This window comes from Sorex fumeus, unplaced genomic scaffold (genome assembly GCF_029834395.1).
Source record: "Sorex fumeus unplaced genomic scaffold, SorFum_2.1 ptg000024l, whole genome shotgun sequence".
NCBI classification, from domain to species: domain Eukaryota; kingdom Metazoa; phylum Chordata; class Mammalia; order Eulipotyphla; family Soricidae; genus Sorex; species Sorex fumeus.
Genome location: NW_026606081.1, coordinates 44789545 through 44933723, shown reverse-complemented (window position 1 = coordinate 44933723; position 144179 = coordinate 44789545). Strand labels below are relative to the sequence as shown.

Here is a 144179-nt window from a genome sequence, read left to right as displayed (position 1 = left end):
GGAACAGTAATTAAACTGCTCCCTCTAAGCTTTTTTGATAGGCCATTTTCAGAATGAATAGTCGGAGCTGAGAAAGGGCACTTGGCATTTAAGATCTCTACCTTAAGGATATTATTCTCCCTGATTTTTCTATTCAACGTCATTTCTTTTTCACTTTTATGCCAACTTAGAAGGAAGTTTTCTGCTATTTTAGCAAAAGATAACTTTAGAACCACATAGAAACTGTACATTGTTCTGAAGGTATAATTAATTTGGTCACAGAATAGAGATGATTGATGAGGATACCTATAATCCTAAAAGAGGGTAACAGATTTAACATTTATCATGGTAAAATGGCAAATTTTAGAGTTTGACATTGACTAGTGGAAGTTAATAAATACCACAATCAGTTACAAAATTATTTAATATCATTATATATAATGTTACTTTTTTGGGATATGATATATAATTATATATCACAGGTACATATGTGGAAATGTATGGCAAGAGTGTACTCCATGCCATAATATTAGATTTTATAAGCACAACCTAAATTCCTTTTTTAAAAGAACTAATTTGATAACTAAATCCAGACTAATCTTCATAGGAACTGATAAAAGTTAAATTAGTTCTTTAAAACTAATCATTAATTACATTTAAAATCTTAACTTCTAAAATTTGCATTAATTGCTGTTATCCAACTACTGTCTTAAGTTTCACTTGTGACTCACCATATGTTATGGATGTGTAACATACGTTTAATTTGTAGCAGTAAATGTAACAACTTATAACTTTTGAGGTTAGCCCTCCTTTTTATTCCTAAACCCACAAAACACATGCCTGAAAAGGAAAGTAGGCAAATTTAAATAAAATTAGAACCTTGTCCTCATAATCTCATTCTTATATTTCCTTGTTACATTTCACCTACAAAAATTGAGATTACCCTACTTTTCTATTGACATGTTCAACATTTTTTTTCAGTTTCTGAACTATACTTTTGTCTTTTATCCTCCATTATATTTGTAGATTATATATTAATCTTAAAAGAATAACTCTTCCACTGTATTTCTAAAAGGTTCTAGTCTTATTTTCACTTATTCACTACTTTCTAAAGATCTACTATGTCCTCATTACACTGATTCACACCACAAAGACAGATAATAAAGACAAATCTCTGCTCTTGAGATTAGTGAACTCACTGAAAATGAAGAAACACTAGTAAAAAATGAAATACAAGATGAGAAGTCTTTAACATCAGTAAAGAATCATAAAAATGGGATCTTATATGAGTCAGTAATAAGGAGAATATAGTGAACATTATGAAAAGACTTAGAGAAGTTTGGATTCAAACTGAATCTTAATAGATGATTGGTGACCATAAATAGAAAAGGGTTAGACCATTCATTTCCATAAAGAAGAGATGAACCCTCCCCCAAAATATACAATTTTCCATAAATATTTAAGAAGATGATGAATTCATAATGGAAAAAATCTCCTGGTAATTGGCAAATATTTATGTGTGCTGTTTTCTGAATCCCAACATAAACCATTAGGTGTTTGACTAGTGAATAGCACTGTAGCATTGTCCTCTCATTGTTCATTGATTTGCTCAAGCGGGCCCAGTAAGGTCTCCATTGTGAGATTTGTTGTTACTGTGTTTTGCATATCAAATATATCACACGTAGCTTGCCAGGCTTTGCCATGCAGGCAAGACACTCTCAGTAGCTTGCCAGGCTCTCTGAGAGGGGTGGAATATGAAACAAAAAACAAATATAATAAACTTAATTTTGTCGATTCTCAATTTCTATATCTGAATGTCTTCAAGAAATTCTCTTCCATCTCACTATCATGTAATATATGATTCAAAATGATTGATCAGATGATGCTTTCGATTACATTAACTATATAAATGAAATAAATGCTTGGACATGTACTTAAACTTATCATCCTGGCTTATAATGCAAAAATGCTTTATCTAACAATTTTTATTTTAACATAAAATCTTTTAGGAGGCATATCTACTTATATGAATAAATAAACATGCATGGGTGCAAAAGAACTTTTCAAGAAATTAGGTTAGTGTTACATTTCACCATTTTTTACATTTCACATCTTGGTAGAATCAAGATTTAAACCAAAACATTGTGATTCCACAAACCATGTAATTTTTTCTTCCTCAAACTGTATTGCCTTTAATTTAGAAGAAAGAATTTATCCAATGAAATTGCTTGTAGTTGAGCTGGTGTGGTCAGGAAGAGATTCCTACAATGAATAGATACATGGTCTGAATATGTAAAGCCAAGAATTGGCATCCCTAAAGTTAAACACAGTTGTTACCTGCTTCTCATGAATCATGACTTAACTTCAATGGGCCAAAATTAAAAATCCAGGTGTTGATGAGGTCATAAAAGGGGTTAAAGTGCCTTGCATGTGACTGACTATGATTTGGTCCCCAGTGCTGCACAAACCCCCACCCCAGTTGGCACCACTACGGAGTTCAAACTGAATTTACAACCTTCTTCAGAGAATCCCCTATCTCTGCAACCCTCTAAAACACCATTAGGGAGACCACTCTGAAGAATTAAGAATCCAAAATTTCCAAAGAAGACTGTTTTATTACTATTTAAATTATTTAGATACTATGACTAAGGGCTGGAGCTACAGCACAGCGGGTAGGGCGTTTGCCTTGCACGCAGCCAACATGGCCGACCCGAGTTCGATTCCTCCGCCCCTCTCGGAGAGCCCGGCAAACTACCGAGAGTATTCGATATGCCAGACACAGTAACAACAAAGTCTCCAATGGAGACGTTACTGGGCCAGCTCGAGCAAATCGATGATCAACGGGAGGGCCTTTACTTTTACTTTACTTACTATGACTAAAATTAAAGATTTCAAGTTACCATTTCTTTATGATTTGCAACTTGACATAGTTTAATAAAATAAAACAAGGTACATACAATGCCAGTTTAAAATATTTTACTGAATATTAATAAGCCCAGCAAGCTACCGAGAGTATTCGATATGCCAAACACAGTAACAACAAAGTCTCCAATGGAGATGTTACTGGGCCCGCTCGAGCAAATTGACGATCAACGGGAGGGCCTTTACCTTTTTAAATAAATCTGTTTTTAATTATGCATCAGCTATAACTGATATAATGAAAATTATTCACATTAATTGTTACTACTTTGTATAATAAGAAATTTTGTCAAATTGTATTCATTACACATGTTAAAATTTTGCTTCTGTGGGGCAATAATCTATTTATCAAAACTCACAATTCATTATTGATCATTCTATTATTTTAAGGGACTGTATCTTGATTTTGATAGTGTTTATCAAATGATTTTTAAATTAAAGTACTTAGTCCACATGAGACTATGCAGTTAAAATCTTCATCAATAAAACAAAATATTTCAACAGTAGAAGATCATCTTAATAATCATTTAACAGTCTTTTTACATTAAGTGCGAGAAAGTTATCTTGATAATTTATCAGGTAGTTATAAGAAGTTGAAGAATGAGGATAAGTAAGGTTATAATAATTGATATATGATAGTTTATAATGCAAATAAACATGCTAAAATTGGCTTATGGAAATAACTGTGATATTATTAGATTTTCTTTCATGGGATATTTGACTTGTTCTTTTACTCTGAGAACAAAAGAATTACTAACAAAATACTTTATCTTAATTCAATAATCAGATGGCTATAGAATGTCATATCAAAAAGTTTCATATTATAAGTGTGATTTTTCTACTTAAGGTAACTTGTAAGAAACACATTTGAACTAAAAAAAATAATTACATAAAAAATTTATTTAAAAAAAACTGGTACCAGGTAATACTTGATACCCCGTTACTCATCAATTTGCTCAAGCGGGTGCCAGTAACGTCTCCATTCATCCCTGTTGCATGCTATCATAGCCCAATGGCATCTGCTCATTATAGGAACATGAAGAGCCTCAAACAGATTAATCAGGGTCTTGACAAAGAAGTCTGACCATCTCGTAGGTGGTGTCCACACAATCTTTTGACATCCTGTGGAATCCAGTCAGTAATAGCTCTAGTCCAGCAGTAGTCTCAAAATCTCATTACGTGTCAAGTCCAACTGATTTTCGATGCCTTGGAGAATGAGACAGCGTCCCTGATTCCTGAGCGTTGACGGAGGTCAGAAATCCGGACTCTATCTCTCATTTGAGTGAAGCATGATACTCCAAGCATAGCTCTTTCGATTCCTCATTGAGAGATTTGAATAGCATTCTCATCCTGTTTTCATAGGGTCCAGGTCTCCGAGGCGTATGTTAATGCAGGAAGAACAGTGCAATTGAAGTGATGTGCTTTGAGCTGGAGGTTCTTCATCTTCTTATTTATTTCTTCGACGCTGTTGAAGGCGTTCTAAGCCGCTCTATTCCTCCTGCATAACTCAGGTGCCATGTTATTTGTCATGTTGACTTCTTGACCTAGGTATATATAACTGTTGCATTCAGAGATGGTTGTTCTGTTAAGAGTGAATGGAACATCAGGAACAAGACTGTTTCTCATGAACATTGTCTTTGTGAGATCATTTTAATCCGACCTTTCCACACTCACGGTCATAGTCGGTCAGCATTTGTGCCACTTGGCTGATGTTTGGTGTTATTAGAATGATGTCATCAGCAAAGCGGAGGTAGTGTAGTTGCCAACCATGTATCATCACTCCTATTCCTTCCCATTCCAGTTGTCGCATGACGTTCTCGAGGGTGGCACTGAAGAGTTTCGGTGAAATAGTATCACCCTGCCGAACCCCTCTCTTGACATGGATGATCACTTCTTTGTAGAATGGTGAGATCCTGGTAGTGAATCTGTAATACAGCTCATGGAGGATCCTGATGTATTGAGTTTGAATGCCGTGATTGGCTAGTGCTTCTATAACTGCTTCCATCTCAGCAGAATCAAAGGCCTTCTTTAAATCAATGAACATTAGACAGAACAGCATCTTGGAACTCCTGAGAAATCTCAATGAGCTTGGTTATTGTGTGTATATGGTTGATGATGTTGAATCCTTTTTGGAACCCGGCTTACTCACATGGTTGTCCTTCATCTAGTGTTCTGCCAATCCTATTCAGGATGACTTGAGTGAACATCTTGTAGATAACAGACAGTAGGCAGATTAGGTGATAGTTGCCAATGTCATGGATGTCTCCCTTCTTTTATAGTAGTACGGTTCTGCTGCTTTTCCATTGGGACAGAACCTTGCATTCAGACAGGTAGCATGTGAAGAGCTGAGCCAGTGTATTGATGAGTAGTGATGGTAGGTTCTTCAGGTGTTCAGGTCTGACCTTCTCTGGGCCAGGTGCTCTTTGTTTCTTTACCGACGAGATGGCATGTTGGATTTCGGAAGGGAGAACTTTGGGAATGACATATTCATCCTGCGAAATTTGTTATGTGGGCAAGTGGACGTGACTATTAAAGAGATCTGAATAGAAGTCATGAATAATCTTCTCCATTGCCCTTCTGGAAGATGTGATAGATCTATCAGGACATCGGAGGGCAGTCATCTTGGTCTTGTAGTTGGTGAAGGACAGGTGGGCATTACGAATGCTTTTCCCAGCTTCTGCTGCATCTACCAGCACTGCTGCTCTTTTGTCTTTGAGGTCATCCTTGATCGCTTCTCTGCACTGTTTTGCGAGCTCAGAGGTTTGCTTGCTGTTGCCTGAGGCATGCCCCAAGCCACGTTGTCAAATAAGCTTAAGAGTTTTCGAAGAAAGGCGTTTTTTTTTTTTTTCTTTCTCTCTTGGCGTTTCTCACACAATAATGGAGTTGCTGAACCAGTCAATCGTGTTCCTTGTCAATGTTGTCAATGATGGTATCTTCCCACTTTGCAACAACAGAGTCAAAGAGCTCCCAGTTGGTGGTCGTTCTGGGAGTTCTCTTCTTAAACTTTGCATTCCTTTCTCCCCTTTCTGTGAAGTATAATTGTGTATGAAGGAGATAGTGGTCCAATCCCGTTTGGAATTTTGGGACAATGGTGACATTGATCAGGCAAAACCACCAATTGAATATGATGTAGTCTATTTCATTGTGGAACTGTCCACCAGGAGAATCCCATGTCCATCGTTTAGATTCGGCCTTTTGGAACTGTGTGTTACCATGGATGGTCTTGATTGACAAGATGAACTCAGACAGTCTGTCACTCTGTTCATTCCATTCTAGGCCAAGGATGCCAATGTGCACTTCTTCGACTGATCTTCTCAGTCCTATCATGGCATTAAAATCACTGACAATGATCTTGTAGAAGGTGTGTTCTTTTTTATAGAACTTCTCCAGCTCCATGTAGAACTTCTCAATTTCTCCTTCACCATAATTGGATGTTGGTGCATAGACAATGAAGATGGAAACTGCCAGCACTGAGCCATATTTATTCAAGTGTAATAGTCTGATTCAGTTTGTTAGGCATTCGAATGAATCAATGCTCATGGCTAAGTTCGTGTTGACAAGATTACCGACACCACCAACGCCTGTTTTGTCACATGATCCAAGAACCGGTTCTTCTCCAGTGTTGAAAATGATGTGATGTGATCGATGCCTTCTCATCTCGGTCAGACCAATGATGTCGTACTTGATCTTTTGCACTTGTACCATCAGGTCCTTGATGGATGCATCAGATGCCAGCATATGTGCATTGAAAGTACAGACAGTCATTTTTGTCTTTCTTCATTTTGGCAGCCTAGTTCAGCCTTAAGATTTTATCAGCTTCTCCTATCCGTTGCATATTCGATATGCCATATCCAAAAAAAATGGATCTCATTCCCCTGATCCTGAATACAGCATAGTTGAGAAGGATGTGGAAGGAGAGGTATCAGGTATAAAGTTGATAAACTCATTAAGAGATTTTATTTTTTTTATTGAGTTTTAGTATAAGAAATAATTGTCTGGCCACTTGAGTGCACATTTTTTTAATTGGAATGTTCCTTTCTACAAAAAAAAAGTTCCTTTCTGATTTATATCAGGTGTTACAAATTTAGTTATAGTCAAATTTATCCAGGGAAGGAGGAATTATTAACTAGACAGGGGATCTCTTGATACCTAGCTACACATGTTACTATATCTTCAAAATAAATAGAGAAACTAGAATGTCTGTCTAAAATGACTGGGATTTAATAATTTTTCTTTTTTCTTTAAACTGTTTATGTTTAATGTTTTTCACTTTTACTTCCAGCATCATTAAAATGAGTGACTTATTTGTACAATATAAGTCTTATTCCTGGATATTTTTCAAATATAATAATAAGCTTCTGGAGAAGACTATATTCTCTATTGAATGCAAAAAGGTCTGTCCCTCATTATGTTCACTAAATAAAAATTTAACTTAAAATAAAATTCTAAAATTCTTTTTAAACTTGCACTCTATATAATATATGGAATATTATATCTATAGAGAAAAATTAATTGATTTACAAATAAATGCCTCAACATTTGCTCAAAAGCACAGTTGGATTCATATCTACTACATTGCCATTGGTATAATTAATTAAATTTATGACTTATGTTAATGCATAGCAAAGGAAGAGATCATTTTAATATTTGACAAGAGATATATGATGAGCGATAACTTAATTTTAATTTTGCTAAACATCAACCCCATGAAATAGAATTTCTTTTTTTCTTTTTGGGTCACACCCGGCAATGCACAGGGATTACTTCTGGCTCTGTACTCAGGAATTACTCCTGGCAGTGCTCAGAGGACCATATGAGATGCTGGGAATCGAATCCAGGTCTGCCACGTGCAAGGTAAATGCCCTATCCATTGTCCTATTACTCTAGACCCCAAATAGAAATTTCTTATGTAAAGGGTTTGTTCCTTGTTTTCTTGTGCCAATTTCGAGATTTTTTTTTTTTTTTGCTTTTTGGGTCACAACCAACAATGCAGAGGGGTTACTCCTGGCTCATGCACTCAGGAATTACTCCGGGGGGTGCTCATGGGACCATATGGAATGCTAGAAATCAAACCTGGTTTGGCCGCGTGCAAGCAAATACCCTACCCACTGTCCCACTGTGATATCTCTCCTGACCCCAATTTTGAGATTTTGAAACCAATGATTGATTTCTCACAAACTTACAAAGTATAGTATAACTTTGACCCTAGAGTATTTCATAGCCACAGTTATTTTGTAATAGCTGAGCAATATAAAGAGGTATCAAAAATACATATATTAATAGTTCAAAAATATTTTGTTAATTAATGAATTTCAAAAAGTAAGGATCATTACAATCAAATATCTTGGTTTAAAAATGCTAATTCTTCCATTTAATACATGTATTTTATTTCATTGTTGATTTAATTTGGAGTTTCTATTTTTGGTCTGATTTTTAAAAGAAATCTTTGTCTTTGGTAATATCAAGTTCTCTTTTCATGCTACTCATTAAGTTGTTCAATGTTACCATTATTTGTTAGACAGCAATTCCTTAAACACAGAACATCTGTTCGATCCTAGGTCCTAACACAATGCCATAGAAATGAACATAGAATTTAGCATCAAAAACTCTTAGAATAAATATAATCAGTAATGTGAAACCACCTGCATTCCTAGCCCTTCTAGTTAATGCAATGAACTTCTACCTAGTAAAATAACTTATTGGACCATTGAGTGGATATGGGTTTTCTTGTAATCCTTCAAGGTGGAGTGTCCAGCCTTGCTCTGGACTTGGAGTTCTTCACCTTAGTAGTGTTCCTGGTCAGGTTCTTGAGATGACTCACAAGTCTTCACTGCCTTTGAACTGGTTTATGTTCCAGACATTGTTCTTCTCAACATACCCCCAACTTTCATTTTCAGAATCAATATTGAATCATATTTCCCCACAAATTTATTTATCCATTGCTTCTGGAGGACTGAGTTTCCCCCACACCCCAGAAATGCAACTTGGTTTATTTTTATCTTTTCATACTTATAAATGGGCTGAAAGATCACTGGAGACTTATTTGGTATGAGAGAACAAACCAAAAGCATTTTTTAGGTAAAACTGTACAAGGACACAAAGTCAAAATTCTATTTTTTGTTTTGGTGAAGCAGAGACACCAGCCCAGTCCAGATGGATTCACTAGCGAATTCTTCCAAACATTTATAAAGGACCTATTGCCAGTCCTTTTCAAGATTTTTCCAGGAAATAGAAGAAATAGAAACTCTCTCAAACAGTGTCTATGAAGCACATATCTCCCTAATACCAAAGCAAGCAGAGACACCACCAAAAAAAAAAACACAACTACAGGCCAATATTCCTGATTAACACGGATGTGAAGATCCTCAAAAAAATATTAGTGAATAGAATCCAACTATTCATCAAAAAAATCATACACTATGACAAAATGGGATTCATCCAGGGGATGAAAAGATGGTTTAATATTCAGAAGTCAATCAACATAATCCATCATATCAATGAAAGATCTCCAGAACCAGCCACAACCATGCTGAGACCACTCTCCACACGCATGAAGGTACCGGCAGAGGAACAAAGGCATGTAGGTCCCGGGGCTGAGATCTCCAAGCCTGCTTGGATTGGGGCTGAGCATCCTCCACTCAGATCCCCCATCTTCCAGTAGGTAGGCGTTATACCCACCAGTTGCCACCGGCACCACGTGGTCCCATCAATGGCCAAAACTCAGCTCTTGGAAGAGAACAACACAGAGTCTCCCGCCCCCGCACCTGGCTGTCCTCACCCTGGGCCCCCTGGAGGGGTCGGGTTGAGTTTCCCTCCTCGCCCTGAGTAGAGCTCCGGCAGCCAAAACTTCCAGAACCAACCAAGCCATGCTGAGACCATTCTCTACACATCCGGACAAGCCTCATGCATGAAGGAAATGCCAGAGGAACCCAGGCATGTGGGTCCCGGGGCCGAGATCTCCAAGCCTGCTTGGATCGGAGCTGAGCATCCTCCACCCAGATCCCCCATCTTCCAGTAGGCAGGTGTCATATCTACCAACTGCGAACTGCGGTTTCCCCAGCGCCAGGTACTCCCATCAATGGCCAAGACCCAATAACTATAAAACCCAGCTCCTGGAAGTGCAAATGCGGCCATGCAATATCTTATTATCTCAATGTTACTTTGGAGAACCCAGCAGGCTACCGAAAGTATCCTGTCTGCATGGCAGAGTCTGGCAAACTTCCCCTGTCGTACTCAATATGCCAAATACCAGTAACATTGATAGGTCTCATTCCCCTACCCCTCAAAGAGCATTGAATATGGCTCTTTTAAAATCTCAGGAGTTACTGGTACCTGCTCAAGTCAATCAACGAACAACAGGATGATTGTGATCCTGAATATTAGACATAAAATTGAACAGAACAATGCCATTTTCTTTTTCTTACTAATTATATTGAAAATAAGTTAAATACATTTGTTAAATATCATAAATAGTTCTAAAGAGACGTGTAGATATGTAGTAGTATCTTTAAGACCCAGATTACTAATAACTTTTATGGAAATATATGATTTTAAAAATTTTCTTTTGTTAATTTATATATGTTATTCTGAGATAGTTTTATTAATACTTATTAAACAAATTATATTGTTTCAACATAAGATGTCATTAAATATAGTAATATTTGGAAATTAGAAAACCTACTTATAATTATCACTAATTTTCAAAATAAAATAGTATAAAATTGAGTCATTTGTAAATATGCAGGCTGAAGAGCTAGTTATTTTTTCCTGCTAAACGAGTCCAGTATTTGGTCAGAGTACTTAATAGTATTTGTTTATGTTTTGGATATGTGTATCCTCTTTTAATGATGTTGTTGCTACATGCAAGAATATCCTGGAAGTTGTAACAACAACAACAAAAAGCTATTGATTTAAAATCACTGTCACTGTCCTCCCGTTGTTCATCGATTTGCTCAAGCGGGCCCAGTAATGTCTCTATCGGAGACTTTGTTGTTACTGTGTTTGGCATATCAAATACATCATGGGTAGCTTGCCAGGCTCTGCTGTGCGGGCGAGATACTCTCGGTAGCTTGCCAGGCTCTCCGAGAGGGGCGGAGGAATCGAACTTGGGTTGGCCATGTTGACTGAGTGCAAGGCAAACGCCGTACAGCTGTGCTATCTAAATTAGCAAGCTTAATATTAAAATTAATCTTTAATACAATTGTTCACTTGTAGGATTTAAGGGAATTTGGACTACATTAGAACTTAAAATAGTTCTCTGTTTTCTTTCTCTTAAAGAAGAGGTTAGAGAATGTATAGTGCTTTGATTTAATTATGTAGGACAATTTTAAAAGCTAATTAAAATAAATGTCTGAAAAATCAGAAAATAATTCAATGAATCCTTTCACTTTTCATGCAAAATGCTACTTTTTTATTATAATATGGATTTTTGAAATGAAGACAGAACTTATTACAAATGTCAGAGATTTAATTTATTTTATATAGTAATACCTATCACCCATGTTTATAAAACATATTTATTACTAAATTAAATTTTATAGATGCAGAGGCACAATGTTAAAATGGTCAATGCTATAGTGATGGAGGTGAAGAAATATCATGTATTAAATGAATCAAAAGCAATGGAGACATTGCACAGCAGGTAAGGCATTTGTCTTGCACAAAACCGACCCTGGTTCAATTCCCAGCATCCCATATGATACCCTGAGCACCACCAGGAGTGATTCCTGAGTGCAGAGCCAGATGTAACCCCTGAGCACTGCCAGGTGTGACCCAAAAAGCAAAACAAAACAAAAAAAGCAATGGTTAACTTCATTAGTCTCAAAATTAACAGAAAAATGAAGCGAAAGTATCTGCCTCAAGTCTAAATTAATCAAAATGACATTAGAGAAGACATAAATAGAAGCAAGAAGACCAGGAAGAAACAACTCTAAATAAGTTATTGATTATTGATCTTGAAATTGGGGCCACGCCCAGTAGAGCTCAGGGTTTATTCTTGGCTTTGCGATTATGGCTCACTTCTGGCAGGCTTGGTTTACCATATGGGAGTCAGGTATTGAACCCCCTGATCAGCCAGCCACATGCAAGGCATGCAAATAAGTGTCTTACCATCTCTTCAACTCCTAAAATAAAAAAAATGACAAAATTACTTAGAATAAAAAAGATAGGACTACTAAAGATAATTCTCATTTAAAATATACTAATAGTAAGCACTTAATCACTTAACTTCCCATTAGTCATCAATTTGCTCGAGCGGGCGCCAGTAACGTCTCCATTTGTCCCTGTCCCGTGCTAGTGTAGCCCAATGGCATCTGTTCACTCTGGGAACATGAAGAGACTCAAACCGATCGTTCATGATCTTGACGAAGAAGTCTGACCATCTGGTAGGTGGGCGGCCACACGGTCTTTTGACATCCCGTGGAATCCAGTCAGTAACAGCTCTAGTCCACCGGTCGCCTTTAAATCTCATTAAGTGACCAGCCCATCTGATTTTTGACACCTTGGCAAATGAGACAGCATCCCTGATTCTTGATCGTCGACAGATGTCAGAACTCCAGATTCTTTCTCTCATTTGAGTGAAACGTGATATTCCAAGCATAGCTCTTTCTATTCTTCTTTGGGAGACCTGAATAGTGTTCTCATCTTGTTTGCGTAGGGCCCAGGTCTCTGAGGCATATGTTAATGCAGGAAGAACAGTGGAATCAAAGAGATGTGCCCGGAGCCGGAGGTTCTTCGTCCCCTTAGCTATTTCTTCGACGTTCTTGAAGGCATTCCAAGCTGCTCTCTTCCTCCTGCGCAGCTCGGGTGCCAGGTCATTTGTCATGTTGACTTCTCGACCTAGGTACACATTGCTGTTGCATTCGGAGATGTTTGTTCCGTTGAGAGTGAATGGGGCATCAGGAACGAGGCTGTTTCTCATAAACATTGTCTTCGTAAGATTCAGCTGTAGTCCTACCTTTCCACACTCACGGTCAAAGTCGGCCAGCATTTGTGCCACTTGGCTAATGTTTGGTGTTATTAAAACAACGTCATCAGCAAAACGGAGGTGGTGTAGTTGCCGACCATCTATCTTCACTCCCATTCCTTCCCATTCCAGTCATCGCATCATGTTCTCGGGGGTGGCACTGAAGAGTTTCGTTGAAATGGTATCACCCTGCCTCACCCTTCTCTTGACATCAACGATCACTTCTTTGTAGAATAGTGAGATCCTGGTAGTGAATCCGCAGTACAGCTCACGGAGGATCCTGATGTATTAGGCTTGAATGCCCTGATTGGCTAGGGCTTCAATGACCGCTTCTGTCTCAACAAAATCAAAGGCCTTCTTTAAATCAATGAACGTTAAACAGAGCGACATCTTGAGCTCCCGAGAAACCTCAATGAGCTTGGTTATCATATGGATATGGTCGATGGTGCTGAATCTTTTGCGGAACCCGGCTTGCTCACATGGTTGTCCTTCATCTAGTGTTCTGCCAATCCTATTTAGGATGACTCGAGTGAACAACTTGTAGATGACAGACAATAGGCAGATCGGGCGATAGTTGCCAATGTCATGGATGTCTCCCTTCTTGAACAGTAGTACGGTCCTGCTGGTTTTCCATTGGGATGGAACCTTGCATTCAGACAGGTAGCGAGTGAGGAGCTGAGCCAGTGTATTGATGAGTACTGACGGCAGGTTCTTCAGGTGTTCAGGTCTGACCTTGTCTGGGCCGGGTGCTGTTTGTTTCTTTATCGACAAAATGGCGTGTTGGATTTCGGAAGGGAGAACATTGGGAATGACATATTCATCCTGTGGAATTTGGTATGTCGGCAAGTGGACATGGCTATCGAAGAGATTTGAGTAGAAGTCATGGATAATCTTCTCCATTGCCATTCTGGAGGATGTGATAGATTCATCAGGACGTTGGAGGGCAGTCATCTTGGTCTTGTAGTTGGCGTAGGACAGGCGGGCGTTACAAATACTTTTCCCGGCTTCTGCCACATCTACCCGTACTTCTGCTCTTCTCTCTTTGAGGTCTAGCTTGATCGCATCTCTGCACTGCTTTGTGAGCTCGGATGTTAGCTTGCAGTTGCCTGAGGCATGCGCCAAACCACGCTGTTGAATTAGCTCAAGAGTTTTCGAAGATAGGCGATTTTTTGTGGCTATCTGTCTCTTGGCGTTCCTCGCACATAGATGGAGGTGCTGAACCAGTCGATCGTATTCCTCGTCAATGTTGTCAACAATGGCATCTTCCCATGTTGCCGCAATAGTGCCAAAGAGTTCCCAGTTGGTGGTTGTTCTGGGAGGTCTCTTTTTGAACTTTGCAGCCCTTTCTCCCTGCTCTGTGAAGTAGAATTTTGCACGAAGGAGACGGTGGTCTGATCCCGTTCGAAATTTTGGGACAACAGCGACATTGGTCAGGCAAAACCGTCGATTGAATATGATGTGGTCTATTTCGTTGTGGAATCGTCCACCAGGAGACTCCCATGTCCATCGTTTAGATTCTGCCTTCTGGAACTGTGAGTTACCATGGATGGTCTTGGTAGACATGATGAACTCAGACAGTCTCTCACCCTGTTCGTTCCATTTTAGGCCATGTGTCCCAATGTGAAGTTCTTCAGCTGATCTTCTCGGTCCTATCTTGGCCTTAAAATCACCCACAATGATCTTGTAGAAGGTGTGGTCTTCTTTATAGAACTTCTCCAGCTCCATGTAGAACTTCTCAATTTCCCCTTCATCATAATTGGATGTTGGTGCATAGACAATGAAGATAGAAATTGCAGGCAGTGAGCCACATCTATTCAAATGTAAACATCTGATTCGGGTTGTTAGGCATTCGAATGAATCAATGCTCTTGGCCAAATTTGTGTTGACAAGGACACCGAGGCCTCCGACACCTCTTTTATCGCAAGTTCCGAGGAACAATTCTTCTCCAGTGTCGAAAACGGCATGGTGAGATTCGTGCCTTCTTGTCTCAGTCAGACCAATGATGTCATACTTGATCATTCGCGCTTATACCATCAGGTCCTCGATGGATGCATCTGATGCTAGCGTATGTGCATTGAAAGTACAGACAATCATTTTTATCTTCCTTCGTTTTGGCAGCCTAGGTTGGCCTTGAGATTTTGTCGGCCTCTCCTTTCTCATCCTTCTCAGTACTGCCATGTCGGTGAAGCCTTCAGGGTCAGGTGAATGAGACCAGTTGTACTTACTGGTTTTGGCACATCGAATACACATATTGACACATATTGACACTACCTCCACTACCCAGCCGTCGCCACACTCCAGGACGCTTTCCGGACCCATCACAAGACACTAAATACCCATCTTCTGGAATTGTCATACCGTATTTGATAGGGTTCAAATATGGTAACACCTACAAGGGTGATTAGAGGTCGCCGGAAAATCCTCTATCCCTCTCAGAAAGACTGGCAAGCTACCGAGAGTATTCCGCCCACACGGTAGAGCCTGGCAAGCTATCCGTTGTGTATTCGATAACTAATAGTAATAAATTCAATTTAATAATGAGAGGCTAGAGTGATAGTACAGTGACTAATCTGGGTTCAACCTCCACCCCTGTACCATGAGCCCAGGAAGAAGCCTGCCAAAGAACCAGAAGCAGGCCCTGAGCACTGCAGGGTGTAGCAAGTAAAAATAATAATAATGAGGGCTGGAGCTATAGCACAGCGGTAGGGCATTTGCGTGCAGCCAGCCTAGCGGAGCCGGGTTTGATTCCTCCACCACACTCAGAGAGCACGGCAAGCTACCGATAGTATCTCACCGGCATGGCAAAGCCTGGAAAACTATCTGTGCCATATTCAATATGCCAAACACAGTAACAAGTCTCAAAATGAAGACATTACTGGGCCTGCTCGAGCAAATCGATGAACAATGGGAGGACAGTGCTACAGTGCTAATCCTCAAGATGATAAAAAATATTATAATATATTGGCAGACACTGGGTAGTAGTCAAATGGAATTTTCACAAAGGTGGAATAATAATGACAGGTTAGACAAATATCTTGAAAATCATAGTCTCATGAAGGAGCTAGGCAAAAAGTCTATATGGTCCTGGCTGTGCTCAGAGATGGAAGGATGGGTATTTGATCATTGTATAATTGAAACCCAAGCACAAAAATTTGTAAGTCTGCAACTGTACCTCATGATGTCTCACTAATAAAAATTTTTTTAAAAATCATTAACAAATTTTATATAGCCATATCACTCCTCTCAAATTATAGTGCCTGTTGAACTCTTTGGTCCCCTTATGTAACACTTGAGGCTAAGCCATAACACTCTCCTTCCCTCAAGTTTCTTGGTTTGTTTCCCACCCTGACGCCACCTGACAGTGTTCTGGGATTATCCAGTACCTGTGCTCTTGAGTGACCCCTGGTGGGAGTTGGGGACGATACAAGGTTCCAAGGGGAAGCAAATGCAAGGCAAGCACTGTCTCATGGACTGTCTCTCCTGCCCAAGCAGGTTTTACATATGAACTGCCATATTCTGATGTTAACTGAAATGAATATGTACCTGGGAAGTGAACTCAGAACTTAGAACGAGATATTTGTTAACTAAAAAGAGAAAAAAATGAATGAGGGCAAGTTCACAACATTTGCATTAGTTGCTATCATCATGGATCTCATTGGAAACGTTGTGAGTTTTGAAGAGCTGTCAGTACTCATGCAGTCAGGAAGACACGTTTTCCAAACTTCAAGTTTTTGATTGAAAGCTCAAATTTTATTGGTACCAGTAAATAGTGTCAGTTTTAATTCTTTGAAGTGACAGACTCACTCCGTTCACTTTGGAGTATCTGTCAAAAATTTGAAAAGAGGAAAAAGAAATTTAATAACAGGTCATTCAGAGCCTAACACAGGTGGTGAGGTGAGGAGAGGAAAGTCAGATGGTTCTCATTATCCCAATCCTTGCAACTTTGGCCTTGGTGTGTAGGCAATTACATTCTCGGAAAGATATCTGACTCGTTCTTTAGAAATGAAGACAGCTCATCAATTTCTAACATTTTTAGTTAACTAAGGGATGTTGGATCTACAATGATCTTGTTTGTGAAAATGTAACCATAGAATTTATTTTAATTTCTTTTCCTAAAAGTTCCAGGATAGATGAAAGAGAGAAATCAGGCCATTATCTGATGCTTCTATTTCAGTAAATCGTAACCATGAAAGGTAGACTGTCGATTTTTTGAGGTGTCTTTTTGTCTGGATCCCAGGGTAGGTACAGCAAGACAAAAAACTACAGCTATTAGTATGCTCAAGGACACAGTCAGAACAAAGACATTCAATTGCAGATCAAAATGCAAAAATTTTGTTATCGATTATCTCTAATAGCTCATGACACCCATCATAAATTTTCTTCTTTAAAATTACCTCCTTGTTTTCATGCCTTTGTCTTTGAAAATTAAGATCAATGAGGCACTTCTCAAAAATCATTGGGCCAATATTCCTATTTTGATTATATGTGTGTGTTTATTTACTTATTGAATCACCACGAGATAGAGTATAACAAAGTTATTCATGATTGGGTTTCAGTCATACAATATTCCAACACCCATCCTTCCACCAGTGTAATTTTCCAGCACCAATGATACCAGTTCCCCTCCCACTCACTAAATATCCCCCACCCCAGCTTTCCTCTATGCCAGACAAATCTCTTCTCTCTTTCTCTTTCTTTTTCTCTTTCTCTTTTTCTCTTTCTCTTTCTCTTTCTCTCTCTCTCATTTCAAGCATTATGGTTTGCAATATGCATGCTGAAAGATTATCATGCATATCCCTTTACCTACACTGAATTACTGTCCAGAGTGATCACTGTCACTGTCACTGTCCTCCCGTTGTTCATCGATTTGCTCGAGCGGGCCCAGTAATGTCTCCATTGGAGACTTTGTTGTTACTGTGTTTGGCATATCGAATACATCACGGATAGCTTCCCAGGCTCTGCTGTGCGGGTGAGATACTCTCGGTAGCTTGCCGAGAGGGATGGAGGAATCGAACTCGGGTCGGCCATGTTGGCTGTGTGCAAGGCAAACACCCTACTGCTGTGCTATCGCTCCAGCCCCATCCAGAGTGATCATTTCCAACTATTGTTGTCATACTGGATCCTCCTCTATCTTAACTGCCCTCCACGCCACACACACTTGTGATAATTTTAAGCCTTGACCAGTACTACTGGTCCCTCTTTTCCTTGGCCTTAGATAATAGTCTCATACTATTGTTTCTTTTATATCCCACACATGAATGCAGTCATTCTATATCTGTCCCTCTCTTTCTGACTCATTTCACTCAGCATGATACTCCCCATTTTCATTCATTTATAAGCAAATTTCATGAATTATAATTTTTCCTAATAGTTGTATAGTATTCCATTGTGTACATGTGCCATAATTTCTTTATCTAATTGTCTCCAGTCCATAGAATGGGAAAAAATATTCACTCACTACCCATCTGATAAGGTAAGGTAAGGTAAAGGCCCTCCCGTTGGTCGTCGATTTGCTCGAGCGGGCCCAGTAACGTCTCCATTGGAGACTTTGTTGTTACTGTGTCTGGCATATCCAATACTCTCGGTAGCTTGCCGGGCTCTCTGAGAGAGGCGGAGGAATCGAACTCGGGTCGGCCATGTTGGCCGCTTGTAAGGCGAACTCCCTACCGCTATGCTATCACTCCAGCCCACCCATCTGATAAGAGGTTAATATCAAAGATATACATGTTACTGCTACAACTTACAAGAAAAAAATTCAACCTCACCAAAAAATGGGGAGAAGAAATGAACAGAAACTTCCTCACAGAAGAAATACAAATGGCCAAAAAAAAGACACATGAAAAAAAATGCTCTACATCATTAATCATCAGAGAGCTGCAAATCAAACAATGATGAGATATTATCTTACACCACAGAGATTGGCACACATCCAAATTAAGAAAAACAACCAGTGCTGGTATGGTCACAGAGAGAAAGTTACTTTCATTTATTGCTGGTGGGAATGCTGACTGGTCCAATCTGTGTGGAAAATATGGACATTCATCAAAAAACTAGAAATTAAGCTTTCATTTGTCCCAGCAATACCACTTCTGGGAATATACTCTGGGGGTCCAAAAACACACAGCAGAAACACCATCTGCACTTCTATGTTCATTGCAGTGTTATTCACAATTAATATGTTTTAAAAGAAGATTTTTGTTAAACCCCCAGATTGAACACAGCTTTCAATGTCTTAACAAGGTCTTATTTGGGACCTAACTTTGGACACTAGAGTGAATAAAAGTCAGCATAATTCAACTTGAATACAATTTTATCTATATCTATTGTTTTATTTTTATCTTTTTCATTTCTCATTTCACAAAGAGATGTGAAAGCTTCAAAAGTTGTCTACTACCCAAGAAAATTTAATCATCGTTATATCAGAGCAATAGTGATTCCAGGCACCTGTCTGTCTTTGTTTTGATTTGATTCCTACACTGTTGGGACTTATTAATCAGAAACAGAGGGCAGTGGCTAAGTCACCAGGAACTCTTGGCAACTACCCTGATTTCTTTTCTACCAGTCACACACTGACATTCCCTCACAGGTGAAGGACCCAATTGAGTTACCCCAAAAAATCGGGGCTGTTCAAACCTATTCCTGCCCTGCTCAGGAGAGCAGTCTTTATATATATATATATATATATATATATATATATATATATTTTATAAGATAGTTCACAATATTTGATGACATTTAATATTCAAACACCAATCCCACCATTATACCTTCCCCCCCACCATATTTGGGATGTTTCCATCCCAATTCCCAATCCCTGTCCCAAAGCAGAACCTAAATAATATATTTTGCATTGTTTGTTATAAAAATCTGCTGAAAATGTTACCAAAAAATTATCCATAGAGAAAACAGTGTGAAGATTGTTCTATTTTGGCAAGGGCTATTAAAACATTCTTTAGGGTACCACTAATATGTTGTTAAAGATTGAGTGATGTGAACTTGTGTACATATATATACACAAAAATGTATATATATATAAGAAAAAATGTATATATATATGAAAAAATGTATATATATATATACACATTTTTTTTCTTTCTATGGTTGGCTGCCTACTATTTGAACCCCATCAAACGTGGTATGATACTCTTGGAGAATGGGTAGGAAGTGTCTTATGATGATTCTGAGTATGGCGGCGGGTAGTTATAGAGGTTTTTGGCTGCTGGAGCTGGGTCCCTTGGGAAGTGAGAGCTCTTCACTGGGGTGACCCAGTGAAACAGCCTGGCACAAGGACCAGTGGCATGGCTATGGCGGGCATCATATTGCTACCCTTCAGAGGAAAAAACCCTGCGATCTGGATGGTGGCCTGTGTAAACTCAAAATGAGAGCAGCGATCTATCTCTCCCACCACACGTGTTTGGTAGTCTCTGGCTGATTCTCCCACCCTGGAGAGATTGATGGCGATGGGTAGGTGAAGGAAGGAAAAGAGGGCCAGGCTGGTTCGTGTCAGTTGCAGTTTATTCCATTCCCATCTCCATTCTCCTCTGATTCTCTTCCTGCTTCTTCCTCCCCGATGCTACTTCATTCTCCTTCTGGCTCTGAAATCTGGATCCTGATCCCCCAGCCCACTCTTACAGTCTAGTTATAACCCCCAGCATTATAAAATAACAAAATTACAAAATTTGACTATGACACAATTGCATAGCTCAATATTCTAAGTATCTCTGTATCATTAAACCAGAGTTGATTATTACCAGCAACAAAAACCTATAGAAAAATAAGAGTGTGGCCAACGTTTATTATCAATAGTAATATGAAACATGACAAATACGTTCTAATAAAAAATAGATGTGACCTTAACAATAGACGTATCCTTGCCATAAACTTATCACAGTATTTAAATCCATAAATGAAATGCATAAATAAAATAATGTAAAATAATTTAAAATCCATAAATAAAATAAAATAAAATTCATAAATAAAATAATGCAAAATATTTATTTTTACTGATGTTAATTTGTTTTATCTTTTAAGATGGAAAAGCTCTTATCCCTATTACTCCTACCAGAATAAAATATAAATGTTTCCAAATGCAATTAAAATAATTGCATTGCAATATTTTAAATAGCAAATCAATTGTATGACCCCTTGAAATTTGTCAACAACAAACATGTGAGAATAATTTTATGAATAAATAATAAAAAACTATCCAGAAAGATAGTATCATGTATAATGGTAAGGCACTTGCCTTGCAGGAGTTGAGCCAGATTCAATGTCTGCATATGGTATGCCAACTACTGATATGAGTTATTCCTGAGATAGAACTAGGAGTAAGCCCCGAATGCTGTGAGGTGTGGTATAAAACAAATCAAAGATGGGGAGGTAGGGAAGAGAGAGGGAGAGGAAAATAGTCTAATTTTATGCTCTGCTATTAAAACAAATCAAAATACAAATATCTGCAAGCAAAACTATCCAATGCAAATAGAGTGGTCACAATGGACCAATGAATGTAGTTTGTCAGATGAATATTCAGTGATTGAAATAGCTATCAATTTAAATTCTCACTTTGAAACATAAGCTCCATAAAACACAGGAAAAAAGGGTTAAATGTTATACACTAAACTGAGTGATAAATGATTATTAAACACTGATTAGGAAGAAAGATTTTAAAATATAAAATCAATGGACTACATGGAGTTCTACTCCTGGTTTTGCCCAAGATCATTTTATTACAACAGTACTGTAGGACTGTAGCACTGTATTCCCATTGTTCATCGATTTGCTCGAGCAGGTCCAGTAACATTGTGAGCCTTGTTGTTACTATGTTTGACATATCAAATATGTCACGGGTAGCTTGCCAGGCTTTTACCATGGGGTCAGGTAGCTTGCCTGGCTTTTGCCCGGTTCTCTGAGAGGGGTGGAGAAATTGAAATCTGGTCGGCTGGGTTGGCCACATGCAAGGCAAACGCCCTACTCGCTGTGCTATCACTCCAGCATACTACAACAGTACACCCAAGTGAAAAGCAATGAAATCTCGACTGCATATTAAAAACTACCAACGAACAAAAAAATAGTTTTAGAAATTTAAATGTCAACATTTAAAGGTAAGTGATACCAAAGAAATAAGTGGTTATCTTTATTCTTTATTGCTATCTTGACATTTCTCTTGAATCATTTTATAATTTATTAGAGGTTATAATCAAAAGTCCAAACAACAATAGCCAATAAATGTATATATATATACATATATATGTATATATATATATATATATATACATATATATATATACTCGGCAAGCTACAGAGAGTATCTTGCCCACACGGCAAAGCCTGGCAAGCTACCCATGACGTGTTCGATATGCCAAAAACAGTAACAAGTCTCACAATGTTACTGGACCCACTCGAGCAAATCGATGAACAATGGGAGGACAGTGACAGTGATTGTATATGTGTGTGTGTGTGTGTGTGTGTGTGAAAGGTTAGAATTTATGACTATGAATTCAGCAAAGAATTGAGAGATTTAATCCTACAAAAGAATTATTCCATGTTAGATATACTATCAGACCTTAAGCAGTGAGATATAAATGAAAACACAAACAAATAGATTAATCAAACACAATCTAGAGCCCAGAAGCAAAGCCCAGAGCAGCTCTGTGGTGAAATGAACAAAGGTTATGCAAAGCCAGAAAGATAAAATTTCAGTGAATTGTTAGGAATAACTAAACAATCATACACCCAAAAAATGAACAGAGGTGACTTTCTATTTTTCACAGAAATCAACTGAAATGAATTATGGAAATTGAAAAACTGAAATCCTGGAAAGTAACATAAGCAATGCCAATGTTATTCTGGCACCTTTTTAGATACAGCTCTAAATCTATGATAATTGATTAGATAATATGATAAATGGGACTTAATATAAATTAGTTGTTGGCTCTACAAAGAACAATGGCAAGAGAGCTGTTAGGCAAGTGAAGGAATGGAAGAATACACTTATAAAAGACATTCTGAAAAAGTATTTTCAAATATATACTAGTAATTCTTACACCTCAAGAGTCCTTTGAAATAAATTGGTCTTGGGATGAAGAGATAGTGCAGGGGTTAAAAGACTTGCCTTGCAAGTAGCCAGCCCTGGCTTCATCCTTGGCATGGCACCACAGATGGCCCTCAAATCCAGCTTTGCAAGGACTAATCCTGGACAGAGAGGGAGGAAGAAACCCAAGCACTGGGAAGTATGCCCCATCTGTATCCTGAACGACAATAAAGTTTAGACAAAGACCTTACAGATATCTTATCAGAAAAGAAAAACAGATGGTAAGTAAGCATGTGAAAATATGCTCCATACGTATTATTGGGAGAACAACACATTAACACAATGAGACACTGCTAAATGCTTCTTTAAATGATTGAAATCTGAAGCATCAAGGGCTGTCAAGAATATGAGGCAACAGAAAGTCTTCATGTACTGCCGGAGGGAATGCAGAATGGTGCATGGAACTTTCTGACAAAAACAAAATATACTACTCTCCTAGAATTCAGCAATCAGGTCTCCTGGGACTCACAGAAAGAAGTTGAAAATTATGTCCACACAAAACCTCCACAGAGTTATTCATAATAAATTTCTCCACAGGTTCTAGAAGTGGGAAAGCAAGCAGATGGGCTTCAGTAGATGAATGAATAAATAAACCTGGCACATCCAGACAACGAAAATGAGCAGTCAAGGAAGGAAAAAAAAATTTGGGGCAGTGCTACCTAAAGATGGCTTGGTAAAACAATCAGTGTTTCAGTTGTAGGATATCTTGTAAGGGAATGAGTGCAGAAACAGAGTACATGTTAGGGGTTACCACAGATGTGTGATATGTTTCAGAGTGGATGTTGTATGTTCAGTGAACTGACTTTGTGTGTGATGTGAATTACAATAATGAATATATCACTACAAACCATTCAAACTCATGGAGTGTGCTAAGGTAATCTACAGATTCTTTTTCCTTAAAGTGTGTCGATGTAGACTGATTCTTGCAATTAATTTACTGTTATATTGCATGATGGTAATCGGAAAGGTTTGGATATGTGGAGACAGAGGGATTATGGGAAATTTCTGTACTATCTTTTTAATGTTCTTGGAAACCTGAAAGAAGAAATTTTATTTTAAGTTCTATAGAAAAGAGCCTACAGACTGGTGAACCATAATTTTCAGGTGAATCTTCACCAACTTCTAATTTACGTTTCAGAAGAGGGCAGTCAGTGCAGAATACATCCTAAGTAAAACTAAACAGCCTCAAGAGCTTCAGGAGAGAGATAGAAAATTTCATGGATTGACAAAAGTACAATTTTCTCCAAAACTTTTCTCATTTAAGACTGTAGAATTGCTCCACACTCTCGGCAAATACTAAGAATCAAAATAATCTAAGTTTTAGAAAGCTCAAAGCCAGATTTAAAGTCATTCTATGAATGGCTCGAAAGTGCTTGCACCATTTCAGACTGAATACCTGGAGATACATGTGTAGGAAACATTATTTCACCCAGAATCTCTTTACCATTTTTGTATTTATTGCTGAGCATCAAAACAAAATTACTAGATAGGCTTAGTGAGAAGCCAAAATAATAGGGAAAAAATGGAAAATTAAGATACATAAATAAATACAAAGGGGATTCTAATATATATTAGTTGCTTGATAAGTTTGTTAAAATCATTATCTAAAATTTAAAAATTTACAGGTGACAATATGGAAAACTCCACCCAGGAATCACCTTAGGAAAAGACAAACAAGTGTTTAATAAAAATAAATCAAAAACTGATTCACTTATGTCAAATTAATTTGAAAAAATATATACTAGAGATAAATATTACTATGTTAAAACTCAAATCTGTGTGATGAGCTTGAAAGTATTGACATTTTCAATTAGCACAAAAAAGGTGTAATCTAAACAACATATGTGACAGAACAGATCAGAGATGGGACAGAGACAAAGGAGTGATTATGCAGAGAAAGATGAAGAAATAACAGTTAAACTTCTGCCTAGGAAAAGAAGGACACAGGAAAACAAAGAGTTCTCTGGTCCCAGGTAAGGGGGAACGGGCTTTTATCTATATAAAAGTCTTGACAAACAAGCTCACAAACAACAAAGAACATTTTTAAGAAATATAAATGAGATTCAGTTTCTTCTAGCAAGACCTTTACTGGTAACTTGTGTAAAGTCTGGGCAAAATTCCTGAGTTCTGCAAGATCCATAAAGGTAAGTTCTAAAAGGAAGTGCTAAAGACTCGATGAGCTCTGAGGAGGGTTTGCTAACAGGATGTTTCTAGTCGTAATGGCTGTTTGTGTGAGCATGATTATCGGCCTCCACCGCTTCTGTGTAGAGGATGTGTAACACTAGACTCCAGCCTGAGTCATTACCCAAACAATATGTAAGCTTAAACAGAAAAATTTCAAAAATAAAATGAAAATTTTAAATCAGGACTAGAGAGATGGTGAAGTGGGTAGGGTGCTTGCTTTGCAGCCAACCAGTTTCAATAACAGTATTCCAAGTCCACTAGCAATGATCCTAGAGCACAGAGCCAGGAATAAGCTTTAAAATACCATTAATGTGGCTGGAAAACAAAAGGAATTTTTAACCAACTAATTCTAAAGAAATAAAGAAGAAAAAACATCTATATGTTAAATTTAAGTTTATTACAGTGATAAGGCTAAAAGCAAGTGAACCATATTGTCCACTTTTAAAATAATCTATCAAAGTCCTATTAACAAGAAACTTATATAGGACAATACTTTTCAAATATGTCTGTGTCAAAGAAACACCTAAAGAAGAAGAACCCAGGCTACTGGGAAAAGACATTGAAAATAAAGTCCCAATGTACAGATTTGACAGATAATATAAATCAGGAGACAAAAATCATTATTTGGGATTAAAATTCTACTATAAAATTCAATATATTTTACTTAGGACATGCATTTCTAAATATGTTTAAAATGTTATAGCAACATGCCAAATATCTCCCAAGAAATAAAAACTAACCTCAGTTCTGCTCTTTTTTTTTTTAATTTTATTGAATCACAGTGAGATAGTTACAAGCTTTGATGTTTGGGTTATAGTCACACAATGATCAAACATCCATCCCTCCACCAGTGCACATTCCCCACCACCAATATCCCCGGTATACCCCCCTTTCCCATCCTCCCACTGCCTCCATGGCATTATGGTTTGCAAGACAGACCCTGAGAGGTTATCATGTTTAGTCCTTTATCCACTTTGTGCACACATCTCCCATCCCGACTGATTCCTCCAGCCATCTTTTTCTTAGTGATCGATCCTTCTCTATTCCAGCTGCCTTTTTGCCTTTGCTCAAGAGGCAGGCTTCCAGCTATGGAGCAATATATCTGTCCCATGTATCTACTGTCCTTAGGAGTCAGCCTCATGTTATGTTGTTATGTTTTATACTCCATAAATGAGTGCAGTCCATCTATGCATGTCCCTCTCTTTCTGACTCATTTCACTTAGCATGATACTCTCCATGTGTATCCATTTATAAGCAAAGTTCATGACTTCATTTCTCCTGACAGCTGTATAGTATTCCATTGTGTATATGCACCAAAGTTTCTTTAACCAGTCATCTGTTCTAGGGCACTTGGGTTGTTTCCAGATTTTGGCTATTGTGAAGCTAAGCTAAAATCATCTTTAAGGATGAAACAGCACTGACCATGCAAGTGGAAGCAAACATGAACAAATGGGACTACATCAAACTGAGAAGTTCTGCATTTCAAAAGAAACCATGACCAAAATACAGAAAGAGCCCACAGAATGGGAAAGAATATTTACCCAATACCCATCTGATAAGGGATTAATATCCAGGATATACAAGACACTAGTAGAATTGTACAAGAAATAAACCTCCAACCCCATCAAAAAATGAGGAGAAGAAATTAACAGAAGTCTCCTCAAAAAAGAAATACAGGGCACGAGCGCGGGAGGCCTCCTGCTGGGTCGCAGTCACAGCTGCTCTCCATGGAGGGAGCATAGGCGGTCCCGGTCCACGGGAGAGAGAACGCAGATGCCGAGAAAGGTCCAGGTCCAGGGAGAGAGACCGGAGAAGGAGCCGTTCTAGATCCCGGCACAGAAGACACTCCAGATCCCCAAGAGGACATAGATCTACATCTCCTTCCCCTTCCCGACTGAAAGAAGAGATGATGAAAAGAAAGAAACAAAAGTCACAAAGAGCAAAGAACAGCAGATTACCGAGGAAGATTTAGAGGGCAAAACTGATGAAGAAATAGAAATAATGAAATTAATGGGATTTGCCTCCTTTGATTCTACAAGAGGGAAAAAGGTGGGGGCTCTGTAAATGCCTATGCCATCAATGTGTCCCAGAAGAGGTAGTACAGGCAGTACATGAATTGAAAAAGTGGATTCAACAGACATTTGGATTTCATGGCATAAGAATTGTTAAAGAGTGAGTTTTTCCCCCACATCTTGATCAAAAGAGTGGATTTTGTATTTGTATATGATAGACATCAAAACAGGATCACAGTCCTTCTGCCTAGTAAAGTAAGAAAACTTTATTTATGATGTGTGTAGTTCACTTACCTTGCTGAAGAGAAGAAAGGTTAAATACTACGTTTTCTCTATTAGGAAATACTTTTGGGGATAATTATCAACCCTCTTGTTTTGTCCTTATTCCTGTGGAAGCTATACATGTTTTCTTCTTGGATACTCATTAGGACTTTATAAAACACATAAAAGTAATTTGGATGTAAGTTTCTCAAATAAAGCAATATTTCTACCCTTTAAAAAAAACGAAATACAAATAGCCAAAAGGCACATGAAAAAATGCTCCACATTGCTAGCCATCAGGGAAATGCTAATAAAAACAATAATGAGATATCATCACACCACAGAAACTGGCACACATTCAAAAGAACAAAAGCAACCAGTGCTGGCATGGATGTGGGGGAAAATGCACACTATTTCACTTTTGGTGGGAATGCCCACTAATCTAGCCTTTTAGGTCTGCTCTCTTTTTTTTTAATTTCTTTTTTCTTTTTTTTTAAAATTAATCTATTTTTTTATTGGCTGGAGCGATAGCACAGCAGTAGGGTGTTTGCCTTATAAGCAGCCAACATGGCTGATCTGAGTTCGATTCCTCCACCCCTCTCAGAGAGCCTGGCAAGCTACCGAGAGTATCTCGCCAGCACGGCAGAGCCTGGCAAGCTACCCGTGTTGTATTCGATATGCCAAAACACAGTAACAACAAGTCACATGATAGAGATGTTACTGGGCCCACTCAAGCAAATCGATGAACAACAGGAGGACCGTGACTGTGACCGTGATATTTTTTTATTAGTGAAACACCATGAGGTACAGTTGTAGACTTATAAATTTTTGTGCTTGGCTCGCAATTATACAATAATCAAGTACCCATCCCTTCACCAGTGCCCATTTTCCACCACCACAGGTCCCAGTATCCCTCCCACCCCCATTCCCCCATCCCACCCTGCCTCTGTGGCAGGGCATTCCCTTTTGTTCTCTCTCTGTTTTTGAGTGTTGTGGTTTACATAAGAGGCATTGAGTGGCAATCATGTTTGGTCTATAGTCTACTTTCAGCATGCATCTCCCATCCTGGGAGTATCCTCCCAACACCCTTTATTTGGTGCTCCCTTGTCTATTTGAGCTTCCTTTTCCCCTAGCATGTGTGGCTGGCCTCCAAGCCATGGAGCAAAATTGCTGGTACTAATCTCGGCCACTCTTGGGTGTTAGTCTCCTATTTTGTTATTTTATGTTCCCCAGATGATGCAATCTTTCTGTGTCTATCTCTCTCTTTCTGGCTCATTTCGGTTAACATGATACTTTCCATGTAGTACCTACCACTTGTATGTAAATTTCATGACTTCATCTTTTCTAACAGCTACATAGTACTCCATTGTGTAAATGTAACAAAGTTTCTTTAACCAGTCATCTGTTCTTGGGCACTCAGTTTTTTTCCAGATTCTGGCTATTGTAAAGAGTGCTGCAATGAACAAACAAGTGCAGATGTCACGACTATACTTTTTTGCCTCTCTGGGATATATTCCCAGGAGTGGTATTGCTGGGTCAAATGGGAGCTCAATTTCTAGCTTTCTGAGAGTCATCCATACTGTTTTCCAAAAGGGCTGAACCAGTCGGCATTCCCACCAGCAGTGAAGGAAGGTCCCTTTCTCGCCACATCTGTGCCAGCACCAGTTGATTTTGTTCTTTTGGATGTGGGCCAGTCTCTGTGGTGTGAAATGCTCTTTTGAAGGCCAACTCTGGCCTATTTCAAGAAGCAATGACCTTTAACAATTAGAGTGTCCATGAGGTCATTCAAATGTTTATAGAAACTCATAAAATGAGAGATAACTATTGATGTTGAAAGAAAAGATAAGGAAACAAGCATTTTAAGTCCAAGCTTTCTAAGCATTTTCCACTCACAAGCCCTTTTTGACTAGGAAAATTTTATGCAATCCTGAGTGTAGAGCTATATAATGTAGGTATTGCAAATAAGGCATTTACTGACAATAAGTCACATATAAATTTATTTTGTTTTTTCTTGTTTGGGGGCATTTACCTGGCATTGCTCAGTTGTTGATTTTTTGTTTGTTTGTATTTTTTTTACTGCTCTGTGATCAAGGATTACTCTGAGCAGTGCTCAGGGAGCCATTTGGGTGACAGACATTGAATTCTGGTCAGGCAAATGCAAGGCAAGTGTCCTATCCACTATACTTTTGCTCCAGCCAGGAGCGAAAATTTTTCTTTTAAAAGTTATTTTAAAAGAAGTTTTCAGTGTTTTATGATTTCCTCCAACATTCAATTAGTTGGAGTTCTCAATGCACAGTTTAAGAATCTAGGCTTTAAATAATATGTAGATGTCACAGAACCCTAGGCAAAAGAAGAAGTAAATCACAAGTATTAGGATCGGAGTTACCCTATTAGAGTGGGGAATGTGAATAAAATACCTATAAAATCTTTGTTTTTTAAATTTATTTATTTGGTTTAGGGGCACACTGGATTGGGTTGAAGGGCTATTTCTGTCCAGGTGCTTCTCACTGACCCCTGGTGTGGCTCAGGGTACCACATATGATGCTGGGGGTAGAACCCAGTTTTTTTGCTTCCAAGGCAAACTTGACTCCTATGTTCCAAGGAAAACTTCACTCCTATCTCTAGCCTTTCAATCTTCTTGTATCCTATTTTTTGAAAGTTGGTTCTTTCAAATTTTGTAATATTCTGGAGAATGATGTTGATAATAAAGAAGGTTCTTAGGCGTAGGGCTAATGAAAAGTTCTGTGATGGCCTATCAATTTTATCACGAGTCTAAACTGCTCTGAAAGAATAAAGCCTTATTCAATTGCTATTCATCTTATTAAAATATCTGTAAACTGTATATGTACTCTAAGCCACCTTTAGTATGATGTATTTTACTAGACAATTTTAAAAGTAGAAAAAAAAGCATTTGCAAGTAGAGATAACGAAAAATAAAAGCAGAGCTAACAAAAATTACAAAAAATATTGGTCAGAAAAATAGTGTTTTTAAATTAAGATACACTGCAATTCTGGTGGTAAAATGTAACGTAATTTTTAAGCTAAGCTATGAAAAATAATATTGGATTGCTTTTTATATTGTTAGGATTTTTTTAAAGAGAAAAATCAGAACTTTTCTATGAACTCTTAGGGCCTAAATATTGTAGGTGCTTAAATTGATTTGTCCAGGGGTATTACTTATAAAATACTTTGCCAAATTTTTAATAACAGCAATATCTATGCCAATGATGTTTTATAGTAGCTGTATTAAACTAATTATCAGGTTTCCTCAAATGTCTATTTTTGTAATAATTATGGCTATTGAATAAACAATAGACAGTATGCTAACAATAGACAAAAATTCTGCCTCTATCATATATTTCAAACCTTGCCAAATTATTTCCATATACTTCTTCCTCTAGTCCATTGATTCTATGACTGCAGAAATCTTGATCTTATTGTTATGTATACAAATTCATTTTTATATTTGCATACCATAGAGTTTACTTAAGACATGATTTGTTTAAGTAAATAATATGGTTTTCAAACTATATAGATATTATAATATTATATATTTTTATATTTTAAAGATATCACGGGAGGGAATTTGAGACTATATAATCCATACATACTCTGGGTGACAAATTAGTTCAAAATAAATAAATTTAACTGGATATGTAAAATGAAGCACAAAGAATAAGAAGCTTGTACTATAGCTGATGAAACACACACACACACACACACACACACACAGACACAGACCCACATAAGAATGTGTTAATAACTCTAAGGCATAAATTTTAGCGTCTTTTTACCCAGAAAACATTCTATTCATTTACATCCATTAAGTAAATATTAAAATTTTATTAATTTTAGAGATAATCGTTACATGTATTCTGTTTTAAAATTTTTGAAACATAAGTTTCTGGTTATCACATTTTTATTTGACAATAATATTTATTTTAATAGGGTTTGTAAGTTAGCCTCTATTTTTATGTTATTACAAATTTATATATCATATTAATTTGATTATATGCTCAAGGGGTATTTTATTTCCCTTATAATAAAATTATGAGTTGTATATTGATTTATCTCAGTGATTTGTGAATTTTCATTATCATTCTATGGTTACAGAATATAATCAAAATAGTTTGCCTTCTTTGAAAATGATAGGTATTAATCAATAACATCGTTACTTAGGGAGATTCATTATAATTAGATTTATGCATTAAAGAGATTATTGAATATTTTAGAGAATGACACTTTCTATTATTTGTTTGCAAATACTAAGGAAATGACTGCAATGTTCTATACTGTCATTCATAAAAGAGTTGTTTAACTGAAAGAATACTTCACATATTTCCTAAGTGTTTCCCAGATACCCTCCCAAATGTTTATATCTTAGGTAATAAGAAAAACAAGATCATTACTCTTGTACACAAATCAATCTTATTCTCAGACAAAACTGACGTCAAAATCCAACACAGAAATGAGTCTGGTGTAAAGAAAAAAAAAACAATAATGGAAAGAATAAAGGCTGTTTAATCACATTATGGATTTTCCCGTCTTTATCCAACCTCATTCAAATAATTGGCAAGAATCTGGTAATACTTATGACTCAGCTGGGACACAAATACCATTAATTTTGCCTGGCCATCCTGTCTTATGTCCATTTCCCAGCACATATTTATCACAGAAACAGCCCTGCAGCACCAGCCATGAGCTTTTCCAATTAAGGACTTGCTGCTCATTCACTTTCAGTACAAGCCAAAACCAGATGAAGGAATTGGGCTGTTTTGATTATCCAGTTATTATATTTTTCAGCAATTATTTTTCATATGGGCTGGAGTGATAGCACAGCGGGTAGGGCATTTGCCTTGCACACAACCGACCTGGTCGGCCCAGGTTCGATTCCTCCATCCCTCTCATAGAGCCCGGCAAGCGACTGAGAGTATCTCATCCACATATCTCACCCCACGGCAAAGCCTGGCAAGCTACCTGTGAGGTATTCAATATGCCAAACACAGTAACAACAAGTCTCACAATGGAGACATTCCTGGGCCCGATCAAGCAAATCGATGAACGACGGGAGGACAGTCAGTGCTACAGTGCTATTTTCCATATACCATATTGGAGGACAATAAATGACATGCTAAAAGTTCCACTCATTAATAACAGAATGACTTATCATGTAAAACTAGTCTTCTTTATAAAAAATCAGTAAGTAGAAAATAAAACACTCAAGTGTTTCCCCTAAAAAGGTTAACTTTAAAGAAAGGCTAAATGAAATGAAAATTTTCCTAATCTTTGTTTACAGTGGCGATATAAATTAAAACTCTAATGTGATAACCATTCTCACTTCACAGTGACTAAAATGTTAAGATAATAGTAAATGTCAGCAAAAAACAAGGTGACTGAGATTCCCATCTGTCATTGACTAGTTATTTATATTTGTTTTGCCATTTTGGAAAGCTACTTAGCAGTATCTACTCAGCGATCAATTGAAGATATGATTACTTTATATAATTTGGGGGTAAATGTTTACCATAAATATATGTCCACCCAAACAAATTTTAAAGCATTCATAATAGGCCATACCTAATGACCCAGTGGATCTAGATATATAATAGAAATAAAAGAGTGAATGACATTATGCTCAAAGGCCTAAGATTGAGTGGCCAAAATGATGTCACTACAGAAGATAACATTCTGGATGCTTCCATCTACATGAAAGTAATTTATTGACACCACTGATCTTTGGTTATAGAAACACAATAGTGACTGATTTTAAGAGATGTGTATATTATCTTCTATTGTGCTGTCGTCCTAGTGTTTATGCAATTATTATATGCGATTAGTAAGCAGCCTCTAAAATGTCCAGTCTATGGAATTTTATTTTAAATCCAAGACGTAAAGGAGAAAAGGAAGTTGCATGAAGGTACAATAACTATATCATTATCAGCAATTCAGAAGCAAGTGATCACTGAGGTGATGAACAGACACAACCTTGAGAACATGATTTGCCTGTTTTTGTTGTACTTTTGGTTGGAGGTATGGCCACAAACTGTCAATCATATTTCAACCAAGAACATAAAATTTGAAAGATCAATTATTTTAACACAAAGAGAGATTTTTCCAGGTGTAATAATACCAATTACATGGTCATTTCGAAAAGACAAAACGATAACTAAATCTTTTTTAAATGAATTTCAGTTTATGTTTTCCTTTTAAATATTCTACAGTAAGGCAGAATCCTACACTGCTCTTCATAAACTTACAGTTTTACATGCATAAAAAGTTGAGCTTCAGGGCTGGAGCGATGGCACAGTGGGCAGGGTGTTTGTCTTGCATGCGGCCGACCCAGGTTTGATTCCCAGCATCCCATATGGTTCCCCGGAGCACCGCCAGGAGTAATTCCTGAGTGAAGAACCAGGAGTGACCCCTATGCATCGCCGGGTGTGACCCAAAAGAAAAAAAATTAAGCTTCCTCAATTGGGCTTAAAGATGTGTTATTAGTAATATGCACGCTTATATACAGTGGGTAGGACATTTGCCTTGCATGTGTTTGACCTAGGTTTGATCCTGTGTGGTTCCTGAATCCATCAGCAGTGATCCCTCGGCACAGAGTCAGGAGTAAGTCCTGAACAATACTGGGCATATCCCCAAAATTTAAAAAAAATGAGATATGTTATTATGAAGGACATCAATTGGAAAGGAAAGAAAAAGGAAAGAATATTAAATTCATCTCATATGAGCAGAAATAAGCGATAGAAACACTGAGTTTCTTTCTGTTTTGACAACTCATTATCATGTTAGAGCCTTAATTTGTTTACAACTCAAGATTGCACCCTCAATTCAGTGCCTTATGAAAATTTGTTTTTTTCATTAAATTCTTTATTTTTAAAAATTTTATCATTTTATTATTTATAAAGTGAATAAGTAAATTTATTATTTATAATGTAAATGCACTGTAGCACTGTCCTCCTGGTGTTCATCAATTTGCTCAAGCGGGCCCATTAACGTCTTCATTGTGAAACTTGTTACTGTGTTTGGCATATCGAATACATCACGGGTAGCTTGCCAGGCTTTGCCATGCAGACGGAATACTCTCAGTAACTTGCCAGGCTCTCAGGGAGAGGCAGAGGAATCCAACGCGGGTCAGCCAAGCTGGCCGTGTGTAAGGCAAACACCCTACCGCTGTGCTATAAAGTAAATAGTAAAATAAATTTTTATTACTTATAGAGTAAGTAATTCTAGTTAAGATGCATAGAACACTGATTATTTTTTCATATTTTAGTTTCATTAGCAATCATATTTATTCATATTATGCTTAAGTACTGTTATCAGGCCTGAGGTCTGAAAATTATGATGTAAAATTTACACTTGTTCTTAAAGTCTGTGTTCTCCTTGAACATGTATCTCTCTCTTCCTGCTTTTCCCATTCTGGAGAAACATTCTTTAAAAAACGTTTTATATTTCAACAATATTTTGCATGATCCAAAATTGTTAAAAATGAGTTTTTCTTTCTCAGCTTGTTTTCTGTTATATTAAATTATTTTAATTATCTGGTGACTATTATCTGTATTTGGTATTTGAACAAATCAATTCTTCTTGGCTCCTTTTTCTGCTTAGCTGTGGTAGACAAGTTTGATATCCAATAATTTCCTGAAAAAAAATACTGAAAGTTGGCATGAAGAATGTGGCTCAGGGGTAAAGCACATGCCGTGAATGCATGAGGTTCTGGGTTCTATCTCTGGCACAAGAAAAAACAAAAACAAAAAACCAAAAGAAAACACCAATATTTTTGCTCTAAGGATTGCCTCACTTTTCTTTAAAATCAACTCACATTTAGAATATTTTATGTCTATAAAATCGTCAATGATCAAGAATCAGGGACGCTGTCTCATTTGCCAAGGTGTCAAAAATCAGATGGGCTGGCCACGTAATGAGATTTAAAGACGACCGCTGGACTAGAGCTGTTACCGACTGGATTCCATGGGATGTCAAAAGGCAGCATGGCCGCCAACCTACCAGATGGTCAGACCTCTTCATCAAGATCATGAACAATCGGTTTGAGGCTCTTCATGTTCCCAGAACGAACAGATGCCATTGGGCTACACTAGCACGTGACAGGGATAAATGGAGACGTTACTGGCGCCCGCTCGAGCAAATTGACGATTAATGGGAAGTTAAGTGATTTAAGTGATTAAGTGATGTCCATCTTAAAAGAAAGCTTGAATAATAAAATTATATAGAGTTAAAGCTATATTTTAAAATATATATGTTATATAGCACTGTAGCACTGTCCTCCCAGTGTTCATCAATTTTCTCAAGCAGGCACCAGTAATGTCTCCATTATGAGACTTGTTGTTAACTGGTTTTGGCATATCAAGTATGACACAGGTAGCATGCCAGACTCTGCTGTACAGGGGGATAACTCTCAGTAGCTTGCCGTGCTGTCCAAGATGGATGGAGGAATCAATCCCGGGCCAGCTGCATGCAAGGTAAATGCCCTACCTGCTGTGCTATCACTCCAACCGATATTATATATATATATATATATATATATATATATATATATATATATGGGCTGGAGCGATAGCACAGCGGTAGGGCATTTGCCTTACAAGCGGCCAACATGGCCGACCCGAGTTCGATTCCTCCGCCCCTCTCGGAGAGCCTGGCAAGCTACCAAGAGTATTCAATATGCCAAACACAGTAACAACAAAGTCTCCAATGGAGACGTTACTGGGCCCGCTCGAGCAAATCGATGATCAATGGGAGGGCCTTTACCTTTATATATATATATATATATATATATATATATATATATATATTGCAAAAATGAGGCCCCTATAACCATCACACCAGATTCCATGCCAGGCTGTTTTCACTCAGGTTGCCCCAGATAGGGGCAGGTGAGAGCCCTCCCTGCCTCGAGGGACCCAGACACAGCAACTGACCATCACCACCCAGCTATCGCCATGTTCAGGGCCACTTTCCACACCTGTGGGCCAAGCCTCACATGAGTGAAATCCCAGAGAAACCAGGTAATGTGGAACATTGTGACCTTGTACTCTGGGCTCAATGGGACAAAGGAGCAGAGATCCTCTGCCTGCTTTCCTCAGTCTCCGGCCACCCAGGGGTCACACCTATAAGCCACCTCCTGCTGGCAGCAGATAATCTCCTCATCAGCCAACCTCCAGAATTCACTGCTGCTTCTCCTGGAAGAGAACATAAAATGAGGCCCCCATAACCATGCTACCAGACTCAGAACCAGGCTGTTTTCACTCAGGGTACCCCAGAGGAGGGCAGGTGAGAGCCCTCCCTGACCCAAGGGACCTAGACCTGGCAGCCGACCTCCACTACCCAATCACCACCATGCTCCAGGCCACTTTCCACAAGCTCAGGCCGAGGCTCACATATGAGTGAACATATTCCTGAACACATCATAAGACACTCCCTATCCATTTTCCATAATTACCACACCATATTTGATTGGGTTCAGACAGCAGGCAACAAATCATGGAGGTAAATATATATATATATACCTCTGATATATATATAGAGCGATAGCACAGCAGTAGGGCGTTTGCCTTGCACGCAGCCAACATGGCCGACCCGAGTTCGATTCCTCCGCCCCTCTCGGAGAGCCCAGCAAGCTACCGAGAGTATCTTGTCCGCACGGCAGAGCCTGGCAAGCTCCCCGTGATGTATTCAATATGCCAGACACAGTAACAACAAAGTCCCCAATGGAGACGTTACTGGGCCCACTCGAGCAAATCGATGATCAACGGGAGGGCCTTTACTTTACTTTACTTTACTTTATCAGAGAGCCTGGAAATATATATATATATATATATTTCCAAGGGAAATATATATACATCAGAGAGCCTGGCAAGCTGCACAGACTATCCTGCCTGCAAGGCAGAGCCTGGCAAGTCACCCATGGTATATTCAATATGCCAAAAATAGTAACAATGACGCGTCTCATTCCCCTGACCCTGAAAGAGCCTCCAATACAACAGCATTGGGAAAGATGAGTAAGGAGAGGCTGCTAAAATCTCAGGGGTGGGACAGATGTAGACGTTATTGGTGAGTAAATCGATGAACAATGGAATGACAGTGATACAGTGATTTTTATATATTTATGTTTATATATTTAAAGCTGTATTTCTAGAAAATGTTTCTTAGGAGAAAAGTGATCAAGTATTAAAATTATAATCGACAAAAGTCTCAGAATTTGTTTTAATTTCTAAAACTTTCAGTGCTACAGTGCTATATCACTTATATGAGGAATACTAAAGGAGAAAAATCATCGAAATAGCAGAAACTAGTTCCAAAAAACTACAAAAATATTTTTGTCAGATTCTTTATGTTTTTTTTTATGGTTTTTTTTCTTTTTTTTATTAGTGAAAATCCATGAGGTACAGTTATAGGCTTACAAATTTTGTGCTTGGGTTTCAGTTATACAATGATCAAGTGCCCATCCCTCCACCAGTGCCCGTCATCCATCCCCACGGGTCCCAGCATCCCCCGCCACCCCTCATTCCCCCTCCCCGTCCCATCCTGCCTCTGTGGTAGGGTATTCCCCCTTGTTCTCTCTCTCTTCTTTTGGGTACTGTGTTTTGCAAGAGAGGCTTTGAGTGGCAATCATGTTTGGTCTATAGACTACTTTTAGCATGCTTCTCCCACCCTGGGAGGGCCCTCACAACACCCTTCATTTGGTACTCTCTTCTCTATCTGAGCTTCCTTTTCACCTAGAGCCTGTGGCTAGCCTTCCATTCATGGAGAAAAATTCCTGGTACTAATCTCAGTCATTCCTGGGTGTTAATTTCCCTTTTTGTTGCTTTATGTTCCCCAGATGAATGCAATCTTTCTGTGTCTATCCCACACTTTCTGACTCATTTCGCTTAACATGATACTTTCATGTAGTACCACTTGTATGTAAATTTCATAACTTCATCTTTTCTAACAGCTACATAGTACTCCATTGTGTAAATGTAACAAAGTTTCTTTAACCAGTCATCTGTTCTTGGGCACTCAGGTTTTTTCCAGATTCTGGCTATTGTAAAGAGTGCTGCAATGAACAAACAATTGCAGATGTCACTTCGACTATACCTTTTTGCCTCTCTGGGATATATTCCCAGGAGTGCTATAGCTGGGTCAAATGGCAGATCAAATTCTAATTTTTTGAGAGTCGTCCATACTGTTTTCCAAAAGGGTTGGACCAGCCGGCATTCCCATCAGCAGTGAAGGAGGGTCCCTTTCTCGCCACATCCGCGCCAGCACCGGTTGCTTTTGTTCTTGTGGATGCGGGCCAGTCTCTGTGGTGTGAAATGATATCTCATTGTGGTTTTGATCTGCATCTCTCTGATGATTAGTGATGTAGAGCATTTTCTCATGTGCCTTTTTGCCATTCGAACTTCATCTTTGCGAAAGTTTCTGTTCATTTCCTCACCCCATTTTTTGATGGGGTTGGGTGATTTCTTCTTGTGGAGTTTAACCAGTACCTTGTATATCCTTGATATCAACCCCTTGTCGGATGTGTACTTGGTGAATATCCTTTCCCATTCTGTAGGCTGTCTTTGTATTTTGGTCAATGTTTCTTTTGAGGTGCAGAAGCTTCTTAGTTTAAGATAGTCCCATTTGTCTATCTCTGTTTTCACTTGCTCGGCCAGTAGCGTGACATCTTTGAAGATACCATTAGCTTCAATATCATGGAGAGTTTTGCCGACTTTGTCTTCAATAAACATTATGGATTCTGGTCTGATGTTGAGGTCATAAATCCATTTTGATCTTACTTTTGTGCATGGTGTTAGGCAGAGATCTGAACCCACTTTTTTGCATGTACCTGTCCAATTTTGCCAGCACAGTTTATTGAAGAGGCTTTCTCTGCTCCATTTCACTTTTCTTGCCCCCTTATCAAAAATTAGATGATTATATGTTTGGGAGGAAATGTCAGTATATTCAACTCTGTTCCATTCGTCTGCAGCTCTGCTTTTGTTCCAGTACCATGCTGTTTTAATTATTACTGCCTTGTAGTAGAGTTTGAAGTTAGGGAGGTTGATTTCTCCCATTTTCTTTTTCCCAAGAATTGCTTTAGCTATTCGTGGGGGCTTATTGTTCCATATAAATTTCAGGAGTGTTTGCTCCATTTCTTTGAAGAATGTCATGGGTATCCTTATAGGGATTGCATTGAATTTGTACAGTGCTTTGGGAAGTATTGCCATTTTGATGATGTTGATTCTCCCCATCCATGAACAGGGGATATTTTTCCATTTCCTCGTGTCCTCTTTTATTTCCTGAAGTAGCGTTTTGTAGTTTTCTTTGTACAGGTCCTTTACTTCCTTATTTAAGCTGATTCCTAGATAAATTGATTTTCTGGGGCACAATTGTGAATGGGATTGTTTTCTTGATGTCACTTTCTTCTCTTTCACTATTTGTGTATAGGAATGCCATGGATTTTTGGGTATTGATTTTATAGCCTGCCACTTTACTATACAAGCCTATTGTTTCTAGGAGTTTCTTGGTAGAGGTTTTAGGGTTCTCTAAGTATATTATCATGTCATCTGCGAATAGTGAGAGCTTAATTTCTTCTTTCCCTATCTGGATGCCCTTAATATCTTTTTCTTGCCTAATCGCTATTGCAAGTACTTCCAGTACTATATTGAACAGTAGTGGAGAGAGTGGGCATCCTTGTCTCGTCCCTGACTTTAGGGGGAAGGGTCTCAGTTTTTCCCCATTGACGATGATGTTTGCTGTAGGTTTGTGGTAGATGGCTTTAACTATATTGAGGAAAGGCCCCTCTATCCCCATTTTGGCAAGGGTTTTCATCATGAATGGGTGCTGGATCTTGTCAAAAGCTTTCTCTGCGTCTATTGATATGATCATATGATTTTTATCTTTTCTTTTGTTGATATGATGGATTATGTTGATTGATTTCCGAATGTTGAACCATCCTTGCATCCCTGGGATAAATCCCACTTAGTCATGATGCATGATCTTTTTGATGAGTTGTTGTATTCTATTGGCTAGTATTTTGTTGAGAATCTTCACATCCGTGTTCATCAGGGATATTGACCTGTAGTTTTCTTTTATTGTGGTGTCTTTGTTTCCTTTTGGTATTAGAGAGATATGGGCTTCATAGAAGCTGTTTGGGAGAGTTTCTGTTTTTTCAATTTCCTGGAAAAGCTTGAGAAGTATTGGCAATAGGTCCTCTTTAAATGTTTGGAAAAATTCGCTAGTAAATCCGTCTGGGCCTGGGTTTTTGTTTTTGGGAAGACTTTTGATTACAGTTTCAATTTCCTTGATGTGAATAGGTCTATTCAGGTACTCTATATCTTCTTGATTCAGCTTTGGGAGATGGTAGGAATCCAGGAATTTATCCATTTCTTCCAGGTTCTCGTGTTTCGTGGCATAGAGACTTTCAAAGTAGTCTCTGATGATCTCTTGAATTTCTTTAGTTTCTGTTGTGATATCCCCATTCTTATTTCTGATTCGATTTATTAGGGTTCTCTCTCTCTGTTTCTTTGTGAGTGTTGCTAGTGGTTTATCTATCTTATTTATTTTCTCGAAGAACCAGCTCTTGGTTTCATTGATCTTTCGGATTATTTCTTTGTTTTCCATGTCGTTGATTTCTGCTCTAAGTTTTATGATCTCTTTCCTTCTGCCTGATTTAGGCTCTTTCTGTTGATCCTTTTCTAAGGTCTTGAGATGTGAGGTCAAATTGTTTATGTGCATCGTTTCTATCGACTTAAGATAGGCTTGCAGAGCTATAAATTTTCCCCCTTAATACAGCTTTCGCTGCATCCCATAAGTTCTGGTAGTTTGTGTCTTCATTCTCATTTGTTTCCAGGTATCTTTTGATTTCATCCTTGACTTCGTTCCTGACCCACTCATTGTTCAGCATCGCGTTGTTTAATTTCCAGGTGTTTGATTTGGTTCTCCGTGTCTGTGTGTGATTCACTTCTATCCTCAGTGCATCATGGTCTGAAAAGATGGCTGATACTATTTCTATCTTCTTGATTCTGTTGAGGTATGTTTTGTGTCCTAGCACATGGTCTATTTTGGAAAATGTTCCGTGCGCGCTGGAGAAGAATGTGTATTCTTTCTTTTTGGGGTGTAAAGCCCTGTATAAGTCCATAAGCCCTTTCTCTTCTATTACTTCTTTCAAAGCCAATAATTCCTTGCTGGGTTTTGTTCTTGTTGATCTATCCAGAGGTGATAAGGCGATGTTGAAGTCTCCAAGTACTATTGTGTCTGTTGTGATGTCCTCCTTAAAATCTGTTAGTAGTTGTTTTAAATATTTAGCTGTTCCCTCATTAGGTGCGTATACATTTAAGAGTGTGATTTCTTCCTGTTGTACGTATCCCTTGATGAAGAGAAAATAGCCTTCACTGTCCCTTCTAATCTTTTTCAAGGTGAAATTAATGTTGTCGGATACCAGTATGGCCACCCCAGCTTTTTTGAGGGAGTTGTGTGCTTGCAGGATTGTTTTCCATCCTTTGACTTTGAGTCTGTGTTTGCTCTGGCTGTTGAGTTGAGTTTCTTGTAGGCAGCAGAATGTTGGGTTCTGTCGCTGTATCCATTTTGCCACTCTGTGTCTCTTAACTGGTGAATTTAGACCGTTGACATTGAGAGAGAGAATGGTTATGGGGTTTTGTGTCATCTTTCTGTGCGGGTGTGTTGTGGTTGTAGGGTTTGTCTTTTCTTATAGTAGCCCCTTTAGGCCTTGCTTTAGGTTTGGTTTTGAGTCTATGAAGTTCATGAGCTGCTGTTTATCTAGAAAATAGTGTACTGTTCCTTCGATTTTGAGGGAGAGTTTAGCCGGGTAGAGTATTCTTGGGGAAGCATTCATTTCCGTGAGTTTTTTGACTATATCTCGCCACCGCCTTTGGGCTTGTAGGGTTTCCTCTGATAGGTCTGCTGTGAATCTAAGGGATGCTCCTTTGTATGTGATTTCCTTCTTTGCTCTTGCTGCTTGCAGTATTGTGTCTCTATCGGCAGTATCGATCATTCTAACTATGATATGTCTTGGAGTGTTTTTGTTGGGGTCTCTTTTAGCTGGCACCCTTTGGGCTCCTTGAACCTGAATGGCTGCATTGTGCAGCTCTGGGAAGTTTTCAGCAATGATTTGTTTGACGATGTTTTTTTCGTTGGGATTGTTTCCCTGAGGTTCAGGTAGTCCCATGATTCTAATATTGTTCCTCTTGGAATCATCTGCTAGGACTCTGATTCTCTGTAGAGCCATTTTAAGGTCCCTTGCCACTGTTTGTTGTTGCGTGTTGGCTTGTTGCAGCTGATCTTCCAGGTCACTGATTCTCTCTTCAGCTGTGGTCATTCTATTTTTAAGAGAAGAAACTGAGTTTCTCATTTCATCTATGGAATCTTTTAATCGTGACATTTCTGCCCTCATTTCTTCTCGTAATTTGTCGATTTTTTCTGTGGTGTTACTGGTTGTCTGTCTGACTGTTTCATTGAGTTGATTGAACATCTTGATGACTTCGTATCTGAATTCTATGTCAGAGAGGTCCCTTAGGTGAGCTGTATTGACAGAATGGTCTAGATTGTTTTCGTTGTTCTCCCCTTGTGTTGGAGATTTTCTTTGTTTCTTCATATTGCTGAGTATGTTGGGAACTAGATTCCTTGGGGACTAGGTTCCTTAGTATGGGAAAACAACCTGCAGCCGCGTAATTGTTGGCCCGCTGGAAATTAAGCCACGCCCACTTTTGAGGCCACGCCCACTTTTGAGGAGGCCACGCCTCTACAGAACCCTGGGTTTGGGATGAGATGGGTGCCGCAGTCAGGAGTGAAGAGGGCAGGGCAGACGCTCAAAACTGCTTCTCTTCAGGCATCTCGGGGGACACCTGGGGTCCTACAGGGAAAGATGGAGGTCCCAGGGTCGCGAGCTGGCAGCTGTGCTGACCTGGAATTAAGATAAGATGGGCGCCGCCGTCAGGAGTGAAGAGGGCAGGGCAGACGCTCAAAACTGCTTCTCTTCAGGCATCTTGGGGGACACCTGGGATCCTGCAGGGAAAGATGGAGGTCCCAGGGTCGCGAGCCGGCAGCTGTGCTGACCCCGTGCCACCACCGGCTGCCCCCAGTCTGCAGCTGCCCAGTCCCTCGGGGAGGGGGAGATTCTTTATGTTTTAAAAAAATATATTGTAGTTAATCATGATAACATCTACCTCAGTAGAATACTACCTTGTACTTTAAAGGGTATGCACATCTTAAATTCAAAATATTAATGATTTCAGTATAAAAAAATGAACACTAATAAAAATAGGACACAAATATCACTCCTTTCATTTTTGTAGAGTGTGAAAATTGGCAAATTTCACAAACATCAATGCTCAAAAAAATTAATTCCATCATGCAGGTTAATGCATCTTGTTTACTTGATTAACCAACCCTTACCTACACTTCAGATTATTGAGAAAAAAATAAGAAAGCCCCATAACCTATGTTCTTTCACTTTATGAATATAATTGAAAACAATTGGGTAAAGAGCTAATTTAAGGGGAAAAAATAAATGTAAGGTCTACATTCTTCAAGCACTGGGAGTAAACTTGAAAACCAAATTAAATCTTTCAGTGACACTTCTATTATTCATTGATTCCACACTTTTCAAGAGTAAACTATATTCATTTCAAAAGTTGTAAAAGAAAAGGGATGCAAGTTTGCATACATTTAAAAAATATTTTGTGAGATGAGGGGGAAAATGACAAAGTAATCGAGTAACTTATTTTGGAATCTAGTAATATTACTAAAGATGCTTTTAAAATTTAGAAATAGAAGTAGTAGTACAAAAGAATAAGTCTGAGAGCAAAATTTTAAGTATTAAATCCAAGATATTGCTGAGAATCAATTTTAAGCTTCCTACAAAAAAAAATCACTATTATGCTTTTTCATTTCATTGTGAAAATGTGAGTGGTACAACATGCTTCCAGATGGGAAGAAGTTCCGAGATGTATCAGTTTACAGTGAAACATAGGGGAACTCATAGTGTACATTCAAGCTGAATTCAAACATCTGGGTATTGAAGGCTCAGGTTTTCGGGAAGGAGAAATGTAGGCATCTCCTGGCTCAGGCAGGTAGGCAGAGCATAAAAACAGGCAAATTTCTACATTGTCTTTCCATTGATTAAAATTAGCAATAGACTAGAGGATATCCTCCAATATCAGAGAGAGCAATATACAAAACCCACTATTGAAATTCTAATCTAATCTTGGAAATAAAATTCCAGGAAGACCCTAATATATTGTTAAATCTGGGCATTCCATGTTCTAAGTGGACACATAAAATTAGCTGTGACATTTTAATAAATTAAATTTCCTTAGCTTAATATTGCCTATGATGTTATGAATCCAATTGGCAGTGTCAAGGATAGACTTGAGGATAAGTTCAAGATTGATTCACTGTCTCCAGATACCAACATAAAATCCTCTTTTAACTTATCTGGAATCTAAATAATTGAACTACATATTTCAAATGCATTCATCAGAAAATTCCCTTATCTGCTTCCAGTCCCTTTACTATACTTCTAAATATTTACAATGAAGGTAATTTGTCTTTACCTAGTCATAGATTCTATCTATAATTCAAACTCTTTAGGAAATGCAGTAAAAATAACACAATTTTTGCATAAGAAAGAGGGATTTAGAAATAACAATCTGGAACTGATTGGAAATTATGAAAAGAATAAATTATAGTAAATGAAATACTTAGACTACTTCACATCACTTAAAAATATTAAAAATTCACACATTCAGATTAGATAATTAAAAAGAATAAGGGAAAAAAGTAAATGGATAAAAATGCTTTTGTCACATTTCAGTCATACAAGAAGACTAATGTCTTCAGAAATTTCCTTTAATTTCTCTTTATGATTCATAAGTGATTGGAATTAAAGAACTCTACTTTTTGATACAGCAGTTTTGTATTTATTTATGAGTGATCATAATTTGTTACATATGTTTATTTTATTCTAGGAGTTTCATAGTTTTGGTTATATATTTGATACTATGATTCAGATTGAGGTAGGTTTTGTAAACAGATTGAGATAGATTAAAGGTCATATTTTTGCAAATGAATAACCATTTGGTCTAAAAAAATTTCTAAAGATTACCCTTTCTCAAAGTAAAGGCCTTCCCGTTGATCATCGATTTGCTCGAGCGGGCCCAGTAACATCTCCATTGGAGACTTTGTTGTTACTGTGTCTGGCATATAGAATACTTACCCTTTCTCAAAATTGAATTTGTAATTAACATAAATCATTATTAAAATTCAATAATATATTCTCCTGGTTACTATATATAGTAATTAGTCCTAAAATGTAGAGAAGGTTGATTATCATTTTATTATTTTCAAAACTTATTTGACTATTTATAAGGTGATCCACTGCTTTAACAAGTAAATTGCAACTTCTTAATTTCAATAAGTAACACTAAAATATTAATATATAATGTGTCAATCTATAAGAAAATTTAGCAATAAATCACATACTAAGTTTTTAATTTTGTTTTAACTCATTAACAAAGCATACCTCTTTTTATAACACAGTTTAAAATATGGCTTTCAGTCATGCTTTTAGTTTTGCCATAAAAACTTTCACAAGTTTTCTCAAGTTCATTTATATTTTATATTTTGAACCATGCAAATTTATGTGAGTTTTATGAAGACCTTTTAGAATTGTATAAAATTCACAATTAAGTTGAAAATAAAGTATAGGTTTTCAATATATTCTTTTTATTTATATGTGGATAACCTCTCACAAGAATACACTTATTGCAATTGATGAATCTAAATTCATATGTCACAATCTCCAGAGATAATAGTTTACATTAGAGTTTGTTCTTAGCATTGCATGCTTTCAAAGCTGGCACAAATGCACAATGACAAGTATCTTTTGTCACAATGTACAATTGCATAATCAATTGTTACATAGAATATTTTCCTTACCTATAAATTCTATTTTCAAAAATAACACAAAGTTATTGGTGGAGGACCTTCACAGTTTGTTAGTAGTGAAATGAGGTAACAACATACGCCCAAACTATAAACATCATAATTATATATTTTTAAGTCAGTAGTGGAGAGTCAGAGACACTTTAATAAATGATGCATTTTTAATACCAGATCTAAAAAATTATTAATAGATAACAACATTACCTAAACTCTAATAACATATCTTCTAAAATTATACACTTATTTATTTGTCCTTACTTCACCTCTGATAACCAATGACATGTTTCATAGTTCCATAGGTGTATTTTCGAGAATATTTGTTGCATGGTAAAAATCAATAAAACTGTCATACTACCCAGGATCACATAGCGTGTCATTTAAAAAATGATATCATGATAGTCATGATATCACCAGGGTCCGACAGCTGAAGACCTCTGGGCCCCAGCCAAGGTCATGTTGGGACCACTCTCTACACACTTGGATGACCCTCACGCATAAAAGAACTGGCAGAGGAACCCAGGTGTGTGGGACCCGGGGCTGAGATCTCCAAGCCTGCAAGGTTTTGGACTAGACCTGCCAGTAGATAGAAAGTTACATCCACCAACTGCCGTGTAACCCCAACATGGCCAGAATGCAGAGATTATCAAACCAAGATCCTGGGAGCACGCGGCCGAATTTGCAGCCATGCAACTTTTTATTTACATTTATTTAATTTTTCAGGGTACCTTAAATATCCCACCCACACAGCAGAGCCTGGCAAGCTATCCGTGGTCTATTCGAAATGCCAAAGCCAGTAAAAAAAATGGATCTCATTCCCCTGACCCTGAATACGGCAGAGTCAAGAAGGATGTGGAAGGAGAGGCGGATAAAATCCCAAGGCAGAAATAGGCTGCCAAAACGAAGAAAGACAAAAATGATTGTCTGTACTTTCAATGCACGTACGCTGGGATCTGATGCATCCATCGAGGACCTGATGGTACAAGCGCGAAAGATCAAGTACGACATCATTGGTCTGACTGAAACGAGAAGACATCAATCACATTACACCGTTTTCGACACTGAAGAACTGTTCCTTGGACCATGTGACAAAAGAGACATCAGTGGTGTCGGTATGCTTGTTAACACAAACTCAGCCATGAGCATTGATTCATTCGAATGCCTAATAGATGTGGCTCACTGCCAGCAGTTTCTATCTTTGTTGTCTACGCACCAACATCCAATTATGGTGAAAGAGAAATTGAGAAGTTCTACAGAGAGCTGGAGAAGTTCTATAAAGAAGATCACACCTTCTACAAGATCATTGTCGGTGATTTTAATGCCAAGATAGGACCAAGAAGATCAGCCGATGAACTCCACATTGGGACCAATGGCCTAGAATGGAACAAACAGAGTGACAGACTGTCTGAGTTCATCATGTCAACCAAGACCTTCCATGGTAACTCACAATTCCAAAAGGCTGAATCTAAATGTTGGATATGGGAGTCTCCCTGTGGACCGTCCAAAATGAAATTGACCACATCATATTCAATCGGCGGTTTTGCCTAACCGAAGTTGATGTTGTCCGAAAATTCCAAACGGGATCGAACCACCGTCTCCTTCATGCAAAATTCTACCTCACAGAACAGGGAGAAAAGAATGCAAAGTTTAAGAAAAGAACTCCCAGAACGACCACCAACTGGGAGCTCTTTGACTCTGTTGTGGCAACATGGGAAGATGCCGTCATTGACAACATTGATGAGGAATACAATCAAATGATTCAGCACCTCCATGATTGTGCGAGAAATGCCAAGAGTGAAATAACCACAAAAAACCGCCTTTCTTCCAACAGTCTTGAATTTATTCGCCAACTTGGCTGGGCACATGCCTCAGGCAACCGCAAGAGAACTTCTGAGCTGGCAAAAAAATGCAGAGAAGCCATGAAGAATGACCTCAAAGACAGAAGAACAGCGGTGCTAGTAGGTGCGGCAGATGCCGGGAAAAGCATCCATAATGCCCGCCTGTTCTTCACCAACTACAAGACGAAGATGACTGTCCTCCGACATCCTGATGGATCTATCACATCTTCCAGAAGGGCAATGGAGAGGACTATTCATGACTTCTACTCAGATCTCTTTAATAGCCACGTCCACTTGCCCACTTGCCCACATACCACATTCCGCAGGATGGATATATCATTCCCAATGTTCTGCCTTCTGAAATTCAACATGCCATCTTGTCAGTAAAGAAACAAAGAGCACCTGGCCCAGACAAGATCAGACCTGAACACCTGAAGAACTTACCATCAGTATTCATCAATACACTGGCTCGGCTCTTCACACACTACCTGTCTGAATGCAAGGTTCCATCCCAATGGAAAACCAGCAAGACTGTACTACTATACAAGAAGGGAGACATCCACAACGTTGGCAACTATCACCCAATCTACCTATTGTCTGTCATCTACAAACTGTTCACTCAAGTCATCCTGAATAGGATTACCAGAACACTAGATGAAGGACAACCATGTAAACAAGCATCAGGATCCTCCGTGAGCTCTATTATGGATTCACTAACAGGATCTCACCATTCTATAAAGAAGTAATCATCCATGTCAAGAGAGGAGTTCGACAGAGTGATACCATTTCACCAAAACTCTTCAGTGCCACACTCAAGAACAGCATGCGACGACTGGAATGGGAAGGAATGGGAGTGAAGATAGATGGTCGGCAACTACACCACCTCCGCTTTGCTGATGACATCATTCTAATAACACCAAACATCAGCCAAGTGGCATAAATACTAACCGACTTCGACCGTGAGTGTGGAAAGGTCGGACTACAGCTGAATCTTACGAAGACAATGTTTATGAGAAACAGCCTCATTCCTGATGCTCCATTCGCTCTCAATGAAACCACCATCTATGAATGCAAAAGTTATATATACCTAGGTTGAGAAATCAACATGATGAATGACCTGGCACCTGAGTTACGCAGGAGGAATAGAGAGGCATGGAATGCCTTCTAGAGCATTGAAGAAATAACTAGGAGGACAAAGAACCTCTAGCTCCGTGCACATCTCTTTGATTCCACTGTTCTTCCTGCATTAACGTATGCCTCAGAGACTTGGGCCCTATGAAAACAGGATGAGAACACTATTCAGGTCTCTCAAAGAGGAATCAAAAGAGCTATGCTTGGAATATCATGCTTCACTCAAATGAGAGATAGAATCTGGAGTTCCGATTTCCATCAATGCTCAAGAATCAGGAACGCTTTCTCATTTGCCAAGTCATCAAAAATCAGATGGGCTGGACATATAATGAGATTTAGAGACAACTGCTGGACTAGAGTCATTACTGACTGGATTCCACAGGACGTCAAAAGATCGCGTGGACGCCCACCTACAAGATGGTCCGACTTCTTCGTCAAGACCCTGAATGATTGGCTTGAGGCTCTGCATGTTCCTAGAACAAACAGATGCCACTGGGCTACGCTAGCACACAACAGAGATAAATGGAGACGTTACTGGCACCCACTCGAGTAAATTGATGAATAGCGGGAGATCAAGTGATCAAGTGATAATCTGATACATTCGTTCCAAAATAGAATGGTAAGCATTAAAATTTGATAGGCTTAACTTTTTTCTCTTTCATTCCAAAGTCTAAATGACTTTGATAATAGTGTTGGTAACATCGTTACAGTAATATTAGTAGTTTATGGGATTGTAATACATATTTAATGCACCTCACCACCGCCAAATTGCCAAACCCTTCACTAGCAACCTATGTTACCTCAAATCTCTCTATCTGAAATCTTATAAGTCAATTATGTCTCATCTCACATAAGAAGTATTCAATAAATTCATATTTCTCTCTGTTCTTGTTTTAGAAGGCACCCAACTGTACTCAGCAGACTCCTGGCTCTGTGCTCAGGAAATACTCCTACTGGTGCTCAGAGGATCCAGTGTGCCTCTGAGGTTTGAACTGAACCTAGTGGACCACATGTAAGGCAAGAATCTTACCTGCTATACTATCTCTCTGGTCACATAAAATTTATCTTCAAGAAGAGTTTGTCCTTGAAAATCAAAGATTTTCCCTATTAGAAGCTTGGATATGACATTTTAAAACCAGCATGGTACTCACACAGAGGTCATGAAGCTCTTTTATGCAGTTCTTATCATATTGCTCTCCAGCTAGTGGTGCATTTTGAGATTCGCTGTCTTAGCTAAGGGTAATGTAAATGGGAAATTGTGCTTTGAGACACTAGCCAGGGACACATACTAATTGGTGCTGGTGCGCTAGTGCCATGTCATTTCATTTTACCACCCTCTCTTCCTCCCTGCATTTCTCAATCTCTCTTAATTTCTCTTTCACACAAACTCATCTAAATAGCATAATTGTTACATAAAACTGGATCTCATAAAATGCCTATAACCTTCATTCTACCATACACTTCTATTTTAAAGTATGATTGTGTGTTCTCACAGAAAACAGGTATTATTAGGTGTGAGTAATGTATAAATGACTATGTGTGTATTGGCAACAATGAAAGTCCATATTTTGTGACTTATTTTGCTCTTCTTTGTCCATTGAAAGTCTATTTTTCTTGTGATTTTTTTTGGTTTGGGGGCACTCCTGGCTGTGCTCGGGGCTTATTTCTGATGCTGCTTTTAGGAATAGTTTCTGCCACGTGGGTCTTAGGAGACTACATGGGGTGCCAGGAATTAAACCAAGGTCAACCACATGCAAGGCAAGCACCCTCCCACATGTATTATCTCTCTGGCCTTGCAACTTATTTTAAAATATTCAGGCATCGCTTGTGGATGGTTCAATGAGCAGTGTCAAAATATTTTATAAACAGATGCATGGAGTGATTCAGGAGATAGGGAGCATAGAGTCTAAATCCAGGTTTATAAAAGTTATAAAAATACAAATTTTAGAAAAATCACCTGACAATGTTTATGTCTTAAGTGGAAAAATGAATCATTCACACTGTAATGATGACTTTTTTTTTCTGCATGATGCCACACCTAATTACTGAAGCCAGTCTATTGTTATGCAAGAGAATTTCTAGATTCCACGCATCCTCTCTCTCTCTCCATTCTTTTCTCTCTTCCTTTCTCCATTTCTCCATGTCTGTGCTCTCTCTCCAGTTCTACATTTTACTCAGTCTAGTTTTCTTCTTTAGGGTTTTGGACTACACTAGACAATGCTCAGAACTAACTTCTGGATCTGTGATCAGGAATCATTCCTGGCAGTGCACAGGGTACCATTAGGGGTATTATGTGAAACACAAGCATCCTGCTTACTACATCATTGTTCTGCCCCTCTTATTTCTTGTATTTGTGTGTTCACTATATCCTGATCAATTTAGCAAAAGTTAGTAATATAGGACATTGAAATATCTATCCAAGAATTTGGATTCTTTTAAGAAGGCATGATAAATGCTTTCAAGTAAATCACTTCACAGTATGACAAAGAATAAAAGACTAAATTTGTCACCCAAAATAAATAATTTCATAAGGGAAAAAGCTATTTTAATTGCTTTCCCAAAAAACATCTGTTAATTGGATAATGAGTGAAACATCACTTCAAACAATAACACAATTTTATTATAGTTGATAGGAGACTGGAAAAATAGTAATTGGTGATAAATCACTCATTACATATGATGAGTTCTGTTTTAGATACAATCCTCCTTATTTAATTTAAAATAGTAAGTCATGTTTTTGTGTGTGCATTTTTATCTAATAGCTGACTCAAATTTATTTATTTTCAACATAGCCAAGAGAATAAAGACCCTAGGTAAAATATGCCACAGCATAAGATAATATATTTTATGCATGTATTTTTCTTAAAGGCCCATGTCTGTCTGGAAATTTTCTGTGGAAGAATGTGCTATTTCTTCCAGTGATTTGTATTTATCATTGAGCTGTGGGACACCATTGGCAATTTAGTGAAGACGAATGCCCTACAGGTTAGAGACCAACAGCAGGAGTTTCTCCCATAAAGACAAATGTTCAAAAGATTTATCTGTTTACCTACATAATTTTTTCCACTTTAAGATACCTAGGGATTTTTGTGCATCATTTGGCACTGATTTGTAAGGTACTATTGTCAGGAGAGAAAGGAAAGAATGTTAAATTTCTCTCGTTGAAAATATCTCATTTTCTAGACATTTAGAGGAACCACAGGATATATTTTCCTAAAAAAACAAATAAGTAACAAGTGAAAATTCCAAAATGCCCCCCTCTCAAAGCTAATTAACATTAAGAATATAAATACATTAATGACTGCTCTAAATTTTTCCTAGGAGAAAAGATGCTAATATTAATTCATTGCTCATACAAAATTCAAAACAAATTTTTTGCTATTCTATAAACCTGCTTGAGATGCATAGTACATAAATCAGTATTTTAAAGATTACTAAATTGACATGGCATAAATTAGACATAACATGTTAATAACCTAACATAGCAAAATACATTTTATTCATAGTTGGTACTAAATCATAAATATTTCACACAATTGCTTCCAAAGGACTCATACAATTATAAAAAAACATTTAAGTGTTTCTGTCATATATAAATAAGCTGAACTGTAATGTGAATATTTGAATTCTCATAAAATTACTGGGAAAACAGACATAAGTGGAACATTTGGAAAGAGGGTCAAAATTGTCATTGTGGAAATATTAACTTTTATTTTCTGTTTGTACTAAATCATAAACTAGGTCAAATAGCCTTGAACCCACAGATGCTTTGGAAACTCTGATCACTAAGAAGGGTGTGAAAGGCTTTTTACTGAGAATTGAATAAGTAACTATGCATAGCCAAGAGTAATTTAAGCATGCTAAGGCTGCAGTTATTTATTTCTTGATAGTCATTTTTTCATCTGAAACTCCCAGACTTTACCTCTTCTGAAATGTTGGTTTAACTTACATCTTGACATTTCTTTCAATTAAAATTACAACTGCCCAATGGAATACTATGCAGCTGTTAGGGTAAATGAAGTCATGAAATTTGCTTATAAGTGGATAGACATGGAGACTATCATGCTGAAGTGAAATGAGTCAGAAAGAGAGGGATAGACATAGAAGGACTGCACTCATTTATGGAATATAGAAAATAATAATATGAAGCTCACACTCAAGGATAGTAGATACAAGTACCAGGAGAATTGCCTCTGAAGCCTCATGAGCAAAGGGGAGAAGACAGATGAAATAAAGAAGGAATTACTTAGAAAATGTTGGCTGGAGCAATCAGCTGGGATGGGAGATGTGTGCTGAAAGTAGACTGTGGACCAAACATGGTGACGTCTCGGTGTCTGTATTGCAAACCATAATGCCCAAAATTAGAGAGAGAGTATGGGGAATATTGTCTACTATGGAGGCAGGAGGAGGGTGGGGTGGGGAGTATACTGGGGAGATTGGTGGTGGGGAATGTGCACTGGTGGAGAGACGGGTGTTTGATCATTGTGTGATTGTAACCCAAACACGAAAGCTTGTAATTTTCTCACGGTGATTCAATAAATTAAAAAAAGAAAAAAAAAGATTACAACTGCCATTATAATCAGTTGATTTTGATACTTGATATTAATATGCACCAGGAATGGTGGTTAGTGTGTCCTGTTAAAGGGGGCCTCAGAGGGGCTGGAGTGATAGTAATGTGGGTAGAGCATTTGCCTTGCATGTGGCTGAGCCAGGTCGAGTTCCAGCATCCCATATGGTCCCCCGAGCACTGCCAGGAGTAATTCCTGAGTCCATGAGCCAGAAATAACCCCTGTGCATCTCCGGGAGTGACCCAAAAAGGGGAAAAAAGGGGTGGAGGGCTTAGAGTTGTAGTTCAAATACAGAGCCTAAACAAGTGCCCTGACTGTAATATGATTAACACTACTTCAGTATATAGTAGGCCTTCTTTCCATAGATTATGTATTCCTCCCAGCTACCTGCAAAGCCAGCAATATGGACTTGGAATAAACTTCCAGGGACTTGACGTGATAGCACAGAGTGCTTGCTTGCACACAGCCAAACCCAGTTCCTGAACCCAGCTGAATATGAACCAAAAAAAAAAAAAATAGAAAAAGAAAGCCAAGGAAAAGATCTTTAGATATAAAAATAGTTCATAGTGACTGAGTATTTTCACAGGCTATTGGCCAGTGCTATTTTTAATAATTATTTGAATGTTAATTTGTCTGCATATAAACTACTAAGGCCCTCCCGTTGATCGTCGATTTGCTCGAGCGGGCCCAGTAACGTCTCCATTGGAGACTTTGTTGTTACTGTGTCTGGCATATCGAATACTCTTGGTAGCTTGCCGGGCTCTCCGAGAGGGTCGGAGGAATCGAACTCGGGTCGGCCATGTTGGCCGCTTGTAAGGCGAACGCCCTACCTGCTGTGATAAACTACTATGGAATAATAAATTAAAGAGTTTATTTTTAATAGTAGTGATTGGCTGCTGGGATAGTAACTACCTAAATGCATAATTTTCAAACTTTCCAATGAAGTGCTAACTTAATTCTGAACCTGTACCTCATTACTCTAAGTAATCCCCCCCCACACACACACACACTAAGCCATAAAGGATAAATCAGCCCCAAATTCCTATTCTGTAGTGCAGTTCATATTTGACACTACAAGTTAAACAGGATTTATAAGTTACACATTTTCTATAAATGCCAGAAGATAATGTCCACCTTTGGATCTCAAATCACTGAGATGTGTAATATAAAATATCGGTTTCTCCATTCTTGACAAATGGTAACATTTCCTAATCTATTTGAATCCTGAAAAGAAAATGGTAATGTACATTTCCTTGTCACACTCTGCACTAGATAGTATCTGATTGTAAGGTTATTTATCTAAAGGAGAAGCAGAATAAACTTTTCAGCCAGATCACTTAACTGCTCTTTTTGGTTGGTGAAATGATAAATTTTGAGACTTTAATTATAGTTTTGGGTCCTCTTTCATTATTTTGAAATATACTATCAAGTGCACTGAGTGTTTTGAAAGATTTCCAGAAGACAATTAGTGGTATTACAAACACTACTGATAATATACCATGATTCAGACCAAAAAAAAAAATAGAAGAAAAGGTGACAAAGTCATGAAACAATAAATAATATGGTCTTACCAGAAAAGCCATCCATCCATCTACTTTCTCATTTGTAAAGTGCTTGATAGCACTATATTATGTTACTCTATCAAAATCCCACATCACACTTAAATAATTTGGACCCAGAAGTTTTACCAAGGGACTTCAGTAATGCAAAACAGTTTTATATCTGAGAGCTAGGACATCGGAATAGCCAGAAAGCATGTAATATATATCAACTAACTGCCAAACACTATGGCAAATTTTGAAAATAATAAACAGTATTAGAAACTTATTATTCAAACAGACTGCCCAATGATAGTAGTAGATATATCAATAAACTCTATAAACAGCAAATAAGATCTGATAAAGCATTTCCAGAGTTTCATTGATATGAAAGAAATACCCAGAGAATTCTTTATCCAGGCTTGTTTTTAGAACTGTTCTCCCTTTGTTTATCCATTTGCTTGAGCGGGCATCAGTAATATCTCCATTGAAAGACTTGTCGTTACTGTTTTTGGCATATCGAATCCGCCATGGGGAGCTTGCCAGGCTCTGCCATGTGGGAGGAATACTCTCAGTAGCGAGAGGGAAGGAGAATGGAACCCGGGTTGGACACTTGCAAGGCAAATGCCCTACCAGCTGTGCTATTGCTCCAGTCCAAGGGTGTCAGAACGGCCAAGTGGTCTAAGGCGCCAGACTATGTTAAAAAGGAAAATTCCAGTCATTTCATGTCTCAATAATTAGTGTGGAGATTTACAAGTGATGCTTGATTTAAAACTATGAGTTTTAATCGTGTGTATGATTTGCCCCTATCACAAGATACATAGGTCTCTGTCAACAAACCTGTAAAAATCATATCAAGATTATTTATATCAACATATTTATATGTAAATACTACTTGCTTCCTTTTCAAGACATTTTTTTTCCTTTTAATCCCATCAATAGAAACAAAGACAAGGAAATAAATAAAATGAAGTACGTAGAACTGAATGAGAACAAAAGTTTCAAAGATGGTAATAAACGCACTTATTATTGTAGCCTCTTAATATTAGGCTCAATTTCTTTAAAATGAGTAATAAACAAACTAAACCTATATTCTAGGATAGGCTGGAAGTCACCTGTTGGAAATAAAGGTATGGAATAAATATATCTATGTGGAATCAGGAAGGGAAATAACTGTGTGAATTTTTACAGAGTTAAGATCAGACACCATATTCTTGTGTTGTATGATGCCGCTTTCCCCAAGATTAAACACTAATAAGCTGATATTACTCCTTCATCCCACTGATTCAGCCCCCTCTTAATGTAGCTAGTTGTGAAATTCAAGGCCAAGAGTTTCTCTATGAGCCACAGAATTTCATGTTTTAAAAGTAGATAAATGTCACTGTAGAACTAGAAAAATACTTCTAAAATTTTAACAAACATGGCATAGAGTTCAGTGCTTCATATTTCTTCTTTGAGTTATAAACTCAGTAGCTTATAAATCAAGAAGAAATTATCTGGATCATGCCAGGGATATAACTCAAAAAACTGGAGCATGGAGGCTGGAGCAATAGCATAGCGGGTACGGTGTTTGTCTTGCACGCGGCCAACCCGGCTTCAATTCCCAGCATCCCATATGGTTCCCCAAGCACCTCCAGGAGTAATTCCTGAGTTCAAAGCCAGGAGTAAGCCCCTGTGCATCGCCGGGTGTGACACATAAAAAAAGCAAAAAAAAAAAAAAAAAGACTGAAGCATGTGCATTGTATGCAGCTGGGTTTGTCTCTGTACAAGTGCCCTCATTCTCCACTGTGGATACCCCAGAGTATCAAGTGTGAACAGCACTCAACTATTGTTTGAAGTGTTCCATCACACATATATAAAATAGTTATTTAACGCAATCTGGATGTATAGTGGTAAAACTACATAGCCTTCATCATTTGTTCATCATCTATGTTCTAATCCTTCCTGGTTTGCTTTCATTGAAAATCATCACCTTTTTCTACAATGCAAAGAAAAAGCCATTCCTTTCCTGAGTGACAAAAGTACTGTTCAGTTTCAGAGCATTTTTCTCTTCAAAGTGAGTGTTAGGTGAGTATGATATCTCCTGTACTTCTTTTTGGAGGCATGAGGCGCATACCTCCTAAAAGGTATTCTATCAATTCCTTGGAGGTCTGTCTGACAAAGTCAGATGAAGAATTTACCTTCTCCCTCAGGCTTACACAGTGTACAATTCTCAGACATTTCCACTGCATAGCTTTCAACAAATCCTTTTTTGAAAAAAAATCAAAAATAAGCAACGTCAAGTGTTAGCAACAAATCTCTCACTATAAATGTCTTAATCTGTCCTGACAAGCTGCAGTTTGCTGTGCTAACATTTAACTGAAGTTCACTTCTAAATATCACAATAACTGAATATTTGGTGAATTCCTAATAGTGTTTACAAACAGGATTGGTTAAAATGCTGATCCGAGGTCTTCCATAGACAGATTTTACTCACTAAAGCCTATGGAAACTTACTGTTTTCCCAAAATTACATTTTCAAACAACCTGTTAAATTTTATGATGAATGTATGATATGTTCATTAAAGAAAAAAGCTTCTTTGTATTTTGAGCTGTTTTACTAAAATTTAAGATGGATAATTTGAAATTTATGTTCAGGTGATACTTTATGATTTCAAGAATAAATAGCATAGATATATCATAGCATGATATTTATTTTTTGTCTTTGTGAAAGACTTGTCATTTGTACCAGTTTCCCACATGCTTTACTCCAATATGTGTAACTGCCATTACTATAAACAGGTTTTACATAAATAAAATGGGATAAGAAAATATTTTACCTTTATGACTTTATTACCTGTTGTATTCCTCGCCAACATTCAGATCCAAATCCCAACCTTTTTGCTTTTATTTGAATTTGCCTTATTTTACATTTTTTTTAAAAATATGTTTTGTAAACAATTTATTTTATTTCTTCCTATTGTACATGTTTTTTATTTCTTATTCATATTTGAATGGCAGTTGTTATGGATATGTAATTCTAGGTTGGTCATCTTTCATTTTTGCTAGAAAGATTTCGCTTCACACTGCTCTGGCTTTCTGGCTCCTGATAATTCATTATAATTCTTTTACTTTGTTCCTATACCTGCCTTCTATCTATATTTCTTCAAGGTTCTTTCTTTGTCTTTGGTTTTCTGCAGTTTTAAAATGCAAATGTGGACGAGAAAGTTAGTAAAGCAGGTAATGCACTTGTCTTGAGTGCAATCAACCGGATTCAAATCTCAAGACAACATATTATTTCCTGAGCAATAGAGGGACTAAACCTTGAGCACAGAGTCAGGAGTCAGCCCCAATTACAGACGGTTATGACCTGTCAAATAATAATAAAAATAAACCCAAAAAATAATATGCCTAGATTTCTGTGTGTTGTGAGCGAGAATATGTACATATGTGTGGTTATTTTTGTTATTGCCATATTCATCTTGTCTGGTATTCTAAGCTTTTGAGATGAATGATTTATTTATCTCATATTTTTTGTAAGCATGCAAGTCAGTCATTATTCAAATATTTCTTCATCCTATCCTCACTCTCTTTCATTATTAGTGTTCTCATTGTGCATATCTTCCACATGGTAATATTGGTCTTTTGTTCCTGGATGTCTTAAAATTTATTATTCTCTTTGAATTTCAATTTGGCAAATTTATATTATATATTGTCAGGAAATCTAATTCACTATTCATTGGATTATATTTATGAACTTATTAAATATTTATTTCAGAATTTATTTTCTAATTTTCATTTCCAAACTTTCTCTCAAAATTGAAAATTTGGGATACCATAGTGTGTGATTTTTTTGACACTTTAATATTTTAATATTTTATGAGAGAATTTTTTTGTCTTGTTTTAGATAAAATAATAAATTTTTTATTTTTAATATATGCTGAGAAGACCATAAATATACAAACATATAATAAGTATTTATATTTATATTACAGGTATAAAAAGATGGTTATATAAACATATACATAACAATATATACATAAATATAAACATATATAACACATATTCAGCATATATATACTTGAATCTATGTGGTAATGCTTTTGAATCTATGTGGGAATGCTTAGAAGCAGTGACAAAGTAGTAGTTGATGTTCAGTTATATATTCACTTAAGGAAAGAGAAATTATTTTTCTTCGCAAAAATGACTTATTTTTGAACTTACAAATAGAAAAAAATTCTTAGATATGTTATACTGTTAAATTATTGCAAATATTGAATTATAAAACAAATGTAAAACTCTAAAGGATTCCAAAATATAAAGAATTCAATAAATGAATATCAGGAAAATTTTTCTTTATAGAATAATATAAATAATTCATATAAAAGCAAGAAATATGAAAAAATAACAATAAAGCAAAAGAGAATTGCACTTCTAAGTACAATTATAAATTTGAAATGTAGGTAACAAGAAATATGAGGAAGTTCTACTTTGAAATTAAATAAAATTAATAGAAATTTAAAAAGAACCTTTATAAGAGAGCAATGAAAATTTTACATAGATTGTAAAAGACTTGTTTTCACACAATCATACCATAAACATGAAAACTAAAATTGCATTTGAAGGATGCTAAATCAGTGAAATATTTAAATGCAGAATATAGTTTTATATGATACATAATATTGGACTGTATAGAAAATAATGAAGACTAAATTTCAATGTTGACTAAATAGTTACACATCTATGAAGCCACGTGTCATCTTCCTCCTATGTGTGTGTCATCAACAGGTTTAAAATCATTTCCATGGAAGTTTTCAGTGTAGCAAAAAAAATTTAAAGCAAATCTCATGCCTTTTAATAGAAGAAACGTTAAATTGCTAAGGCATGCACTAGCAATCAAACTTCTTGCAGATGATCTCTGATTTATTATGTTGATTACATCATTTTCTGATTTTAGAAAAGTTATAAAATAACTGTCTTTCAGTGAAAGCAATAGCTCAACATTTGAAGCTTGATCTTTTTTAGATTAGTTGTTAGTGTTCTGATACCCTGGCGGTTCTTTATTGCACAATACCTCTGTGTTAGACCATTTTGCATGATGGTAGACTAGTGGAAGGATTATGTGCATATTTTAAATAGAAGAGACTTGTACCCAAATTCTGAGAACAATCCGATTGTCCACAACAGAAGAGTAGATAAAGAAAGTGTGGTATATTCATGGTCTATTTATATATTCAATGATTATTTGGCTATAAGAAAAGATGAAATCTTGAAGTTAACTGCTACTTGTCAGAAACTGAGGGCATCATGCTGAGAGAAGTAGTAAGAAGCAGAAATATAAAGAAACATAGTTCAGGAATAAACTATAGTCACTGGTAACAGAACTGAGAATTTGCATCTAGAATTCAGTCTACTGAAGCTGTAAGAGGAATTAGAAGGGAACAAAAAAAGTAACGGTCAGTGGGGTGAGTGTTGGCATTGTAGTGATGAATGTGGTGCTGCCACACTGTATTTATAAAATATCAAAACTGTCATAAAGTCTTCTGCCTAAATAAAATTAATATCACTGTATCACTGTCATCCTATTGTTCATTGATTCCCTCGAGCAGGCACCAGTAATATCTCCATTCATCTTAACCCTGAGATGTTTACCAAGTGCCACATTGGAGGGTATTTCAGGGTCAGGGGAACGAGACCCATCATTGTTACTGGGTTTTGGCATATCAGATATGATACGGTGAGCTTGCCAGACTCTGTCATGTAGGCAGGATACGATCAGTAGCCTGACAGGTTTTTTGAGAGTGAGAAATAGACAATAAGAGGTCAACTAGACAAGCTTCCGAGAGCTTGGTTTTATAGTCTCTGGATCTTGGCTGTTGATGGGATTAGACGGTGCCGAGGGCAGTTTGTGGGTGTAACTGCCTATCTACTGGAAGATGGGGGATTTGGGTGGAGAAGGCCCAGTTCCAATCCGAGCAGGCCTGGAGATCACAATCCTGGGTCCCGCACACCTGGGTTCCTTTGCCGGTTCCTTCATGAGTGAGGTTCATCCAAGCCTGTGGAGAGTGGTCTTAAGCATGGCTGTGGCTGGGTTCCAGAGGTCTTCAGCTGCTGGGGTTCTGCTTGGCAGATAAAATTTGATATTGATATTAATTATTAATATTTAAATATTGATAAATTTATTAATAAATAACATTAGTAGAAAAAGGAAATAAAGTAGGAGATATCTAACAAGTTGTTTTTTATTACATCACCATGAGATACATATACAAAGCTTTCATGATGGGGTTTCAATCATACAATGTTCCAACATCCATCCCTCTACCAGTGTAAATTTCCCATCATCAATGTCCCCAGTATCATCAGTCCTGCCACCCTACCCCACCCCCAGCCCACCCCCAACTGGTCTATGGCAGGATCTTTCCTTCTTTCTCTTTCTCTGAAGTAGGAAATTCAGTAGGTTAGCTACATTGAATGTATTTCTTTTGGTTTTTCTAGTTATTTTTTATTGAATTAATATGAGTTGTAGTTGAAAAATTGTTCACAATTGGGTTTCAGTCAGTGTCTCAACATCTATGCCTTCATTGGTGTACATTTCCCACCACCAATATTCTCATTTACCTCCTGCCAACCTCACCCATACCACAGCCTTCCTCTATGTCAGAAATTCCCTCTCTCTTGCTCTTCCTCTCTTTCATTTTGGGAATTTTGATTTGCAATAAAGGTAGTGAAAGTTTCTCATGTATATCGCTTACCTCCATTCAGCATTGTGTTCTTGTCCAAATTGATCATTTCCAACTATCATTAACATAGTTTTCCCATCTCTGTCCTAACCACACATGCCCTACTGTGACAAGCTTCCAATCATGAACCAGTCATCCTGACCCTCTTTTCTACTGTCTTTGGGTTTTCATCTTAACTAGCTATATACTTTTTTGTGGGGCTGGAGCGATAGCACAGCGGTAGGGCGTTTGCCTTGCACGCAGCCAACATGGCCGACCCGAGTTCGATTCCTCCGCCCCTCTCGGAGAGCCCAGTAAGCTACCGAGAGTATCTTCCCGGCACGGCAAGCTCCCCGTGATGTATTCGATATGCCAAACACAGTAACGACAAAGTCTCCAATGGAGACGTTACTGGGCCCGCTCGAGCAAATACTTTTTTGTATCCAACAAATGAACGCAATCATCCAATGTCCTTTTCACATGATATTGTCAGCTTATGATGGGGATATAAGTCTGTTCATTTTTCCTCCATAGAACAAAGTTTATTCAACTGTCTTTCACTCAATTGTGATTTATTCCTAAGCAGTTCAAATTCATTTTTAATGTGCAATTACTAGTCCTCCTCAAAGCTTGTAATCTATTTAACCCTCTTAAACACCAAATAATATCCCCATAATTCCCCATGAAAGTAAAATTACATTCTTTATATTCATTAAATGATTTTTCCATGCTTACTATGTATTGTGAGACTATAAAGTAATATTCAAATAATAGTCCACTGTCCACTGTCCTCCCATTGTTCATCGATTTGCTCGAGTGGGCCAAGTAACGTCTCCATTGGAGACTTTGATGTTACTGTGTTTGGCACATTGAGTACATCATGGGTAGCTTGCCAGGCTCTGCCGTGTGGGCGAAATAATCTCGGTAGCTTGCCGGGATCTCCGAGAGGGGGCGGAGGAATCAAACTCGGGTCGGCCATGTTGGCTGCGTGCAAGGTAAACGCCCTACCGCTGCGCTATCACTCCAACATATTTAAATAATAAACATAAGAAAAATAGAATGCACAATATCAATGACATCATAGACATTATATACCAAAGTACTGGAATCCAATGTTGAGAATTTGTCTCAACTATATTTTTGATGTACTTTTCACAGATCTCTGTGCATCCAGGTGGGGAGAACTAAATGTCCTTTGACAAAATACTATGCACTTCTCACTTAGATAGTGATTGCATTCTTTCTGCTACCTCTTTCGCACAAACGAGCCATTTTATTGATTCTATACATGAACTCTGGAGCTGCAGTTATTTGATGTTATGATCTGTGGTTTCTTAGAAGATGAAGCATTCAAATAGGGAATAAATTAATGAGAAATCCAGACCATTATGACAGTTTCAAAGGAAAGAGCATGGTTACTATGAAGATAATATCAGATGTGTCAGAGAAGATTTCTCTTAGCAAGAGGTTTTGGGAACTTTATATTTGAAAACATTTGAAACACCTCATGCAGGAATATTGAAGTAGAACAAAGAAACAGGTTACCCATGGATATTCTTCCAATAGAGTTTTTTAGGTTATGACATGTAGGCTCCATGGAAAGTTCTCTGGGGATTTTTTCAAAGCATCTTCGAGAGGTACATATGATGTTCATTATACTGATATTTGAATTGGTCATATGACAGCAATGGTGGAAAATACTGTTGGTTTATCAGCATGAATAAAGAGCATCAAATAGAAACTAATTTTTCACTGTCAGTCAAAGAAGATAAAACACATGTCTTATAATTTTCATTTATATTTTTCTTCTCTTCTGTGTTTATTTTGTTCTATACCTGGCCATGTTATGGCAGCTTAGGGAACCATGGGTTCCTAGTGATCATTCAGGATCATACTTGTATATGAAAAGCACACTCAGGGTATTAAGCTCTCTTTCATTCCCCCCCCCCCTTGTTACTGGTTCACGTTGAGTTGCAGTAAAAAAAATTTCATGTTTGAGCTTCAATCATCACTTGATCACTTCACTTGACATCCACTTACTCATCTATTTGCTCCATGGGCTCCAGTAATGTCTCCATTCATCCCAGTCATTTGGTAGTGTAGCCCAATGACATCTGCTCACTCCAGGAACACAAAGAGCCTCAAACTTATCATTCAGGGTCTTGACGAAGAAGTCTGACCATCTTGTAGGTGGGTGGCCACAAATCTTTTGACATCATTTAGAATCCAGTCGGTAATGACTCTAGTCCAGTGGTTGTCTCCAAATTGTATAAGGTATCCAGCACATCTATTTTCGACACCTTGGCAAATGAGACAGCGTCCCTGAATATTGATCATCGACAGAGGTTGGAGCTCCAGATTCTTTCTCTCACTTGAGTGAAGCATGATACTCTAAGCATAGCTCTTTCGATTCCTCTTTGGGAGAACAAAATAGTGTTCTCATCCGTTTTCATAGGGGCCAGGCCTCTAAGGCTTATGTTAATGCAGGAAGAAGAGTGGATTTGAAGAGATGTGCCCGGAGCCGGAGGTTCTTTGTCCTCTTAGCTGTTTATAACACGCTCTTGAAGGCATTTCAAGCTCTCTTACTCCTGCGCAACTCAGATTCCAGGCCATTTGTCATGTTCATTTCTCCACCTAGGTACACATAATTTTTGTATTAGGAAATGTTCATTCCATTGATAGTGAATGGAACATCAGGAACAAGACCATTTATCATAAACATTGTCTTCATGAGATTCAACGGTAGTCTGACCTTTTAACACTCAAGGTCGAAGTCAGCTAGCATTTCTGCCGCTTCGTTGATGTTTGGTGTTATTAGAATGATGTCATCAGCAAAGCAGAAGTGGTGTAGTTGCCCACCGTCTATCTTCACTCCCATCCTTTCCCATTCCAGTCATTGCATGATATTCTCGAGGGTGGCACTGAAGAGTTTCTGTGGAATGGTATCACCCTGCCAAACCCCTCTCTTGACATGGATGATTATTTCTTTGTAGAATAGTGATATCCTGGTAGTGAATCCGTAATATAGCTCACGGAGGAAACTTTTGTATTGAGTTTGAATAGCCTGTTTGGCTAGGGTTTCCATGACTGCTTTAGTCTAAACAGAATCAAAGGGCTTCTTTAAATCAATGAACATTAGATAGAGCGGCATCTTGAACTGCTGAGAAACCTTAATGAGCTTGGTTATCGTGTGGTTATGGTCTATTGTGCTGAATCCTTTTTGGAACCGGCCTTGTTCGCATGGTTGTCCTGTTGGGATCGGGAGTTCCCTAGCCCTGGGAGGCGTGGAGAGACCAGATAGACACAATTCCTGCAGGAGTAAAAACGGGGTTTATTTAGACCAGCATGCTGGGGCTCTGCAGCATACCCCAAAAACGGGCAGTGGCTGAGAGCCCCGAACTTCTTCAAAGGGGATCTTATATAGGCCTTCACTGGCCGTTACAGCAAAGTCCGCGCATTTCATAGCCAATAGATTTGTAACAGCATATACTTTCTTAACCAATACATTTAAAATTACCTCACTCCTTAGCCTATAGATTCAAAGATCAGCATTTACGTACATCGATTGTCAGCACAAGCAAGGTTATAGCCGGAATCATTAAGCCTTAGGTAATCTCCCTTGACCATCCTCCTTTTGAGTTACCCAAGTCTGCAGGGTGCTTTAGTGAGACAATACATTTCAGGAAAGGGCAATTTCCCCCAACCACCCGCATCCTGAGTTATCCTTTACCCAAATCTGCAGGGTGCTTTACTGAGACAATACATTTCAGGAACAGTAAATACACCTGAATCCTGTCACACTTGGTTTAGAAAGAAGTTATGCCCTGTTCACTTTCCAAGTCCCCTCTCCCCCAGGTACAAAGCAGCCAAGCAGCTTTACAGAAAGCAATGTTGCAAGTTAGCTGAAGCACACAAAAATTTGATGCCCTAATATGGATTCTTTCAGTCCTTCATCTAGTGTTCTGCCAATCCTATTCAGGATGACTCGAGTGAACAACTTGTAGATGACAGACAACAGGAAGATAAGGCGATAAGTGCCAATATCGTGGATGTCTCCCTTCTTGTACAGTTGAATGGTTCTGTTGGTTTTCCACTGGGATGGAAACTTGCATTCAGACAGGTAGTATGTGAAGACCCGAGCCAGTGTACTGATAAGAACTGATGGCAGGTTCTTCAGGTGTTCAGGTCTGACCTTTTCTGGGCTGAGTGCTATTCACTTCTTTATCAACTAAATGGCATGTTGAATTTCAGAAGGGAGCACTTGGGAAAGACAAATCCATCCTGCAGAATCTGGTATGTGGGCAGGTGAATGAGGTGGATGTGGCTATCAGAGAGATCTGAGTAGAAGTCATGGATAATCTTCCCATTGCCCTTCTGGACAATGTGATAGATCCATCAGGATGTCGGAGGGCAGTCATCTTGGTCTTGTAGTTGGTAAAGGACAGGCGGGCATTACGAATGCTTTTCCCCGCTTCTACCACATCTGCCAGCACCGCTGCTCTCCTGTCTTTGAGGTCATCCTTGATGGCTTCTCTGAACTGCTTTTTGAGCTCGAACGTTCGCTTGCGGTTCCCTGAGGCATGTGCCAAGCCACGTTGGTGAATAAGTTCTAGAGTGTTCAAAGAAAGGCAGTTTTTTGTGGCTATCTCTTTCTTGGCATTACTCGCACATTCATGGAGGTGCTGAATCATTCGATCGTATACCTCATCAATGTTGTCAATGACGACATCTTCCCATGTTGCCGCAATAGTGCCAAAGAGTTCCCAGTTGGTGGTTGTGCTGGGAGTTCTCTTCTTATACTTTGTAGCCCTTTCTCCCCGCTCTGTGAAGTAGAATTTTGCACAAAGGAGATGGTGGTCTGATCCCATTTGGAATTTTGGGACAACAATGACAGGTCAGGCAAAACTATGAATTGAATATGATGTGGTCAATTTTGTTGTGTAACTGTCCATCGGCAGACTCTCATGTCCAACGTTTAGATTTGGCATTCTGGAACTGTGACTTACTATGAATGGTCTTGGTCGACATGATGAACTCAGATAGTCTCTCACCCTGTTCCTTCCATTCTAGGCCATAGGTCCTGATGTAGTGTTCTTTGGCTGATCTTCTCGGTCCTATCTTGGCATTAAAATCACCAACAATGATCTTGTAAAAGGTGTGGTCTTCTTTATAGAACTTCTCCAGCTCCATGTAGAACTTCTCAATTTCTCCTTCATCATAATCAGATGTTGGTGCGTAGACAATAAATATAGAAACTGCGAGCAGTGAACTACATCTATTCAGTGTAATCATTCAATTAGCGTTATTAGACATTCGGATGAATCAATGCTCATGGCCAAGTTTGTGTTGACAATGACACCGACACAACCAACGCTTCTTTTGTAGCATGTTCTGAGGAACAGTTGTTCTCCAGTGTTAAAAATGGCATGATGTGTTTGATGCCTTCTCTTCTCGGTCAGACGAATGATGTCACTTGATCTTTCGCGTGTGTAGCATCAGGTCCTTGATGGATGCATCGGAAGCCACCATGCGTGCATTGAAAATACAGACATTCATTTTAGTCCTTCTTCGTTTTGGCAGCCTAGTTTGGCCTTGAAATTTTATCAGCCTCTCTTTCCTCATCCTTCTTAACACTGCCATATTGGTGGCTCTTTAGGGTCAGGGGAATGAGACCCATTGTATTTACTGTTTTTAGCATACCGTCTACACCACGAATAGCTTACCAGGTTCTACTGTGAGGGCGAGATACTCTCGGTAGCTTGCCAGACTCTCTGAGAGAGATAGAAGCTTTTTGGGCGGCCTCTAATCGACCTTGCAGCTGTTTCCATGGTTCAATCCATATTTGAACCCCATCACATATGGTTCGGTAATCTTTGAAGATGGATATTAAGTGTCTAATGATGTGTCAGGAAAGCGGCCTGGAGCATGGTGGCGGCTAGGTAGTGGAGCTAGTGGAGGTCTGCTGATGAGGTATTTGTCTGGTACCGGTAGGGTGGGTCTTCTGGGTGTAATCCCTGGGTCGTTGGAGATTGGTTGAGGGCAGGGTAGGGTGGGACTTCTGGATTTGATCCCTGGGTCGCAGCAGATTGGTGGGAGAAAGCAGAGGATCTCTGTTTTCTGGACCCTCCACTATGAGCTTCAATCATACAGTCAACAAACACCCGTCCCTTCACCATTGCACGTTTTCCACCACCAAAATTCCCAGTGCCTACCCCCCTCCATTCCACAACTTCCCCTTCCTGTGTGGCAGACAACTCTGTCTACTTTGGTTATCTTCACTATTTCGAGACCTGTCCACCACCACTCATAGCTGCCGAAAAGGCAATGCTGAACAATTTGTTTTGTATTGCTTGTTATGGATAAAGTAAAATGTCTCTAGGAATTCTAAAATTTTAATCATTCTGGTCTGAAGAGATCACTGCAGCAAGTTGCTCAGGTCCAAGTTTCATGTGTATGTGTGTCTCTGGTTCATGGCCATGTGGGAACTTAAGTACACAGTGGCAGTATGTGGGAGTCATCTCAGAGTCCCATCAGGGTGGCGGGAAGGAGATTAAGCTCTATTTCTTAACCTAACTAATTTGTTTTCTAAAAGTGAAAATTATTTTTATGATGTACTTTAATATTTGTCCTTTTATTTTGGATTGATTGGACACTACTTCCACTACCCAGCCGTCGCCACACTCAAGGACGCTTTGCGGCCACGCGACACATCATAAGACACTAAATACCCATCTTCCGGAATTGTCATACCATATTTGATAGGGTTCAAATATGGTAACACCTACAAGGGGGATTAGAGGTTGCTCCAAAAACCTCTATCCCTCTCGGAAAGACTGGAAAGCTACCGAGAGTATTCCGCCCGCAAGGAAGAGCCTGGCAAGCTATTCGTTGTGTATCCGATATGCCAAAACCAGTAAGTACAACTGGTCTCATTCACCTGACCCTGAAGGCTTCACCGACATGGCAGCACTGAGAAGGATGAGAAAGGAGAGGCCGACAAAATCTCAAGGCCGACCTAGGCTGCCACAACGAAGGAAGACAAAAATGATTGTCTGTACTTTCAATGCACGTACGCTAGCATCAGATGCATCCATCAAGGACCTGATGGTACAAGCGCAAATGATCAAGTACGACATCATTGGTCTGACCGAGATAAGAAGGCACAAATCTCACCATGCCGTTTTCGACACTGGAGAAGAATTGTTCCTCGGAACATGCGATAAAAGAGGTGTTGGAGGCGTCGGTGTCCTTGTCAACACAAACTTGGCCAAGACCATTGATTCATTCGAATGCCTAACAACCGGAATTGGACGTTTACATTTGAATAGATGTGGCTCACTGCCTGCAGTTTCTATCTTCGTTGTCTACGCACCAACATCTCATTATGAGGAAAGAGAAATCGAGAAGTTCTACATGGAGCTAGAGAAGTTCTATAAAGAAGACCACACCTTCTACAAGATCATTGTGGGTGATTTTAATGCCAAGGTAGGACCGAGAATATCAGCTGAAGAACTTCACATCGGGACCCATGGCCTAGAATGGAACGAACAGGGTGAGAAACTGTCTGAGTTCATCATGTCGACCAAGACCATTCATGGTAACTCACAGTTCCAGAAGGCAGAATCTAAACGATGGACATGGGAGTCTCCCGGTGGACGATTCCACAATGAAATAGACCACATCATATTCAATCGACGGTTTTGCCTGACTGATGTCGCTGTTGTCCCAAAATTTCGAACGGGATTGGACCACCGTCTCCTTCGTGCAAAATTCTACTTCACAGATCGGGGAAAAAGGGCTGCAAAGTTCAAAAAGAGAACTCCCAGAATGACCACCAACTGGGAACTCTTTGGTACTATCGCGGCAACATTGGAAGATGCCATTGTTGACAACATTGACGAGGAATACGATCGACTGGTTCAGCACCTTCATGAATGTGCGAGGAATGCCAAGAGAGAGATAGCCACAAAAAATTGCCTGTCTTCGAAAACTCTTGAGATAATTCGCCAGCGTGGTTTGGCGCATGCCTCAGGCAACCACAAGCTAACGTCTGAGCTCGCAAAGCAGTGCAGAGATGCGATCAAGGAAGACCTCAAAGAGAGAAGAGCAGAAGTACTGGTAGATGTGGCAGAAGCCGGGAAAAGTATTCGTAATGCCCGCCTGTCCTTCGCCAACTACAAGACCAAGATATCTGCCCTCCGACGTCCTGATGGATCCATCACATCCTCCAGAATGGCAATGGAGAAGATTATCCATGACTTCTACTCAAATCTCTTCGATAGCCATGTCCACTTGCCGATATACCAAATTCCATATGTCGTTCTCAACGTTCTCCCTTCCGAAATCCGACACACCATTTCATCAGTAAAGAAACAAACAGCGCCTGGCCCAGACAAGGTCAGACCTGAACACCTGCAGAGCCTGCCATCAGTACTCATCAATACACTGGCTCGGCTCTTCACTCGCTACCTGTCTGAATGCAAGGTTCCGTCCCAATGGAAAACCAGCAGGACCGTACTACTGTTCAAGAAGGGAGACATCCATGACATTGGCAACTATCGCACGATCTGCCTATTGTCTGTCATCTACAAGTTGTTCACTCGAGTCATCCTAAATAGGATTGGCAGAACACTAGATGAAGGACAACCATGCGAGCAAGCTGGGTTCCGCAAAGGATTCAGCACCATCGACCATATCCACACGATAATCAAGCTCATTGAGGTTTCTCGGGAGTTCAAGATGCTGCTCTGTTTAACGTTCATTGATTTAAAGAAGGCCTTTGATTCTGTTGCGACAGGAGCGGTCATTGAAGCCCTAGCCAATCAGGGCATTCAAGCCCAATACATCAGGATCCTCCGTGAGCTGTATTGCGGATTCACTACCAGGATCTCACCATTCTACAAAGAAGTGATCGTTGATATCAAGAGAGGGGTGCGGCAGGGTGATACCATTTCACCGAAACTCTTCAGTGCCACCCTCGAGCACATCATGTGACGACTGGAATGGCAAGGAATGGGAGTGAAGATAGATGGTCGGCAACTACACCACCTCCGCTTTGCTGATGACATTGTTTTAATAACACCAAACATCAGCCAAGCGGCACAAATGCTGGCCGACTTTGACCGTGAGTGTGGAAAGGTAGGACTACAGCTGAATCTTACGAAGACAATGTTTATGAGAAACAGCCTCGTTCCTGACACCCCATTCGCTCTCAACGGAAGACCATCTCCGAATGCAACAGCTATGTGTACCTAGGTCGAGAGGTCAACATGACAAATGACCTGGCACCTGAGCTGCGCAGGAGAAGAGACCAGCTTGGAATGCCTTCAAGAACGTCGAAGAAATAGCTAAGAGGACGAAGAACCTCCGACTCCGGGCACATCTCTTTGATTCCACTGTTCTTCCTGCATTAACATATGACTCAGAGACCTGGGCCCTACGCAAACAAGATGAGAACACTATTCACGTCTCCCAAAAAAGAATGGAAAGAGCTATGCTTGGAATATCACGTTTCACTCAAATGAGAGAAAGAATATGGAGTTCCGACATCCGTTGACAATCAAGAATCAGGGATGGTGTCTCATTTGCCAAGGTGTCAAAAATCAGATGGGCTGGTCACGTAATGAGACTTAAAGACGACCGCTGGACTAGAGCTGTTACTGATTGGATTCCACGGGACGTCAAAAGACCGCGTGGCCGCCCGCCTACCAGATGGTCAGACTTCTTCATCAAGATCATGAACGATCGGTTTGAGGCTCTTCATGTTCCCGGAGCGAACAGATGCCATTGGGCTAGACTAGCACGCGACAGGGACAAATGGAGATGTTACTGGCGCCTGTTCGAGCAAATCGACGACTAACGGGAAGTTAAGTGATTAAGTGATTAAGTGATTTTGAATTGAACATAAGAGACTTTCATGAAAGGATAATGATTGTGTTAAGAAGAGTGTTTGATCTGGGGGATTAGAATGACACTTGCTATATTTTCTGTGGAATACCATTTTTATTTACAAAGAATAGTCTGGCTCACCTACGGTAGAATAAGTTCATGAAGGACAGACCACATAGACAATCTTTTAGTATAGACAAAATTCGCTGCTCTTTAAATAGTAGATTTGACCACTCATCTATGAATTAGAGGCAAATCAAGTGAAAGGCCAAATCAAACTTAAACCAACCCCTGCATACTGAGCACAAAACTGTTAGTATCCAAGTTGAGGGGGGGGAAAGGGGCTTAAAGGAGAAGCAGGACAATGGATTATGAAGGGGGATCTTTGTACTTTAGTAGCAAGATAGACTGCGTGTATTTTGAATGGGTGTGAAATCATATCCTTGAAACATATAAGTTCTATCAAATAACATTACATCAATATAAAATTTAAAACTAAATAAAATTAAAATAAAAATGGCACTCTTTATATAGAATCAAACAGACATAAGTTAAGTAACTGAATATACTATGAGAAAATTGAGAAACTTAATTGACAACGTTTACTTTTAATGAATTTTAAGTTTAAATCAGATCCTAAAAATATTTATCTAATTTTCTGTTTAAATAAGTCATATATACTGTTCAAATTTTATTTTATTTTATGACTAGATAAATAATATACAACTCATGGATGGATATAGTTTGTCCTACAATGGGACCATGAAGAACATTACTTAAAGTTTTGGGCTCAAGTTTTGAATGGCACATTTCTATTATGGTTTATAATAATTTGGTGGGAATACACAAAATGAAAATAATCTCTTTAGAAGCAGCTTAAAATCTAGATGATCATAGTTTTTTTGTAATTATGAATTCATAAGATTGTACATCCTAATATTAAAAAAAGCATGCGTATTGCATTGAGTTTAAAATTTTTTTTCTGTATATAAACATTAAAATACTCCATATTTGATTTTTCTCTTATTTCATTTTTGAGATATTGTAGGGAGAGATTATGGTCCATACCTGTAGTGCTCATGCCTACTCTTGGCTCTGTGCTTGGGGAGCCATATGAGGTGCCTGGTATTAAGCTAAGCCATGGTTGGCCAAGGGCAAGGCAAATGATTTAGCATGGTACTACCTCTCCATTCTGAATTCCTCATTTTTTAGTACAGTTGAAGCAACTACAAACACAGTAGTAATACAGAATTTCTAAATCTTCTGAATCCCTGGATGAGAAAAAAAAAACAAAAAGAAAAAATATACACTGCCTTTTATTCTACTTATTTATTAGACCAACCAGAAATAAGTATATTTAGGTAAGTTAAAGCAACATAGAATCAGTAATCCACTCCAGAGCCCAGAACCAATCTCATAATTATCTGACTCTCAGCAGAAATACTTCCAGGTTTAATAAGTAAGTAAATGCCCTCCCGTTGATCGTCGATTTGCTCGAGCGGGCCCAGTAACGTCTCCATTGGAGACTTTGTTGTTACTGTGTCTGGCATATCGAATACTCTCGGTAGCTTGCCGGGCTCTGTTAATAAGTAAAATACCAGAAATCCAAAATCACGCAGCCGCAGTAGCAGCCATGCGACATCATTTGGTTCTTCTAACCAGCTGTAGAAAACAAATCATTTCACAATGCCTTTTCAGCATGTCGGATTTGGAGGTGTAAACTCTAAATAGTAATGGTGCATCTTTTGTCGGAACAATGAATCTAATCAAAGTGAAAAAAAAATCAGTAATCCAGATTGTGGGTTGTAAATGTAGCATTATGTGTCATAATGTTATCAGATTAAAAATATAACTGCATATTATTTATTCAAAAATAATTCATAAATGAAGAAAATGAAGACAATATTTGAAGATAATATTTGTTTTCATAAGAAATTCTCACTTTTGAATCACTTTTGAAGGATTAAATTGCATTTAATCTTTTGTCAAGGACAGATTAAATGCAATTAAACAGATATTTTAGATTGGAAAAATTAAAGGGTATACTGAAAAAATAAGAAAAAGACAAAAAAGAAAAAGAATAAAACATTATACTGTAAATTGAATCTGTAACATAAATGGACCAGCATACAAACGTACTTGCATTTTAAAGCAACATTCCCAGTAGAGAATGTTCTGAATGTTTGTGTTCTTGAGTGTGTGAGTGTGTATGTGTGTGTGTTGCAGCTTTGCTAAGACTGGCACAGATCCTAAAATAGCAATCACAATAATTGTTTTATTAAATGCTAAAAAAGCCAATCATAAAACAATCGCTCAATTTACAACTTATTTTGCAAGTGCAGGATAGCTCTTCCCAAATTTTTATTCTCCCATGTGTCCTGTTTATTGGAGCTCTTAGTTTCTTTTCTCTAATGAAAAATTCTTATTTCCAGACTTAGTAAATTACCAAAAAAAGAGACACTTCTCTCATTTCATATATATAACCTTTTAAAACTTATAAATTTTTATTTTGGGGGGCCACACCCAGTGGTCCTCAGGGGTCATGGCTGGCTCTTTGCTCAGGAGTGACCCCTGGTGGTGATCTGTGAATGGTAGGGATCCAAATCTGGATCAACAAATTCAAGGCTTTAATCCCTGTATTATGTGACCCCATTTACATATATGTATACATATTTATATATTTACATATTTATATATGATGTAACTTTTATCTTTCTCTACCATTAAGAGAGAGCTAGAAAAAAAGTAAAATGGACTGATAACTCCCTAAATCTCATGTGTCTTGTCTTTGTAATTTTTATTTTGACTATTTTTATGCTTTGTCATTCAGAATGTAGCAGAAGTGATCTAAACCTGGTTTTCTTTCTCACCATGTCTCTGGATTTCTTAAAACCATGGGAAATGCCTGGGGTTGTCTAATACAGAATGAAATATTATGTAAATAAAAGCCATGTTTTTGCAGTTGAGAGTAGGAAACTCCAGAAAAGTATGAGACATAAGATGTTGAGATCAATAAAGCCAACCCATTGCTGATATGAATCTGAAAACTACAGATGAAAGAGAAAATCTAGTTTCAAGCAGAGAAGCCACAATGCTGAATAGAACCAAAAAAAATGGCATTCCACAGAATCACTAACTAAATTAATCATTAGCGCTAAAATGCTCTCTAAGGCAGTAGCAGCTAAATTTTACTCAAATACATATTGAAATGTGTTGACTCAAATAGAAGCATGTTCTGTTAATCAATTTTTAATTAGTTAAGCTCTGTCTTCTCATTTCATTTTCAAGGCACATAGGTAAGAAAGTTGATAAAATTTGAAATTTTATAAATTGCTATTTTCCTGCTTTAATTTTAACATTTTTATACAATTTTTGTTACAGAAGTTTTTTATATGTTTATTTTATTTATTTTTTTCCCTTTATTTTATTTTATTTTTTTTAAAGTTGAAGATTTACAATTTTTTGTGCTTTGGTTTCAATTATACAATGATCAGATACCCATCCCTCCACCAGTGCCCATTTTCCACCACCATGGATAATATCCCTCCCACCCCCATCCCCCCATCCCCCCTGTCTCTGTGGCAGGGCAATCCCCTGTGTTCTCTCTCTCCTTTTGGGTGTTGTGGTCTGCAAAAGAGGCATTGAGTGGCAAACATGTTCAGTCCATAGTCTACTTTCGACATGCATCTCCCCTCCTGGGAGGATCCTCCAAACATCCTTTATTTGGTGCTCCCTTCTCTATCTGAACTGCCCTTTCCTCTAGGATACCCGGCTAGCCTCTAAGTTATGGAGTAATCCTCCTGGTGCTGATCTCAGCTATTCTTGGGTATTAATCTCATACTTTGTTACTTTATATCCCTTTGTTTTTATGTATCAGTCATACTTTTAAACAAATTAAGTGAATATATTGTTTCATGAGGTTTATACTTACTTACCATGACTTTTATAAAACTATTTCATTGTTCATAAATATTTCTTCTTCCCTTTTAAATGAAACTTAGAAATAAATGCATAAATTTAATAGAGTTACATGAAAGCTCAACAGAGTAGCAAATTAATATATGGCGTATGATTATTCAATAATTAGCATCAATAATGCTGCAATTAGTCATAACTTTAGGTATTAGCTATTATTGTAATACTTTGAGGTAGAGGGGTTTTGAGAAGCAAATTGATGCTAAGAGAGTACTCACAGTTATGTGCTCAAAAACTTTCTGGTGTTTGAAGAAGCAAGCAGTGCTAAGGCTCCAAGCTGGGTTTCACACCTGAAAAGCAGGTCCCCAGTCCATTAAACTTCTCTCTAGCACTATGTTACATTAATTTGTATACAATATTAGAAAACTTGAATTTTTTAAAAAATGTGTTTTATTTTATTTTTAATTACAAAATTGTGAGATACAGTTACAAAGCTTTTGTGATCGGGTTTCAGTCACACAATTTTCCAACAACCATCCCTCCATCAGTGCCTGCCTCTATAAAATGTACTTTCTCTCTCTGTTGCTCTGTCTCTCCTTCCTTCCCTCCACCCCTTTTTCTCTCTCTCACCTTTTGGGCATTGTGGTTTGCTCTCTCTCTCTCTCTCTCTCTCTCTCTATATATATATATGTGTGTGTGTGTGTGTGTGTGTGTTCTTTACCCACTTTCAGTACATATCTTCCACCCAGAGTAATCACTTCCATCCATCATTGTCATAGCTATATCTTCACTATTCCAATTGTCTTCTCCCCCAAGCCTTGAGGCATGCTTCCAACCATAAACCATTTTTCCTGGCCCTTGAAAACCTGAAATTTTAAGAAAATATATGATCCCAACTGAATGAAGCATCTCTTACTATAAAATCATCAAATCTAAATAACATACATTAAAAAGATGTTTTAGTCAGAATAGAACTATAAAATTCATTTTAGTTAAAATTGTAGATTTTGATTCACTCTTAAAGATAATAGACACTCTAATTCCCATTTTGGCTATATCTTACATAGTTGTAGATTTTTTGATATCACTTTAGAAATTATATTTATATGATTGACGACACTTTCCTAAACATGTGATAACCAGGAGGCTGGCATTTTCTAATTGTGCCTAAATACAATGTGTGACATTGTCTCCTTGGAGTGGAAAATGAAGGGCTTTCATGGATCCTTGACCATGAATGGTCAAAATGAAGGGCATTCATTGACCTTCAGAGTACTTTTACCCTAGCTTCAAGATTGCTGATTTTACTTGCATCAGTGAAAGGTAGAAGCTGACAGTACAACTATTGGTTTGTCTAAATCATTTCCTAATGAGAGAAGAAACCAACATCTCCCCCATTTTATAACTTAGAAGAATAAACAACTGGGGAAAGCTGTATCATCCCAGTATAAGTTTATTATTGACCATATCCTCCTTATCAGAAATCCCATCTTTTCACTTTAAGCATCTTTTCACTTTAAGCTAAAAGTCTTCAGTGAGTTAAGCTTTTTATTGTGAGGTAACCCTCTCCTTATAAATTATAGGATGCCTCCCACTCTCTTTGACACAGGAATTCTGTATCATAGACACTTAATGCAATATATATATATATATACACATATATATATGGGCTGGAGCGATAGTACAGCGGGTAGGGCATTTGCCTTGCATGTAGCCAACATGGCCGACCCGAGTTCGATTCCTCCACCCCTCTCGGAGAGCCCAGAAAGCTACCGAGAGTGTCTCACCTGCACCGCAAAGCCTGGCAAGCTACCCGTGATGTATCTGATATGCCAAACACAGTAACAACAAAAGTCTCACAATGGAGACGTTACTGGGCCCGCTCAAGAAAATCGATGAACAGAGGGAGGACAGTGACCCCTTTTACAATAAAATTTCCATAAATACATCTTTTAAATATTTCTCCTAGCAATTCACCTGCCACTATTTTGATGACTTGATCAATCCAAGAATTGTATAGATATAATACTCTCTATATTCTTAATAATGAGAAACGTCATTCTAACAACAATACCATTTTCAAAACAATGTATTCGAAACATATATGTGTATTTAATTTCCCACAAATAAGATTTTTATTTAAATAGGTATTGGACATAGTTGTTTGGGATTATCTTCAAGTATTTAACATACACTTTGTCAAAAAGGGTTATGTTTAATTCTGACTGATAATAGACAAAATGCAATTCTTTACGTATTATAATTTTCAATTTGTAAAATTCTATAGACATTTTGATAGATTTGATTATGTTATCAAAAGATACTGAGTGTTATCAGCAAATAAACCCCATTCATTCTGCCTTTCTTGTATTGATGCTTAAAGAATATGCATCATTATAATTACTATCATTTATTGACAGTTATAATGAGAACAGGTAAGTTGCTGAAATGAAAGAAAAGAATTCAGCATTCAGCATTGTGATTCTGCTTGTGGGTCTTTATTTCTCAGCCATAGAACATTTCTGTTTTTGTTCTGTTTTCAGGTCACACCTGGCAGTGCTCAGGGCTTACTCCTTCCTCTGTGCTCGGGGATCACTCCTGGTAAGGCTTGAGGGACCATATGTGGTTCCAGGGAATCTGGGTTGCAGGCATCCTACCTGCTCCACTGTCTTTGGCCCATAGGACATTTTCTAAACAGCAGCATGCTGTTTAAGTTTGCACAACCAGAGAGCTAAGTTCATACTAATAATTTGCTGGTGAAATGCTGTTAAATATTGCACATTACATAAGAGAGAGAGAGAGATCCATTTTTTTGTTCATTCCCCAAAGAAGTAAATGGGATTGTTAGTCTTATTATTTCAAAAATATGATCTACTATAGGCGATAAATATGTGTCACCACAAACATTGCAAAAAATACAGACAAAACTGTGGAGTGGGTGAGATAGTACAGGGGCCATGGAAGTCCCTTTTCTGTGGCAGAACCTAGTTTTAGTCCCTTCACAACCTCGTGAAACCTCTTCCATAAATTACAAGAAAACTGTCCAGTGATGTCTAAATATAATTATATTTGTAACTGCTGTATAAAGAAAACAAATTATGAACTGTATTAAACAGGAGCATGCTGTTTATTTTTGATATATTTTTGATGATATATCAAAATATATTTTTGATGATAATACTGGTGGCTACCTGAATGGACAAGAGAAGCAGGGTGAATAAGCAAGTAAAAGGAGTCCAGTAAATGAGGGATGGATTGCAATTTCATTGAGAAGTCTAGTGTAAGTACTCAAAACTTTCCTAAAGAAGAAATAAATGTCATCAAAATGCACTGATATTTTACAAAATTAATGCTAAAAAATAAGAAAATGACAGAAAGATACTAAACATAAAGTCAACATATATAAAGCATGGGATACTTTTCAAATTTCAAAAGACAATAAAGGAAACAAGAGAAACTTCTCAAAATTATCTACTCTCACAAATGATCTTGGACTAAGTATATAACATAGTTGAAGACCACTCTAAAGTACTATTTCTTTAAATGAGCATATTCAAAAGAGACAATTATTCATTAGCTTTTCCAGATCATCAAACCATTATGTTCTATGATACATTTACTGGAGGAAACATAGATTATTAAGTACTGACAAAACCTGGGTTAAAATAGCACTGTAACTACATCAATTTGTTTGAGTGGGCACCAGTAACATCTCCATTGTGAGACTAGTTGTTACTGTTTTTGGCATATCAAATATGTCATGGGTATCTTGCCAGGCTCTGAAACTCTTATACTTTTAGAAATATAACTATGATTTTGGAAATAGACCATAGCTGTATTTTAATAAACCATACATTTGGAGAGTGGTCACATCCAGTAGCAGTCAGGGTCTTTTCTTGGCTTTGTGCTTAGGAATAAGCCTTTTCCAGCTCAGGGGACCACATGTGGTGCCAAGAATTGAACTGAGGATGGAAATATACACATCAATCACTTTCTCTGTTGTAATACATCGCTGGTTCTTTAACTTCAAACTTTAAGATACTAGTTATTTTCTTATGTAGGAGGCACTTTTATATACATGCTTATCTGCAATATTTGCGTTAGGATTCTCACATTCTCAAAGTAATAACTAGAGTTACTTAACTTGGGTCTTCCCAAATACAATATTACATAGAAAAGGTCTTGTCAAGAGGTGATTGAAGTTGATTTGTTATGTGTCTCCAAATTTAAGTAGCTGCAGAATCTTAATTCTTGCACACATATTCACCAGCCTTTCCTTCTTTTAATTTACAGAAAGTGGAAAACTATTTCCAGCTTTTATGAATCATTGTCTACCAGGTTGCAGAAAAGTGGTGCATAAAATTTCACCAAAGGGAAAAAAATCTATGTCCATCAGACTAAAATGAATACATTAGATTTCATCGAGAATCAAATGAAACAATTGCCCAGCTGATTGTAGAACAAAATCAGTAAAGACTCTTCCAACATCTGCTGGAAGTTGTTAAATGCTTACTGACATGAATGATGCCCGGCTGCTATTCCCAGCCATCATTCAGAGCAGTCCTGACCAGTATAATAAAATCAGCCATCAGAGATGCTCAGAAAGCTTCAGAGACCAGTGTTATATTTTCAAAAGCTGACTTCTAGAAACTGTCGCGTCTCTAAAAGACTGAAAAATAATTTTATATTCATTTTCAAACGCCAAGAAATTGTTCCAAGTTTCTGAAGATCTTATCATGATCAGCCAACATTTTTCATCAAACTTTATAAGCAGAATTAGTAACGAAATGTCTATGTGCTGAAGAGTCAGCAGCTTTCAGGACTCCATTCTTTAAGTTGTAAAATTGAAAAGCTATGGGAAATAAGGGAAAAAATAATCTGGGAACTATATGTACAGAAAATTTCCATAAGATTGGTATGTGGTGTCTGATTATGGCAGCCCAACAAATGTCTGTGTAGCATATTGATTATTTGGAATTAAAGAAGAGTTAATGAGTGAATCATTCCCTTATCTTTCCTTTATCTTAAAAATAGTAATATTCTCTTATACTCCATCTCTCTTTTTCTGGAAGCAGGAAATAAATCTTTACAGAACTCTTATACAGATGCCCTGTGGTCAAAGACAGGTGCATAAACAAACTGCTCAGGTTACTGAATTAGTTGTTCAAATGTAACTCAATTTAACTTATGAAGGTTAAAGGCCCTTTTTACAGTTACTGACAGAAAAAAAATGTTTTAGTGGGATTACAATGACCAACTTTTAGCTTTACACATTCTAATTAGCATATTTGAATACAAATATCTAGATTAGAAGGTAGGATTAAATTAGTTACATATGAAGTATACTTACAAATCAACCTTTGTTTGCCAAAGAAAAAATTTTCCTCATAAAACAAATATGCTGAAACAAACAAAACAGGTAGGACTAGGACAGGTGGACTAGGCAGTGTGTGGGGGAAGAGACAGGATGTAGATTCCCCCCAAAGAATTGCCAAATAAAATAGTGGAAGAGAAGATATATTTTTCGATTTTATTTCCTCTCACATATTTTAATTCTACTTTTGATTAAGGAAGAGAAAACACCATTAAAAATAGCTAGTTCTGAGGCAAGGTGGGATGGGGGGGATGCGGGGTGGGAGGAATATTGGGATCAGTGGTGGTGGAAAATGGGCACTGGTGGAAGGATGGGTACTCGATCATTGTATAATTGAAACCCAAGCACAAAAATTTTTAAGTCTACAACTGTTCCTCATGGTGTTTCACTAATAAAATTTTTTAAAAATTAGCTAGTTCTTATTACAGGTTTACAACTAACGTTCTAAAGTACGTTACCCAACTGGACTCATTACAATTTTTCTGTATGTCACCTCATATAAGGTCTATTGCTTCAGTATGATAGGTTATACAGTAAACTCAGAGAAGGAGAGAGGTATTTTTAAAAAGCAAATAGAGGGGGTATGGTGCCGCCAGCAGGTCAATCTGTACGTGTGAGGTGAGTGCATCAGCAGCCTGATGGCAATGTCAGACTTTCAGATACCCCAAAATTGCTGCTGTACCTTTGACCAGATCCCAAAAACTTGGGGCAAAGTTTACCAAGAAAGTAAATGGCCAAAAGTTAGAGACACACCCACAAACCACCTGCAGCTCAGCTATATAATTGGAGGCATGGCCTCTCTGGTTCCCGATCGAACTGCTTAATGGCCATGATCCCAGAGTCTCAGAAACAAATCTTGGAACCCAAAGGCTTTTGGCAGAAATGCGTCCTATTCCTGCAGTAGGTTACTGGCACTGGGCCACTCCAGGTGGGAATAGGTTTCATGCCTTGGCCTGTTTCCCCTGGAGGCCTGGTGACCAACATCCTCCAGAGGCCACTGGACAGTCAGGTTTGGGCCTGCAGTAATGAGACACACGGGGCATCACCACATGGGGGTGGAGTCAACTCTTTCTCCCCATCCCAACGAGACCCCAAGTCGCCGCCTACAAACAGCCTCTCTGGCTCCTGATCAAGCTGATTAATAGCCATGATACCGGAGACTGAGAAACAAATCTTGAAACTCAGCGGCTTTTGGCAGAAATGCATCTGGACTGCATAGAAGGTGGCTGCCAACTCAGAGCTTATTGGAAAGCCAGATATGAGTCAGTGGTGATGGGGCAACTTCAGTCTCATGGGAAGGGGGGCAGTACTGGCTCATCCTTCAGGCCCTACTGAGGTCACGAGTTGCCCCCTACAAGCGGCTTTCTGGCATGGCCTTGGCTCCAGAGGCAAAAGGACTTAATCCAGAACCTGGCAGCTTGCGGCAGAAAAGTGAATGAACCATGCTTTAAACTACGGCGCCATGCCTCCCCAGGAGAGAAAGGGCGTTGCTCCCTTCCGCCATTTCCCCCCCCGGGCAGCAAGGTAGCCGCGACCTAAGAGATCATTGGAAATCCAGGTATGAATCGGAGGTGAAGGGGCAACTGCAGTCTCATGGAAAGGGGGTCAGTACCGGCTCGTCCTTCACACCCTCCCGAGGTCACGAGTTGCCCCCCACAAGCGGCTCTCTGACAGGGCCATGGCTCCAGAGGCAAAAGGACTTAGTCCAGAGCCCAGCATCTTGCAGAAGAAAAGTGAATGGACCATGCATTAAACTATGGCACCATGCCTCCCCAGGGGGGAAAAGATTTTACTCCCTTCCACCCTTTTCCCCCCTGGCAGCAAGGTGGCCGCTGCCTCAGAGCTTATAGGAAAGCCAGGTACGAGCCAACGGTGAGGGGCAACTGCAGTCTCATTGGAAGGGGGGCAGTACCGGCACGTCCTTCATGCCCATCAATCTGCTCAGCTTCAGTCTGGACCAATGGCCGGTGGGCTAAAAAAGCCCAGGTACCTCATTTCCAGTCAATTGGAATGGTCCAATAAGCACAGCAAACACAGATTTTGTTACTTAATAGATCACCTTTGTGTCTTTTCATTTATGCTGGACATGGCAATTTTATAAGCCTTGAGGCGGAGGGGACATCAGGCTCCAGGGCTGGAGAGTTAGTCAGTCGGGTAGAGCATTTGCCTTGTACGTGGTCTGCCAGGGTTTGATTTCCAGCATCACATAAGTTTCCCCCAGGCACTGACAGAAATTATTCCTGAGTGAGGAACCAGAAAAAATCCCTGAACATTACTGAGTGTCACCCCAGCCCCACTGCTCCCCATGATTTTTTTAAATTAGCTGATATTTTTTAATGATGAGCACTTACACTTTATGAAATTTATTCATTAAACATCAAGTAAAGTGGATCTTACTTTGAATATATAATCATTCATAACATATATTATACTTGACCATCTACATTCTGTAACCAATAGTAGCAAGAAAATGATTGAGAATGTATTCAACAATCCTGTGGGTTATTTAAAAATTTTACTGTAGCTTATATCATAGTCTAAAGGTGATAAATGCTAATGTAAAAAGATAAGCAAGTGCGGAATTTCTGTCTTCTACTTGAGGCATTCTTTATTGGAATTGGAGGAGGACAAAGTCCTTTTGATGTTTCTGATCCCCTAGCTTTGCACTGGTTTGCTCAAGTAAAGAATATATATCAGATACAATTTACAATGTATTTATCTTGAATTTTTTAATTTATAAAACTTAACATCACTCTATTTATCCTGAAAGCCATCTGCCTGCTTTTGATGACACATAGGGAATCATATTTTATGACTTTTATGATGACACTGTTCTCTGTAACTCCCCAAGTAAAATAATATTGTTTGGGGTTTATTATTTGAGGGGTAAAATGTTATAATTTGACCCTTCATGTTGAAATGCTCATAGAAAGATTAGTGCCAACATGAAAGTTCTGCCAAGTGCTATTATAAATATGTTTTGAAACACGGAAACTACTTCTAGGAGAGATAAAAATCCTTACTGAAAGAATTATCTCTTGACAAGGCAATTGCCTCTCTGTGTAGTGGACCACACAGTTATTCAGTTTATACAAATTTTATGATGAATTCAGAGTTAGTTTTGACTATGCTTTTGAATGATAATATATGTATATAAAAATATATGTATATATATGTGCATAGGGAGTTTTGTTTTCTGTTATATATTTAACCTGAAAAAAATAGCAGCTATTACAACTGACAAATTCTAGGAACATGATTTATGGAACATGCTGTGATGTTTTATGAAATACTTTCCTAGGCTTGACTATGCAGGGTATCCTGAGATTCCAATTGAAATCAGAAAGCCCATTTAATTGAAGTACCTCCCTACAGGGAACAATTAATCTACAACTGTTTTCTAAAGACCATCATGGTCTCTCATCAGTGGATTTCTTAATGACTTGGCGAATGAATTGACCACTGGTTCTATTCAAAGATCATTGTTTGAGATAAGTGAGCGGTTATACCCACCATAATTGTAATATATCTATGTTCCTGATATCTGTTCATTGCATATAATTAGGAATTTATGACATTTTAAATTTAGTTTTCATCATCTCTACTGAGTTAAAATGAATTAACCAGTCAAGAGGAGTGATAATAAATACCCTCAGCGTCTCTAATAATTGCACTTATAAGCAAGCCAAACTAAAATTTTACTCATGCCCAATTTTCAATAAGTTTCAGCAATCTTTCACAGGTATAATTCTTAATTTTTCCCATAAATTAACAGAGCTCAGATCAATATTGTAGCCTTGTGTGTAAGTTTTGGCAGTGAGAGTAAGGGTTAAGAAAAATTTCTTTGGGACTGGAGAGATGTACATGGAGGAGGGCATTTGCCTTGCACATGGCCAACTTTTGTTTGAATCCCCAGCATCCCATATGGCATCCCCCCCCCACCATGCATTGCCAAGACTAATTCCTGAGTAAAGAGCCTGGAATAACCCTTAGTATTGCTGGATGTGGTCCAAAAACAACAAAAAAGAGAAACAACAGAAATATCACTATACTTTTGCAAAAGTAATTGTTCTCAGGAGAGACTGTTAAGGAAATATTTTTATTGAAAATAAAAGTGGGTAATGAGAATAAAAGAGGAGTTTTCAGGAAGGAAATAATAATTATCATAAATATGATGAAATATCAATTAAGAATTAATATTTTAGATTCAATATAGGTGCTACAGGTTAATGGATGTTCACTGACAGATTGGCAGTGTGTATATACAACAAAATACTACACAGATCTAGGAAATGATAAAATCATACAATTTGCTGCAACATGGGTAGAAGTGGAGGGTATTATGTTTTGTTTTGTTTTTTAATTGGATCACGGTGGGGTACAGTTACAAAGATTTCATGTTTGAGTTTCAGTCATAGAATGATTGAACGCCCATCCTTCCACCAGTGTACATTTTCCACCACCAATGTTCCCAGTATCTCCCCCACCCCATCCCACCATTCCACCTGCGTTATGTAAAATTAGCCAGGAGAAGGATAAACACAGGATAATCTCATTTATATGTGATATTCAGAATAACTGGACAGGGGAATGAAATACTTTAAAAGGGGGATGCCAAAAATCACTCATGGCCCCAGAATACAGGCAGTGGAAGGAAAGAAATTGAGTGAAGGGAGAGAGAAAAGACATATGAGCAGCAACAGGAAAATGGGTCAAGAGAATTTTTGCCTTTATATTTGCTTTTTAAATTTTATGCTCTACAAACTGAAATCACAATTTTACAGCTTCCATGTTATTTATAAATGGGGTAATAGAGAGGATAGATGACTATATGCAAAAGCTTGAGAAATTATTTAGAATATATTTTTATCGAATGTGGTAGTTACTATTTTAACACCCTTATATTTACTTTCAAAACTTTCACTATCACCCGGTTGTTCATCAATTTGCTCGAGCAGGCGCCAGTAACCTCTCCTTTTATCCCTGCCATGTGGTAGTGTAGCCCAACGGTATATCGGGGTCTCCTTCAGGGTCAGGGGAATGAGGACCAATTAGTATCATTGTTACTGTTTTTGGCATATCGAGTATTCCACGGGTAGCTTGCCAGGCTTTGCCATGCATCAGGATACTCTCAGTAGCTTGCTGGGCTCTCTGAGAGGGATGGAGGCTTTTGGGACAGCCTCTAATCACCTTTACAGATGTTCCCAGTCAGGCATATATGTGGGCAGCATAATCTCGGTAGCCCGCTGGATTCTCTGAGAGCGAGAACCAGACAGAACTTTAAAAATATTTAATATGTTAATATTAATCAGGCAAATGAAATTATGTATCTTAAGATTTTAAAATAAACTGTGAAATAGGTACTGTCATGATTTTCTTCTTTAGCATATTTTTATCATTTATTAATTTATGATTTATGTGCATATCTATTTTGGACATAATTAAAGACAAACATTGTAATACTCTAATCATTAAAGCTATCATGATAAAATTAAAGAGAAATTTAGCTTTCCACACACTGTATAAATGAAGGACATCATTGTTTAAAAATATAAATATGTATCAATTATCCTATCAGGAAGTAAATACCAGATTGTGTTAAGACTCAAAACATCAACTGCTTGAATAATGAGTAGGATATCACTTGATCACTTGACATCCCATTACTCATCGATTTTCTGGAGCGGGCGCCAATAATGTCTCCATCTCTCCCTGTCACGTGCTAGTGTAGTCCAATGGAGTCTGCACACTCCAGGAACACAAAGAGCCTAAAACCAATCATTCAGGGTCTTGACCAAGAAGTCTGAGAGTCTCGTAGGTGGGCGGCCACGCAATCTTTTGACATCCCATGGAATCCAATCGGTAATGGTTCTTGTCCAGCGGTTGTCTCCAAATCTCATTATGTGTCCAGTCCATCTGATTTTCGACGCCTTGGCAAAGGAGAGAGGATTCCTGATTCTTTTTTTTTTATTTCTTATTAGTGAAACACCTTTAGGTACAGTTGTAGACTTACAAATCTTTGTGCTTGGGTTTCAATTATACAATGATTGAAAGTACCCAAAGTACCCATCCTTCCATCCCTCCACCAGTGCCCATTTTCCACCACCACTGATCTCAGTACACCTCCCACCCCCAAACCCCCTCATACCACCCTGCCTCTGTGAAAAAAACATCCCTTTGTTATCTCTCTCCTTTTGGGTGCTGTGGTTTGCAAAACAGGCATTGAGTGGCAATCATATTCAGTCTATAGTCTATTTTCAGCATGCATCTCCCATTCTGGGAGGATCCGCTCAACACCCTTTACTCGGTGCTCCCTTCTCTATCTGAGCTGCCTTTTCCCCTAGCATGTGCGGCTGGCCTCCAAGCCATGGAGTGAACCTCCTGGTACTTATCTCGGTTATTCTTGGGTATTAGTCTCCTATTTTGTTACTTGATGTTCCCCAGATGAATGCAATCTTTCTATGTCTGTCCCTCTCTTTCTGACTCATTTCACTTAGCAAGATGCTTTCCATGTAGTACCACGTGTATGTAAATTTCATGACTTTATCTTTTCTAACAGCTGCATAGTACTCCACTGTGAATGTGTACCAAAGTTTCTTTAACCATGATTCTCAAAAAATTAGAAATTGAGCATCCCTGATTCTTGATCGTCTACAGAGATCAGAACTCCAAATTCTTTCTCATTTGAGTGAAGTGTGAAAATCCAAGCATAGCTCTTTCAATTTTTCTATGGGAGACCCAAACAGCATTCCCATCCTGTTTTTGTAGGGCCCAGGTCTCTGAGGCATATATTAATGCAGGAAGAACAGTGGAATCTAAGAAGTGTGCCTAGAGCCAGAGGTTCTTCATCCTCTTAGCTGCTCTCTTCCTCCTGTGCAACTCAGGTGCCAGGTCATTCACCATGTTTACTTCTTGAGCTAAGTACACATAACTGTTGCATTCGGAGATGCTTGTTCCGTTGAGAATAAATGGAACGTAAGGAACGAGACCATTTCTCATATACATTGTCTTCTTGAGATTCAGCTGTAGTCCTTTCTTTCCACACTGACGGTCAAAGTCGGCCAGCATTTGTGCCACTTGGCTAATGTTTGGTGTTATTAGAACCATGTCATCAGTGAAGCAGAGGTGGTGTAGTTGCCAACCATCTATCTTCACTTCCATTCCTTCCCATTCCAGTTATCGCATGATGTTCTCTAGGCTGGCACTGAAGAGTTTTATTGAAATCTTATCACCCTGCCAAATCCCTCTCTTGACATGAGCAGTATAATCTAATCCTAATTAATCTTTACTCAAGCTTAGTTTATATTCAGAGTTTCTTAAATGTTTTCATATTTAAAGATGATTTACAAATATTCTATTGTTAAGGAAATAAAAAATCAAAGCTTATGTCATGGTCAACTTTATCTTATCCCTCTTCCCAGCATGATAATGAAATCCTAAAAGATTCACAAGCCAAGTTTGGAAAAGGCTGTATTAACTGAACATTTATATTTCTACATCTAAGCTCAGAACAAACAAATGAAGGGCAATGGAAGATTGAAAGATGAATTAAAGTAATGAAAATTCACCCATATGGCTTGATACACAATTATTGACAAATCAAGTGACTTAATTAACAGCAATTTTTCTTAATACAATTTTAATAGTATTTATATATTTAGGGCTGGAGTGATAGCACAGTGGGTAGGGCGTTTGCCTTGCACGCAGCCAACATGGCTGACCCGAGTTCGATTCCTCCGCCCCTCTCGGAGAGCCCGGCAAACTACCGAGAGTATCTCACCCGCATGGCAGAGCCTGGCAAGCTACCCGTGACATTTTATATGCCAAACACAGTAACAAGAAGTCTCACGAAGGAGACGTTACTGGGCCCGCTCGAGCAAATCGATGAACAATGGGAGGATCGTGACTGTATGGTGATTGTGACATATATTTGAAGTGTGCTCATATTTCTAAAAAACTGTTATTGGTCCTAACTTCTCAGGCATGAAGTAAATTGTCTTCTAAGCTTTAGAGATATTTGCTGAGTGGTATAAATGGCTGTGTCTGATGGTAAAATAATCAGAAATTGGACTTCCGTAATGCATGCTCTACTTGACTTTTTTAGCTTTTAAGGAAAATAAATTTGAAAATATATTTGTGTTTCAAATTAAATAAATTTGTGTCTTGAATTAAAATTGTGTTTGAATAAAATTGCGTTTTGAAAATAAATTTGTTTAGACATATTATATTATTTACAAAGTACATTTTGATTGTCCCATAATTTGTTCATTTTTGTCAAAAGACAAAGTTAAAAGGTAGACTACTGAAGTAATATGTTTATCCCAAATATTGACATGTAATATTGATTATGTTTCAAAGCCTTCATACATTAAGGAATTAAAAAGTAGTAAAAGTTTTTTCCTGTATCCCCAGTTATCTTGAGTGATAGATACAGTGTCATAGTTTATTGATGAATAAAGTCTTAACAAGAATTTCTATTTCTCTTTGTTGATGTGTATTTAAAATAATCACTCAGAAATTATGTTATATGTCTTTATTCCAAGACCTTTTCAAGACTATTTCATTTTATTTTTCACCACCTTGCATAAGTTGCCATTTTCCTGCTTCCTCACTATATCACTACTTATTTTCACTTTTATTTATATATTATTTAAACCATTTTTGTTGTGTTCCTGGGATTCACAATACTGTTAATTACACTATTCAAGCATATTCCAACACAGTACCTGTCATCAGAAAACCCATTTCCCTCCACCTCTCTTTGAAGGACATCTCCAAAAACCCCCTAGGTGTAACCTCAGTTCAAAGATAAGACCACTAGAGATCATTCTTGAGAGCAGAGGAAGGAATAAATACTGAGAACAGATGGTATAGCCTCCCCATAATATATACATGCAATATAAACTATATATATTTATATGCAATATATATTTATATATGTTTATATATAAAATGTCAAAATATTTTATTTTAAAATGTACAATTGCCATTATTCTTTTCATTTGTTACAATAAATGTCATAAAACAGCTAATGATCATAATTTCAGTAGCACTCATTCCCTGAAATTTTTTTTGTAATACACATTTTTTTAAACTTGAAGCTGATATACATGTGTTTACGTATGTGTGTGTGTGCAATTGTTATATGTGTGTGTGTGTGTGTGTGTGCATGCATATTGTGGGACAGAAGTACTACTTGGGCCTATAGATGCTCAATGATCATAATGACACATGGGAAAGAAACTGTGACACTGAGATTTGGACCCAGAACCTGCATGTGAAAAGCATGCTTCCTACCATACTCGAGCCAAATTCTTGACCCACATCCTGGCCCTGATACAAATATATTTTGATATACCTAAAATAAGTGATGTGTTTTCACCTTTTAATAATGTTATTTGATTCTGTGTAATGATAAATGGTTGAAATCCGATTTTCATTAGGACAGTCATAATCTTATTTGTCTAATAACTTCTATAATTTTCTTCATAAAAGTTTAAGTATATTGGCAACATATGTCATTATTTGTATAAAGTTGTATAAAAGTAAATGAAAATTACAATGTCACTATGGTCTTGCCCTTAAATAATGCCATTTAGAAATACTGATAAACCACATTGAAATTTTTTATTCAATTGATCCAAAGAAGAAAATTACACTTGATATTGAATAGCTCTTTATCTTAGTAAAAGTATACACATCAATTTTTACTAAACAAACTATTTCATGGTTATGTAAGATTTAAATAATATTTCTAGTATTAAAATGAAATTGCCTATACTCACACATATGCTTCAAATGTTGCAATGACACCTAATTCTCAGATACTTTATGGTATTTATAAGTAAATTTTTTTATATTATGGCACATACTTTAATTATCAACAAGGCAACAAAGAGTTAGTAATATTTTACCTCCAGTAAATTTACTCAAAATATTCCCTAAGGTAATGGATTTGTGAAATGCAATTACACATTAGTAAATCTTTAAATATGCACACTTAAATAAGTAGCTTGGGAAACTATCCATTGCATTATACATTTTAGGGATCTGTAAAACAGGACTAGGAACAAATTTAGAAGAGCTTTCAGATGTTTAAATTTGAAATGTTTATTTTAGTTATAAATATGTCACACCAACCATAGAAAACATTGTTTGTGGAATTTTCAAAGCCAAACGTACATATTAAATCAGTTAGTGGAGGTTGGTTATTAAATAAAATTTGTTATGTTTTTATTTTTAAGCTCTTTTAGCATTTCTTATAAAACTCAGATTTAAGAATCACTTGATCACTTGACATCCCGTTACTCATTGATTTGCTCAAGCAGACGCCAATAATGACTCCATTCATCCCTGTCAAGTGCTAGTGTAGCCGAATGGCATCTGCTCTTTCCAGGAACACGAACAGCCTCAAACCAATTGTTCAGGTCTTGATAAAGAAGTCTGACCATCTCATAGGTGAGCAGCCACACGATCTTTTAACCTACTGTGGAATCCAGCTGGTAACAGCTCTAGTCCCGCAATTGTCTCCAAATCTCATTATGTGTCCAGCCCATCTGATTTTTGACACCTTGGCAAACGAGACAGCATACCTGAATCTTTTTATTTTTTCACTTGATCACTTGACTTCCTGTTTGCTCTAGTGTGTGCCAGTAACGTCTCCATTTGTCCTGTCATGTGCTAGTGTAGCCCAATGACGTCTGTTCGCTCTAGGAACAGGAAGAGCCTCAAACTGATCCTTCATGATCTTGATGAAGAAGTCTGACCATCTGGTAGGTGGGCGGCCACGCGGTCTTTTGACATCCCATGGAATCAAGTCAGTAACAGCTCTAGTCCAGCGGTCGTCTCTAAATCTCATTACGTGACCAGCCCATCTGATTTTTGACACCTTGGCAAACGAGACAGCATCCCTGATTCTTGATTGTCGACAGAGGTCGGAACTCTAGATTCTTTCTCTCATTTGAGTGAAACATGACATTCCAAGCATAGCTCTTTCAATTCCTCTTTGGGAGACCCGAATACCATTCTCATCCTGTTTGCGTAGGGCCCAGGTCTCTGAGGCGTATGTTAATGCAGGAAGAACAGTAGAATCAGAGGTGTGCCGGGAGCTGAAGATTCTTCATCCTCTTAGCTATTTCTTCGGCACTCTTGAAGGCATTCCAAGCCACTCTCTTCCTCCTGCGCAGCTCAGGTGCCAGGTCATTTGTCATGTTGACTTCTCAACCTCGGTTCACATAGCTGTTGCCTTCGGAGATGGTCGTTCCGTTGAGAGCAAATGGGGCATCAGGAATGAGGCTGTTTTGCATAAACATTGTCTTAGTAAGATTCAGCTGTAGTCCAACCTTTCCACACTCATGGTCGAAGTCGGCCAGCATTTGTGCCACTTGGCTAATGTTTGGTGTTATTAAAATAATGTCACCAGCAAAGCAGAGGTTGTGTAGTTGCCGACTGTCTATCTTCACTCCCATTCCTTCCCATTCCAGTCGTCGCATGATGTTCTCGAGGGTGGCACTGAAGAGTTTCTGTGAAATGGTATCACCCTGCTGAACCCCTTTCTTGATGTCAATGATTACTTCTTTGTAGAATGGTGAGATCCTGGTAGTGAATCCATAACACAGCTCACAAAGCATCCTGATACTTTTCCCAGCTTCTGCCGCATCTACCAGCACTTCTGCTCTTCTCTCTTTGAGGTCTTCCTTGGTCACATCTCTGTACCGCTTTGCAAGCTCAGATGTTCGCTTGTGGTTGCCTGAGGCATGCGCCAAACCACGTTGGCAAATAAGTTCAAGAGTTTTTGAAGACAGGCGTCTTTTTGTGGCTATCTCTCTCTTGGCATTCCTCGCACAATCATGGAGGTGCTGAACCAGTTGATCGTATTCCTTGTCAATGTTGTCAACAATGGCATCTTCCCATGTTGCTGCAATAGTGCCACAGAGCTCCCAGTTAGTGGTCGTTCTGGGAGTTCTCTTTTTAAACTTTTTAAAATTTTATTTATTTATTTCGAATACCCATCCCTCCACCAGTGCCCGTTTCCCACCACCAAGGATCCCAGTATCCCTCCCACCCCCCATCCCCCCCGCCTACCCTGCCTCTGTTGCAGGGCATTCCCCTCTGTTCTCTCTCTCCTTTTGGGTATTGTGGTTTTCAAAAGAGTTAAGTGTGATTTTAGGGAGAAACGTCGAATGATTAACTTTCCATTGATCACTTTGTATATAAGGAGATGTCGTGTGGCCGCTCAAGCAGCTGCACCGTTTGGAAAAAATGTCCTGGTACCCGCTTGCAGGCTCGTGGTCACCAGGGTTCCATCTGGAGAAGGTGGGAGCATTTCTGATTCTTGACCATCGATGGAGGTCGGAACTCCAGATTCTTTGTCTCACTTGAGTGAAGCGTGATACTCCAAGAATAGCTCTTTTGATTCCTCTTTGGGAAAGCTGAATAGAGTTCTCATCCTGTTTTCATAGGTCCCAGGTGTCTGAGACGTATGTTATTGCAGGAAGAACAGTGGAATCAAAGAGATATGCCCAGAGCCGGAGGTTCTTGGTCCTCTTAGCTATTTCTTTGAAGCTCTTAAAGGCATTCCAAGTCACCCTCTTTCTCCTGCGCAACTCAGGTGCCACATCATTCATCATGTTGACTTCGTGACCTAGATACACATAACTGTTGCATTCAGAGATTTTCGTTCCGTTGAGAGTGAATGGAATGTCAGGAATGAGACCATTTCTCATAAACATTGTTTTCATGAGATTCAGCTATAGTTCTTCCTTTCCCCACTCATGGTCAAAGTCGGCCAGCATTTGTGCCACTTGGCTAATGTTTGGTGTTATTAGAACAATGTCATCAACGAAGTAGAGGGGGTGTAGTTGCCAACCATCTATCTTACTTCCATTCCTTCCCATTCCAGTTGTCACATGACGTTGTCGAGGGTGGCACTGAAGATTTTCAGTGAAATGGTATCACCCTGCCAAACCACTCTCTTGATGTCAATGATCTCCTCCCTGTAGAATTGGTGAGATCCTGGTAGTGAATCACCAATACAGCTCATGGAGGATCCTTATTTATTGAGTTTGGACGCCCTGTTTGACTAGGGTCTCGATGACCTCTTCAGTCTCAACAGAATCAAAGGCCTTCTTTAAATCAATGAAAGTTAGACAGAGCGGCATCTTGAACTCCCGAGAAACCTCAATGAACTTGGTTATCATGTGGATATGGTCGATGGTGCTGAATCCTTTTTGGAAACTGGCTTGCTCTCATGGGTGCCCTTCATCTAATGTTCTGCCAATGCTATTCAGGATAATGTGAGTGAACAGCTTGTAGATGACAGACAACAGGCAGATGGGGTGATAGTTGCCAATGTTGTAGATGTCTCCCTTATTATACAGTAGTACATCCTGTTGGTTTTCCACTGAGATAAAAGCTTGCATTCAGACAGGTAGTGTGTGAAGAGCTGAGCCAGTGTATTGATGAGTACTGACGGCAGGTTCTTCAGGTGTTCAGGTCTGACCTTTTCTGGGCCGGGTGCTGTTTGCTTCTTTACTAATTAAATGGCATGTCGGATTTCAAAAGGGAGAACATTGGGAACAACATATCCATCCTGTGAAATTTGGTGTGGGGGCAGGTGGATGTGGCTATAGATGAGATCCAAGTAGAAGTCATGGATAATCTTCTCCATTGCCCTTCTAGGAGATGTGATAGATCCATCAGGACATTGGAGAGCGGCAGTCATCTTGGTCTTGTAGTTGGCAAAGGACAGGCAGGTGTTGCAAATGCTTTTCCTAGCTTCTGCCACATCTACTAGCACTGCTGTTCTTCTCTCTTTGAGGTCTTCCTTTATCGCTTTTCTGCACTGCTTTTCAAGCTCGGACATTCGCTTGCGCTTGCCTGAGGTTTGAGCCAAGCCACTTTGGTGAATGAGCTCGAGAGTTTTCGAAGACAGGCGTCTTTTTGTGGCTAATCTCTCTGAGCTTTCTTCGCACAATCATGTAGGTGCTTAACCAGTTGATGATATTCCTCGTCAATGTTGTCAATGACGGCATTTCCCATGTTACCGCAATAGAGCCAAAGAGCTCCCAGTTGGTGGTCGTTGCAGTTCTTTCTCCCTGCTCTTTGAAGTAGAATTTTGCGGAAAGGAGATGGTCCGATCCCCTTTGGAATTTTGGGACAACAGCGACATCTGTCAGGCAAGACCGTTGATTGAATATGGTGTGGTCAATTTTGTTGTGGAACCATCCACCAGGAGACTGCCATGTCCAACATTTTGACTCGGCCTTCTAGAATCTTAAGAACTACTGATTAAAATTTTAATAATAAATTTATGAAAAATTCTTACTCGTCAAGGTTATATTATTGGTCAAGATTATAGTGGTTTACTCTTAAGCACATAAACAATATTTCAAGACACCATTTCAATATATTTAAAATATTGTTTTTCATTTAGAATATAGTCTGTCTTTGTTTTAAGCAAATCAATATTTCATATTAATGAAAATATAATAATATTATAATTATAAAATTCTTATTAATGAATATATTATAATTCTTTATTGCTAACAAGAAAAAGTTGGAATTTTGATGATATAACCAGAATTATTCAAACAACAATACTAATTATGAGGATATAGGAAAGCATTTTAGTAGTCTACATTCAACTATGCCATTTTCAGCTTTAATATCCACCTTTCATTCGCAATTTGAAAGATTTTTGACTGGTAAATGATAGATCCAAAATCAAATACTTTTAGCAAATAGAAATTCTATCTTAAGTGCTAAATAGCCACTTATTTTACATGATAAAAATAATTCAGGCACCTTCTTGGATCTTTGATTTTGGATCAGTCAGGATTGGGGAAAGTGTGGGAGTTCGTAAATCTATCTCTCATTTTTGCTTGTTTTATTTCAGATTCATATTTTAACATTATTCCTAATAGTTCAAAGTATAGTTTTGTATCATTGGCAGAAAGTAAAAGATATAATTCCCAAGGACTGTAAACAACTTTTGAATTCTTATATTGCTACTTTTTGGTGATTAGTTTATTACCCAGGTAGATAAAAACAACAAATAAATGGATTTGAGCCATATATTCATTGTGTTTTCTCTAAGAAGACTAAAAAAGTTTGGAATATATATTGAGAATGAAAAAACAAACTACCAACAGTTTACCCTGAAATGAAAATAGTTTTAGTACTGGAATAATGATATATCTAGTATATGTGTATATATATATGTAAATGCATATATATACATATATGTGTGTATATATATGTATACACATATATATACTCTTCTGAATTATGTTACAATCAACAATAATTTTGATTTACATAAAGGTCATGAATTATGAAAATAAATAATATTATACTTATTTTGTAGGCCAGAGTGATAGCATAGTGGGTAGGGCATTTGCCTTGCATGCGGCCAACCTGAGTTTGATTCCTCCATCCTTCTTAGAGAGCCCGGTAAGCTACTGAGAGTATTTCATCCGCAAAACAAAGCCTGGCAAGTTACCCATGACGTATTCGATATGCCAAAAATAGTAACAGCAAGTCTCACAATGGAGACATTACTAGGGCTTGCTTGAGCAAATCAATGAACAACGGGAGGACAGTGACAGTGATAGTGATACTCATTTTGTATTATGAGAAGAACTGTATGAGAATAAGGCAACAGTTATTTTTCTATTTCTTTGTAGCTGTAGGTATCAAGCTTATGAATAACAAGTTCCAGCTCAGGGGTAAAGAAGCTAACCTGGAGGTGACATTCTAATCACTGTTATTGTGCTATCTATAAATTACGCAGAACCACATTAAAGATTGTTCTCATACAGTTTTCAATCTCATGATCATGATTCTCATAAGGACATAAAAATAACAACAAATGACTAATAAATAACAGACATCTATTACAGAAGATAACCTAGCATTCATAAAATACTGATTGAGAATTAGGTCAAGATGTAATAATTAATATAAAGCCAACCCAAATTACCTTCCAAAAAAACTACTTTAAGTAATTAAAATGTTCAAAGATAGTTATGGCTTTAGTCAAGACTTAGTCTAATGACTCATATAATCTCCAGACTCATAGATCTTTCCTTAATATACTTTTTCTCTGTAAGCTTCATTTGGTAGCATGCTCACCTACCAAGAACAATGGGACAGAACACACTAATTCACTTACAGAGATTAAATGTTTTCATATTTTGAAGCAAAGAGAAACTGGACCCAGTCTTCAATAGCTAGTTGTTATAGCTGGCTAACTTTAATATTAAAGATTAGGTCCTGGACTGGAGCATAGTACAATGGGCAGTACATTTGCTTGCATGCTGCAGACCTGGATTCAAGATCCACAGCATCACATATGGTCCCAAGGGCACCGCCAGAAGTAATTCCTGGGAGCAGAGCCAGGAGAAAGGCATGAGCATTACCAGGTGTGAGCCAAAAAAGAGAAAAAAAAGATTATGTCCAATATTTCTTCTGGATAGATGTTACAAGATACCATCTGACAAAACATTTCTCTACATACTAAAGCAAATATTCTGTTAAAATAAAGCTTTTACTCTGAAGGATCAGGTCATGAAAAAACTGTGCTCAGGAAGTTTTGTTCTCTACACTGATAGTCTCATTTAGTAAATCATCAAAAGTGTATAAACCAGATTATTCAAATATGTTATACTTTTTAAAGTGGAATAAGAGTTTTTTAATCAAGGATGCAATTGCTGAAAGCTGGACGATTGAATTATCTTAAACATCACAATCAGTATTTCAATGTGCATAGATAACATTAGAATATGTACAACTACTACCTATCTCCCATATAACAAAAGAGAACACTGGATCACCTATCTCCATTTTAAATTATGTGGCAGTGAAACGGAAAATCAAACAAACACTGTTCTCCTGTTCTTCATTGATTTGCTGGAGCAGGCCCAGTAACATCTCCATTTTGAGACTTGCTGTTACTGTGTTTGGCATATTGAATACTTTATAAGTAGCTTGCCAGGCTTTGCTGTGCGGGCGGGATACTCTTGGTAGCTTGCCGGGCTCTCTGAGAAGAATCAAACCTGGCTCAGCTGGGCTGGCTGCGCGCAACAAAAAATAGTGTAAATAAATAGTAACTTCAACCAAAACTCAGGAAGTTAGATTTTCCAGGAAATTATGCCCTAGACAATTATGAAATCCTTCAATCCTCTAATTCTACGGGAAAAGAGTATCATATACAAATTAAGTCTAACATACAAATTGCCATCTTATTGATTTTGTTATAAAGCATGAGTTAAACATACTTAAAAACTGTAATTTTAAATCTGTCACTGTCACTGTCCTTCCGTTGTTCATTGATTTGCTCGAGTGGGCCCAGTAACGTCTCCATTGTGACAATTGTTACTGTGTTTGGCATATTGAATACTTCACGGGTAGCTTGCCAGGCTTTGTCATGTGGGCGAGATACTCTCGGTAGCTTGCCGGGCTCTATGAGAGGGGCAGAGGAATCGAACTTGTGTCGGCCATGTTGGTTGCTTGCAAGGCAAATGCCCTACCCGCTGTGCTATCGCTTCAGCCCATTTTTAAATCTATATATGTTAAAGTTTATTCTCTAAAAAGTTTGCATACCATTCACTTTTTATTTCTATTATTATAATCATAGTTTTTCACCACACCTAGAGGTACTGAGGGCTTACTCCTGGCTCTTTGCTCAGAGATCTCTCCTCGTGGGTTCAAGGGACCATGAACACCAGAATCTGGTTGTCATCAGGCTATGCCAGTTATCCAATATACCATTGTTCTAGACCTGTCTTTTACTTTTCAAATTTATTTGTTTATCTTAGGAGTGTGTTGTCACACATGGTGGTGCTTGCTTGGTTTTCCTGGCTTCTCGTTCAGAGGTTCCTTTCTGGGGGTCATGGGGAGACCATGTGGTGCTGAGGACCTTACCCGGAGCTCCAGCATACAGAGTTTATGATTCTGCCCTTTGAGTGTTTTCTCTGAAACCCACATAATTACTTTAAAAGAAAACCTCATATTTCATAACACAAGAATTAAAAAAACAAATAATGTCTAGTATTTTTAAAAGGTGAGAATAAAATTATTTCCAAGCTATTGTAAATGGTTTTTTATATTGTCAAATGTAAATTTTAAAATTAAATTTAATCTGGGTAATATTTCATTGACTTTTCTTCTGTGATCACTAAGCTTTTGCTTTATCTCAGGATTTTATGATTCCCTACTAAAAATTTCTATTTCTCCATGAATTCTAGAACTATCGCTCCTTTTGTATTAATTGAGCAGACTCAGATTCTTATTATTTTTGATGTTTTATTATCACTCTCTTCCAAAAGCCAATATATTGGTTGCTACTGCAAAACTTTTGCAAAATGAACAATAAACTACAGCAAAATATCAGAAGAAAACAGCAGCTTTTCACATTTAAATAAATTCTTCATTCCACGCATTGAAATGTCATCTCATTTTTCAGTGAGTCCCCAAACAGCAGGCATATACAACTCCATCAAAGCACCCGAATCAATAAACCAAACAAGTTACACTGTAGCAGTTTATAGATCAAAACCACTTGTCTGTTTCTTTGAACAATATCATCAAAATCAATATATCCCCCATCTACCACTATTCCCCAATCTGCTCTTTCATATTACATATTCAAACAGCTGTAAACAAATTAATAAATTGCTGTGGACTTTTGTTTTCTCTCATCCTGAATTTTAATTGATTTGTATCACTGGAAATCCATGCAGACTTGTTATCTTAACTTCTTTTCCTTTTCTGGCACAAACACCAGAACAGTGAATAAGAGTTAAAACCTCATACTTCACTAACCACTTGTAGTTTTGAAGTGAAACTCAAAGAGCGTTCTTCTGTTGAGCATTTAGTATGTAATTTTCTTCTGTCACTGAAATAGAAAGGAAAGGAGTTTTCTTATCCAAGCTATAGTGATGAGTCCTATAATCCCAGTGAAGCATAAAATGTACAGATTCCCTTAGAAGGTATCATGCCAGTTCATGCCAGTTAAGAAGTGCCTGGGGTACTGATATGTACATGAGCTAGAATACAAAAGATAGTTGATTGCTGAATCTCATATAGCTTGTTAGATTAAGGAAATTACCCTATTGGGATATTTTTCTCTTTCTTTATTGTATTTTTTGGAAGGCAGTGGTGTTCTCTGTTCATAGTGTTGAAAAGTTCAGTATATAATACCTAGTAAACAGAATTCAATAAGGTCAAGAGTTTATTTTAATATTGTTTTGTTATTAAAACCAAAGAATAAGTGATATTTATATCTTAGTCATGATATTGTATCTATTACAATGTGGAGAATTAGAGAATAAGATTTGGAATTGCGATAAAACAAAACTCTTTGTTGTTTGCTCAATTTGTTTGTTTGTTTTGGGGATGGGCTGAAGCAATAGCACAATGGGTAGGGCCTTTACCTCACATGCGGCCTACCCAGGTTTGATTCCTCCTCACTCTCAGAGAGCCCTGCAAGCTACTGTATCCTGCCCACACAGCAGAGCCTTGGCAAGCTCCCCAGGGCATATTTGATACGCAAAAAACAGTAACAAGTCTCACAATGGAGACGTTACTGGTGCCCGCTCAAACAAATTGATGAACAATGGGATGACAGTGCTACGGTTTTGGGGACACAGCCAGTGATGTTTCGGGGTAACTCCTGTCTGTCACTCAGGACTCACTCCTGGAGGGCTCATGGAACCTTAGACATTACTGGGGATTGAACTGGGGTCGGTCACACACTGGCAAGTGTCCTGTCCACTGTATGATTGCTTCATCCCCAGTGCAACATATCTCTTAACTGGAGCCATGTTATATGATATATTCTAGACACAGATTGGATAGCTATTCGATATGAAAACAAAACATACATATTTTGAATGTTTTCAAGGTTAGAATGAATGTTAAAGCTTTAACATAGCATGCAATAAAATATTTTGAATATGTAATTTGAACTTGCTTAGGAGACTTGACCACATGTAGATATATGTGATTATTGGGGTTTATGTAGTCTCTCAGGGAAATTTACACTGAACTTTATTTTCTTTCATTTTTTTTTCACAAAGAAGTGGATCTACAGATAACTATAATTTACTTTCAAGATTTATGCAAATGCAGAATATATTTTATGCTGATCTCACTGATTAGTATGTACATGTGTAATTTAAAAAATCTTGAACACCTATTCCTACCCATTCAAATGGGTCTTTCTGTAAGATGGTGGCAATATCACACTAATAAGCTTGCCACATGCTTATTAGGAAAAAAGGTAGTTGAAGAAAATAGGTAGTTGAAGCTCGTGACAGTGTATCTAAATTGTTACTCAATCTTTTTCACTTGATGTAAAAGAACAGAGGTGCTTTTAAGCAGAGATGCAACTAGCCAGATGTTCATTTCTGTGCCCATTTACTTCTACACGTTCATGAGACCCTTTGTCAGCATCTTCTAGATTCTGAGGAGCTTTCTGATAATCTTCCATTCTTCCTTTCCTCCAGGTTTCTATATGCAGAACTCAGGAGCAGGTTAGCCATACATTAGGTACTTGATGACGAGTCATCTTCTCTCTTATGGTTCTTCAGGGTCATTCTATGAGACAAGGCCGTCGGGGGTTGAAACACGTGTTCTTCCTGTATTCACTCTCTACACAAGTATTAAAGAATCTTATTTAAAAGACTACTGTTGTTTCTCTAGGTAATAAATGTGTCATCTTGACATGACCTTTCCATGAAATATCACATTCAGGCTTCATTTACAAAACATGACTTCAAACAGTGACTTTTCTTCACAAAAAGTAAATAATAGCAAGTCACGTAGTTTGGACACTTTTAATTAATAACTAAGGGGAGAAGTATCATTGAAAACTTAAGGTTAAGAAGATAAAATTTGGGACCATGTAATTTCTTCAATATTGCCAAGAATTCCGAGATTTTGTTCTGGTATCAATGCTGTTTACTTTGATCAGAATGAACGTTCCTTTTAGATAGTGAAAAATACTAATGAAGGATGAGCAAAAAGTGGGTTGCACTACTATATCAGATATAAGGGAAATTATATTGTGTGCCATATGATGCTTCCAGAATGCTCAGCAGACTGAATGGCAAATGATGTGTCTCTGAACATATTAAGGCTACTTTAATTAAAATTAGGTGATGTACCAAGAAAATTATTACTGCTCATCCTCCTTTTCATGTACAAATATGTAGTTATTAAAACAAATAGGGGAAATGACTGATAGAAAAAAATCTTGAAAACTATAAAATATGGAGAATTTAATTTGAATTTATTCCATCTTCATTATCTGAGATCTTATTGTTTTAGTAAGAATCACATTAGCAAGAAAATACTAATTGACTAGAGTATTTAAAATTTTGACAAGATATTATTTTTCCTTTGAGCCGTGGCTAAGTGTTTGCCCCCAACTCCAAATTTGCACTAGGAACTCAATTTAACTTTTGTGTGAATGTTCACCAAAACTTAAAAAAAAAAAAACATAGCAAGCAGAACAATACAGCTTTCGGTTCCTGCCTTGGAAATGGTCAACATTGGTTCAATTCCTGGCACCACATTAGATACCCTAAAGTCCTTTATTGTTTCCTAAGGCCAGAAACTGGAAAAAGCCTTGAGCACAGATTGGAATGCTTCTTCCACCCCCAAAAAACATCCACCAAGAGCACACAGCCATTTTTATAAACACACACGCTTACACACATGCATTACTAAAGGGTTAGAGAAATTCTGCCTCAGGCCCAAGCACCGAACCATATTTCTGGGTGTCAACCCAGGGCTTTTGAACAACTATATATGTATCTTTGCATATATATGTATGCAAAGATTCATATATATGTGTATATATAAGATTTAAATTCTTTTCTTATTATAGATTGGGTCACAGACTTTTATTAGTGTTGATTCTTAAGGTTTTTTTTTCTTTTTGCACTTTTTTTTTTTTGCATTTCTGCTTTAGAACAATCCTTTCCCAACAGACTAAATGCTGAAACTTACTCAGTACCCTTCAACCACTGTACAAAAATAGCGCCAAAGATTTGAGGTTTAATTGTGAGTGTACTCTCTTTATACTTATCTATATATTTTATGTAGGCAAGACAATTTAAAAGCTTTAGATCACAGAGTATTCAATGTTTTGTCTCCAAACCCACCTCTAGTGTTAGCAACTTACACTCAATAAGCAAAATTTCCCTCTCTCTCTCTATCCCAACAACTTTACTAATGTCTTTATTTTAAAGTTTCTTATTATAGCTTGGGTCACAGTCTTACACTGGTGTTTAATCTTGTGGTTTTTATGTTCACATTGATGTTTATTTCTAAAGACGTTTCTCCAAGCATTTTTGTTATAATAATTAAAAGTTTTATTACATCCTATAATATTTCTACAATGTCTGTCTTCACTTTATGGTCTAGTTCTGAAAATTGTGTTGATTCTTAAAGAATGTCAGAATTACATAGAAGATAGCTATATAAAGATTTAAGAACTACACTGTGAAAGTGAAAGCACATCATATAAAAATAAAGAAAATTATTTTAGGAAAAATATGTATTTCAGTTTTTTTCAAAGTTTAAATATTTATCAAAGACCAGCTCCATTGTGCTTGACTAATAATTATAACTTATGTATTGTAGGATTGTCAAAGAATTTTGCCATAGACTTAGATGATACAAAAAATTAAGTGCTGTTCTTTATATTGGCTTTTAAAAACAAGTCCCTTCAAAAAGACTGCAGCCAAATATCCCTCATAGAAACAATGTTGATTTGATAAAGGCATAATTAGAAAGGAATAAAGAGGTGTATTATCAGCATTTCTTCAAGAGAAAGTGCTCACTGATTTCATGGAAGACATCCTTGTCATTCATGCATTTTTTGCTTAAATAGATTCTAGTATAGGAGCTGATAGTTGCACTTTTACTAGAAATACTCAGAAATAGCATAGCAAATGTATGAACATGCATTCCAAGTGTACATGACATGAGTGTATGTGTATTTGTACATTAATATCTAGGTATCTTGCCTATTTTCATCATAAAGTAAAAGAACAAAGTCAGAAATCAAGAGTAGAATGATGTGGGCAGTGCTAGGTGGGAATGAGCCGTCTGGTTGATTCTTTTGATAACTTTCTGATTATCCAAAGAAGGAAACTGAGGTATGGGACAATTTTAATAAAGCCAGTTTGACTACCAAGTCTATGACCTTAACCCATTTTTTTCAAAAAATATGTATGTATATGATAATACATACACATGGATATATGTAGAGTTTACATTTCAGCCAAACACACTTGAATAGAATCATCTTCTTTGCTAAGACAGAAATTCTCAACTAGTCATGATACAAACCTGCCACCATTCCATGCACAAGAATAATCTGTGGTATGAAAATCTTGTCATGTCTTTGACCTACTATACAAACACTAGATGAAAAATATTTTTATCTCAAACAGTATTAACAACTCTGATATTATTACAGCACAGAGTAGCTTTGGTCTCATGAAGTAAATATTAATAGATTTCTATCAATATCATTTGTTTAGAAACATTATAATCTATAATTATATATCTTTAAATATTAAACATATTGACAGGTTCATAATCCATAATAAAAAAGGAAAATGGCAGTGTGGCCATAAAACCATGTTCAAAAACTAAGGGTGATAAAGGGATTGATGTTTGAACTGGCATGGTGAGAACACCATGTTAAAACATTAGCATTCCATTAAACTTTCACATGAAAAGAAAACTAGTATTTTTCCAAACCAAATAATAGAACTTCAATAACTAGGACATTTGAATAATGAGACACACAGGGCTGAAGTAATAGCACAGAAGTAGGGCGCTTGTCTTGCATGCAGCTGGCCTTGACAACCTGGGTTCTATTCTTCTGCCCCTCTCAGAGAGCCAGAGAGCTGGCAAGCTACTGAGATTATCTCGCCTCGTGGCAAACTCTGGCAAGCTACCTGTAAAGCATTTGATAAGCTAAACACAGTAACAAGTCTCACAATGGATATGTTACTGGGCCTGCTCAAGCAAATCAATGAACTACGGGAGGACAGTGCTACAGAATTTAATTTACCTGAAAGTAAATTGTTGCCAAAATGTCTTTTCAACCTCAAGAGGTTTCACCAGTTAGCTTATCAATTGGAGATCACCTGTTTCATTAATTCCAGGACATTTAAAAAGATGTTTAAAATCAGCTTACTTGTCATACCATATGGTTACTTTCAGAATGAGATCATGAGGTTACTTTGTTGCAATGAGATTATTAAAAGTTCACAATTGTTTTCAGATGGACTCACTTTTCTCTCCCTCTTATATTTCTAATTCATATTGATGCATAGAAGATTTAAAAATGTTTATTACATATAGGTTGTTGATTTCTTTGCCTCATATATTTTCTAAATATAAATATGTATTTCAACACATGGTAATATAATAAATTATAATTTGTCTCCTAAAATTAGATAAAAAGCATGGTGAGTATCTAAAATTACATCATTTCATTACATTGTGATTAAGTTTATTAAGAGGTTTTTTAAAAAATATATTTTCATACTCTGATCAAAAATAATTAAGGGAAGATGGCCTAGAGAAACACTTTCAGTATTCTCTTTTTTCTACCCAGGATCTAGAACTATGAAAAAACTACAAAAAAAAAAAAAAGGGAAATTGAGAACAAGTCCCGGGACAAATATGCTTAGACTATATTTCAGAGGGTAGTAGTAGAGTAGTGTGACAATAATTTTTCCAGGAAAATATACCTTTGGAGTAAAATATTTTTAATAAATTTGCATATAACTTATCTTGAAAATTCACAGCATATATCTGCCTGTCAAATGTCATGAAAACATAGTGATTTGAAATAATGAAAACGTTATACTTTAAAATTTGTTTAAACTTTGTTGTTTATGCCGTCTTAAATTTGATTCGCAAGACATCTTACATATGTTAAGCCATATTACCTTCTTTAACCAACTAGTATTATTTTAGGACAGACTCAATAAGACTTGTTCATTCTGTTTATTTTCATACCTATTTAAATTTCATTACATTTTTTTTTTGCTTTACTTCTACTAAGATGTTGAGATAAAGTTTGGAAACATCTGTGATATTTTAATATTATTATTAATGCTTGCTTATTATCTAACTAACACATGATCAATTTTGCTGGGCATTTTATGTGCTCTCAAAAACAATATAAATTCTGAATGTGTATTTGAGATATCCTTGATATATATTTGAAATTCTAAACATTATTTATATCCACAGGTAGATTTACCTAGACTTTTCAAAAACTCTCTGCTACATCTGTCAATCCCCTCAGCCATTTTTTGTTTTATTTTGTTTTGCTTCAGTTAGTTTGAGTTGAGCTTTTGTCACTCAAAAAAACAAAAGAACTTTTGAAAATACAAGGAAATATTGGTTAGCAATCTTCATGTACAGTGTAAGAAAGATAAATTTCTTATCTCCATAACTTGAAATTGTTTATTTCTTATGTTTAAGAACAGTTCTGAATGGACATATACCTATCTATATATGTGATTATAATGTAGTGCAATGTTTTATTTTAGATCTCCTATATTGCAAATACAGTAATCAAATTGTAATGAATAACTTTTTATTGGTTTTATTATAGTAATTTCTAATGTGTAGTCCATAGAGAATACTTTCATGTTCAAATCTTATTTTGCCATTAAACCTGAGGTCAGACTGACTTATCTGAATTATATATGTATTTTCAGAAGAGAATTTCAAAATATTTATAATATTTAAAGTTAGTCATATCTAACTATTGCTATATAAATTACTAGACATAATTATTCATTTACCTATATATTAAAATAAACTTAATAATTAGCAAATGATGAGAAAATAAGAGCAGAAAAGAGGCAAGGGAAAAATAGATCAGATCTGGCTTAAAAGTTTTACTAAAAGTTCTGTGATTTTAAAAAACTAATATTATTGATTTTTGATTAGATATGAGGAAATCCAAGTGGCAATATGAATATATTAACATAATATTTATTGTTAACTTAAAGCCTAAAGATGACATTTAAGATTAAAACAATGTAGATGTTGCTGGGAGACAGAGTATCTCCTTGAGTTAATCTCCCCAAGAGAATTTCCTCTGCCAAATGTTTATCTATGTAAATGATCAATCATACCTATGTCATTACCTCAAGCCCCCTCAGATGTTTTATAAGTATGCTAGCAACTGTGCATTAGACGAACCATTTTCACAATAAAAAAAATAAATAAAAAATAAATATAACATTTAGCTAAGGACTTTTATTTAAAAAGTATTACTGTTTTTATTAATCTTGTATCACTGAACAGATGACACTAAATCAAGATCTCTATTCTCTAGACATAAGGTGTATATGAGACGAAACCACTTCTTTTTCCTTAAATTTTTGTTAGTGAAACACCATGAGGTACAGTTGTAGACTTACAAATTTTTGTGCTTAGGTTTCAGTTATACAATGATGAAATACCCATCCCTCCACCAGTGCCCATTATCCACCACCACTGATCCCAGTATCCCTCCCACCCCCGACCCCCCATCCCACCCTGAGACCAAAACACTTTTTATAGAAATGTGTCCTTTTGATTAAATAACTTATATTTAATGAATATCACAATCTGTGCCAGACACCTTTTGTTGAAAATAAGCATAATTCAAGTTCTCAAGAATCATATATTTTGGCAAATAATTTTTAATAACTGGAGGCAGACTTAGTGTTCAGAACTTAGAACTAAATCTGGAATCACTCCAGATACATTGCCAGAGATGGAACCAGGTTGATCATGTCAAAGGCTAGTTCCCTAAGCCCTGTGCCATCTTTCCAGTCCTTGAAAACAATTTTGAAATATATGCTCTTATAGTTCAATATATGATAAGTTACCATAAATAAAATGATGACAGAAAGAGGAATAATAGAGTTCAAAATCTACCTCATCTAGAGTGCCAAGGCTGTTCTAAGAAAGTGACAAAGAGATTTGTTTGAAGACTTAAAGACAGTAGTGGCTTGTTCTGGGCCTGAGGCAAGGAGGAAAGTAATGGATTATGCCAGGCTAAGAAGGGCTCTTTATTCCCATTTTGGAGGTGCAGAAGTTGAGAGGAATTGCAGCAGAGTGAGCTAGGGAACAATTATGTCTGTCATGGAAAGAATCTATGAATGAACTCATGTAGACGACGAGTAGAACTTGAGGTACGGATTAAAATGTCGATGCTATTCATGAATAATGCACAGGGTTGGGAAGCGATGTCACAAGCAAAATTGAATGAAAAGAAAACCCACAAAAAAACAAAAAGTAGATGCCAATATTTACACTACCTATCCAATGTTTCAGAAAGAGCCACAGCTGGACTCTTGGTCTCTGACTTTCCTCAGAACTGAGACTTTTTCTGGAGGATTTTAAGAAGGCGACAGAATTTTAAAGAGTTCTGTGGAGAGAAGGCAGGGGTGAGGCTGAGGTTGCAATCTGCGTGTGTCTCTTGTTTGTGCTGTCCACTTGTCAAAGATCTCACACACAGCCTTCTACTGGCCGGTTCTGTCAAAGTGCTCTGAAGTACCTATTGTTTCCAGTTTCGTACAAGTCCAGAAATGAAAGGAACAATGGAAAAGGGGTAGAATCAGGGAGGAGAGAATGGAGACAAATCCAGAGAGGAAGGAATAAAATGCAATATGCCACACCAGATTTGCAAATAATGAAACCCGATGATGAAATTGAACTTTATGTTCAATATAATGGTAATATATTGACTAATGTTTAAAGTTCAGGGACTTATTGGATTTATATTTCCAAATAATACAGTGGGGGAAATGTCAAGAGGCACAGACAAAAATCTACTTGAAGTTATGGTTAGAAAATACTATAAATTATGGAGTAGAATACTAACAATGGCTTAGAGTGGTGCATTGGCTGCATATGTAGAAGAAAGTCTATAGTGCTAAGAGATATTTTGAAGGCAGAATCAATGAAATATATCAATGAGGCCAGGGAGATGGTGAATAAGATAAAAATAACGTTATTCTTCATTTTCTATTAAGGATAAATAATTGTAGCATTATAGGTATAATGAAAGTAATTAGTAATCAGTCAATGAAAGAGCTAAAAGTGAGATTTGAAGAGAGATTGTTAGTATAATTTCTTCAAATGAATTCTCCCAAGTTAACTTGTTTTTTTTAAAATAGAATAAAAAAATAAAATGTTCAGGTGGTTAAAAAAAATAGAATAGATCTGGAGAGATAGTACAGGGTTGTTATCTTCGCACACAGTTAACCACAGTCCAATCCCCAGCATCCCATATGATCTCCAGAGCACCACCTGTTGTAATTCCTTAGCACAAAGCCAGGAGGAAGCTCTGAGCACAGACAAATGTGGCCAGAAAGTAAAAACAAAACAAAAATCGTATAGCACCCAAGTGACCTGAAATGACAAAACCGATTTGTCCTTTCCAGGTTTATTATAAACTTTCTCAAAGTGATGAACCATGGACATATTGGTGTTCATTTCCTCTTCCGAAAATTTACATAAGGCAGTTTAGTTTTTGAATATGACATGTATTTGACATAGTTTTAATGAATGGTACTTAACATTTGAATACATATTGAGCTGTTTCAAATTGTGACTGAAGCTCTTCAAAATGCTCTACCTATGTCATCTCGTGGGTTTGGCTAGTATTTCTACTTTACAGAGACTGCCACGTAGACTATTAGGTTAGTTTCTCAGGATATATTAAAGCATGTGGAGATGTAGGGAATAAGTTAACAATATTCAAAGCATCCAAAGTATCCCTGTGGCTGACTTTAATCACTGTGTTCAGGCCTTATTGTCTGGAAGTTGTTCCACAGTTACACTGTAGCTTTTATACTTAACAGACTAGGATTGGAAAATTTTCCTCTTCCCAACAGATGCAGTAACTCAAATGAGCGAGTCAAGTGCATCATTCAATCTTTCAGTTTTCTCCTCTGTAAAAGAGAAATAATTATACCTACTTCATACATTGCTTTCATATTAAAATTAGGGAGAACCGATCAAAGTCAGTACTCATCAAGTAGAATTCTTTTCTATCTTTCCCAGTGTCCAAACTGAGTATCTCAGTGCTAAATTTTTTGGCAGTTTCAGGATATTTTGCTTGTGTCTGAGCACCACATGTGGACAGGCATGGTTGAAAACCAAACAATAATTTTAAATATACAATTTAAAATTCTGTACTTTGAGAAGCAAAACTCAAAGAATTTGGCATGTTTACAGTTTACACAGGGCATGAGTTTCAGCATAAAACACATTATGAAATCCAGGTAATTTTATTCTGATTACTGTGACTTAGTGAGAAGAATTTTTGATTTATTAAGCCTGTACTTTTAGGTAAGATAAAATATTGGAACACAAAGAAATTGCAACTCTCAAAGCTAGGACTGTTTTAGAGAGGGATGCAGCAAATAACAGAAGAACAGTCCTAGCTCTGATGGTGGAAAACCTAGGAAAGAAGAACCAGTTACCGAGATGTCCTTACTTTGAGCAAAGTGCTGATGAATTTATCAAAATGCAGAAAGGGTAACTTACATAAAATCTATACTCTTGCCATGAATTGAATCAAACACAAATATTTCTATTAAAATTGAACTAAAACTCAAACTCTTGTCTGTACCTATAAGGTTTAGGAGTTAAAAGGGAGAATTTATGTCTACGATCTAGTATAACCCAATCCCTGTCTCCCAGGCACATCTACATTGCTTTTAACTTTACCTCTAGTTGTATAAGTTATCAATATTTGCAGTTGTTTGGATAAACATAGTAAGAGACAAAGATCCCAGCACTTAGTTCTCTTAGAGCAAGCAAGGCTTTTACCATAAATCATAGAGTAAGTACTCAGGTCATTTCAGTCTGTCTTTCCCCATGGGGGCACTGTGTCACTGACTCCACCTCAGATTTCCTTGTGACTTTCAGCTAAGATCTGTTGGGGCTGAACCAGGAGGATGAACGTTACTCCAGATGAGGCCATAGCAGGAACTAGATTGTGTTAGTAGGTCTGGCATCTGTTAAAATATAAGCATAGACTTTTCATCCTACAAGGAGGTTTCCCACTATTTCTTTTTCTTTTAATACAAATATAAGAATCAATTGCTTCCCAAGTCTTTACAAAGTTGTAAGAACCTGGAAGTGTCACTTGATCACTTGATCATTTGACATCCCATTACTCATTGATTTGCTCGAGCGGACACCAGTAACGTCTCCATTCGTCCCTGTCACATGCTAGTGTAGCCTGCTCTAGGAACACGAAAAGCCTCAAACCGGTCGTTCAGGGTCTTGACAAAGAAGTCTGACCATAACCTATGTGGGGAGCCACGCAATATTTTGACATCCCATGGAATGCAGTCAGTAATGGCACTAGTCCAGCGGTTGTCTCCAAATCTCACTACGTATCCAGCCCATCTGATTTTTGATGCCTTGGCAAACGAGACAGTGTCCCTGATTCTCAATCAATTGACAGAGGTCGGAACTCTGGATTCTTTCTCTCACTTGAGTGAAGTGTGATACACCAAGCATAACTCTTTCGATTCCTCTTTGAGAGACCCAAGTAGTGTTCCCATCCTGTTTTCATAGGTCCCAGGTTTTTGAAGCATATGTAAAATGCAGGAATAAAAGTGGATTTGAAGAGATGTGCCCAGGGCTGGAGGTTCTTGGTCCTCTTAGCTATTTCTTTGATGCTCTTGAACGCATTCCAAGCTGCTCTCTTACTCCTGCCCAACTCAGGTACCAGGTCATTTGTCATGTTGACTTCTCAAACTAGGCACACCGAACTGTTGCATTAGGAGATGTTCATCTGTGAGAGTGAATGGACATCAGGAACGAGGCCATTTCTCATAAACATTGTCTTCGTGAGATTCAGCTGCAGTCTGACCTTTCCACACTCACGCTCAGAGTTGACAAGAAATTTTGCCACTTGGCTAATGTTTGGTGTTATTAGAACGATGTCATCAGCTAAGCGAAGGTGGTGTAGTTGCCGACTGTCTATCTTCATGCCCATTCCTTTCCATTCCAGTCGCAGCATGACGTTCTTGAGGGTGGCACTGAAGAGTTTCAGTGAAATGGTATCACCCTCCCGAACCCCTTGCTTGACGTGGATGATCACTTCCTTGTAGAATGGTGAGATCCTGGTAGTGAACCCGAAATACAGCTCATGGAGGATCCTGATATACTGAGTTTGAACTCACTGTTTGGCTAGGGCTTCAATGACTACTTCTGTCTCAACAGAATCGAAGGCCTTCTTTAAATCAATGAGCGTTAGACAGAGCGGCATCTTGGACTCCTCATAAACCTCAATCAGCTTGGTTACCATGTGGATATGGTCAATCCTGCTGAATCTGTTTTGGAACCTGACTTGCTCGCATGGTTGTCCTTCATCTAGTGTTCTGCCCATCCTATTCAGGATGACTCCAGTGAACAGCTTGTAGACAACAGACAACAGGCAGGTCAGGCGATAGTTGCCAATGTCGTAGATGTCTCCCTTCTTGTACAGTAGTACAGTCCTGCTGGTTTTTCATTGGGACAGAACCTTGCATTCAGACAGGTAGCATGTGAAGAGCTGAGCCAGTCTATTGATGAGTAATGAGTTGGCGAAGGACAATCGTGTGTTGTAAATGCTTTTACAGGCTTCTGCTGCAGCTGCCACTACTGCTGCTCTTCTCTCTTTGAGGCATTCTTTTATCACTTCTCTGCACTGCTTTGTGAACTCAGACGTAAGCTTCAGTTGCCTGAGGCTTGAGCCAAGCCATGTTGGCCAATGAGCTTGAGAGTTTTTGAAGACAGGCATCTTTTTGTGGCTATCTCTCTCTGGACGTTCCTTGCACAATCATGAAAGTGGTGAACCAGTCCATCGTATTCTCCTTCAATGTTGTCAACAGTGGCATTTTCCCATGTTGCAGCAATAGTGCCAAAGAGCACCCAGTTGGTGGTCGTTCTGGGAGTTCTGTTCTTAAACTTTGCAGCCTTTTCTCCCCGCTCTGTGAAGTAGAATTTTGCATGAAGTAGATGGTGGTCCGATCCCATTTGGAATTTTGGGACAACGGTGACATCGGTCAGGCAAAATCATCTATTGAATATGATGTGTTCAATTTCATTGTGGAACTGTTCACCGGGAGACTACCATGTCCAACATTTAGATTCGGTCTTCTAGAATTTTGAATTTCCATGGAGGGTCTTGGTCAACATGATGAACTCAGACAGTCTCTCACCCTGTTTGTTCCATTCTAGGCCATGGGTCCCGATGTGGAGTTATTTGCCTGATGTTCTCGCTCTTATCTTGGCATTAAAATCACCGACAATGATCTTCTAGAAGGTGTGGTCCTCTTTATAGAACTTCTCCAGCTCCATGTAGAACTTCTCAATTTCTCCTTCATCATAATTGGATGTTGGTGCATAGGCAATGAAGATAGAAACTGCCAGCAGTGAGCCACATCTATTCAAGTGTAATCATCCTATTCTGGTTTTTAGGCATTCTAATGAATCAATGTTATAGCCAAGTTTGTGTTGACAAGGACACCAAAACCACCAATGCCTTTTTTTTCGCATGTTCCAAGGAACAGTTCTACAATGTCAAAAACGGCATGATGTGATTGATGCCTTCTTGTCTCAGTCAGACCAATGATGTCATACTTGATCTTTCTCGCTTGCACTATCAGGTCCTCAATGGATGCATCCGATGCCAGGGTACATGCATTGAAAGTACAGACAGTCATTTTTGCCCTTCTACATTTTGGCAGCTTAGTTTGGCCTTGAGATTTTGTCAGCTTCTTCTTCCTCAATCTTCTTAACATTGCCATATTGGTGGCTCTCTCAGGGTCAGGGGAATGAAACCCATTATACTTACTAGTTTGGGCATACTGAATATGCCATGGATTGCTTGCCAGGCTCTGCCATGTGGGTGAAATATTCTCAATAGCTTGCCAGGCTCTCTCAGAGTGATAGAGGCTATTAGGGCAGCCTCTAATCACCCTTGCAGGTGTTCCCATGGTTCAAGCCATATTTGAACCCCATCGAATATGGTAATGTAATCTTGGAAGATGGGTATTAAGTGTCTTATGATGTATCTGGAAAGTGGCCTGGAGCTTGGCGGCAGCTGGGTATTGGAGGCAGTGGAGGTAGTGAGGTCTGCCAATGAGGTATTTATCTGGTACCGGTAGGGTGGGTCTTCTGTGAGCAATCCCTGGGTTGCCGGAGATTGGTGGATGAAGACAGGGCAGGGTAGGTTGGGGATTCTGGGTTTAATCCCTGGATCTCAGGATATTGGTGGGAGCAGGCAGAGGATCTCTGTTCTTTCCTGGGTCCTGTTAAACCTGGAGTCCAAGGTCACAGAGTTCCGCTCACCTGGTTCTGTGGGGTTTCATTCGTTCATGAGTCCCACCCCAGGCATCTGGAAAGCATCATAGAGCATGACTGTGGCTGGGTAGTAGAGGTAGTCAAGGCACTGAGGAGGCGAGCCCCAGCCGAGCACCTCTGCACCGGCCATGTACTTAGCCCACAAGCCCTGGTTCCCACGTCCGGTGCAGCCTCCCCTGGCTTCAGCATGTTCGTGTAGACGAATGTGGAGCCTTGCTCTGTGGCCGTGTTCCCCCTCCTGGCCCTAGCCAGCCCAACCCCTCTGTGCAGCCAAGTGAGGCCCAGTAAGCTGCCAGCCATCCAGTGGACTCCAACCAGAGCAAAGAACCTGCTGAGTCTGTGGCCGTTGCCCATGAGCAGCCCCCAGGTGGGCCCGGCAATGCTGACCTCAGGTGGCCTCCCGGAGCCACCTTCTCTGAGAGCCCACGACTCCCACACACTTTGGGGGGGGGTTGACCCTGGAATGGGCCCTCTTCCTACCACAGAGGAAAAGACCCTGGGCCCCCAGGAGAGTCGCGGCTGGACAGTGAAATGGAGAGTGACTATAACGATGCTTTCCTCTGCATCATGTCTCCAGAGATCCAGCTTCCTCTGCCTCCAGGGAAGCGGCAGACTCAGTGCCTCAGTGCCCTGCCCAAGGAAAGGGACTCCTACTCTGAGATGCAGCCCCAATAAGGGAGAGAAGGATCACATCCAGAGGCCCATGAATATCTTCATGATCTTCAGCAAGTAGCACCTGGCTCTGGTGCACCTGGAAGGGTAAACCAACTAAATTAGCAAGTGAATAGAATTCACTACTGATGTTAGTTAGGGAGGGTCTGGAAATTCAGACTATGGGGCTGACATTAACCTCTTAACCCCTTATAATCCTTTGCTAAGTAGCTTTAAGAATTTTGTTGCCTGAAGTTTCCGAGATCAAATAAATCAGGTACAAAAAGTTCTGCATCCAATTTTGCAATTTTAAATACTCATATTTAAAAACTAAAGCATTACTCTTTGAATCTGTTTTTATATACCACACTTATTTCAACTCACAAGACTCTCTAGGCCAAATATTCTATTCCTATGCAGATATAAACAGATATGCACATTTAAACAATAGTGCCTTAGTTATTTCAAATAATGAGAATTTACACCAGATACTTTACCAATTCTACAAGAATACAAAGTTGCTTTCAGACACAGAAACATAGTCACTGTCACTGTCCTCCCATTGTTCATGGATTTGCTCTCGAGTGGGCACAGTAAAGTCTCCATTGGAGACCTTGTTGTTACTGTATTTGGCATATCAAATACATCACAGGTAGCTTGCCAGGCTCTGCCGTGCGGGCGAAATACTCTCGGTAGATTGCCGGGCTCTCCGAGAGGGGTGGAGGAATCGAACTCGGGTCGGCCATGTTGGCTGCGTGCAAGGCAAAGGCCCTACCGCTGTGCTATCGCTAGTTGAACTTCAAAATAATCCTGAGTTGCTGAAATTTCATGTCGGTAAACTGATATTTATATTAACTTTTGTCATAAAACACAGTGAATATATTTCAGAAAAAATAAGTGATTAAATTTGGTTTAGAAATAAATGGTGTGACACAATGACAGTATTTTTGAGATACTACCCAATGGAGGATTTTTATAAAATAATTATAATCCTTCTAATTATGGGGGTACATAAATATGGTGTAATGAGAGCACACAGAAAATTATTTTCAAGATATAATTTGCTCCATCAGTCTAGAGAGTCTGTCTCCTTCTCTTCTCACCTTTTCTGTTTTATCTTATTTTCAGATTTTTACATGCTAAAAGTCATGATGAATTAGCAAACTAACAACAAGGATACAAAGCCTTTGATAACTCAAAGGATATTTGCCCCAGATTTTACACTCTATTGGATTTCATGTGCAAGTTGGTCTCTGTATTTTTACTTAAATTATTTAGTAAATTGATACATATAATGTTTTTGAAAGATATTCACACTGTGAAGCCTATTTCTTTTCTTTTTTCTCTTTGATGTTGCTATTTAGTTACATAAAGTAACAATCACAATCATCCTGTTGTTCTACTGCCTCGAGCAGGCACCAGTAAAGTCTCTTCCTCCTAGCCCGGAGATTTTAAAAAGTGCCATATTCAAGGCTCTTTCAGGGTTAGGAGAATGAGACCCATCATTGTTACTGGTATTGAGCACATTGGGTACTCCATGGGGAGTTTTCCAGACTCTGCTGTGTGGGCAGGTTACCTTCAGTAGCCTCCCAGGTTATCCAAAGTAAGAATGAGATAATAAGATGTCACACAGCCCCATTCACAGAGAGCTGGGTTTTATAGTCTCTGGTTTTTTAGTTTTTTTTTTTTTGGGGGGGTGGGAGGTCTTGGCCATTGATGGGATTACCTGACACAGGGGGCAGTTGGTGGGTGTGACCCCTGCCCACTGGAAGATGGACTGGGTGGAGGATGTTCAGCCCTGATCCAAGCAGGCTTGGAAATATCAGCCCTGGGACCCGCATGCCTGTGTTCCTCTGCCGGTTCCTTCATGTGTGTGGAGAGTGGTTTCAGCATGGTTGTGGCTGGTTCTGGAGGTCTTTGGCTGCTGGGGTTCTACTCGGGGCAGGGAGGGAAACTCAACCCGCCCCCGCTCCAAGGGACCCCAGTGAGGACAGCCAAGCGCGTGGGGCAGTTACTTTGAAAAATATAGTTACAAATCTTCATAATCTCATACTTCATAATCACATGCTTTACAATTTATTCTACATTACATACCTATATTATTTTAACATAGTATTTATTGGGGGTCACAAAATAATCTTGCACTCACAGACCCAATATGTTGTTGCTACTTCAGAAATTGAGTTCAAGTTTATAGCTGTTACATTGTGCATGTATGCATGTGTAATGTGTGTTTGTACGTGTGTATTTGTGTGTGTTCCCAATTAATCTCTTATCATCAATTAGTCCTTCCCATTTTTCTTTTTCTAATGAATTCAAATTCTGACTGGTTATGACAATCTTTGTTCTATTTCTTATTTGTGGTATTTTCAAGTAGTAAACTGATTGTTTAGGATTTCTTTGAAATAAAAGTGAAATTTTGTCCCCTTTTGTTTCAACTTATTGATAAGCACAATTGTTAGTTTTGCTGTAAATTGAAGTTGAATAAAACTAGTTTTAAAAATAAATAGAATAACTTTTAAGTCAACAACATACTATGTAACAGTAGGGAGTTTTGTAGGAATTGAAGGTATTTAATGATTGGTTGACATGTGATTTTACAATAATAGAAAAATTTACTTGTGGAAGGCATTTGATTAGAGTTTCAATATTTTTATTTTCATGTCTGCTGTGTTTCTCCTAATGGAGGAAGGAAATCCCCATGGAAGCACATTAGACAAAGAATAGAGTGAACTTTATCTCAGTTTTCAACTATGTTTAAATGTTTTGACTATACTGGCAATTTAAATCTTAGCATCTCTGCTTGAAAGCAAAAATGAATACATATGCTGGAATAGCAAAAAATATATAATATTTAGAGTTTTAAGATAGTTGGGAATAAAACAGGAACAATTTTTTTGCTATAATTAAGTCACTTCGTTTTGGCAGCCTAGTTCGGCTTTGAGATTTTTTTTCAGCCTCTCCTTCCACATCCTTCTCAAGGCTGCCATATTGGTGGCTCTTTCAGGGTCAGGGGAATGAGATCCATTGTATTTACTGGATTTGGCATATAGAATACACTACAGATAGCTTGCCAGGCTCTTCCATGTGAGTGGGATACTCTTGGTAACCTGAAAACACAAATAAGGCAGATGTGCTAGTATGATACACTCAGTATCCTGCCAGGTTCTCTAAGAGCGAGAACTAGAGAATAAGAAGTCTTCCAGGAGCTTGCTATAGTCTCTGGATCCTGGTCATTGATGGGGTTACACGGCAGTTGGTGGGTGTAACTGTCTAGCTACTGGAAGGTGGGGGAGCTGGGTGGAGGAGGCCCAGTCCCGAACCTAGCAGGCTTAGAGATCTCAGCCCCAGATCCCGCACACTTGTGTTCCTCTGTCAGTTCCTTCATGCGTGAGGCTCATCCAAGCATATGTAGAGTGGTCTCAGCAAGGCTTTGGTTCTGTCCCAGAGGTTTTCAGCTGTTGGGGCTCTGCTCGGGGCAGAGAAGGAAACTCACTCGCCTTCCTCCAATGGGCCCTGGTGAGGATAGTCAGCCACGGGAGCAGAAGACTCTGATTTGTTTTCTTTCAGGAGGTTGGTATTATAGTCTCTGGATTAGAATGAAGAAAGACAAAAATTACTGTCTGTACTATCAAGACACATATGCTGGCATCAGATGCATCCATCGAGGACCTGATGGTACAAGCTCGAAAGATCAAGTACAACAACATCATTGGTCTGACCAAGATGAGAAGGCATCAATCACATCACACCGTTTTTGACACTGGAGAACAACTGTTCCTCGGAACATGCGACAAAAGAGGCATCAGTGGTGTCGGTGTCCTTGTCAACAAGAACTTAGCCATGAGCATTGATTCATTCAAATGCCTAACAACCTGAATCAGACAATTACACTTGAATAGATGTGGCTCACTGCCAGCAGTTTCTATCTTTGTTGTCTACGCAACAACATCCAATTATAGTGAAGGAGAAATTGAGAAGTTCTACATGGAGCTGCAGAAGTTCTATAAAGAAGACCACACCTTCTACAAGATCATTGTAGGTGATGTTAATGCCAAGATAAGACAGAGAAAATCAGCCGAAAAACTCAACATTGGAACCCATGACCTAGAATGGAACAAACAGGGTGACAGACTATATAAGTTCATCATGTAGATCAAGACCATCCATGGTAACTCACAGTTCCAGAAGCCTGAATCTAAGCATTGGACATGGAAGTCTCCGGGTGGATGGTTCCAAATGAAATTGACCAGATCATATTCAATCATTGGTTTTGCCTGACTGATGTCGCTGTTATCCCAAAATTCCAAATGGGATCGGACAACCATCTCCTTCATGCAAAATTCTACTTCACAGAGTAGGGTGAAAGGAATGCAAAGTTTAAGAAGAGAACTCTCAGAACGACCACCAAGTAGGAGCTCTTTGACTCTGTTATGGCAACATGGGGCGATGTCATCATTGACAACATGGACAAAGAAGATGATCCACTGGTTCAGCACCTCCATGATTGTGCAAGTAACGCCAAGAGAGAGATAACCACAAAAAAAATGCCTGTCTTTGAAAACTCTTAAGTTCATTCGCCAACGTGTCTTGACGCATGCTTCAGGCAACTGCAAGCAAAAGTCCAAGCTTGCAAAGCAGTGCAGAGAAGCGATCAAGGAAGACCTCAAAGAGAGAAGAGCAACAGTGCTGGTAGATACGGGAGAAGCTAGGAAAAGCATTCATAATGCCTGCCTGTCCTTCACCAACTACAAGACCAAGATGACTGCCCTCCGACATTTTTATGGATCTATCACATCTTCCAGAACGGCAATGGAGGAGATTATTCATAACCTCTACTTAGATCTCTATGATAGCCACATTTACCTGCCCACATACCAAATTCTGCAGGATGAATATGTCGATCCCAACGTTCTCCCTTCCAAAATACAACAGGACATCCCATCGGTAAAGAAACAAAGAGCACCTGGCCCAGACAAGGTCAGAACTGAACACCTGAAGAACCTGCTGTCAGCACTCATCAATACGCTGGCTCAGCTCTTCACATGCTGCCTGGCTGAATGCAAGGTTCCAACCCAATGGAAAACCAGCAGGACTGTACTACTGTAAAAGAAGGGAGAAATCCATGACTTTTGTTACTATCACCCAATCCGCCTATTATCTGTTATCTACAAGCTGTTCACTCGAGTCTTCCTGAATAGGATTGGCAGAACACTAGATAAAGGACAACCATGAGAGCAAGCCGGGTTCCACAAAGGATTCAGTACCATCGACAACACATGATAACCAAGCTCATTGAGGTTTCTCGGGAGTTTAAGATGCCACTCTGTCTAACATTCATTGATTTAAAGAAGGCCTTTGATTTTGTTGAGATGAAGCAGTCATCGAAGTCCTAGCCAATTAGGGCATTGAAACTCAATACATCATGATCCTCCATGAGCTGTATTATGGATTCAATACCAGGATCTCACCATTCTACAAAGAAGTGATCATCGATGTCAAGAGACAGGTTCAGCAGGGTGATACTATTTCACTGAAACTCTTCAGTGCCACCCTCAAGAACATCATGCGAAGACTGGAATGGGAAGGAATGGGAATGAAGATAGACAGTCGGCAACTACACCACCTCCACTTTGCTGATGACATCTTTCTAATAACACCAAACATCAGCCAAGCGGCACAAATGCTGACCAGCTTCAACCATGAGTGTGGAGAGGTTGGATCACAAATACAATATTCATGAGAAAGTCTTGTTCCTGGCGTTCCATTCACTCTCAATGGAAGGACCATGTTTGAATGCAACGATTATGTGTACCTAGGTCGTGAAGTCAACATGACAAATGACTTGGCACCTGAATTGCACAGGAGGAAGCGAGCAACTTGGAATGCCTTTAAGAGTGTCAAAGAAATAGCTAAGAGGATGGGCACAGCTCTGGGCACAACTCTTCGATTCCACTGTTCATCCTGAATTAACATATGCCTCATAGACCTGGGCCCTACAACAACAGGATCAGAACGCTATTTGGGTCTATCAAAGAGGAATCAAAAGAGCTATGGTTGTAGTATCATGCTTCACTCAAATGACAGAAAGAATCCGGAGTTCCAACCTCTGTCAATACTCAAGAATCAGGGACGCTGTCTCATTTGCCAAGCCATCAAAAATCAGATGGGCTGGACACATAATGAGATTTAGAGATGACCACTGGATTAGAGTCATTAGCAACTGGATTCCACAGGAACATCAAAATATCACGTGGTTGCCTACCTATGAGATGGTCAGACTTCTTTGTCAAGACCCTGAACTATTGGTTTGAGGCTCTTCTTGTTCCTAGAATGAGCAGATGCCATTGGGTTACACTAGCACGCGACAGGGATGAATGGAGATGTTACTGGTGCCCGCTCCTGCAAATCGATGAGTAACGGGATATCAAGTGATCAAGTGAATTAAGTCACATCTATGAAAAACTGCCCATCCAAACACTAAATAAATTTATAGATAAATAGGAGTACAACTTACTCCAACAATTTATTCTACTTGTTTCTTTTAAAAAATATTTCATAACTCTTATCTACTTAAAAAAATCATTAGGATTCTTTTCTGTTACAATCCTTCTATTGTTACACTCCAAGGATGTAATGAATGGCCAATGAATACAAACCAAAATACTGAAAAATCACAATTTTCTAGAAAGAACATTTTAAAATGGTAGAGCCCAAACTTGGCATTATTAGAGTAAGTGAAGTAGTATTAAATAAAAGCCTCAGCTATTAAAAAATGATCATTCAAACTAAGGTTTTTTTTGGTATTTTTAAGTGCAATACTGTAAAAGGCATTAAAATTCAGAAAATTTTAATAGTTCTAAAAGTGTAATTTAAAATATCCTAGATATAGCTTTCACTAACTGAGTAAAAATCATAGATGAGTGGAGAAAATTTTGCTTCAATATTATTTTTAAGTATGTTGAGGTCTTTTTTTATAGATTGGATACAACCATGTTTCTATTTTCAAAACTTAAAACAATGATTGTACTTGACCAGTGCTTATCTTATATTGTTTTAAGACCAAATTACAAAATAACTAATCCACTCACCTTTACAAATAGTTTCAGCAAATTCTATTTAGCTAGGAAATAAAATCACCTCAATGACCACTTTTTCACAGAGTCAAATACAGTTCAATTACTTCCAGGTTAGAACTAACTTCTCAGGTTAACTGTAGCATGCAATAGGATAACCCAAAATATCTGCTTCCAGCTGTTTATGGACATAAACATGCCATATCTTCTCTTGCTTAAATATCTAAGAGATGTTTTCTGAACCTTTAGTGTGCAAAATAACAGATTATAGCAGCAATGAATGCAATCAATAGGAAATAATTTTTCATTTTCAGCTATCAGTGGAATATGCCAACTTTACAATCAATAAAACTAGCAAAATTTAGTGTGAAGGTAAAATGTTTGGAAATATTAAGTTTACTGAAATTATATGTGTTATGACATTCTTAACAGGGTATGGTGTACATGTTCATCCCTTCGGCATCCCAACTTGCTATTATTTTTTTAGGTTAGTTTTGTCACATAGATGTCCAGCTCATTTTAAAGGTCTGTCTAGAGAAGGAAAAGTAAAGAAAATGTCTCAACAAGCAGTTTTGAAAACCCAGATCTACACGGTACCTGCTGCCTTGCATAGCAATTCTTGTGAATTTTGATTAAAATGATTTCGGCATATGTTGATATCCTTAAATTATACACTACTTAAAATTCTACTTATATATTTAGCCAATACATTTGAACTTTTTGCCAATAGGGATATTAATTCACATATTTTCTCAAATATGATTTTCTTACTGATGTGAATGTCACTTTTCAAATTAACTTTGGCAATGAAAAACTAAAAACTTGACAGCTCTTTAGAAATTTCTGCAAAAAATAATTATCTTTGTAGTTATTTTTTAAATGAAGGAAATTTTACATGGAAAACTTTTTCAGTAAGGTGAAAGGGTATGTGGGTAATATTCTTGAAAGAAGGCTATTAGGCTAATATAGCCAAGTCCTGCAATTCTATTAGTCCAATGGGAATTTTTTAACGTCTTTCATAAAATTGCATGACAGCAAAGATCCTGTTAAAATGCCCTGCTCTACTCAAATTCATAACATCTGTCATTGACTGTAACTCACAGAATGGGCTGTAGATTTAACAAAGTTTATTTATTAATAATAAAAATCAATTTTCTGTTGAGGGAAAAAGAATAAAATGCAGTTAATTATCTAACTCTTGAGACATTTTCAGGATGATTTGATGTACTAAAAGTAACTCAATTATCTCAACATAGACTTCCGTTAAATCTCTTCAATTTCTAAAATTCTAGGCTCTTTTCTCTCTTTTTCTCAAAGTTTCTATATTAAGAACGCAATGATTTTCTTCAGAATATGTAAAAAATGTAACTATATCCACTTTATGTTCCAAAACATAGCAAGGATGAGTAATTAATTTTCATATGTTATTTACATAATTTATTATTACTTACTATTACAATTAATTAAAAAAATGCTTCCTTCATGGGTAATGTTCTTGGAAAAATTTAAATATTGAGTGAAAGTATTACATTTTGAATTTAGAAAATCTTCTTAAATTTATTAAGGAAACACTGTCAAATAAAACACTGTCCTATTGTTCATCGATTTGCTCGAGCGGGCCCAGTAACGTCTCCATTTTTTTGAGACTTGCTGTTACTGTGTTCGGCATATTGAATACATCATTTATAAAGGAAAAAAAAAACTCTTTCTCCAGTGAGTTTAACTGTTTTAATGTTTTATGATTCCTTTGCTAAAAGTATCTCTGATTGTCTTTCCTCATTTCTTTCCCTGGTCACTTCACTTACAATGAAAATGCCTTTGTAAAAATACTTAAAACTGGGGACTGGAGAGATAGTAAAAAGGGGAGGACAATTACCTTGCACATGGTCTATCCAGTTTCAATCCCTGGCATCCCATATGATCCCTCATGCACAACTAGGAATGATATTTGATCACAGAGTAAGGAGAAATCCCTGAACATAACCAATTGTGGACTCCAAATAAAAAATGCTTAAAATTGGAGTTAGGCGATGGCTCCAAGAACGTACATGTTTATTCTATATGAGGGAAGTCCAGCTTCAATTTCCAACACCACAAGGTCCCTTGAACACAACTAGGAGAAAGAGCACTGATCTGAGAAAAGTCCCTGACACTGCTGGGATAAGCTCAAAACATACAAAAACTATCTAAAATGGTAGGTACATTGTAAGGCAATACCATTTTGACTATAAGTTGAATAACAAGTAAGGGATATAGAAAAGACATTTCTGTGCTATGAAGGTTTGGGTTTGGCAAAAATTTCAAGAAATAGACTAGGAAATGATACAAATGGAAACAATTCTGAGAAAATACAAACCTATTCATTTTCAGAAGACCTGTGTCAGAAATATGTGAAACTTAATTTATTATTGGCAAAGATCATGTCTTTGTCCACAATAGAGCGAATTATTCCTTCCAAAATATGTCTGAGACTGTAAGGATTGTCTGGACTAATTTCTATTCTCAGGACTGAAGTTGCATTATAATAGTGTTTTCTAGGTGGACAATATTACCCCCTGAGTGGGGGGAGCAGTAATACTATCCAGGGGATGGTCATAACTTCATGTGTGACTCAGAAGTCTATGTTCACATGAAGAAGGCAATTTTTCAGCTGATCAATGAGTGATTTTTCTTCTTTTCTCAGAAGAGGGTGGAAGACCAAGTAAATCTGGAAATCTCTATCTTATACTAAAACTCTTCACTCTAAAAAATATTTCATTAAACAACTTTGTTTATGTCAGTGTTGGGGATAGGGAAATGGTGGCTGAGTCATACCTAGGGATGCATGGGGCTTACTCCTGACTCGCTGTGCCCAGACCATTCCTCAAGATTCTTTGGAGACCATATGCGCATGGGGCTCAAACTAGGGTCTGACATTTGCAACTCAAGCATTTCAACCCTTGTTCTATCTCAATATCTCCATCTCATGAAAAATTTAGATTTCTCATTTGCAAAAATGAATGCCCTTTATATGAAGGAAGCCTGCTTAATTAAACAGACAGTTTTAAAAACCCTGTGGGGAATACACTGCCTGAATATTCAGCCCTCCATTTAACCGAACTGTCTCCCCAAATCTATCTATCCTCAATCTACAGACTGAATTCATCTACACTCTAGTATCCCCACATTTTTCAGACTATTTCTATTTCTCCTGGTCTTAAAAAGTCACTACAGTAAAATATTATAATCAGCTGCTCAATCTCAGCCTTCCTTGCCAAACAATGAACCCCAGGTCATAAGTCAATACCTACAGGAAAATACTCCATATGAGAAACTCTGTGCACTCTTGCTGTTGAATCTATTGGTCCAGCATTGCCTCTACCTGGACCCTGACCTAACTGGGTCAAAAAAAGATTGAGGCCAAGTCCAATTCTTCTCTCATCGGGAGACTATAATAGCTAACAACTTTAGGGGCTGGAGCAATAGCACAGCGAGTAGGATGTTTGCCTTGCACATGGCCAACCAGGGTTCGATTCCCAGCATCCCATATGTTCCCCTGAACGCTGCCAGTAGTAATTCCTGAGTTCATGAGCCAAGAGTAATCCCTGTGCATTGCCGAGTGTGGCACAAAAAGCAAAAAGCAAAAAAAAAAAAAAAGCTCACAACGTTAGATTGGAAATTCATCAAATTCAGGCACTCGAGGTTGAAGGAGTTATTGTTAATTATGCTATGGGTAATAATTATACTAAAACATAGATGTAAACTGTACTTTATGTTCTTGTCAAATAGTTCTGGTCAAAATTACATAAATAATCGTCATTGCCAGATGAGCCAACATCCTTGGTCATCAGTTGTCTTAGAAAAATTTAAGTAACTGAAGTCCAAAGGCAGGAGATGAAGCCAATTAAATCTTTATATGCATAACACTAGTTTGACTCAAAGGATGATGGCTTTACTAATATCATGCACTTCTAGGACAATAAGAAAGTTCAGTTTGAGTACTCTATGGCATCTAGTAGAATTTGTGGGAGCTCAATAAATATAACTCTCTTCAATGACATTTAAAAAATCAATGGACTCATCAAAAGACGTAGATGAAGAATCAGAGTAACTAATAAAGTTTAAAGGTGAGGCAAGTTTGTGGCTTACAAGTAGAATATGCTTGTATTTTAAATAGCTGATATCAGAATTAGATTCAGCTGACTATTTACAGTCCCATCAGGACACAGCCTTTATCACTATCTTGGTAGCATGTTAGAGAGTAGTTGAAAGTATTTTGTTTTGTTTTGCTTTTCTTAGAGGTGATCCCAGTGGAGAAAGGTAGATCAATAAGATTGACAAATCTTGTCAACTTCTTTATCCCAAAGCCACCAATTGAATGCAAGAGGATTACGTGATCAGACTGAGAGAGATAAGGGTTAGCTAGTGAAACCCTTCTACATGAAAGGAACTATGAGGAAGAATATCCTCTAAAAATAAATGTTCAAATTATTTAATAGTGTTATTCCTTCACACGAAAACGTTACAACACATTTGAAGGTGCAAACAATTTTTGCATATTAGGAGGTGGTAAATTCTGTGGGATTACTGAATCAAACTCCATGCATATTTTTAAATCTGGGTTAAAAAGCAGCAAGCATGCTCTAAAGTGGTCCTATCTTTATACTTCTGATCTCACAAGGGAGATATTTAAAGTTTTTTTTATAATCGCTAGAACACAGACACTGACCAATTACAACAGATGCTGGTACCAATTGGAACATATGCCCACAGTGATACATACAACCTGAGTATCAGCATTTTATGAGTAGGACATGAAAAAGACAAACTCCCCCACTCAATTGTCAATATGGGATTGCTTACCTTTTGGAGTTTTTAGTCATTCTAAGCCCAATGCAGACAAAAGTTATTTAGCATTTTGAAGATAAAGTATACTTGACCGATGATAATTCCAGGTGTAGCATATGGTGTTCTGACATTTGTATATTTTGGTTAACAGTCACCATAATATGTATATTATAGGTTTAGGTATAGGTTTCTTCGAAACTTAAAAATTTCTAACACAATGCTAACTCAAATCCCCTGACTGTACATTATATAACGTGATTTATTTATTGTATAGCCCTTCAGCTATTTAATGTCACTCTAGACTCCTTCCTCTCTTAGCTACTAATTTGTTTGTGATTCCTCTGAACCTTGCTTCAAATAAAAATAAGCTTAGCGACATAGTTATCTCTTATTGTAGCAATTTTCATTTGTGAAAATTTCATTAAAACTTATTGTAGCAAATTTCATTAATACTTTCTTGACATTAATTGATTTATCTTATTTGGGGTTTTGGCCACACCCAGTAGTGTTCAGGGCATACTCCTGGCAGGGTTCAGGGGTCTTATGGATCACTTCTGGCTGGGCTCTCTACAGATCATGACCACCAGACAGCTCAGGAGTCATGAGCAAACAAGCAGAATTACATGCAATAAGATTCAAAAAACATTTGATGACTATGATAGAAACAATAACAGCTGGTACTTTAAAAGGTATTTGAAAGTCCCCAAACAGCAATATAACCCAACATTAATCCTGATAACACACATACGAGAGCAACACATATGGAGAATGCCAACTTGTGTGCGGTCAAAATTTGATTAGTATGTCCCATAGACCTCAGATTCTCATTGTCCTGGGTCATTATATTTATGTACATGGCCCCACTGCTGAGCATAAAAACATCGCATTCAAGCATGTTCACAGGAGTATAAATCCAGGAGAGAAAGTGCTGAACTTGCAGGTATGCTCATACCTGAAAGGTGTTTGAGCACTGCCAGGGGTACCTCTTAAGCACAAAGCCAGGAATAGACCCTGAGTAGCACCGCGTGTGACACTCCTCAATTATTTTAAATAATTTTTTACACGATAACTGAAACAAAGATTACAAACAAGTAGCTCATTTCTCTTTCACTATCTCCCCACATTTGTCATTTGTGTGAATTTTCAGAAGGAATTCCATGAACCTCTTGTAAGAGCTAACTACCCTCAACTGACAGTACATTTGAGTCCCATTTAATAAATTGATCATGTTTTAACAGCTTCCATTTAAGATACAAAATGTTAGTTATTATCTCTGTGTGAAAAACCTTTTTAAAACAATGAAAAAAATTTCAAACTACTTCACTAACTTTTTGGTATTCATAACTTTTTTCCCATGTGATTTATTTTTATTTCATGGTACCAATTTCTTAAAATAATTTTATGGAAGATAGAAAATTTCTTCTGAAAAACACTTTTAATTTTGTTCTTTCAGAAAGGTATTAGCACAACACAATCTCCCTGTTTCCAAGACTCTAAATTTTAACACACATATATATTAGCTCAAATGAAAATATGAAAATAAACACTTGCTTATAATTAGCTAACTGTGCTGATATTGTAAGGAATGTTTGGTGATATATATTTTGTATTATTTTCAGTTGTTAGTAACAGCATGAGGTCAGTGCACTTATAGTTGGTAATTAGATAGTAGGTTCAAAAACATATTACCCAAATATCACATTTTCCATTTTAATTAAATTATACTTGCCTACACGGCAGCTATAGTTACTGAAATTAAGTTAAATTGTCTTATATATGCAATTTTGTTATTTTCTGGGTTTAATACTTCATGGTAAAAGATAATTTGATCTAAATACATATATATATATATATATGTTTATACACATATACACAAATATCCTTTCCTCTTTCTTCTCTTCTAGCTCAAACAAAACTTTCTTAAAGAAGAAAAAAACGGAGATTGTCAGCATGACTGCTGTGAATTTACCTTCATCTTTCCTTCAGACAATGCTTTCTAGATAATCCTCTTTTGTGTCCTTGAAATTTGATCATCATCAAATATTCTCTGGGCCCCACTTTGCATCAAAAACATGTTGCATCAAAAACATGTGATAAATTTTGAACTATTTCAGAATTTACAAATTTGATTTCTAATCTCTGGGTATGCAATTTTCCACCTACTTACTCCAGAGGATATATGAATTTTTTATGACAAACTTCTCTGAATTTGATATGCTGTACTAAGGCTGACTAAAGGGGGTAAGGAATACAAAGATGTTAACTCATTTCTTATATTATCTTTCTCATTGAAAAAGGTGATAAGCTGGGATTTAAGTCTTCAAACCTGAAGACAACTCTATTCTAGACACTATCCAAATACCCCAGGCTTTCACTGCTGTTGTAATAAAAGCATATTCCTAAACTGAGTTTACATCCTCTTTTATATCATAAAGCTGTGCTCTCCTTGAAGGTGGGGTAGAGGGAAGGGAGGGCTGGAAAACACAAGTGTCGATTAAGGACTTACTCTGATTCTATGCTCAGAGATCACTCCTGCCAAGGCTCAGGGATCAGGGACCAAAATTGGGTTCACCACATGTAAGGCAAACTCCCTACTGTCTGTACTATCTGTGCATCTCTGTCCCTCTGCTTAATGTCATAATGTTTCAACATTTTTCTAGATCTTTAGTGCAGATTATTTTTGTGTTTTCAGATTTTTTGTTTGTTTTGAGTTAGTGGACAGATGTAATTTCTTTCACTGACATTAAACAGGAGGTTCAAAAATGATCTTTTCTCTCTCAACTTCTTCGTGAAATTGTTTTTCTGTTCCATGATGATTGCTTCTTACACGTGGAACAGTGTATAATATAAGCACACCAAATATTGTTAAACCTTAGAAATTGAATGCTTCTTGGATCTTTCTAAAGGCCAAAGTTCATATTCTAGAAAAAAATGAAAGTATATAGTGATTCTGCCTTCTTCTCTGCCAGAATCGTGGTTAGGGAAATTCTCCTTAAAATATAAAAAAATACATTTCTTCAAATTCATGTGCCTTTGACCTTTGCAAGGATGCTTTCACAAAAAACACAAAGGGTAATGACTGATTAACAGTTTGAAATAAATTGAAACCAAAAAAAGTGCACAAAATTATTTTAGAAAATGGGATAAAAATTCCTAGTCAGAAATGACCTAATTTTACTTAAAAGGAAAAAAAACATAGTTTTAAATCAATTACACTTGTAATATTATGCTAACCACTGAACAAGTATAAAATGCCACAAATTCTTTGTGATGAGAGGGACAGCTTGTAAAATAAGTAATTAGTTTTGGGTAACTATATGGATAAATGCATACTATTAAAAAATTTAGACAGAAAGATTTTTATTTAGAAATAACATTTTATGTGTGTACAAAAATATAAATATCAATTCTACATGATTTATAGATAATGCAAGTTTCTTGACTCACAAAAGAAAATATTCCTATTTTGGCACAATTAATTAGATTGTTTTTGTGTTCTAGGAATGCTCAATCGTTATTTTCCATAGAAATGATGTTAATGATATTCCCAGATTGAGATTATAACCAGATCACACTATTCAAACTTTATCAATAAGAATATTCCGCTTTCAGCTTGCAAAGTGAGCTGCAGTGCAGACTGGCATTTGCCTTGATGTTTAAAATGTGTCATAACATAAACATTGAGAGAGTCACAATACTTATCCTTTGTTTTCTGCTCTGGTATAAGCTAGGTTGAAAGTTAGGCATAGGACTCATGTGGAAATAGAGGAATACATATTTTATTGATGCCTATCATTTAGATTTGCTCCCTTAATTTATTTCATGCCTTGAATTTAATTTGATACCTCTCGTGATGACAAACCATACTAAGACTGTGAAGAAAGACAAGCCACCGTGTGGAGCTTGCCCACAAATATTTCCAGTGGAGAGGATCTTGCTGAGTTCAGATAGAAGATCATTATCTTTATAAAGTGATAAGATGGGGCTTTGGGAAGCATGCCAGGTAATTCAGCCAAACTCACTGACCATCTATGCCACAGTTCCATCAAGAAGAGGCATTAAGAAAATGAAGCAAGAGGTCCAGATTTAAAGAAAGATGGTGGCCGCACGGGAGCCTTGTGGTCAGCAGGTTTGAGCCGGGGGCGGGGGACGGCAGGGGCCTCATGGGAAGGGGGGCATTCTGGGCTGTCCTTCACGCCCGACCGAGGTCACCAGCTGCCCCCCACGAGTGGCTCTCCGGCATGGCCACGGCCCTGGAAGCACAAGGACTTAGCACAGAAAGCCACCCGCTTGGAGCAGAAAAGCGAATAGACTATGTGTTAAACCACGCCAGCATGCCTGCCCGGAGGGGAAAGGGTGTTGCCCCATTCGCCCTGGCCTCTCTGGAAAGAAAGATGGCGGCCAACACGGGAGCCTTGTGGACAGCAGGTTTGAGCCGGGGGTGGGGGCGGCAGGGACATCATGGGAAGGGGGGCGATCTGGTCCATCCTTCACGCCCGACCGAGGTCACAAGCTGCCCCCCAGGAGCGGCTCTCCGGCACGGCCACGACTCCAGAGCACAGAAACCAATGTCTTAACTATCTAACTTTTAATAGAAATACTTCCAGGGTTAATAAGTAAAATAGCAGAAATCCAGAACCATGCGGCCGCTCTCGCGTCTGCGCGACATCATTTTATTCTTAAGCCCAGCTGTAGAAAGCAAATCATTTCACAACGCTGTTTCAGCATGTCTGATTGGGGGGGGTCGTAAACTCTAAACAATAATGGTGCATCTTCTATCGAAACAATGTATCTAGTCAAAGTAGATAGAGTATTAACTAGAACTCATCTGCCTCACAGGAATTGGGAGGGGTGGGAGGTGGGGTTCTATTGGGGTTTGCGGTTAAAAATAAGTATTGGTAAGGGGAAATGTGTTTGATATTTACATGACTGAGACCTAAACCCGAAAGCTCTGTAACTTTTCCCACAGTGATTACAGTGATTCAATAAAGAAATAAATTATAAAAAAAAAAAGCTATAAAATTAAAAAAATGAAAAAAAGAGTTCCAGATTCTTGCACCAGAGAATTTTGCTATCATTAACACAGTATAATATTAATATAGTGATCACTAATTATTTTATTATAATTTATTATGATTAGTCTTATTCTGTCTTTGTACATAAGTCAACGTGTAAACAGGTAAAAAGATGAAAGATGTATATCTAAGCAAAAACATTCTTCTCTTTCCACAATATATCATTGCATAGAAGTCTATGTGAAATGTCATTTCCCTAAATTCAATTTAATTTACTGTTTCAAGTTTTCTTTCCTCAAACACTTTGGGTGAATGCAAAGTTCCCGCACATTCTAAACAATGTGCTGTGTTCCCTTCCTTTCTCTCTTGTTATTACATTGGTCTAGGTTTCATTAACTCACACCCCCCAAGGATACAAGCTGAATCCCCATGTCATTGGCTCTTCTTAATAGCTCTTTATATAAGAGTTGTGTATTCAATACTTTCCAAGTTAACGTCATATAAAAAAATTTCCAAGATGTTTCCCTGGAGCACAGGAGAAATTTTTAAGCTTAAATCCTAGCCCTTCTATTAATATTCTTTTGAGATCATGCAATTGTTGTCCTATAATACTATAGCTATGGAATACCTTTCTATTATTGTCATTATTACTATTATTATTATAGGTGGTGCATTATCTGGCTTCTGATTTTCTGCCAAGAGTTGAAGACTAATTTTCAGTTTAGTCATTTTAATCAATACCATGAACCTTACGAAGAATCCTGCCTGCTTAATGTTACCCAGAGAAAACAAAACCAAAAACTTCCACATACACAGAACCATTCTCCTGATAAACAAGGGCATTTCTTCATATGGTTTTATTGACTGTGTATACAGTTCCAAACATGTTGGGATTCGCTTTCGGCTGTTTGCTGAGTTATTATTAAACTCTAAGGTGCCTCAACAAAATTATTTGTTGAAATTTCAGAAAACTGCACTTAAAAATCTGTGAAGAAGTTATCCTGGGAGTAAATTATAAGCAAATCCAATCATAATAATTTAATGTAGTGGACTTAGAGGACTACTATTTGTTATAGGTGAATAGTGAATTTATTACTTTTTCCGAAGTTGAACTCTTATTTTTGAGAAATGTAATTACCCCATAAACAAAAATTTAGAATATAACAACAATAGAGGTGGGAGTAGATGAAGAAAAATGTACTTATCTTACACTATAACCTGCTTACCGAGCCTTTAAATGAATATATATTTATAAAATTGCCTCTGACAATTCATACGATCTGATTATGTGGCAGGATCCTATGACAAAGGATTTGATTACATGGTGCATTGAGCTGTGGCTCGTAAATAATAACCCTCCCTGTTCATACTTCTCCTTGTAGGGAAAGAGTCAGAATAGAAAAATTAGTTTGTATCATAAACAAATCAATTACTGATGCAGGACCTAAGATGGTATGACACTTGTGTTATGCCACTGAGTTTTATGAATGGATAATAAATTTTTCTGAAATGGACGTTAATTTTGATTAGCTGAACTGTGCTTCTGGTCCGTGGTTCATGTCAGAGATTTCTACCATCTGTGTTGAATACTTACATATGTTTTTGAAGACAGTGGCTAGGTGAAGGTTCAAGAATCACTAATCAAATTTCTTTGTATGCTAAGCCTTGTCCAAGACTCTATGTTGAGTTCTGTAATGGTGAAGAGATGGACTCATTTGCATGTTGGAGGAATATTTTGAGTTTGAGGAAGGAAGAGAATTACAGGAAAGAAAAAAACAGGTGAAGTAATTTAAAAAATAAGGTTATTATTTAATGATATTCCTAAGCAAACAAATAATTTTGATATTAAATTTCCATTTAAGCAGATATATGCTTTGTACAGGAATAAATATTGCAGAAATGATTCCCCCATTGAAACATGTATAGCTTTATATTATAAATTAATAAATAAAATAAAAATTTCATGTCCATTTATTGATGTGATTATCTCTCCAAATGATACAAGGAGTTGAGATTTTTTAAATTACACATATATGTAATTTTTATAAATATATACAAAAATAGGTTGATAAGTATATTCCAAAAATTCAATGATACTGCTATATTAATCTTAGAAGTACAAATTGTTCACAATGGGAGATGGGAGATGTCACAATGAACATATGTAAGATTCTATAGACAACTTTGTTTAATACTTTGATGGAGCTTTTGACTCAATGTTTTTGAAATATCCTTTATTTATATATGATGGGAGCAGGCATAGGATCTCTGTTCCAAGGTCCATTGAGCCTGGAGTCTGAGGTCACAGAGTTCTCCTTTCCTCGCTCTGTGGGGCCTCACTAATGCGTGAGTCTTGGCCTGAGTGTTCCGGAAAGTGGCCTGGAGTGTGTCGGCAGCCAGGTAGTGGAGGTAGTGGAGGTAATAAAGTTCTGCCGGGCTGCTGGGAGAAGGCAGAGTATCTCTGTTCTGCACAGAGTATCTCTGCAGTCGCGTGACACATCTTAAAACACTTAATACAAGATAGCCGCACCATATTTGATTGCCTTGAAATATGGTTTGAACCATGGGAACACCATCAAGGACAATTAGAGGCCGCCCTAAAAGCCTCTATCCTACTCAGAGATCCTAGCAAGCTACCCAGAGTGTTCCGCCCACATGGCAGAGCCTGGAAAGCTATCCAAAGTGTATTCCACATGCCAAAACCATTAAAGACAATGGGTCTCATTCCCGTGACCCTGAAAGAGCCACCAATATGGCAGCGTTAGGAAGGATGAGGAAGGAGAGGTTTATAAAATCTCAGGGACGACCTAGGCTGCCACAACGAAGAAAGACAAAAATGACTGCCTGTACTTTCAATGCACGTACTCTGGCATCGGTTATATCCATCGAGGACTGGATGATTCAAGCATGAAAGATCAAGTACGGCATCAATGGTCTGACCGAGACAAGAAGGCATCAATCACACTCTGCCAGTTTCGACACTGGGGAAGAACGGTTCCTCGGAATATGCGACAAGAGGCGTCGGTGGTATCAGTGTCCTTGTCAACATGAACTTGGCCATAAACATTTATTCACTCGAATGCCTAACAACCTGAATAGGATGATTACACTTGAATAGATGTGGCTCACTGCTGGCAGTTTCTATCTTTGTTGTCTACATACCAACAACCAATTATGATGAAGGAGAAATTGAGAAGTTCTACATGGAGCTGCAGAAGTTCTATAAAGAGGACCACACCTTCTAGAAGATCATTGTTGGTGATTTTAATGCCAAGATAAGAATGAGAACATCAGGTGAAGAACTCCACGTCGGGACCCATGGCCTAGGATGGAATGAACAGGGTGAGAGACTGTCTGAGTTCATCATGTCAACCAAGACTATCCATGGTAACTCACAATTCCAGAAGACCGAATCTAAATGTTGGACATGGGAGTCTCCTAGTGGACGGTTCCACAACAAAACTAACCACACATATTTAATCATCATATTTAATCATCATATTTAATCATCATATTTAATCAAGTATTGCCTGACAGATGTTGCTGTTGTCCCAAAATTCCAAATGGGATCAGAACACAGTCTCCTTTGTGCAAAATTCTACTTCACAGAGCAGGGAGAAAGGACAGCAAAGTTTAAGAAGAGAACTCCCAGAATGAACACCTGAAGAAGCTACCATTAGTATTCATCAATACACTGGCTCGGCTCTTCAAATGCTACCTGTCTGAATGCAAGGTTCCAACGCAATGGAAAACCAGCAGCACTCTACTTCTATACAAGAAGGGAGACATCCACGACATTGGCAATTATTGCCCGATCTACCTGTTGTCTGTTATCTACAAGCTGTTACTCAAGTCATCCTGAGTACTATTGGCCGAACATTAGATGAAGGATAACCATGTGAGCAAGCCAGTTTCTGAAAAGGATTCAGCACAACCAACCATATCCACATGATAACTAAGCTCATTTAGGTTTCTCGAGAGTTCAAGATGCCGTTCTGTCTAATGTTCATTGATTTAAAGAAGGTCTTTGATTTTGTTGAGATGGAAGCCGTCATCGAGGTCCTAGCCAAACAGGGTGTTCAATGTCAATACATCAGGATGTTGCATGAGCTGCATTGCGGATTCACTACCAGGATCTCACCATTCTACAGGGAGGTTATCATCGACGTCAAGAGAGGGGTTAGGCAGGGTGATACCATTTCACCGAAACTCTTCAGTGCCACCCTCAAGAACATCCTGTGACAACTGGAATGGGAAGGAATAGGGGTGAAGATAGACAGTCAGCAACTACACCACCTCTGCTTTGCTGATGACATGGTCCTTATAACACCAAACATAAGCCTAGCGGCACAAATGCTGGCCGACTTCAATCATGAGTGTGGAAAGGTCGGACTACAGCTGAATCTCATGAAGAAAACATCTATGAATAACGGTCTCATTCCTGACATTCCACTCTCTCTCAATGGGACGAACATCTCTGAAAGCAACAGTTATGTGTACTTAGGTCAAGAAGTCGACATGACGAATGACCTGGCATCGGAGTTGTGCAGGAGGAAGAGAGAGAGGCTTGGAATGCTTTCAAGAGCATTGAAGATATAGCTAAGTGGACGAAGAAACTCCGGCTCCATGCACTTTTCTTTGATTCCACTGTTCTACCTGCATTAACATATGCCTCAGAGACCTGGACCCTATGAAAACAGGATGAGAACACTATTCAGGTCTCCCAAAGAGAAATCAAAAGAGCTATGCTTGGAGTAGCATGCTTCACTCAAATGAGAGAAAGAATCCGGAGTTCTGACTTCCATCGATGGTCAAGTATCAGAAGCGTTGTCTCATTTGCCAAGGCTTTGAAAATCAGATGTGGTGGACACATAATGAGGTTTGGAGACGACCACTGGACTACAGCCATTACCGACTAGATTCCATTTTCATTTCATTTCATTTCATCATCCTGTTATTCATCGATTGCCTCGAGCAGGCCCCAGTAACGTCTCTTTCATCCTAGCCCTGAGATTATATTCAAGGCTCTTTAGGAGAATGAGACCCATCATTGTTACTGGTATTTGGCATATTTGGTACGCCACGGGGAGTTTGCCAGACTCTGCCCTGTGGACAGGCTACATTCAATAGCCTGCAAGTTTGTCCAAAGTAGGAATGAGACAATAAGATGTCATAAAAAAAAAAAAGCTCTGATAAGATGTTGCGCGGCCGCAAATGCGGCCGCACGGTTCCGGGATCTGGATTTTATAGTCTCTGAGTCTTGGCCGCTGATGGGATTACACAGCGCCAGGGGGCCAGGTGGTGGGTGTGACCCCCGCCTACTGGAATTTGGAGCATCTGGGTGGAAGATGCTCAGGCCCTTTCCAAGTGATCCGAGTAGGCTTGGAGATTTAGCCCCGGGACCTGCTTGCCTTTGTTCCTCTGCTGGTACCTTCAGGTGTGCGGAGAGTGGTCTCAGCATGGTGGTGGCTGGTCCTGGAGGTCTTCGGCTGCCGGAACCCTGGTCGGGGCGGGGAGGAAAGCTCAACCCGCTCCTCTCCAACGGGCCGCGGCGAGGACAGACAGACGCGGGGGCAGGAGACTGCACTGTTCTCTTCCGGGATCTGGATTTTATAGTCTCTGAGTTTTGGCCGCTGATGGGATTACACGGCGCCACGGGGCCAGGTGGTGGGTGTGACCCCCGCCTACTGGAATTTGGAGGATCTGGGTGGAAGATGCTCGACTCCAATAAGAGTAGGCTTGGAGGTCTCGGCCCCGGAACCCGCGTGGCTTGTCCCTCTGCCAGTACCTTCATGTGTGCGGAAAGTGGTCTCAGCATGGTGGTGGCTGGTCCTGGAGGTCTTCGGCTGCCGGAGCCCTGGTCGGGGCGGGGAGGAAAGCTCAACCCGCTCCCCTCCAAGGGGCCCCGGGAAGGAACACCCAGGTGCGGGGGCAGAAGACTGCACTGTTCTCGTCCATGGGACGTCAAAATATCACATGGCCGTCCACCTATGAGGTGGTCAGACTTCTTCTTCAAGACCCTGAACTATAGGTTTGAAGCTCTTCATGTTCCTAGAACAAGCAGATGCCATTAGGCTATATTAGCATGCAACAGGGACAAATGGCAACGTTGCTGGTGCCCGCTCGAGCAGATCAATGAGTCACGGGATGGCAAGTGATCAAGTGATATATGATGGAGTATTTTAAAAAGTGTCTTCAATAAATGTTATTTAATTTTTTCATAAAATATATATATATATATAGTATCGTTGTGTATATGAAAAACTAATAAGTTCATTTTAGTAATAGGGTCATATCATTCTATGCATATAATTTTTGTGCATTTATATTTGTTAGTTTTGTGGTGCCAAGGATCAAATCCAGGGCCTCATATATTGCATGATTTTTCATGTTATTGCTGAAGACAGACAGCTGTAAAATTGCTAATAACTTATTTATCTAATGTCTTTCCAGTTAACCAACTGAAGTATAGAGAAGATGTCAACTACGTTTCCTTTTTATGTTTGGTCTTTGAGTCATGCTCAGTGGAGGTTAGGGCATCCTTCTGGCTCTGTGCTCAGACCTTACTCCTGGCAGTGCTCAAGGAACCACATAGTGTGCTTTGGCGTAGAAGACAAGAGCCATAACTTCTGTACTATATCTCTGGACCCTAATTTATGTTTTCAACTATTTCTTACTCCTGCAGACCAGCACTTGTCTGTACACTGCTAAATGAAGCTCAGTTCAAGCACCTTGCATCTCAAATACCTCTTTTCTCTGATTCACAGTTTCCCTGTGAATTGAAAGCAGGTCAGAATCACATATTGAAGTCAAAGTATCACTTCTTGAATAGGATTCATTTCAGTTATTTCTTAAATTCTGAATTTGGATGAAATAATGGGATCTCATATTCAAGAAGGAACCTATGGCTTTTTGGAGTCAAAAGAAATAGCAGCTCTGATGAGGTCAATGGAAGGTCTTCTTCCAGACCCAATTCAAGAATGTCGCTGAAATCTTCCTTCTAGCACTGGAGAAAACTATTCCTATGTGTAATCATTACTGTTCTAACAACTAAGGTTATTCCGATATCTGTTTCTATGCCTTACTTACATGGGCCAAATTTGACCTAAAAACAGAACCCCTAAAAAAATAAATAACTCAAAATGCTAGAGTATTCTGGAGCTTTGTATTAATTATTGAAATAATAATTTTTATATTTTAACTCTTGTATACATTTAAGTTTATGTCAACATATAGACACTGGGGGATACAAGGGACTTTTAAAAGTTAAAAAATGGTTTTAACCCTTTAAACTATCAATACAGAGTAAGCGGAAGATAGTTAAAGACAAACTAAGATACAGTTCAATAATGCAAGACCAATGCCATGTTTGATATTGAAAAACAAAACCTTTACAAGGTGGGTTAAAAGAGCTTTTTAAAGGACAGGTGAAACTTTGCAACAGTTGGAATTGAATGCAGTGCTCACTGATGGTGCATATGTTTGCCAGCTTCTGGATTAAGAAAATTTATAAACAGCAACCAATCATCACAAATTGACTTTTACTGATTTATTTTCTGATAATTCAATTTTTCATTCCTTTGAGTTTTGTTGGAGCAAGCAATAGGAAATAAATGTGTCATATACCCATCAAAACAGCAAGCAGTAGTTGGGAGCGAACCTGGGGATAATGGTAGAGTAAAAAGGACATTGATGGTGGGATTGATGTTAAAACACCATATACCTGAGAAAAACTCTATTATGAACAACTCAGTAAATGACAGTGTCTTAATAAAACTTAAAAATATAAAGAAAATTAAAACAACTTAAAAATATTTATTAGGAAAACATGTGTATAAAACAGAGGCCAGCTATATTAAGGCCTAAATCCTACCTACAGTGCTATCTCTAAGACCTCTGTAAGAGAAACTTTATTGTTGATCTTATACCTCTGAAAAGAATCTATACTTCGGCATCTCCCTTGATTTGTCTTAATAGTGCATATTGATTTTCTTTTTGCATGTGAACATGTTAGGGCTGGAGCGATAGCACAGCGGTAAGGCGTTTGCCTTGCACGCAGCCAACATGGCTGACCCGAGTTCGATTCCTCCGCCCCTCTCGGAGAGCCCGGCAAGCTACCAAGAGTATTCGATATGCCAGACACAGTAACAACAAAGTCTCCAATGGAGACGTTACTGGGCCCGCTCGAGCAAATCCACGAACAACTGGAGGACCTTTACCTTTACCTTTATGTGAACATGTTGAGGCCTCACGCAAGAATGAAGTCCCACGGAACACAGATAATGCAGAACTTTGTGACCTTGGACTCTGGACTCAGAACAGAAATTCTCTGCTGCTTCACCCAGACTCTGGTGACTTGAGGATCACACCCATAAGCCACACCCTACCCGCAACAGATAATCTCCTCATGGGCCACCCTCCAGAACTCACGGATGCTCCTCCCAGATGAAAGTATAAAAGGAGGCTCCCAGAACCATGCAACTGGACTCTGTGTCAGGCTGTGGGGTGGGTGAGAGCCCTCCCCACCCCAAGGGTCCCAGTCCCAGCAGCCAACCTCCACTGTCCAACCACCGCCAGGCTCCAGGCCGCTTTCCAGACCACACTTTGCAACCACGTGACACATTATGAGACACTTCTTACCCATTTTATGCCTCTCCGGGAGCCCAGTTAGCTACCGAGAGTATCCTGCCTGCACGGGCAGAGCCTGGCAAGCTCCCCGTGGTGTACTCAATATGCCAAATATAGTAATGACAATAGGTCCCGTTCCCCTGACCCTGAAAGAGCCTCCAATCGTTGGGAAAAGATGAGTAAGAAGAGGCTGCTGAAATCTCAGGGCTTGAAGGAATAGAGATGTTACTGGCACCTGCTCAAGTAATTCGATGACCAATGGATGACAGTGATACAGTGATACAGTGTGAACCTGGTATTTTATTCTGCAAAGTCATAGATGTATTAAACAGATTTGTTAGTAGACAGAATTCGAAAAATTACTACTGTTTAAATAGTGCTACTCAGTATATCATCTTTATAAGGAAAATGAAAAAACTGGTTAAGTTTTTATGTAAGGAATCCTGAAGTAGAGGTGGATAAACCAAATTCCAATAAGAATAGCCATGAGCTAAGAACTCCATGCTTTTGATAAGACATCAGTTTCCATATGCATAGATGAGTATGAAAATGTTAGTGCTTATTAATCAATAAAAATGTGTTTCTTAAAGGGATCTCTGAAAGTTGAAAGAACTATTTGAGCCTATATGCTTTGTCTTAGGAAATGGTCCTCTTATTCAAAATAAAAGAAAAGTATTCCATCAAACATTAAGCTGAAAGGCCAGTCATGTTTACTAAGCAATTATGTCATCAAATTGAAAATATCTGAGCAAGCAGCATTGTTTTTACATAAAATCAAGGCATTTTATTTATTAAATACATTGTATTTATTATTCATTTTACTGCAATAAATTTTTCATATGTATAGAAATATTATGCAGTAAAGTTAGAGTTTCGCTGAATTGTACTCCCTTTCCAGTGGTTTCTATAGCTGCTATACCCAGTATTGCCGGCTGAGTCCCACACAATCAGCAGTTGTGCATGCAGGGGGGAATGGATATGGAGAATAAAATGGCATATTTATAAATCACCCAGGGGGCTGGAGCAATAGCACAGCAGATAGGGCGTTTGCCTTGTATGTGGCAGACCAAGGTTTGATTCCCAGCATCCCATATGGTCCCCCAAGCACACCGCCAGGAGTAATAATTCCTGAATGCAGAGCCAGGAGTAACCTCCGTGCATCGCAAAAAAAAAAAAAGAAAAAAAAGAAATCACCCAGATATTTGTATTTGTGGCAATAATCATACCAAAATGCCCTTTATTGCTTAGTCATCTTAGTATTGCAACACATAAAATTCTTGTGTTATGCTTTCTACTGCATTAATAATCAGTTTCACATTTGACTATTCATTGCAACTTCTACATTTAATTCTGGATTATAGACTGTGAATATAGAATGGAGGGAAGGAGGCAGAAGGATAGTACAGGAAGTAAGTTGACTGACTGAGAGTTTAGTTCCCTGGCTGCTCATTTGGTCCCTGGAGCAACATGCAGTTCCATTTTTGAGCACAGAGCCTGGAAGAGGCTGAGTACCTGTAAGTGTTTCTGCAGCCTAAAGTAGAGACTTTCATGGGGTGGTTCTGGACACTAGCCAGGCCCCTCAGTATTGCTATCTATGGAGCAAAACCAATAGTAATCTATTTCTGATGTACCGCATTTCCTCTCTCATCAATTTCTGTTATGTATGAGTGTGTCTGAACATATGTTAAAACTATTTAAGAATTTAACCATTAAGACTGAAGGACCACTTTGAAAACAAGCATTGGACATTATGTAGAAAGAAGTGCAGAGAACACAAAAAGTGATGAGGCAGGTTAATTGGAAAACGTTTCAGAATGGGCTACAACAGTGTCTTTTTCTCAGGAGTGATCTGCTAATGAGTTTGCTCTAATATGATCTCATGCTTCCCTGGAAGCATAGCTCATCACTTAATAACCCACTGAGAACATGGTACTAAGTCACTTCAGCTGAACCCACATGAGGGAGGATTTTCCCCCTTGCTGTGAACTGTATTAATTTCCTAGACTTGGTTGTTCTTTCTATGACATGTCCTTGGTCTCTAATATGTTATTTCTTCATTTTAATGTAAAATATATATATATAAAATATATATATATATATATACATATGGCCTAAAAGAAATCCTGAAACAGATATAAATAAAAATCTCAGCCAAAGTCTAACTTTAAAACGCAAGGAAAAAATCCAGGAACATATTCTAAGTCCTAGTGGATACACTGACAATGTGTGAGGGCAAATCCTATAACCTCCAGACCCAGACCTCCTGCCCAGACCACAGACAGTACTGAATGCAGCCAGTGTATCTTCAAGCGTCGCTGTACCTAATAACCAAGCCACGAGTCCACACCAATTGTACCTAGTATCAGAGAACACAAAAAGTGATGAGGTAGGTTAATTGGGAAAAGTTTCAGAATGTGTTACAACAGTGTCCTTTTCAATTATACCTATAGCTTCCATCCTTACACACCCTTACACATTCGTACATACCCTTACCCACCCACCCGCATCCTCAAACTGCAGAAGGTTGACACTTATGAAAACAAAACAAAAAAAAAGAGTGTGTGTTGGAGTGAGGACTGGAGAGATAGTACTGTTGGGGAACAGTTTTTTTTCCCAACATGCCTAAACATATTGCACACCATTCTGGGCAGACACTGGGTGAAGGATGATGGGTGCCCAAAGAAACCAATCCGGGAGACAGCTGATGGCTGCTCACTTTATTGCCAAATACACACATATTTTATTGAGGGTCTCGGCTTAAGAGGATGGTCCAAGCACATAAAATTTAGTATTACTGACTTATCACCTTTCCAATTCTGCTTTGCCCCAGCCCAAACCCAATTAGGGCTAGATGCTTCTATTAGGACTGCAGTTAGGTGACAATTCTTGGCGAGTGAGACTCAAGACCTGGATACCTGGTGATTGAGAAAAGCTCCCAGACACTCCCTACTGGGTTGCTATGCAGAAACAAGTCATATCTGCTATGTAGGGACAGATCTTATCTTCTCTGGTACATCTTGCTATGCTCCACATTGTACACTGGTTAAGGAATTTATCTTGCACCTAACCAAGCCTGGTTTGATCTCTCATACCACCCATGGTCTTCAGAGAACAGCCAGGAATAATCCTTGAGCACTGAAACAGGAATGTTCCTTGAGCACTTTTGGGTATGAATCAGTCCCACACACCCAACTCACTCCTCAAAAAAAAAAAAAAGGAATTACACGAAATACAACGTAATTTTAGACTATTAGAAGTTAAACT

General features: G+C 38.2%; 1 pseudogene; it reads left to right on the top strand.

The window, feature by feature from the left end:
* The first annotated feature begins 24815 nt into the window (after window positions 1-24815).
* LOC130023377 (U4/U6.U5 small nuclear ribonucleoprotein 27 kDa protein-like) lies at window positions 24816-27295 on the top strand (annotated as a pseudogene).
* Window positions 27296-144179: the final 116884 nt, after the last annotated feature.